Genomic DNA, 141217 nt, shown 5'->3' with positions numbered 1-141217 from the left:
AATAAAAACAACTTATTTTATACGATTTTTATGGAGATTAGCATCAAACAAGGGGGTTCACCTTATTTTTACAAAGCGTGGTTATTTTTTTGTATTTTACAATTATTGAAACTTTAATTGAAACTTTAAACTTCAAATATGGGCGAAGATATTAACGCAAATATTGCAGCTTATTTACGACAAGCTGATGCGACATTTCGTAATGGATTCGAGGACAATGAAATGCGAGCAATATTTTTAAACAACGTATTCGAGGAAATAATTGGACACGAAGTTAAATTAAGTCACAAAAAATCGACAAGTTTCATTTTGGAACTTTTCATCAAAGTGGCATCTTCGGAAAACGTATTTCAATTATTGAAAGTAAGACACTATTAACAATTTTTTATAATGATATGTTAAGTTGTAGTTATGTCTGTATGTTGTGCTTGCATGTGATAATGTGCTTTTACTTTTTTTTCTTTGTATATATCTTTATCCTTGATGTGGGAAAGTTGCATGCACGACTCAAACATAGAGTAACATCAGTTCCTCCGACCCAGTCTCGAGTTGCCTGTGGCAGTTTGGAATATTATAGATTATAATTGCCCGATAATTATGTGCTGATTAAGTGCTGGCTCAGCAGGAGTTTGTACCGTTTATAATGCCTTACTCAAGAGTGCTGCAGCATGAGAGCAGTGGGGATTGAACTCACGATCTCATGTGTGGTGTAGCAAGTATTCTTACCACTACACCACGCTACCGGTTCAACTAAACTTTAAATTAATTCAAATTTAACATACCGAATGTAAAAGATCAAAAAGAAAATATTGTATTTTATTTGCCCGTTTACTATGTTGAGAACACACATGATAACATAAATAAGGTTTTAATTAAAATTGTTTAAAATTTAAATAAAAATCTACACTCGAAAAAAGTGTTATATTTAATTAATTTACTAAACATTGTGTTTTTCTTACCAAGGCATTCAGTGAAGATTTTAAAGAAATATCAGAAAGTCAACAAGCATGTCACGTTTTACAAACTACACTGGGAAGAATTGTTAATATGATTTCAGAAGGTGAAAACAATTTATTTTTAATGATTCAAAAAAATAACTCAATTTTTTTTTATCAAATTTAAATATTTAGGAATTTTCGCTAAAAGTTTAATAATGTGTTTCTATACAGTAATAAAGTTTAATTTTTTACAGATCAAAATGACTTGGAATCAATTTTTAAACTTGTTCTAAAGTTTTGCAAAGAAATAAATGCTGACGATGATTTCTCGATCTGGATGACTCATACTTACAGTTCTCATATTTTGAGAATTTTGTTTCAAGTTTTAGCTGGAGTTAAACTATCAACAAAACAAATCACGAAATATAACGAATCAGGTTTGTTCTTTTGCTTTTTTAAACTGGATTTTTTTGAACTGAATTAATTTTTTGAACTGGATTAATGAGTTATTCTAGTTCATAAAAAATTTATTATCAGGTTATGTTACCAGGTTATTTATATATACGATTTGCCAAAAACAACTAGCCAGTTAATTATCTAGCAACTTGACCAATAATATCCAAAACAGCTAAAGGCAACTTAAGACTGGGTTGGGGCAAAGTGGGTTGTAAAAATGAGTCTTTTTTTGTCTGGTTCAAACTACTAAAATATTTGTTTTTGATATTTTAAAGGTTTTTTATTAAATTTTATGTTTTTCTCAACGGAATGTTATTTTGAATTTTAGATCAGGAGGAATTAATTCTTTCTAAAGAAAAACTTCCAAAACATTTCCTAAAATATTTGAAACAATTCGTATCAAATTTTGAAAATCTTGATAGAAGAAAAGTAATTGGTAAATAAAATTTATATAATAATAAAATTTATGCCATTAAATTTTAAATTGTGTTAGAATTAAAAGACTCTTCACTTTATTTGAAAGGGTGTGTTGTTGTAATGTGTTTAGGCTATCTAAAACACTGAATAGTGTGGCATCGGTGGGGCTCAAACCGCAAACCTTTCAGTTCATATATGTTACCATGACTGTTGTAATACATTAATCAAATGACAACATTTTGTTTTTATTTTTAGAAATCCTTACACATCAAAGTGGGACACCAAGTGTTTGTATGTTAATCAAAACACTTTCGTTACGATCACAGAAGAAAACTTTAAAAATTTTGTGTGATAAAATAATATCAGGTTGTGGGTTGGAGACAGAGCCTGCAAATAAGTAAGTAAAAGATTTAACATATAGAAAAAATATTTAAAGGAGTATTTAAATAGTAGTTTAAATTTTTTTTTTCTTACTTTAATGATAGTTAAATTTAATCAGTTAAATTTTTTTTTTCCAACTTTAGGACCTTGCTTATTTTGACAAAAGACAAAACAGGAAGTCGTGTAATAGAAAACATTGTTGAATTTGGGGACAAAAAGTCTTGTTTAAGAATATACGAAATAATGTGTACAGATTATGATGTTTTTATTGGACTTGCCTGTCACCAAACTGCAAATTTTGTTATTCAAAAACTTTTAATGAGTAAAAACTTACAAAATAAGGTATTGCTTGTTTTTAACTTTATATTAAATTGACCTTATAACTTAACTATAGAGTTGCTTTGATTGTGTAAGCTAGAGTTGTCTTTGTCTATTTGTAATAATGTTGTGGCATTGGGGGTTATTCCTTTAGGGGTGTAAGTAGCTTAAGGTAATGTCTTTTTAAATAACTTTATTTTGAAGTTTGAAGAAATGGCAACTCTTATATTTAATGGAATGGAAGATATTCTGGCGGAACAGAAGTTCGGAATTATTCAGAAACTGGCAGAACAATGCATAGAACATGAACAACTTCAGAAGAAAATGATTGACAGTTTAATGGAGGTATCAACTTTTTTTATTTAAGTTTTTTACGCAACATGGGCAATACCAAAAAAGGAAAAAAATATTATAAACCAATGGAATGACGAAATAATAGTCATGGTTTAGGGGTTGGGGTAAAAGGGGTTTAATAGAAAATATATATGACCACTTTGTAAAATGTTTTTTTTTTAACATGGAAGCAACACCTATAATCTATCTTCAAAAATCTAAATTGTTTATAGGCTTTCCATTGTCAAAGTCATGAACATAAGAAACTGATCGTCTCATTAATTTCATCTTTCACAACTTGTGAAATTTTCATGAAAGGACAAAAAGAAAAGGTAAAATGTTAATTCAAAATGACAAAAATTTACTGTAAAATTTTTTACTGTAAATTTATTAAGGAAACATTCAAAGATAGGATTTTATTCATTTTTTTGGGTATAGTTTTTTAGGGTATATATAGTTAAAGTTAAGCTAAATTAATTTTTTGGGTGATATTTTAAGTAGGGGGTATATTTATTTTAATATTATTTGGTAAATCAGAAAATCCGTAACATTTAATTCCAATTTCTCAAAAATAATTAAAATAGTTTTCCAGATCCCAGACTTAACTAATGTGATGTACCATGGCTCTCTCCTCCTGCAGACTTTACTTCGTTTCAAGAATCCTCTTCTTATTTTAAGGAGCATGACAGATGCTCCTCCACAACATCTCTTTGTCCTTACTAGTGATGTGACAGGGAGCCATCTGGTGGATGCTTTTTTTAAGTCTCCGGCTGTTAAGTTAAAAAGAAAAATTAATTGGCTCCAAAATGTAAAAGTAAGTTTTTTTTTTTTTATTTTTATTTAAATTACCAAAAACTTTTTATTTAGTAATTTTCGTTAAGTCATTATAAAGAGTGTACAACAATATACATCAACTTACTTATATAATTGATTTTTTGCAGGAATTTTTACCTCAAATATGTTGTAATAAGTATGGTAGCAGAGTTATGGATAATATTTGGAAAGATTCTCCTTTGAAAATTCGCTCAGTGATTGCTGAAATATTGGGTAACCAACTTTTATATTATTTTTTGTTTGATATATTATTGTATTTCCAATTTGACTGACGGCTGATGTTTTGACAAGTTAACTATCCGTCAATCTGCTTAATAATATCTCAAACTGCTGAAGGATATTCGAGACTAGGTCAGGGTTAGTAGTAATGTTTTTCTATGTGTAGGCCGCGAAGTCAGCCTTTCTACATCACGGACAAATACATACAAAAAAATTCAAGAAAATCTTTCTTATTTTACCAATGCTTATTATGCAGTTTTTAAAATTACTAACTTTTATGAGTATTAATTTAATCAAGTTTATATTTTTTTTTAGTAAACAGTGAGAACGATTTAGTAAGTGACCAATACGGAAAACATATCTTTAGAAAATTTGGAATAAAACAATTTTCCCAACGAAGGCAAGATTGGGAAAACTTTCAAAACCAACAAAATCGAAAAAGAAAAATGTTTGATGAATTTTATCCAGCAAAAGGTAAATATTGTGTATAGAAGTATGTTTTATATTTTGGTATATCCTTTAGAGTGTAACATTTTTATTTTTAGGTCAATCCAAAAAAGAAAAGTTGTTTTAAACATTATATTTCCTTATTGGGTGTAATTTGTTAAATAAAACAAAAAACATTTTTTATTATTTTGTTTTCCTTGAAGTAAATTTAAGAAAAAAATTTTAATTTTAAAACCTTTATGAATCTTTGTAATGTTTAAATACATCAATATTAGTGTATAATCTGTTAAGCATTAACAACGTTTTTTCTTGTATTTGCTCAACTTGGAAGGCTGGGCAATAATCATCGACAGATGACCTAATAAATAAATAATCCGTTAAGATAACATTAATGTTTTCCTCAGTACTTTTTTTTTTTTTGTATCGAAATTCTTCAATTTAATTACTTAACAATAAATGCCTGATGTTAAAGGATATTAAGTTAACATTTCCAGAATATGGAAAAATAAATGTATAGTAGAAAAATAATTGACCTTTTTAAAATATTTTTTTTACCTTGCTATTGTAACTAGTTTAGGTTTTTTAATAGTTTTCATTAGCATTTCCACACAATTAATAAAATGATTTATTTGTTGGTCTGAACTAACATTATGGGGAAGCCCTGGAAGGTCAGATGAACAACCAGCACCATGTAGCTAAAAAAATGTATTTTTCATTGAAATTAAAAAAAAAATTAATATTAAGACAATTAGGGTTAAAATAGTTTTTTAATTACAATATACCACTTCCAAATCAAGTTCTTCTAATTTTCGATTCAAATATTTTTCATAATTCCTTACAATTTTTTCTAACGATTTAAATCTGTAAAGTAAAATAAATAAATTAATTACATATATAATACTTAAAAAATAATTCAGACTAAAAACAAGATGTAAAATAACATTTTTTATTAAAACTAAACCATAGAATGGATACAAAAATGATCTAGTATGTTTAATTAAAACTTTACTTTTTAATAAGGAATTGACGATTTTGTATTAAAAAAACATACTTACTGATCTTTGTATTTTTCTTCTATTTCTGTATTACCATTAAATATTTGAAAAATCCATTTTTGTAACCGATCCAATTGGTCTATTCTATTTTCCTAAAAATCAAACTAATTTTTTTTAAGTTTAAAACGAATAGATTAAAATTAATCACAATAATATTAAAAAATAATGAAACCAAAATTTAAATTTTTTGAAGATTTTTAGGCGTTGGATAAGTCCAGTTAACTAACACCAATAAAGGTATAATAATCTGTAATTTCTTATTTTTTAATAATTTATAGTTAAAGGGTATGATTACCTTATTATCACCTTGTCTGTACCAATACAATCGAGTTAATTTTTCAAGATCTTCTTCTGAAAATATTTCTTTAAAAGGGTTTCTTGTTGAGAAAAAATCAAGGTCAATATCAAGAATAAATATTTTGTCTTTGTCAAAAGGTATAACTTGTTTTACTTCATCACTGTATAACAAAAAAATATTTAAAAACTAAATTTTAGAATTTGTTAAGTAAAATAAATAAAACAGTTATATTAAAATATTCTATTTAATAAAATATTAATTAATCATTTTGTTAATTTTACAGTTGTAATTTTTTTGTTTGTGTGTACCTTTCTACTGTTATAACATGTAAAGTTAATTTCTTTTTTTCTTGTAACAAATTTTCTTCTAAGTACATGCAATCACTTAAAAAATAAGAATCCTTTAAAGAAACTCTAAAAATGGTAAATAATTTAACATATTAAATTATATTAAGTTTTTTATTGTTGGTAAATTTAAGTAAAATGAAATTAAAAACACAATTTTTTCTGCTATACAAATGTCTTTATTATAAAAATCAAAACATTGTATTTCATTTTAAAGTTATGGAATCCACAAAAAAATTTACTTAATTGTTTCTGTGTGATCTCTTCCAACATAAAATTCATAAATTCCATCTTTAAATTGATCAGACCATGGTGGTTTACACCAAATTATTTTGTTAATATGTCCGCCAAATGCTGCTGGAATCAACCAGTTTTCTATTGACAAAGATCTTAAAAAGTAAAAAACGTTTTTAAAAATATTGCATTTAATAGTAAAGCATAAATATCTGTATTAAAATTTTTTTTAATAATATTAAAATCTTACTAGTATATATTTAAAAAATAATAACAATTTTTAAACAATATTTACAAAAACTTGAAATTACTATCAAATAAAAAATCTTCGTAACTTACTTAAATAGTTTTTCTTTATTAAAGACATCACTGGCTTTTAAACCTTCTGGAATTCCTAAATCAGGATGAGAATCAAAATGTAAAACAGTAAGATCTTTAAATGGTAGATGTTTAGATCCTATAGCCCTGTATATATGCTCCAAGACCTTAAAACATAATTTGTTAAGTTTTCCATGGTGGGTATTGAACCCAAGACCTCACGTAGTAAAGTCAAATGTTCTTATTGTATTATAATTTATAAATCGCTTTAAATAAATTTAAGATAAAAAAATATTTTTTACCTCGTGATGATATTCTTCGATGTGAATTGGCAGATTTTTGTATTGTCTTAACTTCGTGAAAGACATTTTTAATTTGTACGAACAAAAACTAAGGATTGGGTTTAATTTAAATGGATTTAAATTAAAAAAACTAGCGTTTGTGGTGCCCACTGTTTTTGGCAAAAGACGGTTAAAAATCACGAAATTTATTTCCAGTAATAAAATAATTTTAATTATAAATTTAGTAAATTTAATAAACAATAATAAAATAATTTTAATTATAAATTTAGTTAGCTATACTTTTTACTTTAATAAAAATAAGTTTTTGTTAGTATTTAATGGTAATGGAACTTTTATTTTGCCACAAATTTATATGGCACGATTATAGTTTGCATTTTATATTTACAAGCTCTGTTTTGTTTAAAGACCATGTGTTCGAAACCGTTATTAATTGCTTTAATAAGTTTGTATTTTAAACCTTTTATATTTCTTATAACGACCAGACGATAAGAAATATAATCAGTTAAAAGTGATTTTTTTTTTAAGTTTAAAATTTTTGAAAGTTATTTTTAAGCATAATTAATAAGAATCTTTCGCAAACTTTTTTTTATTGTTATTTATTACCGTATGTTTAAGTTAACAAGTTAATCTTGGTAACTTTATTTAGAATAATTTATAGTTCGTGTTTGTGACATTGATATTTCACACAAATTTAAAAATGGCAGATATGGAGGAACAGTGGGATGCTATGTTACTTCATATGGCTTCACAACATAGTGGAGGAGTGCATGAGGTAATATACTGATAGTTTACAAGTGTTTACTTTTGATTTATGTTTAGTATAAAAAGAGTTCCTTTTTGACATTATTAAAGAATATTATGTAATTTTTATTGCCATTAAACCTTTAAGATAAATGAGATTTTGTGCTTGAATTTTTTTTGATTTTTTTTTGTACCTATCTTTATCCTCGATGTGGGAAAGTCAAATGCGCGACTTAAACATGGAGTAACATCAGTTACTTCCACCCAGTCTCGAGTTGCCTGTGGCAGTTTGAGATATTATATCAATTCTAATTGCTCAGTATTTATGCTGCTAATTAAGTGCTGGCTCAGCAGGAGTGTGTACCGTTTATAGCGCCTTACTCAAGGGCGCTACAGCATGAGATCAGTGAGGATTGAACCCACGACCTCATGTGTGGTGTAGCAAGTGTTCTTACCACTAACTACACCATGCTGCCTTATTATTTATTTAAAGAGATTTACTTTATGGCATTAATAAATAATGATATGTAACTTTTGTTGCCACTTTTTTTAATAAAGCTGGACTTTATGCTAAAAATTTTCTATATATATATATTATAGTTACTAACCTATCTTGTGGTTGGGATTTTAATTGTCATGATATGATCGCAAAACTCATTAATATTAACCTGGGATAATTTACCTACGCACCACAAATGATAGTTTTGTTAAACTTGTAGGACTATAAATTGTATATATGTTTATCGTCCACCAAGCTTTATTATAAATAGATTTATTATTTTAATTTTTATTAGCGTAACAAATTGTTAAATTTACTTTTTATTTGTTGAAAGTAAACTACGTACTTTTTATATAGTTATTGGACACTTACTTTGGATTTTTAAGAAGAAAAACTGATTTTTTTACTGGAGGTGAACCAGGAGAAGCAGAAAAGGTTTAAATGAGTTACTATAAAATTTAAAAGTGATTAATAATAATTTGTTTAAATATTTATTGTTTGTATAAGATAGCTTTAAAAAATATTGATAGATTTTTAGATTGTTCTTACATGGTTTGTGTTCTAATTAATATAATATTGCATAGCAAATATTATATTTTATTTACTTATGTATTTACTTCGTGTTTATTTTTTTATTATTATGTTTATGTCTAGGTTGTGATTGATAAAATGAAGAAACAACAAAAATTGGCATTGGATGCTAAAGCCAAAAAAGACGCAGAAAAAGATCACCAAAATGAAATAAAGGTAAAAGAGTGACAATTTACATCTTAAAAAAGAACTTTTTAGATTTTCTGTTAGCATATTTGTTTTTGTTTTTTTGATAACACTTTTATGATAATATTATTCGAAGAATAAAGAGAAAAAATTGAGAGAAGAAAAAGTGAGAATGGCAAGGGAGAGTGAGATTGAATCGAATAAAATCGTTGAAGTTACTGAAGAAGAAGCAAATAAAATAAAAGAACAACAAAAACAGGTTTTTATTATTAAAAATATTTTTTGTTTCAAAAAAAATTAAACTGTTGGATCATATATATATATAAGTTTTTAAAATTTGTTATCAATACTTGTCAATAGCCACCCATTGGTCATAGTTTTTATTGTTGTAATATGGTTGCAACTTTTAACAAATATTTGCCAGTGATATTTTTCCTCTTACCACAAACAACAGTTAAATTTACTTTGCAGGCTTATTACTTTTATATCGTTTACTAATCTTAATTATATATAAATGTTTATTTTTGTTAAATAAAAGTAGAATTTAAAATCTTTAGGCCATAATTTTTTTAATTTTAGAAAAATACAAACGGCAACTCTGCTTCTCCAACTAAACCCGCGAAAGCTGAAGTCTTAAGCAAAGTTGACTCCGATGATGAAGATGAAGATTCAAAAGGAAAATTAAAACCGAATGCCGGAAACGGAGCAGATCTTCCAAATTATTCCTGGACCCAAACGTTAGAAGAAGTGGAGGTAAAATTTAAAAAAAATGTTTTTTTAATTATTGATCAAATTTTTGAACCATATTTAACCGAAATTATCACAGCTTAGACTTCCCTTTAAAGTTGATTTTCCAGTGCGTGGTAAAGATGTAATTTGCGATGTACAAAAACGTCATTTGAAGGTTGGTTTGAAAGGTCACCCATTAATAATAGATGGGGAAACTTATAAAGATATCAAAACAGAGGAAACTTATTGGACAATTGATGACAAAAAAAGTATTATTCTCACAGTTGAAAAGGTAATTTTTTTTACAGTATTATTTTGTTGCTTTGATATAGTTACAAATTAATTGTTTTAAATCAAAAATTTTAGGTGAACAAAATGGAATGGTGGACACAACTTGTGACCTCTGACCCTGAAATAAACACAAAAAAGGTAAGTCCAGAAAACTCAAAGTTATCAGATTTGGACGGGGAGACGAGAGGAATGGTTGAAAAGATGATGTTCGATCAACAACAAAAAAATTTAGGTCTTCCCACCTCGGATGAGCAGAAAAAACACGACATGATGGCTAAGTAAGTTGTTAATAGGTTTTAGAACATTGGGCTTCACTTTATGGGGTCTTGGGTTAAGTCCCACTAGTTTTATGGTGTAGCACCTTTAAGTATGGCTTTATAAAGGTATGAACTTTTGCTAAACCAAAAATCAATTGGCAGATTAGTTATAGGGCAATTATAATCTATAAAATCTAAAACTTTTAAAGTCAACTCAAGACTAGTTTGTGGTAACAAATATAACTCCATGTTAAGGCTGTATAATTGGCCTTTTAATACCAAGTTTTAAAAAAAACAAAATAGAAGATTAAAAAAAAAATCATTTTATTTTTGAGGTTTATGAAGCAACATCCCGAAATGGATTTTTCCAAAGCTAAATTTTCCTAAAACTAAATTTTTAAACCACAAACAAAAATCTGTAAAATCAATTTTCAAAACAAACCTAAAAGAAATAAGTCTAATTCAATGTTAGTTTGTAAATACCATCGTTTTAGTTTAATTTTTTTTTAATAAAAGTTGATTTGTAAGAATAGTATACTTGATTAGATAAAAAAAACGCATTCTTGATTTTGATCAGAAATGACACAAGAAAATCTAAATATATAAAATAACTATATATATTTTAAAAATTCATTTTTAAATTTAAAAGGTTGTCAACCAAAAATTGATAAAATAAAACATAAAAATTGTTTTTGAGATCATTTTGACCAAATCTACATCATTAATTCATCTACTTTTTCTTTATTATCGGATACTGAATTTTTATTTTTTCTTCTAAATAATTTGCTCCTTGAAAAGACTGAATATCTACATTGAAAAAAAGTATTTTTAGTTTCGTTTTCACAACATTATTCATCCAATTTCAGTTACACAATTTACAAAAATTTTGTGATTTTTTTTTAATTTAAACATTTTTTTTTTAATACCTGTTTAGTTGAATGGCCTCTTTAACAGTGGAAGGTAATGAGGTATTATGTGTTTCTGGTAACATAACTGATAAAATAACCAATAGTATTGTTGTACCAGCAAATAGGCCGTACATGATCTTACCACCGTTCTGTTCAGCTAAAAAATGGATTTTAGGCTTAGTATTTGTAATAAAAAAACGGTTTGCAGTTTTATGGTAGCCTTACGGAGTTTAAGGGAGCTCTATAAGCCTTGTCCGCCAGTTTAATTGGGTTATACTAAAATGAATGCGGAATGTACAGGGGAAGACTAGTGTAAGGTTATAAAAATGCCCCCCTTTTTGCATATTATAAACTTGGCGGACGACGCTAATATAGCTCCAGTTGAAGTAACTAGTTCAATTTTATGTTTTGGGTGTTTTTAAATGGCTGGCTTAGATACAATTTCTGTTAAGCCCTATTTAATGTACTAAACAGCAAGTCAGTCAGCTTAATTTTTGACAATTTGCGGTGACTAGATTTCTGCCTAACCAATACTCGGTAGGTTAGGTTTAAACTATTACTAAAGTAACGATAAACCTCAAGTTTACCAGCATAAACGATATAGGGTGCTATGATTGATCCTAATCGCCCGAAAGTAGCAGTGATGGCCAGTCCTTGTTGCCGTAAAAGTACTGGATAAACTTCGGGAGAGTAGAGGTATAAAACATCAAATAAACCGGTCATTAGAAACTTGCCGATCATTGAAAGAACAGTTGTTGTCATTGGGAAGCCTAAAATACAAACATGTTTAGATAAAATGTAAAAAAAAATTATTGAGGTTTAAGGGTGGAAATTGCTTTGCTAGCACTATCTTGTAAGTTTTACGCGCCAACATCTAGCCTATAGAAAGTTAAAAATATTTTAAGACACAAATAATAACCAAATATAGCTTAAAGATAATGCATATATATTAACCCATATAAAATGGCAAAAACAAGTAAAATTGATAAAAAATAAGTTAAAAAACAGCTTACAAATCAGTAGCCTATAGGTTAGTAAAATTGGGCGATTTTGTTGTAGAATAAACATCATTGTTACGAAATATAGCCTACCTGTTACCAAAAAGAACATGATAACAAAAATTACGATATTGGTAGCGCCAAACGCCAAGATAAATTTAACTCTTCCAAATCTTTGGCAAATCATCATTAATAGACCAGCAGGTATCTCAACAAAACCAGATAATAAACAAGTAACGTAAACATTACCAGATAAGTTGGCGGAATTGTAAGCTAGCCCAAAGTATCCGAATACTGAAAACAACCTAAAATACAAAGCTTGTGATAATAACGACTATAATAGGGCTAAATAAAGGAAATTACAGGAAGTTTATAACTTTTTAAACTAAGCCATATGGTATATGTAATTTTAAAGCATTTTTTTTTTTGTTAAATTTAGTATTAAAAGGTTATTTTTTATTTTTTTAATTGTCAGGTTTAACATTTTTCTAATAATTTTTTAAGCCATTTACCATGCAAAACAAAGTATAGTAGTCGTCTTTCTAATATAGGGATACTTCATCAAATGCCAGTAAGAAAGTTGTTTAACTTTTTCACCGCTTTCCTAAATTTATAAATAACTATTATGTATTTATTAAATGCAAGCAAAAATACGAAAACTGATGCAATACATAAAAGTATAACAGGTTATCTATATATAATACATACGTATGCATATGAATGTCTAATTTATAGGCCTACAAAATACATAAAACTTGGTAGAAAGTTGCAATCATTTTACGATCATTAAAATCTCGACCTGGGTAGCTAGCGACTAGTTTTAATAGCATTAACATTTATTTAATACTGAAGTATTTTTAAACGAGTATTTAATTTACTTTAATACTCATAGCTCTGTTGAAAATTTCATTCGCAGATTCGGGTAGTTTATTCCAGTTAATAATTGTTTGAGTGAGATTTTTCGCTTCTTCGTATTTTCGGTTTAAAATTAACCATTGAAGGGATTCGGGAATAAACCTTAAACAAGTTTGTGGAAATATTTTATACAGTTCAAATATTTTCCGAGGTAAAATTTTACTTTTTCGTAGTTTTTAACAGTTTTGCACTTCGTTCTCGACTTTATTCGGCTTTTACTTAATGATTTTCGATAATATCCGCCCATAATACCACAAACAATTTAAGCAAAGTTTAAAGTTTCAGTAGCGACGTTTTACCAAAATTCTGTCAAAAGATATTTAAACTTTAAAGTAGGTTTTCTAGAACTGGGTCAGGGTAATAAGGAGGTAATAAAAAAATGTCTTATGTTGGTAAAAAACTCTTTTTTGAGCATATGGATTCCAACTGATAGCACTTTTTTGGCAAGTTAAAAGCAATACATCAATATACACTTAAAATAGTTACAAAACAAAAACAGTGGGAACCAAACCTTACCCTTAATTTTTGTCACACTAAAAATGTTTAATATTTTTACCAATAATATGGAATAAAAAACACGATTTGAAATCCAAGACTTGCCAACAACCACCTCCAAGACCCAATCAAATAAGAGGAAAGTGGGACAAGCATATAACCAATAGCATATGTCATCATCTGTATAATACCAGCCGTATATCTTCTTTCATTGCCCACCACCTCGTACACTAAATTATAGACAACAAAGTTCGTTAAACTAGGCGATAAGCCTACGGTTGTCATTTTAATTGTCGTAACATTGTCGCAACAATCAACAAATATTTGTGGGCGATAATTCACCTGCGTACCACAAACGGCAATTGTATGCATATAAATAGTTTAAATTAGGTAAAACAGCAAAAAATAAAGTAATTTTTGATAGATTTTGACCTTAAGATTATTTTAAAATAAGAGGGGTAGAATTTATAATTACTTTAAAATCAAGGGTTGGTATAAATTCTACTAAAGCATCTTATTGTAATTTTTTAAATTTTTAATAAATGTTTAAATATAATTTCTTTTAATACGTACTTAACACAACTGCGGCCATGAAGTTAGTCAAAGAACATGCTCCAGCTAGCATATAAACGATCGCATACATTGTAACATTGACCGAAAAACAACACAAAAATGTGATCAAAAACTGAAGATAAGTAGTCAGTAGAAAAATTCTTCTTCTTCCAAATCTAAAAAAAAATAAAAGTTTTAGAAAAAAATACTAGCAAAACTTCAATAAAAAAGGTCTCTTTACCAAATTTGAAGAAAATAACGATACATTTTTAATATTTATTGTAGCAAATATAATAAGAAATGGGTTTTATTTTAAGTTAAGTTTTTTTACAATTGTTTATTCTCGGTGTGGAAAGGTCTACTTCACGACCTACCGACCCAGTTTCGAGTTGCCTGTGGCAGTTTAAGATATTATTGATTATTATTGCCCGATAATTAAGCTGCTGAATAAGTTTTGGCTTAGCAGGAGATTATACCGTTTATATCTGCCTTACTCAAGATGAAAGCAGTGAGTATCGAACCTCGGACCTCACGTAGTGTTCTGGTGATCTGAACACTACACATGCTGCCAAAGGTTAGATCAGTTAACAAAAGTTATTACAGGTTTAGCCTTTAAAAATTCTACATATACATTTAAATACGTTAAAGTAAATTAATATATAAAAATTAAATTTTGAGGTCACCTGTCTGAAAAAACACCAGTGCACAAAGAAGCAACTGTTACCCCGACATTATACATAGAAGTTGTCATCGGTTTTAACCATGCCTTATCACAAACTAAATCCCACTAAAATGTAAAAATACAGCTTTACAACACGGTAATTATACTATCAATGACGTCACAATTCTTACGTCAGTAATTGTTGACGATCGTCCTTCTTCTATGTCATAATGCCAGCCATACTGACAGCCAATCAAGTTGGTTGATGTATAATTTAATTCGTCATTTTGTTGCCACAAACCTAAAAATTAAAATTATATCTGATTTAAAGTACTTGTTACTTTTTTTGTATTTAATTTTGCTGATCTTTTTTATAAATTTTAAGAAAATCGTAATATATACAGACAAATATTATGTATAAAAAATATTATGTAGAAAAAAACTATTAAATTTATTAAAATTTGTATAATTTCTCATAGTTACCAGGAATTATCATTTTGCATTGACTCCGTTGTAATTTACCGTCTTTGGTTTCCCAAGGAATAGTCATATTTAATATTTCATCGGCACTTTTATTACTAAAATAACAAGAAATATTCCAACTTTGCAAAAATAGGTTTAATTTAAAGCTGAACTGATAACTTTTCAATAAAAATTAACGTAAAATGGTCTGTAATAAATGAGGGTCTGATAGGTATAAAATTAATTTAACTTTTATAACACATTATATGCTAATAGTATTACAACCTAAAATATTTACCCAAAATCGTAATAAGTTAAGTTAGAATTGGGTGCTGTTACATTATTCAAACCTGGAATTTTACACCTGTATTACAATTAAAACCTTGTTAAAAAAACTTCGACTTTAAATAAGTATACATGGCATTATATCAATAAAAAAATGAGAGAATTCGATTTATTAAAAAAAAATTTTTTTAAATTTTTTTGTTATCAATTTAAATAAATTATATTTGACCTGTGGTTTGGTGTATAGTTGGTAAAAATGACCACATTAACCAGCGCACCATTAGGGATGGTGCTCAAGACCAGTAAAGCTGCAATAAAAAGTTGGTATTTTCCTATTTTGCCATTGTCTTCCAGTAAATCTTCGTATTTCATGGTTTTTATATTTTTAGTTTAAAAATTGTTAATATATAAATCTTCTTAATTTAATAAACATGTTTATTGTGTTAGGTTAACAGTTTTCAAATTTACCTGTGACTTTAACATTTTATATCAAATTTCTCATTTTTTATACCAAACTAAATTACTTTTACGGTTAAAAAATTACTTATTACATTTACGGTTCTAAACGAAGTTTTTGTTAGTTTTAAAGTTTTTAGTTTGCTCATTTCTTTCACGGTGTTTAAATTGGTTTAATTTTTGCTTTATTAACTAACTATACTTGGCAACTAACATTAAAAAAAATAAATTCAATCATAACTTATGTACGGTATCTTAATAAGTAAAATAAAGAAACAAAAAGTTAAAAACCTTTATATTAAAGTTTTGTCCAACTTAACTTTGCCTACATATTGTTTAAAATTTACAAAAGTTTTGCAACAATTTCAATTTTCTGCCGACTAATAATAACGAACTTTGGTTGAAAATATATAGTCAAATTTTTGATAAAATGTGAATTTATATATTATTGAAATTTTAGTTTATAAATGCACTATAACATCACATTTTATTCATTCATTTTTATGCTTTCAAATCAATACATTTTTAAATAAAATAATTTTTTTGCCGGTTAAAATTTCTACCTTAAATTTTTAACAAATAATAGTTTTATAACTAATACGATAATTTGACAAATTTTTTACTTGGTAAAAAAATAGCAACGCCCTGTAATTTTTTACAACTTGCTTAATCTATTTTCAACTTAATTGCTGCTGATTTATAGCTTAGCTTCATTTAGTTAAACATTTTACAAAACAGCTCATGGTAACTAAATTATTTCAAGCCTTATTAGGGCAATCGTGTGATGTTGTTAAATCCGGAATTCTTGTAAAAGGAAGTTTTAATATCTTTCGCACATCCTTCATATGTTAATGCAATAAACATAAAAACTTTGCTTTTTAATTCTTAACGTTTTTATAATCTATTGCCGGCTTTACGAATTTAAAAACCTAATTTATCACTTTTGCAAAAAAAAGTTTAGTATGATCTATTTTTGCAATACCAAAATTTGTTTTTAATAATACACTTCAGGCTAAATAGCAAAACACTCTTGCAAAACAAAGAATCTTAGTTAGCTTTAAATGTCTGCAAGTTATTCCATTAGGACTATAAAAGTTTAAAGGCACTGATACTCACCAAATTATAAGGTTTAATTTATTATTTTTTTACTTTTAAACTTTAAAAAACACATTTTACAAAGTCAAACTACGTTTATTTTGCTGTATAACACTGTACAACTTGCTTTTACATTTTTATAATATTTTAACACATTTTATGATGTTTAATATAGGTATCTACACTTTTAAATAACCACAAACTTAACCTTACAAAAAGCGGATAATATTAGACATTTATATTTATGAAAATATTTAGTAATTTGCTACACCAAAGGTTATAAAACTTATTTTCTGTTGGCATATTTTTAAGCAAAATATTTTTTGAATTTTTTTCCTAAATATTTTTAGAAAATGTATATAAGCAAATCTTGTAAATTAAAAATAAAAATATATTAGTTTTTATTAACTCGCGTTATTTATAAGTTTTTAAATGTAGTTATAGTTGTATAAAAGATTTTATAAGTAATATTAGTAATTAGTAATTAGTATTTTTTTAAATGTGATTTTTATTTTTAAAGTAATTTTTAAAAAAGTTTTTAAAAGTGAGACAGTTTTAGTCTATAAATAGCTATATGACGTCATAGTAACTGGCAGAAACATGTTGTTGAAAGTGAAATATTGAATAACCGCTTGGGGCTAAAAAGTCAAGTTCTGCTTACAAAATTATGACGAAAATATTTTTAAACACAAGATCGTAAAAACTTTGTGATTTTTTCTAGTTTTTTTCTATATAAGGACATAAAAATTTGATATAACATCAGTAGGCTATATGCCAATACCACAAAATCATTTTCGGGTAGTTTTAAAAATTTAAGGAATAATTTTAGAAAAGTTGGGCAAAATTAAGTGAAATCATTTTTTTTATTATTAGAAAGTTTAAATAAACATTATTATGAGTTATTTAACAAGCTTAGTCTTAGTTATTTTGTGTTTTGGGTTCAATAATGTATGTAGTATGGAACTTAATAACAAACGTAAGTTGATCAAATAGGGTTAAAATTAAAATTATTTAAAAAAAGTAAAATGAAAAATTGAAGTAAATTACAATAAATATTTTACTAAATTACTAAACTCTAAGTAATGTTTTTTTACTAAACAAAAGTACAACAAAAGTAGAAAAAAATTACATTTGTTAATTAGAAAATTGGATTTTTATTTTTTTCAATTTTTCAAATTTTTTTAGCATGTCGGTCTGTTCGAATTTCTAACGGTGTTGTAAGATGTCCTAATATGTTACATCATCAAAGTATTTGTACATTTTATTGTGACGTATGTAATGATATTATTATGACGTAAATTGTTATAATTTTAAAGTAAAAAAAAAAACTTTTAAGTTTTTTTATCTTTAGGGGTTACTTTAGTTAAGTTTCAGCACTATTATTAACAACACATTTTTTAATTCACCCATTCTTTTATCATAAAAAATTGCATTTTATTTTATTTTTACTTTAACATTTTAGGAAAATTATTCTTTATCTACTTCAACTGGATCGTTAGAAATATATTGTAACGATGGAGTTTGGCAAATTTTATCAACTAACACCAGATTTGATTTTCTGATAAATTATTGTTTACCAGTTGGTTAGTGATACAATTAAAAAAAATATTTTAATTTTAAAAAAAAGCTCTTAATTTAAAATTAAGTTTTTGCCATTATTATTGGATCTTAAGTTAGTAAATCTATTTTATAACCTAAAAAATTGTAAAAAATTGGTGTTTTAAAATAGTTTACAAATCTACTTAAACAAAAATCATTTTTGGTTTTAAATATTTTGATAATTTTAAGATTCCCGTGACCAATCGACTTCAAAAAACTCAGATCAGTGTTCTGATGACGTATGTGGGTATGGGGGAATACCCAAAGGTGCCTGCTTAGATATGGGATGTTGCTGGGACACAGAAGCAGATGAGGCAAGATGTAGAGATCAAAAAATAAGTAAAAAATCGTGAACTTATTTATAAAACTAGACAAGTCTGAAAAAAGCAGGTTTTGAAATGATTCATATTACGATATTATCAAATAAACCTGATCATTTTATTCGATTTTTATGTCACATATTTATTAGATGATTCTCCATGTCCTACTTTCTATAATGGTGCGCCAAGAAGCGTCTGTGACTCACAATCAAGTTGTTATTACGACACAATCAAAAGGAAATGCTTTTTAAGTAAGATGATGAAATTTTATTTTGCAACATTTTTTTACATTTCATTAAAAAAAAATTCACTTTCAGGGCTATACGTTTGTCATTAAGCTGTAAACTTTTAGTTTTAAATCTGAATATTTCTTACCTATTTTATTATTTCGCCTTTAAACCATCTAAAATATTGGAGCTTGTTGTAAATATATTGCATTTGTTAAAAAAGCTAGGGTTTAAAAAAATGCCTTGGGGTTGGCGGGTAAATTATCACAGATAGATATAAGTTGCAAGTTATGACCATATTTTAACAATTAAAATGCAGCCAATAGGTTAAGCAATTGATTAGTACAACTAAATACAAAAGGCTTACTTTTTAATTTTTTTTACAGGAAATCCAAGTCCAACACCAAGTCTTAGCATCAATTCAAGAGAGTTATCTATTGATATTGAGCCAACAGGTAATACTTATATTAAAATATTTAAAGTCTAATTATAGATTGTCCTATTATTAATCTGTATATTGTTATGTAACTTGTTGGGAGTAAGTAACCTGTTAGCATATTGCTTAATGTTGCTGCGACATAGAAGCAATAGGATGCGAACTATGAGTCTTAGAACTTACATAAAAAAGGACGTTGCAACATAGCACTTTTCTATAATTTAAAAAAAATAACCTAAAACTTTAATATTTGCATTTTATTTTTACCTGAAAATATTTTAATAACCATTATTTTCACTTTTCGATTTTTAGAAACCGTTCCTGAAGATTGCTCAAATTTTTTGGAATCTTTTCCCGACGCACAATGGCAACTTCTTCGCTTTACTTGTTCGAAACAATTTAAACCAGGAACCACATGTGTGTTTAACTGTGACGTCACACACGTGATTGTTGGTCAGAATAGGTTGAAATGTAACAAAGAGGGTAGCTGGGATGGGAAACCACCGATGTGTATTGGTAAATTTTTTTAAATATCTTTATCTTCGATGTGGGAAAGTCAACGATCTTAACATAGAGTAACATCCGTTACCCCAACCCAGTCTCGAGTTGCCTGTGGCAGTTTAAGATATTATAGATTATAATTGCCCAATAATTTGGCTGCTGATTAAGTGCTGGCTCAGCAGGAGTTTATATTGTTTATAGCGCCTCTACTTAAGGAGGCTACAGCGCAAGAACAATTTGTATATAAAAAAAGGTGTATCGGAAGGTTTTTCTGTTTTCATTTATCTTAGGTTATTCAAGTTGGTTTAGGTTATCTAACTTTAAGGTTATTCTGTTTTAATTTGTCTTAGATATACTATATAACCTTTTGATTATTTTTTTTTAACCTTTTTTAAAACGTTTTAGAAAAACAGGTATGTCCAACTTTTTACAATGGTGCGCCTCGTAGTGTTTGCGAGACTCAGAATAATTGTTATTATGATATTAACGACAAAAAGTGTTATCTTAGTAAGTATATTTAACCAAGTTATAACTTCTGTATTTAAAAAGTAATAAAAGGTTTTGGATTGAAAATAAAAATTGCTATAACACTATGTTGTAATCCTTTATTTTCTTTTTAATAATTCTCTTTTAAATAAGAAATTCTAACTTTTTTTGGCAAAACTTTGATTACAATTTTATAATTTTTTATAGACATAGACCTGATGATAAACCAAATAACTTCACGTGAGTTTGTAATTGGATCAAAAACAGAAACTGTTTTACAAGGTGAATTGATATGGGAAATTTTATTTTGTAATCTGAGTTGAAAATCTCCCAACATCAAAGTGAATCATAGATAAATATTTATTGATTTTAGATTGATAATATTTTATTTATTTATGTTTGGGCAATTTGAATAATCTATGTAACAGTAATTGGCGTTTAATAGCTGATGTTAGTTTGATTTAAAGGATATAGTAATTTCAAGCCGTTGCTGTTTTGTCAAAGTATAGATTTAAGTCTTGTATCTTTTAATAAAGATTTTAAATCTTAAAGGTTTTTAAAAATGACTGAATCTAAAATATAAGTTATTATATTTTTAAATGTATATTTAAGGGTTTAAAAATTACATAATTACATATGGTTTATTTTTTAATTTTGAAACACAATTAAATTATTAAATATATATATATAGATTTTAAAAATTAAATTTAGCATTGATTGTTTATTACTTGCTATTTTTTTTACATTTAACAACACTATTTAACTTTAGAAAATATACCCGAAGAGTGCCCAGACTTACGCGAAGAGTTTCCTTCAACAGATTGGAGTATCTTACAATTTAGTTGCTCAAACGAGTTTAGCATTGGTTCAACTTGTGTACTTACTTGTGACGATAAATATTTAATTGCTGGGCAGAATAGAATCAAATGTGGAACGGATGGAAATTGGAAAAATAAGCCCCCAACTTGTATTCGTAAGTACTTTAAAAATAATTAAGATAAATTACAAAAGTGGTAACAATGCTCTTTTTGCCTGCTTTTTGTTTTACTAATATTTAAGTTTTTCCAAAAAGAGTTTTTAAATTTGCTTTAACATATAAAAACACAAGATAAAAAATATAAAAAGTTGACAAATAGGAAAACAATGCAAAATTTTTATCAAATATAATTAAGCTGTTGATTAGGTTCTGGCTAAGCAGCAGTTTATACCTTTTATAGGGCTTTACTGCAGGGCCCTACAGCATAAGATCATTGAACTCAGGACCTTATGTAGTGTAGAAGTGTTCTGGCCACTACATCAACATTTATGACAAGTTTCTTCAAATTATGTACATTCAATGATTCTACTTTTAGACAAAACTAAAGAATTGAAAAGATGTGATTTAGAGATCGACTTATCTTCGAAAAAATTATCAGCAATGTTTTTCACAAATGAAACCAAAGAGTTTGTTAACTTGAACTATTTAAAACCAGCAAATAGATATGGATCTATAAACAGGCAGTTAATCCTGGAAATCAACTATTCTAAAATGCAGGTAAAGTAACATACAATTTTTTTTATTTAAACTTTGTTTGTACAAATAAAAATATTGTAATAAAATTTAAATAATCACAAGCAAGATTTTTTAACTTTTCTTTGGCCACTATATTTAAAATAAAAGTAGTATTTTTTTTTAAATAAAGAAAGTAAGTATCTAAACAATGGTTTTTATTCACATTTTATTTTTTATTTTTTAGTCACTTTCTTTGCAAATGAACTACACTTCGCCGTCCTCCCAACATTTTGAAATAGGGGATATGACGTCATCCTTAAAAGGAAACAGGCTACATTTGATGAGGTTAGTTTTACATATCGTTTTTGCGAAGAAATAAAGAAAAGGCTATTGTAATCTTGGCGTCTATTTAAATATTATTGGCATGGCGTTATTGCATGATTATTAGTTCACCAAATTTGTGGTTTCAAACGAAGTTTTACATTGTGTAGTGGAGAGAACATTTGGCTTTTCTACATGAAGTACTGGGTTTAATCTTTTGCTCTCATGCTGTAGCGCCCTTGAGCAAGTCTCTATAAACGGTAAAAACTCCTGCTGAGCCAACACTTGATCAGAATTTTGATTATTGGGAAATAATAATTTATAATATTTTAAGCTGCCAAAGGCAACTCAAGACTGGGTCGGGGTAATTGGTGTTATGTTTAGGCTGTGAAGTCTACCTTTTCACTTCGAGGATAAATATGTATAAAAAAGTGTAACCACATCTGTAATAATGTAAACTTTAAAATTACATACCAAAAACTTTAAAAATGAAACCTTAATAAATATTGTTATCATTTCTTAAAATCTATGTTACATAGAGGAAGGACCAGACAAGTATCAAACATGTTTTCAAACGCACGAAAAGTCATTTTCCATTTCCGGCCGGGAAATCCGACAGTTTTCTACATAGTTATAAGCAGTAGAACTAGAAGAGTGTTAAAAAAGGGATCGTTTCTGTTTAAAGCGATGTCGGATATGGAAAAAGTTTATCTTTCTGCCAACCGATTGATTGATTTGTTAATTTCCTCAAGAGCCAGAGGGATGCAAAGATTGTGTATATCTTATACAACCTAATTTTGTACCTCCTTTGGCCCATAAAATGTAAATTTGACACAGCCAAACTCGGCTATGGTTTTTACCTAAAAAACAATTGACTACCTCCAAAAAAGGATATACTGACAAATTTAAAGAAACAGTTATATAGCTACGCTCTTAATTTATTCACAAAGTCTATTAACCTATACTGTACAGCTATCACCGAAGATTGTGAGTCATTGTATAAATTAATTCTTAAAGTTAAATTATTGTAAGCGTTTTGCTTTGGTATTTTGTTGTTAACCTGGCATATTTAAATCTAGGTTAAAAAAGTTTAAAAAAATTGATTTAGGATATTTTGTCGTTGTTCCAATGAAGTCAACATTATTTTTCCTGTAGGCCTCTTTAAATTTTTATGTCTTTTAAATTTTTTATGCTATCATTGTATAGAAATGATCCTTGAAATAATTGGCCAAATTATTTTGTTATGTTTTGGTAAATTTGAAATTAAAAAATGTAACATTAAAACAAAGTTAATAAATCATCAGTAAAAAATAACGTTTTAAAATAATGCGATTTATTGAATGTTATTTTGGTTATAGTAGTTAATCATGCTGTTAAGATTTTAATGGTTTAAAACTAAACGTAAAACACAAAATACTGTAACAGACTAGCACTTGTTTAGGCTAAGTAAGGCCTTTGTTATCAAAAATGCCAAAAGCTAAAAACCAAAACACAGTTAAAAACCTTAATTCTACACAAAGCAACATTCACATAGAATTCTCATCGTTTTATTTCCGTTTAAGCTTTTAAAATTCAGGATATACTTCATTTCCTGATAGTAAGATTGGCACCCAATAATTTGTTTACAACTTTAGAAACCAAAATTAAAGTTAGCAAGTGGGATTTGTATTGTATATGGCAGACTTAAGCGTTAAATTACAGTTTATAACTGTAGTTGTATATGTAAATAGCAATACCGCATCATAATGTGCCAGTTTTGACAGATAGCAAATTGCAATATATCAACAAAATTACAAGTTTGAGTACCACTATACCACACACGTTTAGTTTGAAGTTAGCGTTTATTGTTCTTTTATTGTTACGTCATAAGCATAACGAGCACGTAGAGCACTTGACGTATAGTGGTTGGTGTTGTAGCGACACAAGAGAAATAACCGATTAATAATAATTGAGAAATGCAAGTAGACATGTTAATATTAACCTTCGTGAAACTTAAATTTAGGCCGAATTAAAAGGTATTAGTTACTAGTCAATTTTTCTAAACACGTGGTCGCCGGAATTCACCATTAAAACGTACCATTAGTCAGTTTTCAGGTTAGTGATCATGAAGTGTGTAGTTAATATTCCCCATACTATCGATCACATTACCGTTTTTGTTTACGATATCAATATAATGCTTCCGCTTTCTTACTACAATATATAATTCATGTATGATGTAAATAAAGATAAGCGATCATTTTTACTGTGTTAAGCCTAGCTTGTAGCTTTGAGGTTGAACTAGTATTTTCTAAAATATCCTAAAATACTTCAGACAGTTTAAGAGTAGTAATTTTTATAAAATTATATGTGTTTATTTTTCTAAAAAGTAGTCGTTTTTCTCTATTTAAAATGGGTATTTATACTGGATAATCATATATAAAGAGTTTAAAACGTTCGTAAGTACAAGAGTAATCGAGATGTTGATTAAATATAGTAAAAGTTAAATTATCTAAGAGTTAAAAAAATGTGTTTTACTGTAGTGTTATTGTAATGGCTTAAAAAATACTGTTTAAGAAATAAAAAATGACTATGAATTGGTGATATTATTTCGTAGTTTTAAACGTTCGCGAAATTTAAGCCATCAAAAATAAACAAAAACATATGTTTCTTCGAATTCCTGTTTCCGAAAAATGTTATGTTAGTCTGCCGTTAAAACACAAATACTGTTTTTTTAGGTCAATTACGTCTTTAATATTTTATAGAAATCTAGTGTAAATGACTTAAGTCAATTTTAAAGCAGCTTTTAAATAAACGATAATACCTAATTTAAAATATTAAAGGTTTTTTTTATATAATTTACTTAAAATAAAGCATAAAGCTAAGGTAGAATTACACCTAATTTTTCACTACGCGCATTTTCGTATTTTTATTAAGTTTTTGTAAGCAAAAATTTAAATTTAAAATAGACTAAATAACTATATAACAATATTATACAACGCGAAAATATCTAAATCGTATTTTAACTACTTTCTAGGTTAAACCTTTAGTGTTTAAAACGGAAATGTCACTTGTTAAGCAGTTAGTTTTAAAAAAAACGATCTCGAAAAATGACGACCAAGCGGGCGGTGGAAATCTTAAACGATGTCTGACGACATTTGACCTCGTAGCTCTGGGTGTAGGAAGCACTTTGGGTAAAGTTTTTGTGTTTTTAAATTTAATTTAATTAATTTTTTTTTTGATTTATGAAAGATAATTTTACAGCCTCAACATCTAAAGTAAGATTTGTTACAACGCCTTAGTCTTAAGTTGCGTTTTTGGTCTAATTTATTTATTTTAATAAATTTATTTATGCTGGATGTGGGAAGTTTAACTTCACGACTTAAACGTAGAGTGACATCAGTCACCCTAACCTAGGTTTAAGTTGCTTTTGGCATTTTGGGATATTATTGATTATATATGCCCGATAATTATGCTGCTAATAAAGTGTTGGCTTGGCAGAAGTTTATACCGTTTATAGCGCCTTACTTAAGGGGGTCTATACCATAAAAGCAGTGGGATTCAAACCAAGGACCTTATATAGTAAAGCCAAGTGTTCTAACCACTACACAACGCTGTCTGTAAAATTACTGACTTGTAGTAGATTATAAATTTGTTAAAACTATATACATTTTGTACCAGTAAATTATAATTCACAATTATCTTCATGATGTCATAACAATTAATGTTTGTTACGGCAACAGGTGCTGGTGTGTACGTATTAACAGGTTCGGTGTCACGTGATAAGGCAGGTCCGTCGATTGTTCTTTCATTTCTCTTTGCAGCTATTGCCAGCGTAATGGCAGGTAAGTATTTGATTTAGTACAAGCTTAATCGTTCTAAGGGATTATTATTGTATGATATGCATTTTGAACTAATGTTATAAGGGCTTTATGATGCAATTGCCAGTAATACATTTACATATGTGGTTTAAATCGAAGTTCAATAATACAAGTGCGTTACATTGATGACTTTCCGTTCGGTCATTGTTAAATTAGTTAAATAATTATTTAAAATGCTTTTTTTGATTAACATTAACTCGTGAATTGTTCTAGGGTTTAACGTTTTCGATATCACTACGTAATAGGACCTTAAAATTGAATTTACAAAAGATTCAAAATGTATTTCTAATCTTATTTAAATAATGGACCAATGCATTTTCTTTGCTAATTGTTTTTGTCTCGTTCGTATTTTAAATTAAGCTAGAACACACTTACATGAATAAATAATTAGCTACTTGGCTTGTTTTACTGAACAACCTGATTTTAAATAAACAAAAAACAACTTGATTTAAAATATTAAAAAAAACATATTTGTTTTTGATTTATCAATATTTTTATTTGAAAAGTTTTACAAATATTATGTTAATTTAAAATTAAAGCATTTAAACACACGTTGTTATATTAATATTATGACAAGTTACCAAAGCCCTTGAATGTAGTTTAAAGTTATTAAAGTGGTCCTCGAAATATGCAGGATAATACAATGTCTATAACAACAAATAGTAAAACAAACCGCACACCCCCTTTAAAGTTGAAAACTAAATTTAAAATTTAGATTTTTTTTTAAGTTGTGTTTTAAAATTAATTTTTTTGGCAATTAAGTTAGTTATTTGTAAAACAAAACTAAAAAGCATTATAGACTTATTATAGATTCTATTACTACAGTCTTAAGTTGCGAAAACTTAAAACTTAAAATAATTATTTTCTTTGTGATATTTCTAACTTATTAATTTAATAAACTATTTTTAATTTTTTTTAGGACTTTCTTATGCTGAATTCGGAGCTAGGGTACCAAAAGCAGGCTCCGCCTACGTCTATAGTTACGTAACAGTCGGTGAATTATGGGCGTTTGTGATTGGATGGAATCTTATCCTGGAATACGTCATAGGTTAACAATATTTAAATTTTATTAATATCAAATTTTACATAAAAAAAATTAAAGTTTTATTTAAAATTTGTTCTTTAAAGGTACTTCTAGTGTGGCAAGGGCATGGAGTGAAAATATAGACGCTCTGGTTGGTGGAAAATATTCTGAATTCTGTATGACACATTTAAAAATGAGTATACCCGGTTTCGCAAAATATCCAGACTTTTTTGCGTTTGCTGTTATCCTTATTTTAACAGGTTGGCAAAATTTTATGTAGTTTTGTAAGCTGTCGAAGTTTATCTTAATAAGTGCCAGATGACTGTTTAATTTTTTTTATTAGAAAAACTTACAAAAACGGTATATTTTTTGTATTTAGCCAAAAGTAGTTTAAAAAATATCAATTTTGTTTATAAGCTAAGATCTAGTAATTTAACAACGCAACTTTAATATTTAAACACGTTTTTAAAACATTTTGTTGTAGCATTTAGCAGCTATAAGTTCTGCTCTGCATGGTTAAATTGATTATAGTAATTTAACCACGTGTTTTTTTTGAAATGAATAAATTGACATATGAGTTTTAAATAATTTTATATGCAAAATGGTAATTTTTAACAGTTTTAATTTAAATTTTAGCTGTTCTATGTTTTGGTGTTAAGGAATCTGCTTTAATCAGTAAAATATTTACTGGAGTTAATATCGTTGTCATATTGTTTGTTATTATTGCTGGCAGTATAAACGCTAATGTAGACAACTGGGCTATTACTCCAAAACAAATCAATGAATAGTAAGTTAAGATTTGAATATTTAATGTAATTGTTACAATTTTTAATTACTGGTATTATAAATTAAATATGTCCATGCTAACTGAGCAATTTAAAATTGTGTGTGGAGTTTTATTTACTGCCAGCGTAATATAGTGGTCAGAACACTGGGCTTCTCTACATGAGGTTCTGGGTTTGATTCCCAATGCTATCATGCTGTAGCGCTCTTAAGTAAGGTGCCATAAACAATTTAAACTTCTGCTGACTCAGCACTTAATTAGCACCCCAGTATCGGGCAATTATAATCAATAATATCCCAAACTACCAAAGGCAACTCGAGATTGGGTCAGGTAACTGTAACTGATGTTACTCTATGTTTAGGCCGTGAAGTCGACCTTTTTACATTGCCATAAAAAAATCTCGAAAACCTAACTAAATTAACATTTCTACATATATACACACTCTTTTTTTTAATATCTACTGTTTAAGCTACTTACAGATTTAAATTTCTGTTTGTATGTTTAGTATACTAGATGAGTGTCTTGCTAATGATTCAAGTAGAATGCCATCGGTGATAATGGAAAGCAACACAAATAAATTAGGTTGGTTAAACAAGTAAAGAAAATATTGGTTCTGCTATTTAACATAAGCTTTTGTGTGAGCTTTTTCATATTAAAAAGGTTGTTTCAGTAGTGTTATAAGACCCACATTTTTAACCCCATATTAAGTTTTTTTTGTCAATTTAAAAAAACTTATTTTTGTCATCTTAAAAAGCATTGTCGTTTTATTATTTTGTTATTTTTGTTAATTTTTTTTTTTAAATTCCTAACTGAATAATCCAACCAACTTATTTAGATATAAACTGCACAACAGCTGCAGAAGGTGAGAGTGAGAGATTTGGACACGGAGGTTTCTTTCCTTATGCTTTCTCAGGAATGATGAGTGGGGCTGCTACCTGCTTCTTTGGATTTGTTGGGTTCGATATTATTGCAACTACAGGTTAGAACCTTATTTGTTTTTATTATTAATAGTGTTGGAATGGTAACTTTAAACTCTACAATTTACTCTATGATACTTTGTTCTTAATGCTAGTTTGGAATGTTGTTTTATAACTTTATCTTGTATATATAACTTAAGATGATAACACTACCGGTAAAACTGGGTAAAATAAGCTGAAGGTTCTTTAAAAAACATAAAAGTTACAACAACAATATTTATTAAATATTGTGATGTGTAAATACAGGGTTTATATATATTTAAATATCCATTTAAAAAAAAACATATTAGATTGTAAAGGTAATAAGTTAATTTGAGGAATGTAAAGCACACATAACCTTAATGTTACTTTTTTGTTTTCACTAAGGATGGGCTGAAATCCAAATTACTAGGATTCGACATGCCGGAGTATTTTGTCGCGATGCTCGGCCAAGTCCGAATACTCGGTTATGATGTCATTTAAACGTATATAACTTTTCATGAGAATCTTTTCCGCATAATTTTAAAACTGCAAAATTTGTCAAAAAAAACGTATATATTTATGAACTATAAAGTGTTTAACGTTGGTAGCAATAAAATTTTAAGTCCAATTGAAAATGTAAAAGTCTCAAATTTATTATGCGTGAAATTTTACTAAGTAAAAAGTGTATTTGTTGCGCAATTGTTGCTTAAATAACGTGATATAATTGAGAGTAGATTATATTTTATTAGAAAAAGGCAAACCTCGTGTTTTTTTATGTTTAGTAAATCGTATACGATCTTAAATGACAAATTATTACTCGGCGTCCGAGTACTAAAAAAATACTCGACAGCACGAGTATTAAAATATTCCCAATACTCGGGCCGAGTACTCGGACTCGGATTCGATTGGCCCATCCCTAGTTTTCACTAATTATAAAAATCTTATTTAAATTCACAGGGGAAGAAGTAAAAAATCCGCAAAAATCAATTCCTTTATCGATTGTAATTTCACTTGCTATTGTGTTTTTTGCCTATGTTGGGATATCCACTGTTCTTACTCTTATGGTTCCTTACTTCATGATGGATGTTGGTGCCCCTCTACCTCGTGCTTTTGAATCTATTGGATGGAATTGGGCTTTGTACCCGCTAGCTATTGGAGCTGTATGTGCCCTATCATCAAGGTATCACCACCTTTTTATTTAGATTTAATTTGTGTACATTTTATGCTAAAAATATAGTATTAATAAATAGCTAAAGAGGTGTAGTATAATCTTCAACCAAAACCAATACCCATTGGCAGATAATTAAATGGGCAATTTAACTAATTATGCTGCTAAAGTCAACTTGAGACTGGGTTGGGATAACAAATATTACTTTGGGGGCAGCTGTCCTTTTAAGTTCAGGCTATCAAGTTGTCCTTTCTACATTAAGGATAATTAAATTAAAAAATATTTTTATTAAAAGTTAGCCTGTGTCACTTACAGCACCTTTCTTTATTTTTACTTATTTAGTTTGATGGGCGGTTTGTTTCCGATGCCTCGAGTTGTATATGCCATGGCACAAGACGGTCTCATATTCAAGAGTCTTGCTCGGGTACACAAACGTTTTCAAACTCCTGTTCTTGCCACTATGATCTCAGGTCTCCTAGCAGGTGAGATAATAATTTAAAATTATATTTAAAAAAACGTGTATTTATTTTAAATTAAGTTAGTAGCACCCTATACCCTTTTTTATTCGATTTTGATTAAATTATTACTATTAAAATGCAATATACTATTTAGGGATGGGCCAATTTACATTTTCCTTTGGACTTAAAATGATATTGCTATCAGCGATAAATAGTTTTGCCAATGTTAAACACTTTATAATCCATAAATACGTGTTTTTTGGCAAATTTTGTAGTTTGCAGTTATTTTAAAATTATGCGGGAAAGATTCTCGTGTAAAAGTATATACGTTTAAATGACGTTATACCTGAGTACTCGGACTCGGCCGAGTATCGCGACAAAATACTTGGACTCGTCGAATCCGAGTAGTTTGGATTTTAGCCCATCCCTAATACTATTATTTAAAAAAAAACCATAGCAATTTTTTATTTTTTAATGTTTTCCTTAGCTGTTATGGTTCTTTTATTTGATTTGGAGGACTTAGTTGATATGATGTCTATTGGAACATTGTTGGCTTACACTTTAGTTGCAACTTGTGTTCTTATTTTAAGGTTTGTTGCATATTTTTACTAAAATACTTTTGAAAAAATATGATCTAAACTTTTGTATGTGATATGATCCAAACTATTGCTCAAATTTACTCCCACTGCATTAAGTTATTAACTTAAGTTTTGATTTTATTAGTACTAAAATAATGCTTACTGTAAAAAAATCTAAGGTAAAAAATGGTTTTCTGTTCTTTTTTTTTAAATGTAAGCTTTTTGGTTTAATTTTTGCTAGTCTTTTGCTTTTGAATAAGGTTTATATTACTACTAAGTTTCCAAAATGAAAAACAGTAATAAACTTTCATTAGGTTAGGACTGTAAATTTTTTACTTTAAAAATATTTTAATATAAATTACCTTATCATCAGATAAAATAATCTAAAATTTTTATCTTTAGATATCAGCCTGATGTAACTGATATATTGTTGGCTACTCAATCTGAAGTAGTTCAAAATCTAGATTGTTCTGAATCAAATAAATCACTTTTAAATCGAGCTTTGAACCCTGAAAAAAGTTATCCTTCCAAACGTTCTGGTCAACTTGTCTATAGCTGCGTTATGATAATTGGTATTCTAACTTATATTTTAAATGTAGTTAGATTCTCCAACCTACAAACTGCATTTTAACTGTTGTAGTGGGGTTGCACTGCAACTGGTAATTTACAGAGCACCACAACCAGAAGTTTTTATTTTACTTTAAAATTACAACTTCGTTTGGTAGTGGTATACCAGTTATGGCATTGGATTAGGAGCTGAAAGGTTTCAGGTTTGAGCCCCACCAATGCCACACTACTTCGTCTTAAAGTCATTTAAGTTTATGTATAGCCATGTCACAAAAGAAAACACCCTTTCTTCCCCAATAAAAATATATAACCTCACACCTTAAAGTGATATTTAAAAAAATATGGTGTATATATAATGTTTTATAAAATATAGCATAAAAGATGGATCTAAATATAACTAAATTAATTTTAAAATATATAGGTCTATTTGTTATATTATTGTGTTCATTGCTGGTAAACTATTCCAAACTGAATTCAACATTTGCTGTTGTTGCATACGTTATACTTCTTATTCTTATATTTATTGCTGGCGGTGTAATTTGGAGGCAGCCACAATCCAAGAAAAAACTTTCATTTACAGTAAGTTTTTTTTTTTGTATATATCTTTATCCTCGATGTGGAAAAGTCGAATGCGCGACTTAAACATAGAGTAACATCAGTTACTTCGACCCAGTCTCGAGTTGCCTGTGGCAGTTTGGAACATTATAGATTATAATTGCCCAGTAATTATGCTGCTGATTAAGTGTTGGCTCAGCAGGAGTTTATACCGTTTATAGCGCCTTACTCAAGGGCGCTACAGCATGAGATCAGTGGGCATTGAACCCACAACCTCATGTGTGGCATAGCAAGTGTTCCTACCACTACACCACGCTGCCGGTTGAAGTTTAATTTCATTTATTTTTTCCTTGTGTTTAACTCTTAATGTCAATTTTTACTTTTAAAGTACATTATTTAAAATAGTTTTTTCACATTTGGGTGCTGTTATAAACTACAAAATCTTTGTGTAAACATTATTACTTATGGCATGTTTTAAATTATAAAATTGATTTTGTTATTTTTTTGTCGCATTAATGCAATATTTGTAAATTATTCTATTAATTTTAATGATGCACGAAAAACTTTAACAAACGAAAAAAGTATATATTTGTTTTTATGTTCGTTTTGCAATTGATTTGCAGAGCTTTAAATATATTAATTTCTAAAAGTTGTTACTATTTCAAGGTCCCACTTGTCCCATTTCTTCCTATAGTTTCAATGATTTGTAACATTTACCTAATGTGTGAATTAAGTACTGGAACATGGATAAGATTTGCTGTTTGGATGGCAATAGGTAAAACAAACAAATTTTCTAGTATTAACTTTTTTCGATATGGAAAGGTCGACCTTACAGTCTAAACATGGGGCAAAATTTTCTACCACTTGGCCAGAAATATTATTGGTCATACGAGCCCAATATTTGTTCTGTTTAATACAAGCCCAATATTTATTCTGTGTTGGCTTAGCAGTAGTTCATAATATTTAGACCTTTCTTACCAAAGGTAATACAGCATGAAAGCAAGGGGGGATAAAACCATCAATTTTTTTTATTTGTTTAGTTATGCATTCTTATTACGCATATTTATGATGCTTACAATAACTTATAACTTATTTGAACTTTTTAGGATTTGCAATCTACGGATTTTACGGATATCGAAATAGTGTGGAGCGATCAAGATCCAGACGTAAATCAAAAGATATGACAACAGACGCTGATAAATATTTACTTCGGGAGTGAATTTTTTCTTCATTTTTATTGTAAATCGCTTTTGTATACAACTGGCGGTGTAGGTTAAGTACTTCTAACTTATTGGGTTATTTATTTGCTTTTGCGTGTTTCAAATCAAATACAAAATTAAAATGATTGAGCTAAAACTAAAATGCATTCAAGGAGAAGCATTTCATCAAACATTGTTGCGCAGTTGTAGGGATATTTAACTTTACTTTGTAAGTTTCTGCGTTTCTCTACTGCTTTCGTTCTTTTAGCTAGGTTGCCTCCCCCGTTTACTTATCTAGCTAGTTGTTTAATTAAGAACACTAAAGACCATTCAAAACACAAGTCAATTGTGTCTTATGTCCTATTATAATTGGGTGGTATACATTATCATATAATTTAGATTTTTGTTAGGCATTCTTTCATTGCTATATAGATATAACAGAAATAATCAATTTCAAAAACTACTTTTAAAATAGTGTAATGAACTAACGAAAGATATCGAATTATAAGTCGTTGATTAAAGATACAAAAATGAATAATTACATAATTTCTAAACAACAAATACGAAAACAAATTACATCAAGAAATTAAAAAGGTATTGAGTAACATTGTATTTCTCTAATACAGTTATGGAATTAAACAGACCTAAGATGTCCCAAAGAGGCTAAGTTAAAACAGCATGTTTAAATAGAATTAACTAAAAAGCAATACAATTCCTTCTTAGTACGATAAACACAAAATTATTTTGCTTATGTTAAAGAGGTTAAAATTGCTATTTGCAACCGAATTAGACGTCAGTTTAGTTTTAACAAGCATGTAACTTACATTTGTTATGTAAATGACATTGGTATTTTACTTTTAAATTAATTTTTTTACTTTTGACAAAATTCAAGTCAATTCACTCATATGTATTAAAAGTATTCTCATTTAGTTATTTGCACATACAGGCAATCTCGCTTTAGAAATTTTTACTAAAAAATCTCTATCAGGCCGCCGCGTATTCATCGTTTTGTAGACCCAAGGTACGAATGCAGCAACCCGAGTGTAAACTCCTGGTTTGTCCCGCCTAGCACACCCGATACCCCATGACGTAATACCCCATAATGTCGACTTGGTGGCGCTGTTGACACATATTAACGGACCTCCACTGTCCCCTTGGCAGGTGTCAATGAATTCGTCCTAAAAAAATTAATAAAAGTTTGGAAAAAAGTTTTTTTTTTATATGTTTTCATCATCAATTGGGGAAAGGCTAACTTTATTGTCTAAACACAAAGTAACAACAGTTGCCTTGACCCAGTCTCAAGTAGCCTTTGCCAGTTTGTAATATTATTGATTAAAATTGTTCGATAACTAAGCTGCTGATTAAGTTTTGGCTTAGCAGGAGTTTATAGCGCTTTGCACAAGGGCGCTACAGCATGAGAGCAGTGATGTCATTAAAAGTTTAGAATAAGTTTGTCTATCAACATTTAAAGTAAATTTATGTTTGCAGGAGTTTATAGCGCTTAACACAAGGGCGCTACAGCATGAGAGCAGTGATGTCATTAAAAGTTTAGAGTAAGTTTGTCTATCTACATTTAAAGTAAATTTATGTTTGTAGATCTTAACATCAGAAGGCCCAAATAAAATTCAATGTTGCATTGGTTTAAAATCACTTTTTTATTTTTTTAAAAATTTTATTTGTATTTAAATTTATCTTCGATGTGGGATGGTCGAATACGCGACCTAAACATAGAGTAACATCAGTTCCTCCGACCCAGTCTCGAGTTGCTTTTTAACAGTTTGGAATATTATATAAATTATAATCGCTCCTTAATTATTATACCGCTGATTATGAGCTGGCTCAGCAGGAGTTCATACAGGTAATACGCCTTACTTAAGGGCGCTACAGTATGAGAGTAGTGGGGATTGAACCCACGTGGTGTAGCAAGTGTTTTTACCATTACACCTTGCTGCCGGTTCTTTAAACCCAAATTAAAAATTAAAACAATTAAATTTAATAATTTAACGTAAATTTCCTACCCCTGCACATAGCATTTTGTCCGGCAAATATGTGTCGTCATACGCTTTTTTACAAGTTGTTAAAGTCTTAATTGCAATGGAGGCTGTCTGTAAGCAGGGAGGGTATTCATTCACCTCTGCGAACAAGTTTGGATTTTAAAAATTTTAAAAATGGTATTTTAATTTCTGAAATTTGTGTTTTATTTTATATTTATTTTTTTAGCTTTGTTTTCATACCGTATGGCCCTTTGTACTACATATATTTTTAACTTAACATTTTTTTAACTTAAAATTTTGCTACACATTTGAAAGTTGAAGTTATACCTTCGGTCTCATTGGAAGCCCCCCAGCCAGAAATTCCGCAAATTTTTCCCGCAGAAAATTGATCAATCGCCGATGGAAGGCAAATAGGTTTCACAAAAGTTCTAAAAAGAAAAATGTTAGTTTAATATTGTATTTTTAAACGGGAAAACTGTTCTTAACAACAGAAAGTAAGATGCATTACCTATAATTAACCTAAAATTTACTTGTTTAAAAACAAAAATTTCATGTCATACTAATATAATTATGTTTTACAAAAAGTTATATTGTACTAAAATCCCCCCAAAGGCAAAATACTAGTGGCTGTTTAAACCCAATATCTTTAACAGAACTTGTGTTTACTTTACCTATTACAGTACATTTACTATTTATCAGCTTACAACAATAATTAAAATATTACCCGTATTGAACACATTGCTTCAGCCGAACTAATGCAATATCATTCCTTAACGGATCTCTTACAAACTTCTCGTGTATATAAACCTTCCGAATATCAAAGTCCTGAGAATCTTCGATATCTCGAATGTTGCCACAAAACGAATCGTCTTTATTGTTGTAGTCTCCAACTCTAACATATACCCGTCTCAGGGCTCTAAAATGGTTAAAACATATTGGTAACTTACTTATGTAGGTAAACAATATTAATAGCAAGAATTTCCCATTAAATTTACTTAATAAGGGCAAGTATTTTTGTACAAAAAATGCATCTCAATAGAATATAAAAATTTACTGGCCGAAATATACCGTTTGGACATTTTATAAGTATTTCAAGGTACAAGTATTCTATAGGACAATTACTATTTAAGTCTGGGATATGAGAACCTTCAAAAAAATATCTAAACAAGAAAAATTGCCAGAACAACATAACTAAATAGACCAATTTTTTGAAAAAAATCTTTTACAGGCTTAAGAGTTGTGTTAAAAAAACTTAAGAGTTGAATTTTTCTTTGACATGTTTTAATTTGGTGATAATATTGGGACAGGGAAATAAGATAGGTATAATTATGTAATAATTAGGGGACAATAATGTAACAATAAAGGTTTAATAAAGGGACAAGATATGGTTCTTTTTATAAAGAAACATATTTTTAATTTGAGGTATACTTTTTGGGCAGATTTTTTAAAAAGTTTTTTTGATTTAGCAATCATAAAAAATAGTCATGAAATTTACGTTGATGTAGTTGCTGGAAAGCAGTGGGCAGCAGTTAACACCCAACATCGTCCAATCAGAGTTCCTCCACATCTGTGAGGGTACCCTCTTACGTTCTCATATGGTGAGCGGGCACGAATCGAAACCTTAACCAAAATATAATACAACAATTAAAATCAAGATAATGTTGTCTGTTTAAATTAAAGGTTGTTACTACTATATAGCTATAAATACAAAATCAGGGTATGAAGTCTTGGATTTGATTCCCACTGCTTTTATGATGTAAAGCTTTTAAGTAAGGCACTACAAACGGTATAAACTGCTGCTGAGCCAAAACTTAATCAGAAGTAATTAAAATCTAGAATATTCCGAACTGCCAAAGACAACTCGAGACTGAGTCGGGGTAACGGATGTTACTCAATGTAAGTTTGTAATGTCGGCCTTTCCACATCCAAGATAAATAAATATATAAAAAATACATAATTAAGTTAGGTATTATAGATACATCATCTTGTTTGTAATATTTTATATTCTCGGTAGTTATAGTAAAAGGTAAAACATTCGACCGGTCTTTGTACACCGAGGATAAACGAAAATATTATACCTGCCACGGAAGTTTACCGGGGATGGCATCCTTCCCACCAACTATTTTCCAAGCGGCTGGATCATCAGGTTTACATCTGCATGTTTCGGGAACTCTAATGTTCTCAGATATCGCAGTACCACAAGACCGCTCATTTATTTTTTCAGCTACGAAAATTAGGTTACAGGCATTACTTTGTAATGATGCTTGTTTGTTTATGATATGGAAATAAACGATATTAAGTTTTAGCTTGGTTAAGAAAAGTTACTGGTTGACATTTTTTATATATTGCTTTTTAAAAAAACTCATTTTTAAAAATGTTATCATATAAGCCACAGGATTAAAATAGTTTCATATTGATTAACTTTTGATTTTTTAAATATGAAATCTTACCTGCAATGGGTATAGTTATAAAACTTAAAGTATGGGTTGTTACTCTTCCATATACTCGTATAGAACGTAAGGGTGTGATATTTTCATCAAATCTTTAAAAATTAAAAAGTTAATTAAAAATTTACAAAAAATAAAACTGTAATAACTAATTTAACTATCAAAAAATTTTAAATTAAAAAAAATAAATTAAAAACCAAATTTTGTTTAAAATATTAATGTTTAGAAATTCGTAAAATTTCTTACGGGTAATTTAATTTTATCTCTCCGTCCATATAAACATCGAGTTCTTCTTCCTTAAAAAAGATGAAAATTGAAAAATTGCTACGTATACCTAGGACTTCTGCTTCCACGGAACACTTTTTAAGTCGTCTGTCCGTTGAAGACTGAATTGTAATCTGTGATAACAATAATTGTTAAACAGAGGACTATAAGCTTACAATAAAAATGTAAAAAATATCACATTAAAGTGCGATACGAAATTTTTTTTATATGTGTATTTGTACAATTCTAAACTTTTTAAATTAATTGGCAGTGGGTAATTAGTTCAAAGCCATTACTTTAATTATAATGCGTAAGCTTATGAGTTTGATTCCTTTAAAGTTTATGAGTTTTATTCCTTTAGCTTGCACGTTGTAACGTTTTTAAGTAAGGCTAATTTAATCAACTCATTGGGTTATAATATATGTGAATGGCAATAGCAATTTAAAAACGGGATTGAATAATTAACTAAAATTAGATTAATCATAAAATTTTTACCGTCTGTTTTTTCGGCCAAAGTTGAAATTTGATTTGCCAAACGTTTTCAGCATCGTACATTTCCATTGATATTATGCCTGGTTTTGGTACATATCCGACCCATTCTAGCAGTTGCCCATTCACACCTTCTAATGGAACTTAAAACAAAAAATAACAGGCGTTTAACAATAAAATGGCACAAAAAACGGGCAGCTGTGGTTTTTTTTAAATATTATATTTAATTGTTAAGCACAAGTATAAATATTAGGTAATAATAATAATAATAATAATAATAAAGCATATATTTAAAGGGCAAGGAAAAGGGTTACTTTAATTACAAACCATACACTTAACCCCTTTCTATTAAAAATTTAAAATGTGTTTTTATTACCAAAATTTTGGTTAGATTAATGAAATGTTATGTTTTTTTTACCCCACTGTTATAGCCGAAGATTTCTGCTTAAAATTATAAGACAAAGCATGTTACTTACCAGTTGCTTTATTTTTTTTAGACACTGCAAAATTAATAAAAAAACATAAAATTATGGTAGCAATTTTTTGCATTTTATTAAGTTGTTAAAAAATGTAGTAACTTCTAAAAATATATTAATATTATTTTTATTTCAATGTTATTTCGAATGATTCTATCTTATAAAATAACCTTTAAAGATGAAGATGTTTTTAACTTATGCCGTAAATCCAACCATTTTTTTCGGTAATTCTTTTTTATATTTTACAAATTCAAGTTTTTAAGACTGGTATTGCTAATCTAGCTCAAATTATCATGCAGCTATATATATATGTTAAGACAATATGATTTTAATTCATCTGTCAATTTAAATCTAAAACCAGGGCTTTAAATTGTGCTGTTTTACAAGAAAATGCACGCTCTATTAACGTAATCTTAACTTCTATGAAAAATACTCTACCCAGCCATTCTAAACTTTTAAACAGAAATTCGAACCTCGGCCTTATTTAATTGTTTCCGATTACCGTGGTTGTGGCGTCATAAGAACCTAGTTTCTACGAAATAAAAAAGGGGATTCTCTCAATTTCTATACATTTTAAAGTTTTTGTTTTTGTGTAAAGTTTGGCCAAACAAATTCTTTCGATTTTAATAACTTCCGCTTGGGCGCGCGTAAGTCATTGGATTACAAAAGTTATTAACTTTGTATATTTACTTGGAAATAGGGTTCAATTTGATTGGAGAAGGGTGCTATAGTGACGTGTGTTAGTTGGATTATGACGTCTGCACAAAATTGACCTCTTTTAATTAACTCTTCCTTAATTTGAATTTTTTTTAAATTATTTTGATATAAAAACTTTGTTATTTTGTATTTGCCTAAATTTAATGTCATTTCAGCGGTAATCTTTTTTTCGAGTTTTTTTTTAGTTTCATATTTAAAGTTTTTCTTTTTTAGTTATTAATAATAGATTAAGTTTTAGTGCATATCGTGTGCAAATTCTAATGGGTATATCTAACCTGCATTGTCCCTTAACTCTCCTTATCAAACATTAAATTGCATATAACATAACTCTTATTATTTATATTTAATACATTATACCTCTTTTTGTTAAATATAATATTACTTTTCTGTATGTACTAATACGGATATAACATAATAGTTTTTATAAATTTTCAATGACTAAGCACCGGGATTTTTCTTTATCAAGCTCATACAATTACGGTGTCATGGGCATTGTCAAAAAAGTGGAAATTTATATTTTCTTAAAACAATTACTATTACATCAACAAAGTTATGTCATGTGTTGTTTTACTCTTTGCTATTGTATTAGTCAATTTTTATCTAAATTAGGCTTTAAAAAAACTGTTTTTCTATAGGTATTATTAATAGGCTATACAGAAAAATATTGTTAAAGGAAGACAACCAATAAAATAATATTTAGGTCCCAATAAATTTATATTTACTGAGTACACATTTTTCATTAAAGTAAAGCGTTCCAAACGGCACATTATTATTTATTTAATCAACATAACTAAGGGCATCTAGGTCATTTGACCTCGTATTTTAAAACGACAACTTTGCAGATTAAACTATAAAAATCGTAAAACTATTTCGTGCCCCGTACTACAGTTACTTTTTGATACACATTGTTTATTAAGCCACATTAACCTACGTAGGCCCCATTGTAATGGTATAAAATGCATGTATTTTGACGAGCGATTAAAATTGCAATATTTACAGAAAGCCAACGGTATTTTATTGCTTGTTTGTTTAATGCAAATGGCAGTTTGTTACTGGTATAATATTATTCCTAAAAATTGAAATGTGGAATTGTAGTAAAATAATAATTTAACTGTGTTTAAAAAAAATAATTTTAAAATATTTTGTTGCTTTAGTTTGGTTTCGCAATTGTTTTTATTTAAATCACTGATCAGATCAAAATTAGTAAAAAATAAAAAAAAGGTTTTTAGGAAGACTGTATTAGAAGCTTTACTTTAATTAAAAGTGAAAATAATAATGAAATTTAAAATAATTAAGGGTATATATGTTTTAATTTTAGAATTTATTAGGCTATAAATCATGGCGAACCTAATCATTGGTTTGCGCTTGCTTTTGTTAATTTCAATTTTTGTAAGTGGCAGTTTAGCAGGTAACTCGGTTTTGGGAAAGGTTAAAAACAAAGACCAAAGTTATTCTGATGCTATAGATACACATGGAAAAGCTACGGTGTACTCAATCGAGGCACAGTAAGTAAATCGTAGCCCTTAGATTTTAAGTTTTTTAGGCTGCAAATTTAGAGGTTAAAATTTGATAACGGTCAACGTATAAGTGATTTTGAACCGTCTGTTAATGCTACAGGTAGAATTTAAATAACTACACATTCAAAATGTAACATTGAAACAGCTAATTATATTTTAAGTTTTTAAAAACAACTTTATTTTAACTTTTTTTTGGTTTAAGTTTGAATCGAGGATAAATTGTAATTTATTTAAAAAAAATTTAAACTTGAAAAAATGGTCACGTGACCATGTAAAGTTTAGGCGCTAAAAAGAACTTGTCTTCAGAAAATAAAAATCCGACTCAAATTTTGTGTTTTGCTTCTCTAAACCATTTTAAATTGTTTATACAGACATTTTGTGTGTAACACTTTTTGTGTGTACTGCCAAATTATTTACACAGTTTTGTCAATAACATAAAACGCCTCCTTTATAATAATTTAATTAAGCTTAAATACGGGTAATTTTTACTTATGTTATACTTTTTTAGGCCGCGGATGTATACAAGCGGTGGCCACCTAATATTTCAAACTGGTGACACCTACAACATAAGTTTTAAAACATCAGGGCAGGGAAATTTAAATTTGAATGATGTTGATTTGGATGGAATGACAAAACAGGTAAAAATTTAACTTTAACATTTAATGCATTATGACTGTTTTTAGGTTTTAGTAAGGTTTGTCATAGCCTAAGTAATGCTTAGGAATACTGCCGAACTTAACTTTTCACCGGAATAAAAGTTTTAAAAAAAATTTATGCCAAAATATATCATGATTGGTCAAAACTTTTTAATTTTAGTAAAATTACACCATTTTACTTTAACTTTTTAAGTTATTTATGCTGGATAAATTTGTTAATACTGAAATGCTTAAATGGGAAAAAAGCATACAACAGCGTGCATTAATCCATATCATGTACATACTTCATCGCATATATAACTCTGTTATGACTTGCACTTTTTTATGCCTTGTAAACCATGATGTTTGCTGTTATATAAATTTGTAAATATTGACATCAATTATACTTGACCAATTTCTGTAAAGATTTGTTTGTTTAATAGTTTATATTGCAATTGGTTAATAAGAATGCAAATATATAAATTAAAGTTTTATTTTAAATGAAACCTTTATTTATTCTACATGTGGGTAGGCTAAATACCCAGCTATATAATCATTTATATGCAGGTTGTATAGGTCTATTCTTACTTTGTGATATTATAGTGTAAAATCTTACCCATGATCCTTTCTTTGTACAGTATGTTCATTTTATCAACCCAGCCCATTTTGTCATACCTATTACGTAATTTAACAATATTTTCACTATATACAGGTTGCCCAAAATCAACAAGATATAAATGATATTAAAGTGAATGGAGGGATATCTTCTGATATGCAGGCCCAGGTTGATAATAATACTGAAATTATTATTTCTCTACAATCTCAAATCAACGACCACAACTCAAAAATTCAAAAACTACAAACTGATGTAAGACTTCAGTTAAAATTTTTTTTTCATTTAACATGATTTTTTTATTTTTTAAATTAAATCAACATATGAGCCTTAATAATGTATGATTTTTAACATTTTTCCAAGCTAAAATATTTTTTTATGGGTAACTAAGTATAACTTTTTTTTTTTATTTAATATGTTACATAATTTAAATAATTTATTAAACTTTTGTTAAAGTATTTTTGTGGTATTTAGGTGACAACTTTGCAAACAAGTGTCAATGGAATTTCAACTGTAAGTTTAACTTTTACGAAATTAATTTAATATGGAAGTTTTATATTTTGATAATAGGAAAATTATTTTGATTTGATTTATATTTTTAAAAATAATTTTTAGGATTTATTTAAAAGTAGTTTTTTTTTTTAATTTTGACAATAATTATGGTTTGTTTAGGATTTGGGCAACAATGAATGTGGATCAAGTCCATGTTTAAATGGAGGAACTTGTATTGATTTATATAAATCTTATTTGTGCCAATGTGTGGATCAATATCAGGTATTAAAACACAAATTTTATGAGTGTTGTAGTGTGGTTGGTCTACTAGTTCAAGCCTCACCAATGCCGGCAACGTGGTGTAGTGGTAAGAACACTTGTTACACCACGCATGAGGTTGTGGGTTTAATACCCACTGATCTTATGCTGTAGCGCCCTTGAGTAAGGCGCTATAAACGGTATGAACTCCTGCTGAGCTAGCACTTAATCAGCAGTATAATTATCTGGTAATTATAATCTATAATATTCCAAACTGCCACAGGCAACTCGAGACTGGGTTGGAGTAACTGCTGTTACTCTATGTTTAAGACGCGCATTCGATTCAAACAATGAAATAAATCGGTTTATTAAATATTTTCATATATATATGTAGTGTAGAATAAAATACCAAATAAAAAATGGCTTAAAAATTAAATTTTTCAAGCTATAAAAATTGATTGCTGCAAGTTATTAGTTTTTTTTTTACATAATTTTAATTTTTTGGATGTAAATAATTTCTTAGTAAATCATTGTTTTATGTTTGTTATTTTAATTTGTTAAATCTCTTTTATGTGTCTTATTTCAATGATTAACTGTTATCGGAACACCGTATACCCACTGGTTCAACAATATTTTATAGCTTTATATTTAAAACAATAAAATTTAATCACTTAATTTACAGTATTAACGCTTTTATGATATCTAAATAAATACATTAAAACCAATAAAATTAAGAGTGCTTTGCTAATACAAGTAACAATTTTCTGGGGATTTTTTTATTGCTAAGCAAGTATTCTTTTAATGTATATATATATATAAATTAATTTAAAGTTTTTTGGGAGGATATTTATAATATGAGGTAACCATGAGGTGCTGTTTGTAATCTGAAACTGATTTTTAGTTGCCCTTTTAATTTTTTGATATTAATAACTTGGTGTTTTGTCCCATTTAAATTTGTTTATGGTTTAAGCAGGAACAAATGGCAACACTGGGAATCAAACCTTGGATATTATGACTTAACCAATTTTTTTTATAGTTTATAATGTTGTATAACATTCAAAAAATACTTTAACTTTTTTACAGGGGCCAACTTGTGCAGTTGATGTCAATGAATGTAACACTTTGTCAGCTATAGGGGCAGGTTGTCAGAATGGGGGAACCTGTGAAAACTTAGTTGGATCTTTCAGGTAAATTATTAGTGCTTATTATTTTACCATATATATATTCAAATGTCAAATTCTAATCATTTATTCTGATTACCTCAACTCAGTTTTAACGTGCTTTTAAAAGGCACTAAGAACTTGTAAATTTTTATATATTTTTTTTGCCCTTGAGCTTTAAGTAATTACCATATTACAAATATTGAATTGTTTTATTATTCTATTAAAAATTTCGCAGTTTTTATTTATTTTAAAAAATTTATTATATAACGCTTTTCGGTCAAAAGGTTGACAATCAAATTTTATGACTTTTTACTGCGCAATAAACCTTTTGTGATGTCACGCAGATGCCATTGTCCTCCAGAGTATTCTGGAACATTCTGTACCTCCAAAGAAGATGACTGTTCCGATGGAAATGCGAAATGTGATCACGGAGTTTGTGTCGATGCCCATCGTGATCAACCGGGTCAACCGAAATATTCATGCGTCTGCGATGTAAGATGGTTTGGATAAAAAAAATTATTTTTGAAAATCTTTTTAATTTTTAAACAATTTTTTAATGTTTTTTATGTATTAATCTAATGTTTTTATTTTATTCTGAAATTGATCTATATGTAATGGAGCTGTATATATATATATATGTATGTCCATAATATAGGCTTCCAAAATAAATAAAATTGCCATTCGTGGTGCATGGTTAGATTATTACGAGCACATATTAGTTAAGAGTTGCGGCAATATACCGACAATTAAAATGTCGATCAAGGGGTGGACAATTATTTTTTAAGATTTATTTAATTTTTGAATATCACTGTATCATAATAGCAATTGTCAGTCTATCTCTATTTAAGTTAAAGATCATTTATACTGGCATTGTTACACTTTCTATACAATCAAGGCACACATATATAACAAATGAATATATTAAATATGTTCTATCTTAGTGTTAATATGTAAAAGCAAAAATTGACAATTTAGGCTGGTTGGCAAATGACTGATGGATCATCAGACCCAGCTTGTAACAGTGACATTGATGAATGTTTAGCTAAACCTTGCTCTAAAAATCCTGAAGTTACTTGTTATAATAACCCTGGTTCTTATAGTTGTGGGCCTTGTCCTAACGGTAATGTTAAATTTTAAAAATCTAAATATTGAATCTAAAAATCTTAAAATCAAAATTTTTTCTAAACCTGAAATTTTTTTATTGTACTTAAAATTTAAAAAACTTAAAAACCTAAAAAGCTTATAAAAAACTTTTTTAAACATCCAATAATATAACTGTCAATAAAAATTACACTAAATTAATTAATTCCATGATTTTAAAACATTTAAAGATATAAAACAATTTTTTTAGTATGATTTTATGCTACCTAACGACTTGGTTATTATTACCACGAATATACTTTAAAACATTTCTATTTTAAACCTGTTTTTTGATCAGGTTATATTGGTAATGGATGGGCTTGCACAGATATAAACGAATGTGCAACTCAAAATGGAGGTTGCTCTATGGCGCCACTAGTGACATGTATTAACACTGCTGGATCATTTATGTGTGGCGCTTGTCCAGGAGGTTGGTTTTAAACAAGTTGTTTGATTTATGTAAACTCTTACTATATCTACCACTAAAAAGGTAGCATAGTTTATATTTGAACATAAGTATTAAATTCATGCAATGCCCTTTGTGCTATTTTCTTTGTGTATATATATATCTTTATCCTCGATGTGGGAAAGTTAAATGCCCGACTTGAACATAGAGTAACATCATTTACACCTACCCAGTCTCAAGTTGCCTTTAGCAGTTTGCGATATTATAGATTATAATTGCCCGATAATTATCTTGCTGATTAAGTGCTGGCTCAGCAGGAGTTCATACTGTTTTTATTGCCTTCTTCAAGGGCGCTACAGCATGAGATCAGTGGAGATTGAACTCACGACATCATGTGTGGTGTAGCAAGTGTTCTTACCACTACACCACGCTGCCCGTTTTATGTATGTTAGTTAAATTGAGTATTTAGTTATTGAAGGTAGTTAATCTATTTTCATGATTTTTATTTTCTTAAAAAATTGTTTTTGTGCTTTTCTGCTATAGTGACAATATAATGTTTTTAAATAGGTTACACTGGTGATGGGGTTGTGTGTACACCACAGGATCCTTGTACAGTTGATAATGGAGGTTGTCATCCCATTGCTACTTGTGTTTATAACCCAGGTAACTTTACCATGAAAAAATTAATATTCATAATAAACTAATTAATAAAGAGTAAATTTTTTTGAGTAATGTATATTCTTTTTTAGCAGTTGGTAAAAATATTTATTTATTTACTTAAAATCTCTAACCTAAATTATATATTTTAGCTGGAACATCAGTTGTTGTGTAAAAATTCATAATTTTTTTATATTTTTAGCTATTAGTGCAGTTTTTGTATCTTGTCAATGTCCTGCTGGTTATACTGGGAATGGGTTTGGACCGAATGGTTGCACTTTATCGTCTGATGATTGTCTTAACTCTTGTCAGAATGGACAGTGTGCTGTAAGTTAATATTAAGTAAAGTCAATCCATTTAGTGTTTAAATACTTTTCAAGATCCAAGTACTTAGTTAATAAGAGGATCCACCCATATTATCAAAACTGTTTAACTGAAAGGACACTCCCAAAAAAATTTCAAAAACGACATTTTACTAAACATTTTAGTGAAAATCAAGTCAACTTTTTATTTTACAAATTAAAGGGAATATTTCAAAGTAGGGGTTAGGGTAAGCTGGCAGATTTGTGTAATGATCAAAACACTTGGCTTCACTAAATAAGGTCTTGGGTTTGATTTTCACTGTTTCCATGGTGTGGTGACTTTAAGTAAGGTGCTATAAACGGTATTAACTTCTGCTGAACGAACACTCAACAAGTAGCTTCATTATTAGGCAATTATCATCTATAATATCCTAAACTGCCAAAAGCAACTCAAAAGTTGGTCAGGGTAACTGATGTTACTCTATGTTTAAATCGTGAAGTCAATCTTTCCAATATAAGGATAAACAAAAATAAAAAAAAAAAATTAACTTAGTAAAAAAAAATTTATATTAAAAATTTTTATATTTAAATTTTAGTCTGATGGAGGTGGGTCACAAATCTGTCAATGTGACCCTGGTTGGAGTGGGGGTTCATGTTCGGCGAACATCGATGAATGTGGCAGTAACCCCTGTTTAAATCAGGGTACTTGCTATGATGGGGTGAATGGGTATTCTTGTCAGTGTACCACCAACTTTGCGGGGGTTAATTGTGAAATTGACCAATCAGGTAGAATCTAATTATTTGCCTTCTCTATCAGCTGCATTTTATTTGCTGTAATATGGTTAAATAGTATGTGCATGCGAAAATTTACCTCTTGTACCATAAATGACAGTTCTTTTTATTTTAAAAGACTTTAACTTAAATATACATATATATATATATTTAAATTTTACATATATATTTAAATTTTTTGTCTTAGCTAAAAAACTGTTAATTTTTTTTGCTTGAGGACTTTAACTCTTACTTTAAGACAGGGGTTCTTTACTTTTTTTGTCTCTATTACCCCTTGTCGAATGAAAAGGTAAAATTTACCCTCATCCTCGTGGTGGCCCCTTGTGAAAAAATGTAAAACATTCTTTTTTGTGTTGTTTACCACAGCAAATATCAAAAAAAGTTTTTTTAATTGCCAAAGACACGATTGTTTTTGACGAGGTCATGTGAAAAATAACGTCTACTTAAATGTCCTAAATAACTATGATATTTTTCAGTAATTATACCTCCTCAGTAGATATACTTTACCCCCAGTGGGTAAATTTACCCCCGGTTAAGAACCCCTGCTTTAAGACATAAAAGGCTTGGGTTTAATTTCCTTTTTTACCATGCCAGAGTGCTTTATATATAAAAACATGAAAATAATTATTTAACTCTTTTAGGTTGTGGTGCTTATTACCAACAAAGTTCTGGTTCATTTAGTTTCCCTGGCAACACTGGACAAAATTATCCAAATGGGAAAAGTTGTGCATGGGTCATCGAAGTTTCTGCTGGAAAGGTAAAAAAGAAACATAATATTAAATTTTGGTCGTACTTTTAATGTTTTGTTTGTATTTAATAGACAGATTTTTTAATTTTTTTTTTTAATAATTGTATTTTTAATTTTTATTTTAATAGATATATTTTGTAAATTTGTTACTTTTGCTTTAGAAATAACAGTTTTTTATTTATTTTTTAACATTTATAGATAATAGAGGTAACTTTTCCAATATTTAACCTTGAACAGTCTAATAGTTGCGCAAACGATTTTCTTCAAATTCATGATGGACCAAGTGCTTCTGCTCACCAAATTGGTAACTTTAATAAATTAAACTGTATTAATTATCTAGTCATGTCTTACAGGCTGCATTTTAAATGTCAGATATAGTGGCAACTTGTGACTAGAAAAATATGCCCGGGAACAACAAACTGCAGTTTTTTTTAATTTTAAAAGTCTTTGTATATGTCATATGTTCCCTTCTAAGGTTATTTATTTATTTATTTTTTTTTGTATATATCTTTCTCCTCAATGTGGGAAAGTTGAATGCGCGACCTAAACATGGAGTAACATAAGTTACTCCAACCCAGTCTCGAGTTGCCTGTGGCAGTTTGGGATATTATATAGATCATAATTGCCTGATAATTATGCTGCTGATTAAGAGCTGGCTCAGCAGAAGTTCATACCGTTTATAGCGCCTTACTCAAGGGCGGTACAGCAAGTTTTTATCATAAACCACTTTTGATACTTTGGCTTAATCTTATTGGTTTTCAGAGTTTTTTAACAGTTAATTTATATTTGGTAAGTGAAGTTACAGCACATGAAAATTTTTTAAAATATAATTTTTTAAAATTTTTTTAGGACATTATTGTGGAACTACGCCCCCAGGTGACCCACTCATTTCAACCCATAATACAATGTATTTTTGGTTTTATTCCAACTCTCAAAATAATGGACTCGGTTTTCAAGTTGTTTGGACTTCCGCAGATCCAGGTTTGTTTAAAAATTCATAAAATTGTTTCCACTTGTTAAAGTTATTTATTAATTTGTAAGAAAGATATTCCGTTGGTTCACAATTTTCAAAAATTTAAGGACTGTAAAAGTAACGAAATTTTAAAACTGTAAAAAATAAGAAAAATATGTTTCAATTATCTAGTTTATAAAATATTTATATTTATCTATAGCTATACATATAGTGACTATTAAGGTATATATGGGGGTTTTTAGGGTAAATTTGAGTATTGTTAGTTGGGGTAAGGTAAATATGTAAATATATATGGTATATTTAGGTGGGTTGGGGTAACATAGGTTTATTTAGGGTAAATTTAGTTGGGTTAGGGTAATTTAGGGATATTTAGGGTAAATTTGTGGTTTTGTTAGTTGGGTTGAAGTATAAATTGGAATATTCATGGTAAATTTAGGGTATATTTTGTGGGGTTAGGGTAATATTAAAATATTTAGGGTTTATAGAGTAAATCTAAAAATGATTAATTTACATGATCTCAAAAGTGTTTAAAAAAATAGCAAGAATTATTTTTAATAATAAAAAACAAAAAAACAATCTTTAAAAAAAATTAAAATATTTTTGAACTTTTATAGTGTGTGGGGGTGATACTAGAGGTCAAGAATTTGGTGACATCACAACCCCTGGTTACCCAGGTAATTACCCCCTTGATGCTGATTGTTATTGGACGGTTGTGGTCCAACCGGGATATGTGATTCAACTTTTATTTGCTTCGTTAAACTTGGAAACTCACGAAGATTGTTTGTCCGATTATGTTGAGGTAAAAATTGTTTGTGTTTTATTTAAAAAAAAATTGATCCAAATTTTTCTTTTATGTTTTGATTTTGGGTAATCCTCTCTTATAATTTAGTTCTCCCTATATTTGTCTTATTTTTTGCTAATTCCATTCTTGTACTTATTGGTTCTCGCTAATTCTTTATTCTACCTTACTGTCCTTGCTAATTCTGTCTCATATTTAACGGTCCTCGTTATGTTGTTTTTTAAATTTTAAAATTTAGGACCTTTCAAACAAAACTGCATATTTTTAAGTCCTTTTTTTAAAAAAGTTTTTACAGCATCAACATTTTGTTAATTGTATTTTTTTTAGAGGTGTCTCGAAATTTAACAAAAACACCATCTTCTATGTAATATTTATTGAATTTTCTTTTTTTTAGATTCGAAATGGTTTAACGGAAAGTGATCCAGTGTTAGCGAGATACTGCAGCACCATCTCTCCACCCCCTCTTCTAACAACTTCCCCAGCTGTCTGGATTCATTTCCATTCTGATAATCAGTTCAATGATAATGGATTCCATATTGTATGGGGCAGTCAACCCGGTAAGAAAAAAAGATTTTTAAACACAGAAAAATTAAAGTCTATTTGGACACATATTTATTAACAATTTTTTTTAAATCTGTAGGCTTATTTTTAGTCAGTTGTGTATTTATAAATTTATTTATCTGGGCTTTGGCTTTGCTCTATAATTCTATAAAAAAAAATTTTATATAAATTTAATTATCGTTTGTTTAAATTTTCAAACATAATTTGTGTTGTTTTAAAAGCACTTTTATAAATGTGTATTTAATAAAAAACATAAAACTATTTATTAAAATTAAATATTACCATTTTATATTTGAAATTATAGATTTTAATTTGCGTGGTGTAGTGAGTGGTAAGAACACTTGCTACCCCACACATGAGATCGTGGGTTTAATCCCCACTGATCTCATGCTGTAAACGGTACGAACTCCTGCTGAGCCAGCAATTAATCAGCAGTATAATTATCGGGCAACTATTATCTATAATATCCAAACTGCCACAGGCAACTCGAGACTGGGTCGGAGTAACTGATGTTACTCTATGTTTAAGTCGCGCATTCAATTTTCCCACATCGAGGATAAAGATATATACAAAAAAATGTTGCCATTTTTTCACACTTTTACTTTGTTATCATACCACCATTGTATAAAATTAAAAATACATATTTTGTTAAGTTTCAATATCTGGATGTGGAGGATATTTTGATGAAGATGACGGAATAATTATTTCACCAAACTGGCCCAATCCTTACATGAATCTACAGGTGATTCAAACATTTTATTATGTTTAAAAAGTATTATTCAAAAGCAGTTGTAAAATATTTAATTTTAAACACTTTTTTGTTAATTTTTTAATTATTTTTTTTAGGCGAATTTAGATTAATTTAATTTCACTTTTATATTACTGGTTTAACTCTTTTTTATAAATTTATGTAAGTTAAAAAGCAACTATTTTTTATACAGGAATGTTTCTGGCAAATCCACATTAAAGATAGTGGAGTTATTTGGTTGGAGTTTACAGATATGGACATAGAGGATCATGAATCTTGTATTTACGATTATATTGAGGTATGCTAACTTATATTTAAAATAATTGTTGTTGGTTTGACAACCTGACCAATAATGTAAGTTTAATAGACTTGAGGTTTCGAAGTAGTTTTGACAATTTATTTAAGAGTGATGCAATGTGAAAGCAGTAAGAATTGAGCTTAAAATCTTTTTAAATAAAGTGGTACGTTTTAACACTTATACTATATAAGGTCCTAGGTTTAGTTCCCATGACTTTTTTTTGTAGAACCTTTAAGTAATTTTAAATTTTATAAGTCCCCTTAAAAATAAATCAGGGTAACAAACATTAATCTAATGTTTTAAAGATATTTTTCTCACATTAAGAATAAATCCTTTTTTGAAAAAACAAAACATTTTTCAGAAATAATAATTTTTAAGAAAATTTGTGAAAAAGATTTTAAAAATTTTCCTTAGGTTCGGGATGGTCCAGATGAGTCAGCTCCTCTAGTGGCAAGACATTGTGGAAGCACAATCCCACCTCCTTATACCTCCTCCACAAATGATCTTTGGATGAAGTTTAAATCTGATGAACTCCAAGGTGGGAGTGGATTTAGAGCAACTTACACCGTCCAATGTGGAGGAACTTATACAGGTTAAAAAAAAAAATTTTTTTGCATTTTTAAAAAGAAAATATCCCTTAAACTTAAAGTAACATTTGTTACCCCAATCCTATTTCAAAGTGACTTTGGTAGTTTGGGATAATATACTGGCAGTGTGGTGTAGTGGTGAGAACACTTGCTACACCACATAAGGTCATTGGTTTAATCCCCACTGCTTTTATGCTGTAGCACCTTTGAGTGAGGTGTTATAAATGGTGTAAACTTCTGCTCAGCTAAAATCTAATCAGCAACTTATAACTATCAGGTAATTATAAACTATAATATCCCGAACTGCCAAAGGTCCAACACTGGGTTGGAGTAACTGATGTTACTCTATGTTTAGGTTGCCTATTAGACCTTCCTACGAGGATAAAGATAAAGAAATTTTAATATTCCATAAAAATAGATTTTAATTTTCCATTAATTGAGCTGCAGATTAGGTATTGGCTCAACAGAAGTTTGTCTTTTTTATATCAGACTATTATATGGTGGCAGTGAGGATCAAACCCATGACTTCATGTTGTCAACCAAAGTGTTTTGGCTACTTTATTATGCCACTTCAAAAAATAATTAACAAGTTAATTAATTAACAGTAAACACCAAAAAAATCAAATATTATTCAATAAAAATAAAAATTTTAGATGAAACTGGGACCTTATTGTCTCCGTATTATCCTGATGTTTATCCAAGTAACAAAGATTGTTATTACATCATAAGACAAGAACCTGGTCACGTGATTGTCTTAACTTTCAATGATTTTGAGTTAGAACATGAACCTAATTGTGATTACGACTATATTGAGGTAACATTTCTTTAAAAAAAAATTATAAAGTAAGGTCAAAAATTATAGTTTTAACCTGTAACTACAAATTAAAAATGGGTTAATATAGTTATAATTTACAAAATGCAGTGGGTATGGGCCTTTTTTTGCAGTAAATCAAAAATAATATTGCAATTTTTTTTATAAAATGTACATTTTTGTATTTATTTATCTTTACTAAGAAAAAGTTAAACTATAATGTACCATTTGCTAACTTGGCCCAGTTTTAAGTTGACTTGTGCAGTTTAAAATATTATTGAATATAAATGTTAAAAATTAATCTGCTAATTTATTATTGGCTCAACAGGAGTTAATTTTTTTAAAAGCACTACAAAAGTATATTTAGTGGGGATCGAACTCAGGGCTTAATGTTATAAAGCCCGGTGTTGTAACCACTACACAATGTCACCCGCAAAGTGAAATTTAGATTAAGAATTAATCAATAAAAACATATTCCAGATTAGGGATGGGTCAAGTGAGGGATCTCCCTTACTCTCCAGACTTTGTGGAAATGTGAGTGCTCCAATACAGAGTTCAGCTAATTATTTGTGGATTCATTTCCACACTGATCCTTATGTTGGAGGGAGTGGTTTTATGGCAACCTATACATCCCCATATACAGGTAATATTCTATTTTTTTTTTAAAGTGGTTGTAATTAACTTAAATTCCTTTATTACTATGGGTTTGATTGTTAAGGCTTTTATTTTGTAGCAATCTTTAATAAGCTGTGATCATTATTTATTTTTGACAGTATTAAATGTATAAAACTTTTATCTTCTATATTACTAAATCAGCAACGGTTTGTTAAACAGCCAAGGGTAGCTTAAGACCAAGCCACCATTAAGAGATGATTATGACCATCTTTGACAGTTTTGGATATAATTGCACAATTATTAACCTGTCAATCTAGAATTGGCTCAGCAGGAATTCGCATCATTTTAAGTCACCTAACTTGAGGGCGTTACAGCATGACAGCAGTGGAAATCGACCCAAAGACCTCATGTATTGAAGTCAAGTCTTCTAACCCCTTACCTGTTCCAAAAATAACAAAGTTTTATATTTTAGGCTGTGGAGGGGTATACACAGAACCCACTGGGGTGCTTCAAAGCCCTTCTCACCCTACCCCTTATCCTCATGGGGCGACCTGTATTTACTATATCAACGTGGACCCCGTTTTTATCATTAATTTTCAGTTTATCTCGTTCTCACTTGAATCACAGGATGTTAATGGTAATTGTAGGGATTATGTGGAGATTTTTGATGGACCAACTAACAACTCATTATCATTGGGAAGGTAGATTTAAGTGAATTTTTTTGATTTTAATGCAAGAATTAAAGTTAAAGTTGATTTTTTTTGCATTTAAAAAATATATTTTGATTTAATTTATAAACTTTTAAAAAAAATTAATTTACAAGTTTTGTAATACTCGTATAAATAACAATTTTTATTTAGATATTGTGGTGATGTACCTCCCCCCACAGTAGTAAGCAGTGGATATACTTTAACTCTTTATTTCTTTGCTGATAATTCGATTAATTCTGACGGATTTGCAGCCGCTTACTCGACAATTAATTCCAGCACTGGTAAGTTTTATTTTGTTTAATTTTATTATTTTTTTTACATTTATTGATTCTTAATTTGGGAAGGCAGACTTTACGACTTAAACAAATAGTTACATCAGCTGCTCCGACTTAGTCTCAAGTTGGCAGTTTGGGGATATTATAGTTTATAATTGCTCGCTAACTACAAGCTGCTGATTAAATTCTAGCTTAGCAGAAGTTTTTACTGTTCCTATCGCTTTACTCAAGGGCACTTCAATATGAGAGCAGCGGGGATTGAACTCAGGTCCTTATGTAGAAAAGCCAAGTGTTTAGACTTGTACCCCACACTGCCAGTTATTTGTTTATTTTATTATTTTAAATCACAGCTTGTGGTAAGAGAATAGATGGAAATGAAGGATTAGTATCTTCACCAAACTACCCCAATAATTATATTGATGCTAGATCTTGTGTTTGGACTTTAGTGGTTGATTCTAATATGCAAATACAAGTAAGATTATTGTAATTGTATTACTCATTATAACCTCACTTTAAAATTGGTATGAAATTCTAAGTGTAAGAAAAATCTTAGTCATGTAAATAGTACTAGTTGTATGGTGTGAAGGTTAGAACCCTTAGCTACATGAGGTCATGTTTTCAAGTCCACACTTTTTTAACACTTGAAATAAACACTTTTTTTTAGGCCAATTTTACCGACTTCTTGTTGGAAGGAGGAACTACTGATGGCATTTGTAGTTATGATTATTTGGAAATAAGGTGAATTTGTAAAAAAATATTTTACAATAAAATCAAAAACTCAAAAACATCAAAAAAGCTTTTACCGGCAGCATGGCTTAGTGGTCAGAACACTTTGTTTCACGGTCCCGGGTTTGATCCCCACTGCTTTTATGCTGTAGAGCCCTTATGTAAGGTGCTGTAAACATGTAAACTCCTGCTGAGTAAGAAACCAATCAGCAGTTAAATTATTGAGCGACCAATATCATTCATATTTTAAACTGCCTTAGTCAACTTAAGACTAGGTCAGGGTAAGGGTAACTAATGTTGCTCTAGTTTTGGTTGTAAATCGAACAACAAAATGGCACAAACATTGACAAAACTTTACCTATTGCCAAATTTATTAACTTATAACTAAATCAGATTTTTAATTTCTAACATTTTCTACAGAAATGGAGGTTATGAAAATTCAGCTTTGATTGGCACCTATTGTGGACAAAACAGTCCCGGTTCATTTGTGACGCACAGCAATCAACTATACATGAAACTTTCTACTGATGCTTATATAAATAACAGAGGTTTTTTGATGACTTATGTCGGTGCTCTAACAGGTACAAATTTTTTCATACCAGATGTAATATTAATTTATAAAATGGCAAAAATGTTAGATTTTAAAAACATTTAAATGCTTGAAAATCGCTAAAAGTTGGAATCAAATCTCAGTAATAAGACTTTACTGTACTATTATATATGCTTTTATACTTTTTTGTGATTGTTTAACAGTTATAAGTGTGTTATAGTAGTTCGTAGTAAGATTACTTAGAGTCTCATGAGGTTATTTTTCTGGTGTATTGGTCAGAACACTTAGCTTCACTACATGAGATCCTGGGTTCGATTCCTAGTGATATCATGCTGTAGCGCCCTTGAGTAAAGCGGTATAAATTCCTGCTGATCCAATACTTAATCAGCAGCATAATTACCGGGTAATTATATTCAATAATATCCCAAACTTCCAAGGTCACTTTAAGATAGGGTTGGGGTAACAAATTTTACCCTTTGTTTTGGACATAAACCTGACCTTTGCATATTGACTATAAAGCTATATAAAAATAAAAACAAATAATTTTATTAAAGTTTTATTAAATAAATTTAAGCAAAATTGATGTTCTTTAGGTTGTGGAGGAACATTAACTTCATCAGATGGTTACTTCCAATCTCCCAACTTTCCTTACCCTTATGACCACAACACTGAATGTTACTGGCTTATTAAAGTATCTGAGGGTTCAATTGTTAGACTTGTTTTTACAACATTTGGACTAGAGTCGGGGAATTATTGTGAATATGATTATGTTGAGGTAAAAAATTCTATTTTAATATTTATAGGATTTTTTCTATATAAGCTTTGGATTTATTACTAATTAGTTACTGTATGTTTACTAATCATATCAAAAACAATAGATATTTGTTTATATTAGGTTTCTAGTTATGTTTTATTAAAGTGTGTTATAGATCACTGTTTAATTCTGTAATTGTTTTTGTTATGGTTAAGCTTCACTTTATGGTATTCTGGGTTGTTTGTCAAAAATTCCTTGAGTACGGCACTATAAGCTATGTAAACTCTTGCGTAACCAAAACACAAATGGCATCTTGCAATATGATTAATATTATATTATCGAGTTGTCTCAGGCAGTTTTGGATATTATAGATTTTAATTTCATAAAAATTAAGCCACTGATTAAGTTTTGGCTCAGCAGGAGTTTATACTGTTTTTAAGACCTTACTTAAGTGTGCTACAAAATGAAGCAGTGGGGATCAAACTCAGACATCATGTACTAAAGCTTGGTGTTTAAACCATTACACCCTGCTGCCAGTGCAAATTATAAAATGTATGAAACAATATTTTTCAGATATTTGATGGACCTACAACAGGTTACCCATCACTGGGTAGAGAATGTGGGGGCCACATCCCTCCACCTTATGTTTCAACCGATCACTTTTTGTATGTGAAGTTAAGGACAGATTCTAGTATTGTAGGAACTGGGTTCCAAGCTCAATATCTCACTGGTAAGCTGTGTTTTTTGTTACAGTTGTTTCTTGTTTTATTTTTTGGTATTTGTTAACTTTAGTGAAACCGACAGCGTGGTGTAGTGGTAAGAACACTTGCTACACCACACATGAGGTCTAGGGTTCGATCCCCACTGATCTCATGCTGTAGCGCTCTTGAGTAAGGCGCTATAAACGGTATGAACTCCTGCTGAGCCGGCACTTAATCAGCAGCATAATTACTGGGCAATTATAATCTATAATATCCCAAACTGCCACAGGCAACTCGAGACTGGGTCGGAGTAACTGATGTTACTCTATGTTTAAGTCGCGTATTCGACTTTCACACATCGAGGATAAAGATATATACAAAAAAAAATGTAAGAACGACCTAAACATTTGGTAATATTTGTTACCCTGACTCAGTCTTGCGTTAATTTACATCTTGCTTAAAGGCGCTTTGATATGAAGCAGTTAGGATTGAAAATTAAATTAATCTGCAGTATTGCACATTTAAATATTTAAATCATGTTAAGTTTACGTTTCTTAAATCTACTTATTACTTTTACATTGTTACTCACTTTTTTGTATATGTAATAGAGCTTAGTGAATGATGTATCTGTACATATATGTATGTTAATATATAGGCCTACAAAACAGATAAAACTGCTGTTTGTGGTGCACGGGGAAGTATTAATTAGAAATTGTGACCATATTACAACAATTAAAATCCTAATTAAAAGGCAGGCTATCAACAAGTGTATTAAATGATTAATATTATTTTGCATTTTAGATAACTAATAGATATTATTCTTTTTACCATTCTTGCTCAAAATTTTTTGAAGAATCAAATTAAATCAACAGGATTTAAAATTTTTAAAATCTGTTGTTGAATAAATATTTTATTTTCAATTAAATTTTTTCCTAGAATGTGGGAGAACAATAAGTGGAAAAGCCTCGGGTAGAATTCAATCTTTAGATTTTCCACAAAATTATCCCCCCAACAGAGATTGTACATGGACGGTTGAGGGAACATACGGAAATAAAATAAATGTTTCTTTCTCCTATTTTGCTATGGAGAGTTGTGATAATTGTGAATGTGATTACGTGGCTGTAAGTCAACAGTTCCACATTTAGATTTTAGTTTTATATATATTTATGAATGCCTAATTTACTCTTAAATTGAGTAAAATTTGTTACCTTAACCTGGTCTTGAGTTGAGTAATATTTGTTACCTTAACCTGGTCTTAAGTTGAGTAATATTTGTTACCTTAACCTGGTCTTAAGTTGAGTAATATTTGTTACCTTAACCTAGTCTTGAGTTGAGTAATATTTGTTACCTTAACCTGGTCTTAAGTTGAGTAATATTTGTTACCTTAACCTGGTCTTAAGTTGAGTAATATTTGTTACCTTAACCTAGTCTTGAGTTGAGTAATATTTGTTACCTTAACCTGGTCTTAAGTTGAGTAATATTTGTTACCTTAACCTGGTCTTAAGTTGAGTAATATTTGTTACCTTAACCTGGTCTTAAGTTGAGTAATATTTGTTACCTTAACCTGGTCTTAAGTTGAGTAATATTTGTTACCTTAACCTAGTCTTGAGTTGAATATTATTTGTTACCTTAACCTGGTCTTAAGTTGAGTAATATTTGTTACCTTAACCTAGTCTTGAGTTGAGTAATATTTGTTACCTTAACCTGGTCTTAAGTTAAGTAATATTTGTTACCTTAACCTGGTCTTAAGTTGAGTAATATTTGTTACCTTAACCTAGTCTTGAGTTGAGTAATATTTGTTACCTTAACCTAGTCTTGAGTTGAATATTATTTGTTACCTTAACCTAGTCTTGAGTTGAATATTATTTGTTACCTTAACCTGGTCTTAAGTTGAGTAATATTTGTTACCTTAACCTAGTCTTGAGTTGAGTAATATTTGTTACCTTAACCTGGTCTTAAGTTAAGTAATATTTGTTACCTTAACCTGGTCTTAAGTTGAGTAGTATTTGTTACCTTAACCTAGTCTTGAGTTGAGTAATATTTGTTACCTTAACCTGGTCTTAAGTTGAGTAATATTTGTTACCTTAACCTAGTCTTGAGTTGAGTAATATTTGTTACCTTAACCTAGTCTTAAGTTGAATATTATTTTTTACCTTAACCTGGTTTTAAGTTAAGTAATATTTGTTACCTTAACCTGGTCTTAAGTTGAGTAATATTTGTTACCTTAACCTGGTCTTAAGTTGAGTAATATTTGTTACCTTAACCTAGTCTTGAGTTGAATATTATTTGTTACCTTAACCTGGTCTTAAGTTGAGTAATATTTGTTACCTTAACCTAGTCTTGAGTTGAGTAATATTTGTTACCTTAACCTGGTCTTAAGTTAAGTAATATTTGTTACCTTAACCTGGTCTTAAGTTGAGTAATATTTGTTACCTTAACCTAGTCTTGAGTTGAGTAATATTTGTTACCTTAACCTAGTCTTGAGTTGAATATTATTTGTTACCTTAACCTAGTCTTGAGTTGAATATTATTTGTTACCTTAACCTGGTCTTAAGTTGAGTAATATTTGTTACCTTAACCTAGTCTTGAGTTGAGTAATATTTGTTACCTTAACCTGGTCTTAAGTTAAGTAATATTTGTTATCTTAACCTGGTCTTAAGTTGAGTAGTATTTGTTACCTTAACTTAGTCTTGAGTTGAGTAATATTTGTTACCTTAACCTGGTCTTAAGTTGAGTAATATTTGTTACCTTAACCTAGTCTTGAGTTGAGTAATATTTGTTACCTTAACCTAGTCTTAAGTTGAATATTATTTGTTACCTTAACCTGGTTTTAAGTTAAGTAATATTTGTTACCTTAACCTGGTCTTAAGTTGAGTAATATTTGTTACCTTAACCTGGTCTTAAGTTGAGTAATATTTGTTACCTTAACCTGGTCTTAAGTTGAGTAATATTTGTTACCTTAACCTGGTCTTAAGTTGAGTAATATTTGTTACCTTAACCTGGTCTTAAGTTAAGTAATATTTGTTACCTTAACCTAGTCTTGAGTTGAATATTATTTGTTACCTTAACCTGGTCTTAAGTTGAGTAATATTTGTTACCTTAACCTAGTCTTAAGTTGAGTAATATTTGTTACCTTAACCTAGTCTTAAGTTGAATATTATTTGTTACCTTAACCTGGTCTTAAGTTGAGTAATATTTATTACCTTAACCTGGTCTTAAGTTGAGTAATATTTGTTACCTTAACCTGGTCTTAAGTTGAGTAATATTTGTTACCTTAACCTAGTTTTAAGTTAAGTAATATTTGTTACCTTAACCTGGTCTTAAGTTGAGTAATATTTGTTACCTTAACCTAGTCTTAAGTTGAGTAATATTTGTTACCTTAACCTGGTCTTAAGTTAAGTAATATTTGTTACCTTAACCTGGTCTTAAGTTGAGTAATATTTGTTACCTTAACCTAGTCTTGAGTTGAGTAATATTTGTTACCTTAACCTAGTCTTGAGTTGAATATTATTTGTTACCTTAACCTAGTCTTGAGTTGAATATTATTTGTTACCTTAATCTGGTCTTAAGTTGAGTAATATTTGTTACCTTAACCTGGTCTTAAGTTGAGTAATATTTGTTACCTTAACCTGGTCTTAAGTTGAGTAATATTTGTTACCTTAACCTGGTCTTAAGTTGAGTAATATTTGTTACCTTAACCTGGTTTTAAGTTGAGTAATATTTGTTACCTTAACCTGGTCTTAAGTTGAGTAATATTTGTTACCTTAACCTGGTCTTAAGTTGAGTAATATTTGTTACCTTAACCTGGTCTTAAGTTAAGTAATATTTGTTACCTTAACCTAGTCTTGAGTTGAATATTATTTGTTACCTTAACCTGGTCTTAAGTTGAGTAATATTTGTTACCTTAACCTAGTCTTGAGTTGAGTAATATTTGTTACCTTAACCTAGTCTTAAGTTGAATATTATTTGTTACCTTAACCTGGTCTTAAGTTGAGTAATATTTGTTACCTTAACCTGGTCTTAAGTTGAGTAATATTTGTTACCTTAACCTAGTCTTGAGTTGAGTAATATTTGTTACCTTAACCTGGTCTTAAGTTGAGTAATATTTGTTACCTTAACCTGGTCTTAAGTTAAGTAATATTTGTTACCTTAACCTGGTCTTAAGTTGAGTAATATTTGTTACCTTAACCTAGTCTTGAGTTGAATATTGTTTGTTACCTTAACCTAGTCTTGAGTTGAATATTATTTGTTACCTTAACCTGGTCTTAAGTTAAGTAATATTTGTTACCTTAACCTAGTTTTAAGTTAAGTAATATTTGTTACCTTAACCTGGTCTTAAGTTGAGTAATATTTGTTACCTTAACCTAGTCTTGAGTTGAGTAATGTTTGTTACCTTAACCTGGTCTTAAGTTGAGTAATATTTGTTACCTTAACCTAGTCTTGAGTTGAATATTATTTGTTACCTTAACCTGGTCTTAAGTTGAGTAATATTTGTTACCTTAACCTAGTCTTGAGTTGAGTAATATTTGTTACCTTAACCTGGTCTTAAGTTAAGTAATATTTGTTATCTTAACCTGGTCTTAAGTTGAGTAATATTTGTTACCTTAACCTAGTCTTGAGTTGAGTAATATTTGTTACCTTAACCTAGTCTTGAGTTGAATATTATTTGTTACCTTAACCTAGTCTTGAGTTGAATATTATTTGTTACCTTAACCTGGTCTTAAGTTGAGTAATATTTGTTACCTTAACCTGGTCTTAAGTTGAGTAATATTTGTTACCTTAACCTAGTCTTGAGTTGAGTAATATTTGTTACCTTAACCTAGTCTTGAGTTGAATATTATTTGTTACCTTAACCTAGTCTTGAGTTGAATATTATTTGTTACCTTAACCTGGTCTTAAGTTGAGTAATATTTGTTACCTTAACCTAGTCTTGAGTTGAGTAATATTTGTTACCTTAACCTGGTCTTAAGTTAAGTAATATTTGTTACCTTAACCTGGTCTTAAGTTGAGTAGTATTTGTTACCTTAACCTAGTCTTGAGTTGAGTAATATTTGTTACCTTAACCTGGTCTTAAGTTGAGTAATATTTGTTACCTTAACCTAGTCTTGAGTTGAGTAATATTTGTTACCTTAACCTAGTCTTAAGTTGAATATTATTTGTTACCTTAACCTGGTTTTAAGTTAAGTAATATTTGTTACCTTAACCTGGTCTTAAGTTGAGTAATATTTGTTACCTTAACCTGGTCTTAAGTTGAGTAATATTTGTTACCTTAACCTGGTCTTAAGTTGAGTAATATTTGTTACCTTAACCTGGTCTTAAGTTGAGTAATATTTGTTACCTTAACCTGGTCTTAAGTTAAGTAATATTTGTTACCTTAACCTAGTCTTGAGTTGAATATTATTTGTTACCTTAACCTGGTCTTAAGTTGAGTAATATTTGTTACTTTAACCTAGTCTTAAGTTGAGTAATATTTGTTACCTTAACCTAGTTTTAAGTTGAGTAATATTTGTTACCTTAACCTGGTCTTAAGTTGAATAATATTTGTTACCTTAACCTGGTCTTAAGTTAAGTAATATTTGTTACCTTAACCTAGTCTTGAGTTGAATATTATTTGTTACCTTAACCTGGTCTTAAGTTAAGTAATATTTGTTACCTTAACCTAGTCTTGAGTTGAATATTATTTGTTACCTTAACCTGGTCTTAAGTTGAGTAATATTTGTTACCTTAACCTGGTCTTAAGTTGAGTAATATTTGTTACCTTAACATGGTCTTAAGTTGAGTAATATTTGTTACCTTAACCTGGTCTTAAGTTGAGTAATATTTGTTACCTTAACCTGGTCTTAAGTTGAGTAATATTTGTTACCTTAACCTGGTCTTAAGTTGAGTAATATTTGTTACCTTAACCTGGTCTTAAGTTAAGTAATATTTGTTACCTTAACCTGGTCTTAAGTTGAGTAATATTTGTTACCTTAACCTGGTCTTAAGTTGAGTAATATTTGTTACCTTAACCTAGTCTTGAGTTGAATATTATTTGTTACCTTAACCTAGTCTTGAGTTGAATATTATTTGTTACCTTAACCTGGTCTTAAGTTGAGTAATATTTGTTACCTTAACCTAGTCTTGAGTTGAGTAATATTTGTTACCTTAACCTGGTCTTAAGTTAAGTAATATTTGTTACCTTAACCTGGTCTTAAGTTGAGTAGTATTTGTTACCTTAACCTAGTCTTGAGTTGAGTAATATTTGTTACCTTAACCTGGTCTTAAGTTGAGTAATATTTGTTACCTTAACCTAGTCTTGAGTTGAGTAATATTTGTTACCTTAACTTAGTCTTAAGTTGAATATTATTTGTTACCTTAACCTGGTTTTAAGTTAAGTAATATTTGTTACCTTAACCTGGTCTTAAGTTGAGTAATATTTGTTACCTTAACCTGGTCTTAAGTTGAGTAATATTTGTTACCTTAACCTGGTCTTAAGTTGAGTAATATTTGTTACCTTAACCTGGTCTTAAGTTGAGTAATATTTGTTACCTTAACCTGGTCTTAAGTTAAGTAATATTTGTTACCTTAACCTAGTCTTGAGTTGAATATTATTTGTTACCTTAACCTGGTCTTAAGTTGAGTAATATTTGTTATCTTAACCTAGTCTTAAGTTGAGTAATATTTGTTACCTTAACCTAGTCTTAAGTTGAGTAATATTTGTTACCTTAACCTGGTCTTAAGTTGAATAATATTTGTTACCTTAACCTGGTCTTAAGTTAAGTAATATTTGTTACCTTAACCTAATCTTGAGTTGAATATTATTTGTTACCTTAACCTGGTCTTAAGTTAAGTAATATTTGTTACCTTAACCTAGTCTTGAGTTGAATATTATTTGTTACCTTAACCTGGTCTTAAGTTGAGTAATATTTGTTACCTTAACCTGGTCTTAAGTTGAGTAATATTTGTTACCTTAACCTGGTCTTAAGTTGAGTAATATTTGTTACCTTAACCTGGTCTTAAGTTGAGTAATATTTGTTACCTTAACCTGGTCTTAAGTTGAGTAATATTTGTTACCTTAACCTGGTCTTAAGTTGAGTAATATTTGTTACCTTAACCTGGTCTTAAGTTGAGTAATATTTGTTACCTTAACCTGGTCTTAAGTTAAGTAATATTTGTTACCTTAACCTAGTCTTGAGTTGAATATTATTTGTTACCTTAACCTGGTCTTAAGTTGAGTAATATTTGTTACCTTAACCTAGTCTCGAGTTGAGTAATATTTGTTACCTTAACCTAGTCTTAAGTTGAATATTATTTGTTACCTTAACCTGGTCTTAAGTTGAGTAATATTTGTTACCTTAACCTGGTCTTAAGTTGAGTAATATTTGTTACCTTAACCTAGTCTTGAGTTGAGTAATATTTGTTACCTTAACCTGGTCTTAAGTTGAGTAATATTTGTTACCTTAACCTAGTTTTAAGTTAAGTAATATTTGTTACCTTAACCTGGTCTTAAGTTGAGTAATATTTGTTACCTTAACCTAGTTTTAAGTTAAGTAATATTTGTTACCTTAACCTAGTTTTAAGTTAAGTAATAGTTTGGATTATTTTTAATTATAATTGGCCAATAGTTGATACTTATTAGTTTTTAGCTTGTCTAGAGTTTTTATCGTTTATAACGCCTTGCTTAAGGATGCTACCACATGGAAGCAGTGGAAATTAAACCCAGGACTTTAAGTAACAAAGCCAAATGCTCTAGCTGTCATGTTTATTTAAACAAAATTTTAAAAAATAATAAACTTTTTATATAGTTGTATGATGGTGATCTTGTCTCCAGTCCTCTGCTTGGTAAACATTGTGCTACAGCTCCTTCTCCTTTACAAACTACTTCAAATTATTTGACAGTTCAATTTCACTCAGATGCAAGGACTCAAGCTCCTGGCTTTGAAATATTATGGGCGGTAGACGGGTGTGTATAATGAAATTAGAAACCATTTTTTTAAGTTTTAAGGATTATTTCACAAATTAACCATAGGGTAATATTTGTGACCCTGACCCAGTCTTGAGTTGCTTTTGACAGTTTTGAATATTTTCAAACATTTTGCCAAATAATTTTCTAATTTTTAAGATCAGCAGGAGTTTTATCTTGTAAAAAGAGTTATTTGGGGAAGCAATAACATAAAAGTAGTGGGAATCGAACCACTGAACTTGTCCTATAAACCCAACTCCTTTTATTTTTTTTCTAATTTCATTTTTTAGAATTATTTTTCGTTTTTTTTTTTTTTTTTTTTTTTTTTCAATATTTTTTAATTGATATCTTTTTTTAGATGTGGCAAACACTACACAACCCCAACTGGGGTAATAACGAGCCCCAACTACCCCAACTCTTATGACGATAACAGGGAATGTATTTGGCAAATAACAACAAGTCCAGGGACAAGTGTTGAACTTACCATAACTGTGTTTGATGTTGAACATCATGCTCAATGTGAGTAGACACTTTTTATAAACTAGATACTTTTTTTGTATATGTTTTAATGAAAGTAAATACTTTTTGTAAATTTCGAAAAAGTAGTGACTACTTTACATTTTTTAAAAAGGGTAGATACTTTTTTCACTTCCTAAAAAGAAAGTAGACACTTTTTTTGTAAATTTAAAAAGGTAGTTACTATTTTGTTACGTAATTCAATGAGAGTAAGCACTTTTTTGTGAACTTCCAAAGTAGTTACTATTTTTTACTATGTTTTTATTTTAATATGAGTAATTACCTTACTATAAAATTTGTTTATTTTTGTCTCATTATTTTGTTCACATTTTTTAACTTTATTTTTATCATAGGTGACTATGACGTGTTACATATTTACAATGGACTAGCTGTGGATCCATCATACTTGTTAGTTGAGTTATGTAATAGTGATAGTTCTACTACACCTAACTTACCCATGGTAGTAACTTCAACCTCATCGTTTATGACACTTCAATTTATAACCGGTAAACACTTAGTGTACCCAATGTTTAGGTCGTAAAGTTGACCTTCTAACGAAAAATAATTTAAAAATAAATTTTGTTACTTCTCTTTAATATTTTTTGCTAGATCAAAATACAAATGGAAAAGGATTTAGTGCTAATTATCAAGAAGTAGTCGGCCAATGTGGTGGCCTAATTTCAACCACTAGTGGTGCTATTGTGTCCCCTAATTACCCCAATGCTTACCCAGCTATGCAGGATTGTGAATGGTTCATTGACGTGGGAGAGGGTAAAAAAAAAATTTAAAAAAAAATAATAAAAATATTAAAAAAATTTTTCATATCAATATAAACTAAAATTACACTTAAAATGTTTAAAAAAAAATAAAGTTGTAAAAACACTTTAATTAAAAAATAAAGAAAAGTCAAATATTTTAATTTCTTTAACAGGTAGCACAATTGTTTTAACTTTTGAAGCCTTTGATATTGAAGCATCATCATCTTGTATTTACGATTATGTTGCAGTCTATGATGGGAATTATAACAATGATACTTTATTGTTAAAAGCATGTGGTTTTACTATACCTTATCCTGTGCAAACTACTGGTCATACTTTAACTTTAATATTTCATTCTGATCCTATTGCTACTCATAATGTAAGTATTAAAATGGATAATATATTGTTTAGAGATACAGTCTTTAGCTTAAATAGTTGTTTATTTTTTGAACTTTATTTTAATTGTCGAATTATGGTTACAACCTTTATATTTCTGGATTATTTTAACAATCATGCACCACAATGGGTATTTTCTATCGAAAAAATGAAACACTTTTTCTTTTTTCTTTTTTATTTTGGTTTTTCGCACATTGATATAAATAAATAATAAATACGATTACAACAAAGCGATGGAAAAAATGACAAAGTCAATTTAATGATTTAAAACATGCCAAAAGTATTAATGTTTACATAAAGATTTTAAGTATGTTATGGCATGGTCACCAAACCCTTGGTTTGAAACATAAGGTCCTGGGTTCGAGGCTGGACCAAGATAACAATAGTTACCTTTAAAAACAATAGTTATTCTATTTTTGGGTTTACACTATTGCGCACTCTTAACATCTATTTGCTTAAATTATTTAAAACTTTATAAAATTGTTTTTATTTTTAATTATTAAACTAACTTTGTCAGGGTTTTCGTGCTACTTTTACATCTGGTTGTGGTGGGAGAATTGTTGCTGCTCAGGTATTCTAATTCAGTTAAAAAATAATAAAAAAATGTGTTTTAGCTAGACATATTGGTAACTCTTTTTTGCACTTGTTTTTAAATGCAAAAAACTCTAAAAATAAATATATTTTTAATAAAATAATTTTTAAATACTTTATCCTCATTATATTTTGCCACAGGATGGCAGTTTTCAGTCCCCCAACTACCCGGATACCTACCCAGCAAATACAACTTGCACATGGCAGATTGAGGCACCTGAAGTAGATGGACATATTAAACTCTCTTTCACTCACATGGACTTCTGGAATGACCCGTATCAGTTTAACGGAACATGTGAAGTGTAAGTTAACACACTTGGTTTTTAACTTGAGGTTTCTGGTTTAATTCTCACTGTTTCCAATTCTTAACGAACTTGAGTAAGATTTTAAAGTGAAACATAGAGTAACAACAGTTGCTTAAACCCAGTCTCGAGTTGTCTTTAGTAGTTAGGAATATTATAGATTATAATTGCTCGACAATTAAGCTGCTTATGAGGTGCTGACTCAGCAGGAGTTTATACTGTTTATAGCGCCTTACTTAAGGGTGCTACATCATAAGAGCACTGAGAATCAAACCTAGGACCTCATGTGGTGTAGAAAGTGTTCCGACCACTACACCACTCTGCCAGTCTTGGTTGTAAGTATTGGTTGCAAGTTGCCACTATATTACTATAATAAAATTTCATTTGTAGGTTAGGCTGTTATAAAAGAGTCTATCTAAATATTTAATGTTTGAACAGATATGATTATGTTGAAGTAAGAGATGGATTAGGACTTGGTGCTCCAATATTATCAACTTATTGTGCATCATCCATTCCACCTCCCGTTGTTTCTGCTAGCAATGCTTACACTGTCACCATGTTCTCCAAGGTAAAATTCTATTTTTTTAAATAAATTATTTTTTGTGAATAGTCTTTTAAAACTTGAATCCCGGGTTTGATTCTTAGTACTGCTATGTTGTTGTCTTACCTAAAATATTTATAGAAAAAAAAAATTTAAACCATTTTCAGATAAATTTCTTTTTATTGAAACTAAAGAATATTTAAGACTCCATAAGTCCTGGGTTTGATTCCCAGTGCAGGTATGTTAAAGACTTAACTAAATACTAACAAATTACAATTTTTTTTAACAGAGTCCTCATCAGAGATCAGGATTCCGAGCATTGTATAGTGCGTCAACATCTCGTTGTGGGGGAGAATTAAATGCAGCACATGGGTATTTTAATTCACCCAATTACCCCGCAGCTTACCCCGTTGATACTACTTGTGTTTGGATTATTAAGTAATTAATTATCTTCAAATTATTTAAATTTTTTTTTATTCTGGTTGTAAAAAAAGGTAACTTTTCATAAACTAATTAATTTGTTTTGATTCTTGATGTGGAAAGGCTGACTTTACTGCCTAAGTATAAAAAAAACATTAGTCTTGAGTTGACTTTTTAGGATATTATTGACAACCAGGTTGAGATATTATTGATTATAATTGCTTGATAATTAATTTTCCAATTGGCTTTGGCTTAATAGAAGTCTTAAAATATTTTTAAATATTATTATCTTACTGCCATCCAATGAATACACACATGAGATATTTATTAGGAGTTATCTAAGATAATTATTTTAAGCTTGACCTTGCAGCATGGTTTAATAAGATCACTTGCTACACTACATGAGGTTGTTGGTTTAATCCCCACTGCTTTCATGTTGCAGCACCCTTATTAAGGCGCTATAAATGGTATGAACTCCTGCTAAGCCAGCACTTAATCAGCAGCATAATTATCGGGCAATTATAATTTATATAATATCCTAAACTGCTAAAGGCAATTTGAGACTGGGTCAGGGTAACTGATGTTACTCTATGTTTAAATCGGGCCGTGAACCTTTCCACATCAAGGATAAAAATATATTTATATAAAAAATAAAGTTTCATACACAAATTATTAATTTTTTAAATATTTGAAATTTTTAAGTTCATCTCCTGGTAATGGAATAGCTTTAAGGTTTTTATCGATGGATCTTGAAGAACATTCAAGTTGTTTATGGGATTATGTTCAAGTCCGAGAAGGTATTTATTTAATTGGTTTTAATAATAATAACAGGTTTTAAAAAATAAAAAAACTGATTGATTTAATCTAAAAGTTAAACTTGGTTATTGAAAAACTAAATGCCTTAGACCACAACAAACTTTGTTAATATAATTACGTAATGTTTTGGGCAGTTTGTTTTAGTTTAACAAACTATTACCATTTTTATACTGTCTCTTTTTTATTAAGTTGTGTTAGGTTAAAATTATTTTAAATTCAAGATTTTAACACATTTAAAAAAAATATAATATGAAAACATTATTGTATACCAGCAGCAAGAATTAAAACTTAAAATTTTTGCAAATTACTAATAAATTTTATTCCATGATAAAATTAGAATATCATTTGAAAATATATTTGTGTTAGAAGGAAAAATTAAACTTTTAACGTTAAGTTAAATGGGACAATAGGTACAACTTTAATCCATGTGAAGACTTGGCTTCACTACATAAGGTCCATGGTTTGATTCCCACTGTTCTTATGCTTATAGTGTCCTTACCCAAGGCACTACAAATGAACTTCTGCTGGGTCAATATTTAATCAGCAGCTTAATTATCGGGCAATTATATTTAACAATATCTCAAACTGCCAAAGGCAACTTAATACTAGATCGGAGTAGTTAATTTTACTTTACGCATAGGTTGTGAAGTCGACATACCCACATCAAGAATAAACGATGTAAAAAAAAATTTAAATCTTCAAAATAATAATTTTTAGGTTCCTCTACTGGACCAGTGTTAGCACAATATTGTGGATCTACTATTCCCAGTAATCTTACCACAATAAACGGGCATGTTCTGTATATTGTATTCAAAAGTGATATAAGTGGCACAGGACAGGGTTTTCAAGCTGAATATTCACACACTTATGGTAGTACCTCAATCGCGTAAGTTTTTTTTGGGGTTGTTGTTTTATTTTTTTGTAAAAATTTTATTATTTATTAAATATATTTATTTTAATGTTGAATTTTTATATATTAAAAATAAATATTTGGATCAAATAAAAGGGTTTAGTTAAAAGGGAAATAAATAGAGTTTATTTATAAAGGGTTTAAATAAAGGGGGTGCATTTGTAAGGGATTTAAATAAAGGGGTTTAGATGAAATGGGTTTAAATAAAAGGATTAAATTAAGTGTTTCATTTGAGAGGGTTTTAAATAAAGGAGTTTAAAAATGTGATTTATTTACACAGAGTTTAAATGTAAGGTGTTCAAATTTAATTATGTCACTGGGAATCAAACCCAAGATATATGCTTTAGAAAAAAATCCCTATTATTAAAACTTCATTTTTTTCTTAGTTTTCCAAGTGGTTCTATAGCTTCTCCTATGTACCCTTACAACTACCCAAACTTAGTTGATGCTTATTATTACGTTTATGCTCCATTTGGCGACTTTATTTCTTATTCCTTTACTTTATTTGATTTAGAATTCTTTGAACTGTAAGTGTTTATATCTTAAAATTTATATTAGGTTGTTTTTTTGCCACATTTTTTCTTATTTCTTTATTCTTGATTTAAAAAGGTCAATTTTACAACCTTAACCTAAGGTAGTAGTAGTTACTCCAACCCAGTCTCGAGTTGATTTTGTTAGTTTGGGATATTATAGATTATAATTGTCTTATAATAAAGCTGCTGATTAAGTACTGGCTTAGCAGGAGTTCATACCGTTTATAGCGCCTTACTAAAGGGTGCTACAGCATATAAGCAGTGGGGACTAAACCCAGGACTTTATGTAGTGAAGACAAGTGTTTTAACCAGTACACCAATGCTTTTTTATCTTGAAAATAACACTTAGAACCTCAAAGAAATATTTGTAATATCTTTTATTCTCTGAATATTTTGTCAAAATTAATTTTTTTTATTATTTTAGTTGTGGTTATGATTATCTTGCAATATTTGATGGTGACACAATTAACGCTCCTCCACTTTTGTTTGCATGTGGAAATGATATTTTACCTCCTGCTACTACAACTACACAAGTAAAACATAAAAAAATACTAATATTGCTCTATTCTATACTATTACACTACAATGTGTTATGGCTTGTATTTAGAACAGTTTTATAACATTTTTTTTCTGTAAATATATAAATTTATATTATTTAAATATATAAAGGCAGTATAACACACTTAAATATAGGGTAATTTATTGCAATTAACAGTTTGCAATATTATTGATTGATTTGCCTTAAAGTAAACCTGCCAATTGTTTTTCACAAAAACTAGTACTGTTTATAGCATTTTACTTAAGGCTTCCACAGTGGGGATTGAACCTATGACCTCAAGAAATTGAGCCAAGTATTTTAACACTTTTTTAACTAATTTCAGGGTTCGATGTTGGTTTGGTTTCACTCAGATTGGGGAGTTAGTGCTCGGGGTTTCTTCATGGACTGGACAGCAGTTCCTGGAGATGGAATCGATCCCAATCCAACTAATGTTCCAACTATTCCTACAGGTTATCCCTAATCTCTTGTTGTTTTTATAAATATATCATTTAAACCTTAGATTTAAGGTGGGAAATATATTTGTTTAACCTACATTAGTTTTAGTAATTTTGCTATAAGATAATATTATAAAATACATAAATACCGTATTGTGAGTTATTTAAACATGATGTTTTTTATGTTTTTATGAGAAAAAACTGTAAATTTATTGAGTTATTTAATTTAGGATTTGATAATTAAGTTATTTATTTTGTCACAATTTAGTGTTGAGTTCTGTGCAATAACAGTTGAAATAATTTTAAATTCTAAAAAAAGAGATTTTTTTTCCCATGTCACCTAAGGGTGATGGGTTTTTGAAATTTTATTGGGAAAGGGTGTGCTGCTGTGAATTGTTTAAGCTATCTATAAGCGCTGTGCTAATAATGTACCATTGGCAAGGCTTGAACTCGAAACCTTTTTCCTCATAATCTGATGCCAAGAAAGCTATAGCTCAGTACCAGACAGAAATTCTAAAACTTTATTTTTTTAGGTCAATGTGGAGCACCCCAGCTAGTGGCTGCAATTTATCCAATTTATTTATCCTCTCCTGGTTACCCAATTTTCTACCCCGGAAATCTGAATTGTATTTGGGTGATTGAAGCCGCCCCCGGTTACACGTGAGTTCGACAAAATGGTTAAAATATAACATGCTTAGTTAAATTGGTGATATAATTAAAATTTAAAAGAAAATGGTTGAAAAAAAACGACTAAATTGGAAATATACCATGCTATGGTTAAAATGGTTATATAAATCTGGTTAAAATTTGAAAAGAAATGGTTAAAATATACCATGCTATGTTTAAAATGGTTATAAAATCTGGTAAAAATTAAAAAAAAGGTTAAATATACCATGCTATAGTTAAATTGGTTATATAAATTTGGTTAAAATTTTAAAGAAAATGGTTTAAATATACCATGCTATGTTTAAAATGGTTATATGAAATTGGTTAAAATTTTAAAGAAAATGGTTAAAATATACAAGCTATACTAACTTTAAAAGCTAGTTAATAATAAAATGGTAAAAATTTGTAATAAATCAGAATTATAATTTTTGTTTAAATTCGTAAAAAAAATGGTGAAAATTTTTAAAGTTTGGGTAAAATTGATAAAATTTGGACCAGTTTGGTAAAATCTAAATAGTGTGGGTAAATTTATTTCATGTTTGAACTTTCGGACAAATATGGTTTGTTTGATACCAAAAACACCATATTAACAAGATTCAGTGATTTGTTATAATGGTGTATTGTAGTTTAAAAAATATATTTTTGTTTCAGGGTCACTCTAACATTCCTCGATGTAGAATTAGAAGGATCTGAAACTTGTTTTTATGATTCTATTAAACTTTATAATGGTTAGTCTCATTCTAAATTTGTCTAAATATATTTTTAGAAAACAATTTTTGATTTTGTTTATTTATAAATAATAGTTTTATTTTTAGATATAAAAATTTTTAAACTTCTACTGACTTTAATTTGTTTTAAAGGACCCACAACTAACTCAGTTTTACTATCAACAATATGTGGAAAAGTGACTCCAACCGATCCTATTACTTCAACTCAAAACTTTTTAACTGTTCAGTTAGTTACTGATGCAAGTATTAGCTATCCTGGATTTAATGCAACTTATCAACAAGGTTATATATAAAAGTATTTTAAAGTTGTGTTGTCTATTATATAAAACGATTAAAATGTCAATAATTTTGTATCAAATTTTTTTTTCGTATTTGTTTTTTTTTTATGTTGAATGGTTGACTGCCCGACTTAAACATTGAGTAAAATTCGTTACCCCGACCCAGATTCTAATTAATTATAGTGCAGATAATTAAACTGCTAACTTTTTTGGTTCGGCAGGGGTTCTTATCGTTTATAGCACCTTACGTGGGGTTTCACATTTTAGAAAGCACTGGGGATTAAACCCAGGACCTCATGCAGTAAAGCAGCTTTTTTAATCACAACACAACGCTGCAGATTATTCTGCAAGCATTTTAATCATTTTAATTTTAAAAGGTTGTGGGGGAGTAATAATTGCAGATTACGGGGTTGTAAAGTCCCCTAACTACCCCGGGCAGTACCCACCAGATACAACATGCTACTGGTATGTTATAAGCACTCTTGGAAGCAACATAACTCTCTTGTTTGACGATCAGTTCCAAATTGTCAACTCAGATCCACAATGTTTAGAAAGTGGAGGCGATTATCTTATGGTAATTAGGGATTTTTTTTATGTTTGAAGTAATTTATTTATTACATGGGGTTTTGAGTTTAATTCCTGCTGCTCCCTTATTGTAGGTTCTACTGCGCCTAAAAAAGAAACTAGAAGTTTTAATGTGTAAGCATTGAACTTAATGTGATACTGTTTAAAACATTGAGAATGCTGGCATTACGAAATACTTTATATTAGGGACAAAATTAGGGATTTTTTTAGTTCCAAAATTTTTATTTTTTATTTTTTAATTTTGTAGAGTGTTTTTTAATATTTTTTGTTGGTATATTAAAAAAAAATTTGTCATTTTTTTTAGTTAATAATCTAAGAATTTAGTTTAATTATGATACACGTATAAGCAATTGAAAAAAGCTAAAGTCACTAATGACTTTAATTCAAAAAAGACTAATTTTTTTGAAGAGAATTTTTAAATCTTTTTTATTTTAAAATGTTTGCTCTATTTTTTTTGTAGTAAAATTTTTACAAACTTTTTTTTTTAATTTTTTGTTTCTAGTTATTAAATGGCCGGGATCTTGATTCACCTCCCTTAGCAATCGGAAACGGAAATGGATATTATTGCGGAAACACTGCTCCCCAAGGTTTGGCAACTCTGTCAAACGGAATGATTGTGAAATTTAAAAGCGACTTGGTTACTAACGGCAATGGATTTAGGTAAATTCAAACAAAATATTCGAATTTTTTTTTTTTAATTTTGATTTTAAAAATAAAATGTGTTTATGCTTGGCGTATTTATTTTTTTTTTTGTATATATCTTTATCCTCGATGTGGGAAAGTCGAATGCACGACTTAAACATAGAGTAACATAAGTTACTCTGACCCAGTCTCGAGTTGCCTGTGGCAGTTTGGGATATTATAGAGACTATAATTGCCCGGTAATTATGCTGCTGATTAATTGCTGGCTCAGCAGGAGTTCATACCGTTTATAGCACCTTACTCAAGGGCGCTACAGCATGAGATCAGTGGGGATTGAACCCACGACCTCCTGTGTGGTGTAGCAAGTGTTCTTACCACTACACCACACTGCCGGTCCAATTTCAAGACCACCAAATATTATTAATATTATTAATACTAGTATTATTAATACTAGTTATTAGCCTTCTTGACAGTTTGTATTTTAAATGTTGTAATATGCTTGCAACTTTTAACTAACATTTGTCTGCGATAATTTACTCACGCACCACAAATGGCAGCTTTTTTTTATTTGGTGGTCTTGAAATTAGACAAACATAAATATATATCGTCCACTAATCTCCATTATATATAGTTTAAAACTATGATAGCCTTATCAGTCCAGTAGTGTGGTGAACCGGTCAAGGCATCGAACTACAAGCTGAAAGGTTTCGGGTTCGAGCTGCACCAACGCCACACTATTTACCCTTAAGCCCAGCATTTACGGATAGCTTTAACATACCCGACAAACCGCACACCCTTACCCTTTAAAAAATTTCGAAAACTTATTGCTCTAAGATGATATGAAAAAAAATATATATATCATAGCCTTAGTAATATTATTATGTTAAATAATTTTTTATTTGTTTTTAGAATAACTTACACCTCCCAAGCAGGTTCATGTGGAGGGGATCTAACTTTAACTCATGAGATTTATCAACTTAATTTTGAATCTCCTAACTACCCAAGTGTAAGAAGTTTCACTTTGTTTAACAAACTTATTCATAATATAATTATTTTTTTGTATATCTTTATTTTCAATATGAAGAAGTCAACTTAATGGCTTAAACTTAGGGTCACGTTTGTTACCCCGACCCAGTTTTATTAGAATCTGAGGAATTTTTAAATCTTTTATTTAAGATTAAATTAAATATTCATAAAATAAATTTATAATTAAATATACTTTTTGCAAAACAATAAATTACAATTATGTAAATTGGTTTTAAATACTTTAATACATCTTATATTATTTATATTTTGATTTTTTATTATACAATTATATTATATTTTTTTGAAAAAATAATTTAAATGTATATTTTTATTTTTATCAGGCTTACCCTCATGGAGTAGATTGTTATTGGATATTGGAGGCACCAACAACTGAATCTGTTAGACTAGATTTTATAACTTTTAATATCGAAAACCATCCAAAGTAAGTTTAATTTTGTAAAACATTCCTTTTAAATGAAATAAAAGTTTAAAAATTAATTTTTGCAATTGGAGATGTATTTTTAAACAGACCTAATTAAGTTTTTTTAAATTATTTCTAATGTTGCTTTTTTAATTTATTATATATTTTTATTTTTTAATTTTATTATAAATTTTTGGCCATGCTTATTTATATATATTATATATATTAATACATTTGACTGATTTAAAATCAAAAATTATTAAACGCTTTTACGCCAGATTGTGTTTTTAAAAAAATCTAAGTTATGTTATTTTTTCTAGTTTAAATTTATGCTAGAATAACTTTTATTTAAAAAAAAATATCAATTTTTTTAATTTTAATATTTATTTTACAAGTTCTGTATTGACACACATTTTAAGTTATAACAACTTTTTTTTTTTTACAATTTCAATTTTTTAATTTTTATATTTTATTTTTACAGTTGTGACTATGATTATGTGCTGGCTATAGATGGTAGAACAGGAAGTGGACAAATTCTCGGCAAATTTTGTGGGACTCAAATTCCAGAAACAGTTCGTTCAATAAGTAATGAAATGATCGTTCAATTTCGAAGTGATGTGGCAACTGCTGGATATGGATTCCAAGCAAAAGCTAGTATTTGTAAGTATATATATATATTTATGTTTAAATTTAAAGGTCTAAAAAATAACTGTTGTTTGAGGTGCGTGGGAAAAACTGGAAGCGAACCGGTAGCGTGGTGTAGCGATAAAAACACTTGCTACATCATCATAAGGTCGTGGGTTCGATCCCCACTGTTCTCATGCTGTAACGCCCTTGAGTAAGGCGCTATAAACGGTATAAACTTCTGCTGAGCCAGTACTTAATCAGCAGCATAATTAATGGGCAATTATAATCTATATTATCTCAAACTGCTAAAAGGCAACTCTAAATTGTGTCGGAGTAACTGATGTTACTCTTTGTTTAGGTTACACTAGTGTATACAATTGCAAACATGCTAATTATATGAATTTTAGGCCTGAATTATAAAAAAATTGTATTTTTAAATTTTTTTTTAATTTATAAAACAAAAAAAATTTTAAATTAAAAAAAAAATTTAAAATTAAATTTTTTTGGTACTTTTAGCCACTTGTGGGGGCACTCTTACTGGAGTGGGTGGGGTAATCACCTCCCCTGAGTACCCCTTAGCTTACCCTGTTTCAACATCATGCCAATGGGTAGTACGGGGTCCTGCATACCATTTTATGATTTTCACGTTCGATGCTTTGAACTTAAGTTTATCAGATTCTTGTGGTAATGGAGTGGGGGATTATATTGAATTTAGACATTTCAATTTCACAGGTTTGTTATTTTTCCATTGTTGTTATCTATAAATATATATTGGATCTTATGAGACAATGTATATACATATGTATGTCCCATTTATAGGTTTACAAAATAAAAAAAAAACTGCCATTTGTGGTTCACTGGTTAATTATCTCAGGCAAATATTAATTTTGAGAATTGCAGCCATATTAGGGCAGTTAAAATCTTGACTATAGGGGACAGGCATTCAACTAGTATACATAAAATTGTATAGTAAGTATAGAGCATTTATCCCAATTTACCAAGACGTAAATTTATTTTTATTTTTTTTATTCGTTAATATAAGATATTTTAAAGGGCTTTGTTATCTGCCTGGTATGTTAAAAAAAAGTTTATAATTTCTACCAAAATATGATACATATTTTTTAGAAATAAACTTTCATCTCTAGTTTGTTTAATATTTCAGTTATTTAAATATTTATTTTTTTAAGAAGTATTAAAGAATTCAAGTACCTTTAACACCTTATAACCTACTAATACAGGTCCAATTATTCAAACTGTTTGTGGAAGTCTCCCCCCAGCAGAAGTAGACACGTTAACTAATGAAGTTTACATCACTTTTGTGAGTGATAACCAGAATGTTGCGAGTGGATTTCAGATGACGTACAGGGCTAGTGAAGATGGTAACTTTCACAGTTTTATTAAATTTGTTAAGAAATTTATTTTTGGCATCGTTATGCTTTGATCAAAAATATTGACCTTACCAAGAAAATTTTTTGGTTAAATTCCTGTTGTCTCCTTTTTTTTAACTTTTTAATTGTTCGTGTTGCTTAGATTAGTGGTTAAAATATTTGGTTTTACCACAATAGGTCCTGGGTTTGATTTCCAGTGCATTCTGGCCTTAAGTATTGCGTGATAAACAATATAAACCTCTACTAAGCCAAAAATAAATCAGCTAATAAATTATTAACAAATTATAATCAAAAATATCCCAAACTGGCATAGTTTACTTGAGACTAAGTTAGTGTAACAAATGTAACCCAAATGTAATCTTTTTACATGAAAGTTAATAAAATATACACTGTATCATAACAGAATAATGCTTTTAGCTTGTGGGGCTGATCTTACAGCGTCTGGGGGTATTTTATCGACCCCCAATTACCCCAATTCCTATGACCACAGTAGAATATGTACATGGAATATTAAAGTAGCTGATGATCGAAGAGTTACTCTAACGTTTAATGATTTTGGGATAGAGGATCCACATACTGATGGTTATTGTTATTGGGATTATGTTGAGGTAAAAAAGATTAAGTTTTAGAATTTTTTTGCTGTTTAATCCTTTTAACTAGATTTAATTAAGTAAAGTTTATTGTTGCATTAAATTTGCAAAAATGGTTCAACTTAAAATTGGTAATTTAATTTTGTTGGTAGCCTACCTTTGTTATATTTAATACTTATTGATTTCGCCTACCTTTGTTATATTTAATACTTATTACCCTACAATATTTAATTAAAAAATTTAAATAATACAATTTAATTTTTTTGTTTTATTAAAACTTTTTAATATTTGTTTAGTATTTATGTTTTTTTATTTATTTAAAAAGTTTTTTTTAAACCAAAACCATTTTTTATTCACAGGTATTTGATGGAACCAACCCTAATTCACCATCTCTTACAGACAGAATATGTGGTATTAATTTACCTGGACCAATTAAATCAAGTGGTCCGACCATGAGATTGATGTTTTCAACCGATGGTTCAGTTTCAAATGGTGGGTTTCTGGCAACTTATGATTCCAACGAGGACAGATGTAAGTTTAATATTTTGCAATTAAAATTTATCTTTTTGTGTAAATAAGAATCTGAAGAAATAATTGTTAAGGCCAGTTCTTCGGAATTAGATTCTTACTGTTGCCATACCGCAAAGACTTTTAATAAAATGCTAATTGATATTTTTTTTGTTAAGCCAGCAAAAGTAGATTTGTTACGTTTTTAAGGCTAATGATTTAGGGCTAGATCATACTGCTGCTTCATGGTAACACATTTTAAAATGCTTATTGATACCAACATTTCTATGCCCAAAAAACAAATGACTAGTTATTATCAGGTCAATACTATCTAAAACTGCTGAAGGTGACTCAAGCCCTGGTCAAGGTAACTTAAGTTCCTTTGTATTTATTCTTAATGTGAAGTGGGCCATCTATATCGAGGATAAATAAAATTAACAAATATATATAAAATGTATCTCTAGACAGTTTAAAAATAATTGTGTTCTAAAAGATGAATTTAAAAATTCTGGAAAATTTAAAATATTAAAATTCATTATTTTTCAAATTAGTTTGTGGGGGAACTCTTAGTTCACCCACTGGGGGTACTTTTTCATCCCCAAATTACCCGGCAAACTATCCCTCTAGAACAGAATGTACTTGGGTAATAGACAACAGGAATAGTTATAATTCCACGACATTGATCAGTTTTGTGGATTTTGCGCTTGAAAATCACGTAGTGTGCGATTTCGATTTGCTAAAAGTTAAATCAGGTAAAAATATTGGATGTTTGTGTATAATTTATATATAATAAAGCTCAGTGGACGATATTTAAAAATATATATGTATTTATGTCTAATTTAGGGGCATTATATATAAATTAAACTGCTATTTGTGGTGCGCAAATAAATTAACGCTAGTTAAAAGTTGTTACCATATTAAAACTATCAGGGGTGGGCTATCAACTGATGTAGTTCAATGGATAATTCATATATTTAATTCATAGGCCTTTAAAATTAAAATATAACAAGGTTTGTGGTGTGCTGGCAAAGTTAATTTATAGTATACTAAAAATTCAGTGAGTAGTTAAGGCTATACCTAGTTTTTATATTCTTAAACTAATACTAAGTTTGGTATTTTCTCTAGCTATCTAAAGTTCTGGGTTTAATTTAACTTAAATCATATTATATCAACTTTAAGACATCAATGATCTATAATTCTACTTAGTCCAAAACATTAGTGGAAAAACAAGCTGTTAATACCACTAAACCAACAGTATACTAACAAATGTTATGTTAATATTGGTTTGGTTTTGTAATAAAAGTTGTGACATTTTTGGGATTGCATTCACTCCTATTATATCTAAGATAAACTAACAAAATATTAATAAAAACTAAGTTTGAAATATGCTCGTCTCAATACCTGAACTGTAAAAGTCTCTTAGACTAAATAAAATTATTATTACAGGAGTTAACTACGATGGTTTCCAAATTGGGGAATTTTGTGGACGAACCATTCCAGCCCCATTCGGGGTTGCTTACCCCCAAACTTTTGTTCAGTTTGTCTCTGATCAATATGTAACTGATCGAGGGTTTAATGCAACATACAGATTTACAAGTAAGTTTTAAGTCACCGGCAGCGTGGTGTAGTGGTAAGAGCACTTGCTACACCACACATGAGGTCGTGGGTTCAATCCCCACTAATCTTATGCTGTAGCGCCCTTGAGTAAGGCGCAATAAACGGTATAAACTTCTGCTGAGCCAGCACTTAATCAGCAGCATAATTATTGGGCAATTATAATCTATAGTATCCCATACTGCCACAGGCAACTCGAGACAGGGTTGGAGTAAGTGATGTTACTCTATGTTTAGGTCATGCATTAAACCTTCCCACATCGAGGATAAAGATATATACAAAAAAAGTGTAATTGTTTATGTAAATACTGTTAATGGCATACAATGTTTTTTTTTGCACAACTAGCTAAATTTGCCCAACATGCTAAACATGTTCTATATTTTGCAACATTTTACTCCCCCCCCCATTGCCTTATTTTTTTAAATTTGCCCTATATTTTCTCTATTTTTACTCCATTTACTGTAATAATTTTTTTGACACATTTTCTCTATTACAAGATAATTTATTGACACTGCCTGGGTTTGATTACCACTGCTAATTTGTTAAAAATTCTATAAAAAAATAACCTTTTTATTAATATACCAAAAATTGTAAAAACATGTTTTAATTTAAAACTATTTTATGTCAAGATTCATTTTGTATGTTTAAAGTTATTTGTTTTTAGATTGTGGGGGTTATGTTGTGGGGACAAGTGGGGTAATAACCACCCCAAATTACCCAGAAGTTTATGATCATAATGATTATTGTTTGTGGACAATCGCTGTTCCTAACAATCACAAAGTTCATGTAAGAACAAATATTTATTTTTTTTATTTTGTTTCTGGTCTTCAATTTAGTATTTATTTTTTTTTTTTATAGTTTATTTTAGGGTTTATTAGTTTGATTTTTTAACTGCATTTTTTTAAATATTTTTGAGGAAAAAATATAAAAAAAAACAAAGTTTTATCGATTTTATGTTCGTATTTCACCTAAAACTTACAAGTTATTATTTTTTAGCTTCAATTCACAAACTTTACGATTGAACTCCACAGTAACTGTGTTTACGATTATCTCAAAATATTTAACGGACCAACTGTAGGCTCCCCTCTAGTGGATACTTATTGCGGAGAAAATAAACCGACGACATTCCAATCCGGAAGTAACTTTGTGACACTTTTGTTCCAAAGTGACTATTCTGTTTCTAGAGGAGGATTTAGAGTGGAGTGGTCAGCAGATAGCACAGGTAACTTTTTTTTATTGTATATATCTTTATCCTCGATGTGGGAAGGTCGAATGTGCAACTTAAACATAGAGTAACAACTGTTATCCTAAACCAACCTCAAGTTGCCTGTGGCAGTTTGGGATAAAATTGATTGCCCGATAATTATGCTGCTGATTAAGTGCTGGCTCAGCAGGAGTTCATACCGTTTATAGCACCTTACTTAAGGACGCTACAGCATGAAAGCAGTGGACATTTAACCCACAACTTTATGTAGTGTGCACACTGCTGGTTAATTTAATATTTTTGGTTCATTATTTATTATTTTTCATTTAACTTGGTAAAAAAAGGGGTAATATATTCCTATTCGGTTTTGCAAATAAAATGTTTATATATTTTAGTTTTTTTTAATTTTTAGTTTGTTTGTAAAATTTAACAAAAAAACTTCAAGACAGTTTAGTTAAATTTACATGTTTTAACTTAATAAATATTTTTATTATTACTTAATTTTTTGTCTTTCAAACTTTAAAGAATTTTTGTTTCCAGGTTGTGGAAATGTTATATACCATGATATGACCGGCACTCTATCCTCACCTAACTATCCTTTACTTTACCCAACTAATGCTGACTGTATATGGCAAATATTAGTGGACAAGGCTTATCATCTTGAACTTACATTTAACGATAACTTCAATATAGAGTATCATATCAATTGCCAATATGATTACGTTGCTGTAAGTAATTTAAAATATTATTTTTTATATATCTTTATTCTGAATGTTTTTTACTTCTCTCATGCTGTAGCGCCCTTAAGTTAGGTGCTTTAAACGATATGAACTTCTGCTGAGCCAGAACTTAATCAACAAGATAATTATCGGGCAATTATAATCACTATTATTCCAAACTGCCACAGGCAACTCGAGAATGGGTCGAGGTACTGATGTTGGTATATGTTTTGGTCATTTTTTTGTTTTTTTTAAAGATAAGTTTAACATTTTTTGGTTTAATTTTAGATTTTTGACGGGGTGTCAGAATTTGCCCCTGAAATCACCCGATTTTGTGGAAATCCGACTTCAGTTACTGCACCCACTGATGATCCTGTCATTAGTTCAGTGCAGGAAGTTACATTAAGGTTTAGGTCTGATTTTTCCTCACAAAGAATAGGTAATTTAAGTAGTAATTTTTGTGTTTTTGACTTATTATAATATATATTTCAGACCGCTTTAAAATAAGTGCTTATAAAAAAAAGTATAGAGTAGCAAATATATAAGACTGGCTACTCTTGGGTTTGATTCCCGCTGCTGATTTTTTTTTAATAACTTTTTTAATATTATACCAAACTTAAAAAGTTAAAACTAAGGTAAAAATATTATTTTCGATCCTTTTTATGTTAGTAATAAGTTTAAAATCAATATATGGTAATAATTACACTAAAGGTAAAAAATGTTACTCTATGTTTAGGTTGTGAAGTTGTCCTTCCCACATTAGTAATAAATACCTATTTTATAAATAGAAAAAAAAAAAAATTAAAAATCTTTCCGTTAATTTTTAAATTAAATATATTTTAGGTTTCCGAGCTTACTGGGATGCACAATGTGGTCAAACATTAACAACCCCAACTGGAACAATTCAATCCCCCAACTATCCATCTGCTTATAATAATAACCAGCTTTGTCGATATCTAATAACTTATCCTGATGATCAGAAGTTTATTAAATTCACGTAAGTGTTGAATTGTGGTATAAACATGTAAAAAATGTTTTAATTTTTTGTGTAATACTATTTTAGGCCCTACATTGTACAAGTTTAAGATATTATTGACCTCATGATATTACCCTAACCCAGTCTCAAGTTGTACAAGTTTAATACAGTATTGACTTTATGATATTACTCCAACCCAGTCTCAAATTAGACAAGTTTAAGATATTATTGACCTTATAATATTACTCCAACCCATTCTCAAGTTATTTAAATTTTGGGCATTATTATTCCCATAATATTACTCCAACTCAGTTCTTAAGTTGCTTTAGTTCTATATGCATAGTTTTACTTAAATACCTATGTTATTTTCACACAGGTTCACTTCGTTCAACATAGAATCAGGTTCACAAATAACATTGTGTGATTATGATTATGTGAAGTTATTTGGACATCTTAATACTGATGGAACAAGGCCTTTGATTGGTTCATTCTGTGGAAATATTCCACCAACAACACCATTAACCTCACAGGTTTGTTTGTTTCTTATATATTAATTTATTTTTAACATTTGGATGGCTTACATTATAGCCTAGACATAGGGTAGCCTGTGTTAATATGTTTAAGTCTTAAGTTGTTTTTGTCGGTTAGGATATAATTAATTTAACACTTTATTAATCTCCTGATAAATTTATGAGTTTGGCAGAATTGAATATTATGAGTGTTTTATACAAATACACTACAGAAATGGAAGCAGTGGCAATTAAACTTTGGACTTCAAGTCCTTAATAGACACACTTTTTAGATTTAGTGTTTAAAAGCCTAATAAACAATATTTTTAAAATGATCATCTAAAATGTGAAAAATATCAACCTTTTTTATTTGTCAAAAAATTACCACCTAACAAGAACAGTACAACTACTTATATATATCTATATCTATTTTATAAACAAATAAATAAATGTTTATTATATGTCAGGGCAACATGCTTGTTGAGTTTAGCACAGATCCAGCCACAATAGATTATGGATTCCAAGCAACATTTGAGAGCTCAGATTGTGGGGGAATGCTCACAGCAAGTAGTGGTAAGTTAATACCAGGGTTTAAATATATATATACTTAATAAATATTTTATTGTATAATACTGAGTATTTCTGTAAGTGACCTAATATTGGTGGCATAATTATAACTAACAGTAAAAAAATATTTTTTTAATATGTAATTTTTTTTCTTAAATTTTTTGGGGCTTAAACCAAATCAACTTTAATTTCATTGATAATGATTTAAGTACATTTAATAGGAATTTAACCTAAAACTTAGCTTAATTAAGTTTTTAATTCATTGACTATCTATATATAATAGAATTTGGTGGTCTATATATGTATTTATGTTTTTTTTTTTGTATATATTTTTATCCTCGATGTGGGAAAGTCGAATGCCCGACTTAAACATAGACTACCAACTGTTACTCCAACCCAGTCTCGAGTTGCCTTTAGTAGTTTGGGATATTATAGATTATAATTGCACGAGAATTATGCTGCTGATTAAGTGCTGGCTCAGCAGGAGTTTATACCGTTTATAGCGCCTTACTCAAGGACGCTACAGCATGAGCTCAGTGGGGATTGAACCCACGACCTCATGTGTGGTGTAACAAGTGTTCTTACCACTACACCAAGCTGCCGGTATAATTTATTTACTGACTTTTATTTACGTACTAAATAAAAAAAACTGCCGTCTGGGGTGTGGGTAAATTATTGCAGGAAAACATTAGGGTATTCATTTTGTTTTTTATTGTTTTTTATTTAATACTGTCTTTAACCAATTTTCTATCTTATCTACCTTTCACATACCATTTTCACCTACCTTAGTATCTCAAACCCTACAATGAAAACATGTGATAATAATTTTGTATTTTGTTAACCAGGTCAAATCAATGCTTTTACACATTCTGATATTCACAACAACCGAAATTGTACGTGGCAGATAAATGTAACTCCAACAGAAAGAATCGTTGAAGTCAAATTTTCAAGTTTTGATTTGGAAGGACATTCAAGCTGTATTTATGATTATGTTAAGGTAGTTATGTTTGGTTTGTTATTTATACCTAAGTTTAACCTCTTGGCATCCAACACCTTAGGTGGTAGGTTAGATTCCCACTGCTTTTATGTTAAGTTTTTTTTATACCACATTTATGAAATTGTTAATTTTTGTAAGGTTTATGGTTCGTTCTTACTGTTTTGATATCATAGTGCCATTAAATAAGGCTCTGTAAACATGCAAACTTCTGCTGAGCCAAAAATTAATAAACAATCTGCCAAAGACAACTTGAGACTGGGCGATGTATAAAATTTTCTATGATAAGGCAGACTTCTTAAATTTTTTATAAATTCAACCTTTTTCCCTAGATATATGATGGAATTGACACAAATGCTCCCTTATTAGGAACATTCTGTGGAAACAGGGTTCCAACTTTTCAAATTTCAACTTCAAACACAATGACCATTGAATATATTACTGATGACTTACTTACGGGTATTTTATAAACATCAACATTTTTTTTAATTAATTTTTGGATTTTGTTTACTTATGGTTCTTTAAAAAATTTCATAAGCTTTAAAAAATACAGTAAAAGGAACAATAATATACTAATTATTTTGATTTTAAATAAACTTTGGTTTATGTTTACTTAACCTTTCTCAAAAAAATTTAAAAACTTAAAAAATTGTAAGAACTGTAAAAGTAAAAGAAATTATAATATACTAATTGTAATCATTTTAAAATAATAATATTTTTTTACTAGATATGTAGTAAATATAAAGTTAGGGATAGGGTATATATTTAAAACATATATAGGGTTAGATTATTTATAAGTAATTGTTTTAAAGAGTTAAAAAAATATTAACAAATTTAGTAATATGTTGACACAGAATTTGTAGTTAAAAGTTGTTTTAAACAAATTTAGAACAAAAAAAAAAAACTTTTAACTCAATTATTTTTAAAAAGGTAACGGGTTTACGGCAGGATATCGAGCAATAGTTGGGCCACAAGAGGGATGTGGAGGGTCACTCACTGCAGATAGTGGAACGATAACATCAATCGATCTCGATAATTCTGGTAATTATTAAAATTTTACTGTTGGCTTATGGCTTCAAACATTCGACATGAATTACATTGTCTAAAAGTTGTGGTTTTATGAGGTCTTGAGTTTGATTCTCAGTACTTCTATGTCAAAGTTTTATTGAATAAATTGTTTACACTATTTTTGGTTGGCCTAAAAATATTAGTAAGTGGATTAATAAATTAGCATGTTGTTTATTGCTCAGTGCCTTTAACCACTATACTACACTAATAAAAAGTGACAACTTTTTTTAATTTTTAGGAAATTATGATGCCAATCTTAACTGTTTGTGGTATATTGAAACTCCAATTAACACTGTCATCAATCTCCAATTTGATTCATTTAAATTAGAAAATGCTTCAAGTCCTGGAATTTGTGGTTATGACAGTTTGACGGTTAGTTGTATTTTTTAAATAATGAATTTAAGTTACTTTAAAACTTTAGTTGAGCCTAGGCAGACAGCTGGCAGCATGGTATAGTGGTCAAAATATTTGATTTGACTAAATGAGGTTCTGAGATCGATTCCTTTTGTTTTTATGCTTTAGCTTTTGAGTAAGGAGCTATAAGCAGTATGGGCCCCCTGCTAAACCATCAATTAATTAGAAGATTATTGGGTATTTAAAATTAATAATATTCTAAATTCCCAAAGCCAACTCGAGACTGGGTCGAAGTAACTGTATTTCTCTATGGTTGGGTCATAAAGTCGACCTTTATACATCAAGGATAAATAAATATAAAAAAAGACAGTTGTTCTAAGAAAAATCTGTTTTTGTAATTTTAGGTAATAGATGGAATAAGTTTTGCAGACCCAGTTGCTTCAATATCTTGTGGTTTAGTTGTCCCAGCTCCTTTCACTTCATCTTTAAATCAGTTGTTTGTGATATTTATATCAGATCCATATATTGAAAATACAGGTAAGTGGTAGTGTAAAGTTATTTCATTTTAATTATTTGGTTGTAGGTATTTGTTTAATTTAACTCTGTTTTACTGACTTTGTTTAATATGATTATAAGTTTAAAATTTTGTTACATTAATATGCCACAAGGACCATAACAGTAATACTTCATTTTACGTGCAGCATTGAACTATAATTTATTGTCTAGACTTATACAATTGACTTTACAATAGTAATCTAGTGTTGCAATATTTAACTTACCGGCAGTTTGGTGTAGTGGTAAGAACACTTGCTACACCACACAAGAGGTCGTGGGTTCAATCCCCACTGATCTTATGCTGTAGCGCCCTTGAGTAAGGCGCCATAAATGGTATGAACTCCTGCTGAGCCAGCACTTAATCAGCAGCATAATTATCAGGCAATTATAATCCATAATATCCCAAACTGCCACAGGCAACTTGGGACTGGGTCGGAGTAACTGATGTTACTCTATGTTTAAGTCACGCATTTGACTTTCCCACATCGAGGATAAAGATATATACAAAAAAAAAAAAAAAAAACTTAGTTGCATATTTTACTTTTGTAGAGTAAAAGCCATGTATAAATTATTTACAGATGGCTTTTTTTAAACCATCCTTTTTTAGCTTTTTTTTTAAACCATCCTTTTTTAGCTTTTTTTTTAAACCATCCTTTTTTAGCTTTTTTTTTAAACCATCCTTTTTTAGCTTTTTTTTTAAACCATCCTTTTTTAGCTTTTTTTTTAACCATCCTTTTTTAGTTTTTTTTAAATTATGTTTTTGTTGCTATATGCTAAAAGTTTTCCAGTATATGTGATATATTTATCAAAAAAGTGTATGTAGTACACATAAAAATGTCCTACTTTACATTTACTAAAAATTTTGACTTTGTTTAAAAAATTGAAATATTTTTAGGTTTTTCTGCCACTTACACCACTCTTCCCCAAACCTGTGGAGGAATTTACACAACGACGAACAACTTCCAATCTCTAATGTCCCCACCACTAGATGGCCAAACACAGGCTCAAAATTGTCGATGGACGATCGATGCTGGTTTGGACACGAGTAAATATATTCAAGTTGTTTTTGATTCACTGGATATTCGGTCACCTTCCAACCCAAGCAATTTGTGTACTTCATCTTATGTGGAATTAAGAGATTACCCACTAGGTGAGCTATTTTTTTCTTAATTTAAAAATTTAAATGATGATTTTTAGTTGGTTAGTAAGATCAAAAACTACAAGCCAAAAGGTTTCAGTTTAAAGCTGTACCAATACCACACTATTTTCCCATGCATCTGACACAGACCAACAGCACATCCTTCCTTAATACAAATTAAAACCCATCTTTTTAAATATTAAGCTTTTGGCTTTGGTGAAGCATTATTACTCTTAAGTTACACTTTGACTTATTTACAGTTTTATTTAAAATTTTGGTTTAGATGGTATTGTGTATTTATAAATCGATGGGTTTATTTTTTATTTATGTATTTTCAACATCCTTAGGTAAGATTATAATGACAAATATGGTAAACCTAAATAAAAATATTAGAAATCAAAAACTAGGCTTACAATGTGGTGGTATTGTGAAGGTCGATAATTTAAAATAAAAATTTTAGTTTGATTTTTAGATATTTAATATTTTTGTTTTTTGTTGTAGGTGATTATGGTCAAACAATTAAATACTGCGGATCTGAAGCTCCCTTAGATTTCCACAGTTTCGGACAAATTATTCAGGTTTTTAATTAATTTTTGTTTAATAAAACAAGATATTGAATTAAATATTATATTTTAAAAATGTTTTTAAATTATTTATTTTTCTATTCAACCAATTAACTTCGAATGTATAAAATATTAAATTAAAATTTTGTTACATAATTTGTGTGTAAAAATTAAATTTTAAGTAAAAAATTCTTTTAAAATTCTTTTTAGATAAATTACCGAAGTGATTTAGCTGCAAGCGGAGCAGGTTTTACTCTCAAATATAAAACTACAACTTGTTCAAGACAAATTACTCAACCATATGGACAACTTTTCAGGTAAAAATATAAGCTTTTACATCGTTATAACCAGCAGGTGCCTAATTTTAGGATAAACTTTAAATTTAAATTGATCTCATGCTGTAGCGCCCTTGAGTAAGGCGCTATAAACGGTATGAGCTCCTGCTGAGCCAGCACTTAATCAGCAGCTTAATTACCGGGCAATTATAATCTATAATATCCCAAACTGTTGAGGGAAACTTAAGACCGGGTCGGAGTAACTGATATTACTCTATGTTTAAGTCGCGCATTCGACTTTCCCCATTAAGGATAAAGAAATATACAAAAAAAAAAAAATAATTTAGAAAGAACTTTCGATTTTTTTTTTGTTTTTTTTTATCCTTGATTTAAAAAGGCCGACTTAACGACCTAAACACTAAGTAACATTTGTTACTCCGACCCAGTCTTAAGTTGCTTTTTGCAATTTGGGAAATTATTAAATATATTTCCATATCAATTATTCTGCTGAATGGTTCTTGATTTGGCAGAAGTATGTTTGTTTTATATTACCTTCCTCAAGACTGGTGAAGCGTTTAACAATAAGGTTTAAACTCAGGACCTTATGTAGTAAAGCCTCATATTCATATAATTTTATGCTGATCAAATTTAAAACATAAAAAAGCAGCAAACTTTAGGTCTTGTTATCATTATTTATGATTTTTTTGCAAAGTAAAATTTAATATTTTATTTTTTAGTCCTGGTTGGCCCGATCCTTACGGCCACAACTTAAATTGTGAGACAATGATCACAGTTGATCCCGGGAATGAGATTCAACTTTTCTTTAATTATTTTGATGTTGAATTTGAAGGGGATTGTACTTATGATTATCTGGAAATCAGGTAAAAAAGTTTTTTTAACTTGTTTTTTATTGGTATTAATGGCCTATATATATACCATTAGTAGTTACAGTGTTTAAGCAGTATATGATATATTTAGAGTTTTACGCATAATTAGCCAATGAATATTTTATAGTAACAAAATTGTAAATTGGTGTTAAATAAAAAACCAATTGGCCTAAATTAAACAAAATACTCACACAGTTTTATGAAGTCTATGGTTCAATCCCCAATGCTTCCAAGGTAAAACGCTATAAACGGTATAAACATTCTGCTGGGCCAACATTTAATTAACAGCTTAATTATTGGGCAATAATAATCTATAAAATTCCAAACCAAAGACTCGAGGCTGGGTCGGGGTTACAATTGTTACTCTATGTCTACATTATAAAGTCGACATTCCAAAATCAAAGATAAATAAATAAAAAATATTTAATTTAGAAATGGATCAGATGCTAATGCTCCAATATTACAACATATTTGTGGGTCAGCTTTACCAAGTCCCGTGTTTGTTTTATCAAATACTGCTTATATTAAACTTGTTACTGATCCCTATATTGAGGGAAATGGGTAAATTTTTCAACTTACTTTATAATAACAAACTGTAATATAATAATTTTTAATTAAAAAAATATAAAAACTTTTTTAAAAAAATTTAAAAAAATTTTTTTGTGAAGTTTTAAAACTATTTTACATTTGGAATAAATAGCTAAAATTATTAAAATATATCTTGTTCCTTTTAGTTATGACATCACATATACGTCATCACCAAACAGCTGTGGGGGAAATATAACAGGGGATCATGGAAGTGTTTACAGCACTTTATATCCACAGGTTTAAAACTTTAAACTTTTCTTTTATTATATTAGAAGGTGTAAGTGTATTGATTGTACACTTGGCATCATTGCTTAATGTTGTGGGATTGATTCCCACTTTCACCTACATTAAGATGCTTGCCAAGCCAAAAAGCAAGCGACAGATTAAATATCGAAAATTATGTTTAATGTTTAAGTTTAAGTCATGAAGCTGGTGTAGCCTCTCCAACCTAAGATTAAATAAATGTTTCTTTTTATTTACTTGATATATTAAATCTTTTACTGAAAAATATTTCGTTTTTAAATTACTTTCAGTTTTTTGATTTATTTTTTTGTTTTAGCCGTACCAACCCAACACTGATTGTCATTTTTCAATCCGAACTCCCCCTGGACGACCTGTTACAATTCATATTACTTTTATTGACGTATATTATGAGGTATGACTTTGTTGAAATAATTATATTATAAAAGACAAGTTAAAATGAGTTTTTTTGACATAAGTTGTATATTTAACTCTAAAAAACTATGTTTGATTGCAATTGCTATAAATGTTAAAATGTTAACTTCATTTATGTTCGAAGATCAATCGACAGGTCTAAAAAACAAAGACATAGTGCGCTGGTTAAGGCACTGGCATTTTATCACATATAGTCCTCGGTCTGATTATCACTGGTTCCATATAGTAAAGACTATAATTAAACGTTAACAGTACTAATTTTTGCTTAAAAAAACAATGCTCAGGCTAAATTACCATCTATAAAAAAATTGCTCTGGTTTAGGCTGTATAACACTGGGTAAAAATACTTTAATTTTATAGTTTTCATTTGAAAAATAATGTATTTATAGTGTGGTGATAATGGTTGCTATTGTGTGGACGATTTGTTGTATGTATACGGAGGTCCAACTCTCAGCTCCCCAATTATTTCAGCTTATTGTGGATACGGAACTTTAACTGATTTACAAAGTCAAACGAATGGAGCTCTTATAAGGTAAATATGAATAAATTTTATAACACTTTCTAATAAGTAAAATTTTAGGTTAGGTTTTGACCAAAACACCCAAAAAATATAAATTTTTTCCGCTTTTTAAGATTTTTTATTAAAATTTAGATTTTTTAGAAAAAATTTAGAGTAAAAGGGGGGTTAATTTTGTCCTTTAAAATGGCGTTTCGGGGAATATTGACAGTCATTCTAATAGTAAATACATTTAATTGTTTTATGTTTTTTAGATTGAGAACAAACGACTTTCCAGTAGGGTCAAGAACTAACGCAGGGTTTAGAGTGGATTATGAAAGTTAAAAATAACACAAATCACACATTTCATCATTTGTACAACATCCATTTTTATCGAATCTTTCCATTTCTTAATTTTTTCACTGTTTATTATGATGTGCAATATTATACATGTGCAATAAAATATTTTCATCTAAGTATTTATTTTATATAAGAATCCACGATCAGTTAATGAATGGTATTATATATAAATATATTTAAAGCTTTGCTTTTAACATTTTGGTATTATACAAATCTTTTACAAAAATAAAAATTACGCCCAACGTGGGGCTCGAACCCACGACCGTTGGATTAAGAGTCCAACGCTCTACCGACTGAGCTAGCCGGGCGTAAGTGACAGAAGCGGGATTCGAACCCGCGCCTACGAAGTAGACTACGACCTGAACGTAGCGCCTTAGACCACTCGGCCATTCTGCCATGCATTAGCGACAATAATTAAAATATTGTGGAGATTTTTTGGTAATTTAGAAATATTGAATTTTTTTTTGGCACTGATTTATAATGACGTTATAATAAAATTAAAATGTGGGCAAAAGTAGGAAAAAAGTTTTATTTAATTTTTTGTTTGTGTTTCGTTTAAACTTAAAAAAAAAACTTTTATAGTGAATGTGAACTAAAATGTACAAACTCTAAAATAAAATTTTAAATATAAAAAATATAGCGCCACAGGTGTTCAAATGCGACGTGCTCAGCATTTGCTATTTCTTCAAATTTCTCTTTTTTACCATTCTGAGTTTACGGTACGATATCATATTAATCTTATTAAATCTGTATTTTAATTGTGTTCTGAGTATAAACAACAACAAAATATATAAGTAAAAGCAATAGTCTTATAAAATATTGGATATTTATTGTGTATGATTAGTTAAAAACAGTTTAAAAGTAGTTCAAAAGTTAGAATTTTTGATAAAACGTTTTTCATGATTTTAGAGGATGGGGGCTTACAAGTATATGAGCGAGGTCTGGCGTAAGAAGCAGTCAGACTTGCTTCGTTATTTACTTCGTATCAGATGCTGGCATTTTCGTCAGTTGTCGGCTGTTCACAGAGCGCCGAGACCGACCAGACCAGACAAAGCACGTAAACTCGGTTACAAAGCTAAACAAGGTAATCTTTATATTTTAGTTTTTTGTGTAAGTATAAAAATTGATTTTTTAAATTAAACCTAAATAAAGTTTGTTGTTGCATGTTTTTTTTTATGAAGTTATTGGTATCTCACTATTTGCCATTTAGTGCATCTTTTTAATATTTTATTTTCATTATAATAAATGGTTTTTATTAGTTTGTTTAATTATGGTTTATAAACTCTGTTTTTGTTTATCTTTAACTGTTTAATTGACTTTAAAACTGTACATTTTTCATTAGTTGTGCACTGGTGTTTATTTTTGTTTAAATTTAAAAAATAGGGCATTATACTTAATGCATGAATTCCATATAAATTAGTTCGTTTCTTTTAAACTATTGAATATTATGGAATTTTATGGGAAAACATTGGTTAATGCACTTATTTTTTATGCTGGGTATATCCGGTATAAGACAGCATAAGTTTTATGAAATGGGGAAGTTATGACTGATTATGTTGTTTAATTTGGCATATATTATTTTATGAACATTTACTGGCAAACTTTATTATGTGAGAAAAATTTTCACTTTGTTTTACTATCTCACTTATCCTGTATTGTTTATGTTTAAAATTATTCAATTTTTGTGACCAGGTTATGTAATTTATCGAGTCCGAGTAAGACGTGGGGGTCGTAAACGACCAGTACCCAAAGGTGCAACTTATGGTAAACCAGTTCACCAGGGAGTCAACCAACTTAAGTTCGCTCGATCTTTACAAAGTGTAGCTGAGGTAAATATTGAGCTTTTGCTGTAAATTGACTTAAATTTAGTAATTAAATTTAGTAAAAATTAACGTAAAGGACTTTTCCTTCAATCTATTGTTTAACATTAATTTTAAACTTTATTTTTTTAAAAGTATTTGTTTGTATGCGGTATACAAATTTGTACCAAAATAATAAAATTTTAAACTTTTTTACCTTTTCTATTCATTAGGAACGTGTTGGCCGACATTGTGGAGCTTTGCGAGTACTTAACAGTTACTGGGTGGCCCATGATTCCACTTACAAATATTTTGAAGTTATTCTCATCGACCCAATGCACAAGGTGGGTGTATTGGAAATGGATTACTATTATATTACTTCGCACTATTTTATTAACAATAAAATATTTTTTTTTATTAACCTTTTGCTTTAACCCTCCATAGGAAAATGCACTTTATTTTAAGAATTTTTTTAAACTAAATATTGATAAAATGTTTTGTTTTTAAAATCTTGTAGTAATTTGTGTCTTTACTGTATTTTGCTGCTATAACATGTGTACATTTTACTTTTAAAGTGCTGTTAGTTATGTCTATGTTGTAGTAATATAGTTACTGATTGTTAAACTTATTATTAAATGCAAATTTTTGAGTAACCTTTGACTTTAAATTTTAATATTTATGTCAGGCTGTCCGAAGGTCACCAGCAATCAACTGGATATGTAAATCTGTGATGAAACATCGTGAAAACCGTGGTCTTACTGCAGCTGGTAGAAGTAGTCGGGGTCTGGGTAAGGGTCACAGATTTAGCAAAACTATCGGAGGTTCTGTGCACGCATCATGGAAGAGAAGAAATACCACACAGGTTTGTTGATTTTTACATGGTAGTTTAAAGAAAATTGTTATTTTAATTACATAACAACTTTTGTCTAAACAAATTTTTATATTTTGTAGTTATAAATTATTAATAATTCTAGTAAAGTTTAAATTCAAGTTTCCTATACTTTATTTGTCATTTTTTAACTTTATATATGAAAAAAATGTTAATTTTTGATTTTTTTTGTTTTTAGATGCGACGAAAGCGATAAACAATTTTCATTGTTGGCCAATAAAATCTTTAAACAAAATAATAAACTTGTGTGTTTGTGTGTAGAAAACCTCTAGTTGACACAGAATTAGTTAGCTAAATATATATATGAAAAAGTCGCTTTCATCAATGTTGTCATCAATATCCTCGATGTTGAAAAGTCGAATACGCGACTTAAACATAGGGTAAAATCAGTTACTGTGACCCAATCTCGAGTTGCCTGTGGCAGTTTGGGATATTATAGATTATGATTGCCCGATAATTATGCTGCTGATTAAGTGTTGGCTCAGCAGGATTTCATACGGTTTATGGTGCCTTAGTCAAGGGTGCTACAGCATAAGGGCAGTGGGTATTGAACCCACGACCTTATGTGTGGTGTAGCAAGTGTTCTTACCACTACACCACGTTGCCGGTCAATTTGTTATCCTAATTCGGTTTTAAGTTGATTCTGGCAGTTTTTGTTATCACTTAATACAGCAGTGCAATAATTACTCTACAGATTGTTTTTTCAGCTTAGCAGGAGTAAAGACTTTACTTTATAATGTTTTTAAATGAAGGTAGTAGGAAGTGAACTCTGGTCCTAACTCAGTAAAGTTGAATGACCTTTTTACTGTGGGCTTGGTTTTTATAGTTATAAATAAGGATATAAATAAGTTACTGATCATGTGTTTTTAGTAAATATACTGCAATAATATATTGCAGATGATTATAATAAGTGAGGCAGCTCATATGTCAATTTTGCAAAAAAACAAAGATTTTAAGAAATAAGCTGTAGAATAATGAATAAATACAAATTAATTAAGTAATCAATTACATGAAATATTTATATACAACGCAAACTAAGGATTTTTGTAATAAATAAATTTTTGCCGGCATTGAGGATAAAAATATTGTTTTTTGACGTCATCTTTTTCATGCGTGAGTGATTCTTGACTAATGACTTTGTTTATTAATTTTTTAGCTGCAATTTGTATAATTTTTAAAGTTTAAAACTCAATATTAAACATGGCCACCACCCTCAATTTGAAGTTAATACGAAGCACTAAAGTTCTACAACAATTCTCAAGAAACAAGGTTTGTATAACTGACTTTATTGTCGAATAAAATAGAACCTTTTAAAAACAAAAAAACGTAAATAACCTAAATATTATAACAACTTGTGAATGCATTTTTTGTTATCTATGTTTTATTAAAAAATTAATACAGTTTGTGCTGTAGAGTTTTTGATTTTTTGTGACGATTTTGCCGTCTTTCTGCAATTGCTATGGTTTTGCAATTCACATAAATTTTTTTTTTATATTTTTTGCTGTTTATATATATCCTGATATAGATTTAAAAACAAAATTTAATATACAATATTTTAAAAGGATTAATTATTAATTTTTTTTAAATTTGTTAAAATTTATTCTTGAAAAGAACAAAAAAGAATAAAAAAATGTTAATTTTTTTTACAGTGTACTGGTACAATTGGGTTTGTAGGTTTGGGCAACATGGGAGGACCAATGGCGTTAAACCTTCTTAAAACCAATCATGAAGTTGTTGCTTTTGATGTTGTGGATTCTAGCTGTAAACCAGTTCAAGGGGCTGGAGCTAAGGTTTAAAAAATTGTAGTTATTCATTTTATTGATTTTTTGTTAGTAAATTTTATTTTTTTTGTAAAAACTTAAATAACTAAATTAAGCTTTCAGCGTGAATCAAACCATAGACTTTTGGTTTATTATTTCTTTTAAGTATGCTTTCACTACAACAAAAGGTTATTTTTTATCAATTTTCAGGTAAAATAGAAACTTTTTTTGTTTAGATTGTTAATAGTCCATCAGAAGTGGCTAAAAATGCAGAAAAGATTGTTACAATGTTGCCAAACAGTTCTCATGTAAAAGATGTCTATTTGGGCTCAGAAGGAATATTAAAGTAAACTTTAAATTAAAAAAAATATCTTATAAAAGTCCTACATAATTAATATAGGTTTATTTTATTTACAAAAAATTAGCATGCTTTAAAAATAATGATATACCAACGATTTTTATTTCAAGCCTAAATTTAACTAAATATAAATTAAACTTGGTTTGTTTACAGAACAGCCACTTCAGGAAGTTTGTTAATTGATTGTTCCACCATTGACCCGGCAGTCTCACAACAAGTTGCAAAAGAGGCTGAATTCCATGATTCAACTTATATGGATGCACCAGTATCTGGGGGTAAATAAATAAGATTTATTTTGTTAAATAACATGATATGAATAAAAATATGTTTGTGATATTTTTACATTACATACATTTTCTTGTTATTATTTTGGAAGATAAATTGGTTTATTTTTTGTTATCTAAAAGTTTAAAAGTATTTAATCCGTTATTCAATTGGTAACTGTTTTTTAATTTTTTCTCGGAAGTAAAAGTTAACAATCAATTTATTTTTTGCTAATTTTAAAAATATTACCTTTTAAATTTTAGTTTTTTTTTTACTTGTAGGTGTTGGGGCTGCACAAGCAGGAACATTAACTTTCATGGTTGGAGGATCAAAGGAAAATTATGAAATTGCTAAAAAGTTGTTGAGTCACTGCGGCAAGGTAAAACTTTTTCAAACAATTTTTTTTATTTACTTTTTCCTAGAATTTAAAAACTTAGTTTGTGAATATAAACTAATCTAAGTACATTAGTAGGTTTACAATAAATACAGTGTTCAATAAAAAACATACCATTTCATAATTTAAAAAGAAAAATATACCAATACTCAAAAACCTCGCAGTGAAAAATTTAAAACTTGCCCTTTTATAATATTTATAGAATGTTGTACATTGTGGTGATGTAGGGACTGGGCAGGCAGCCAAGATCTGCAATAATATGTTACTTGCTATCTCGATGATTGGTGTGTCTGAATCCATGAATTTAGGAATTAAGTAAGTTTTTGAGTAAACTTTAATGTCTGTGGCCATTTTTATGTGAAATTTTTTTACAATTTCAAATTTTCTTATTTTTTCAGGTTGGGATTGGACCCAAAAATATTAGCAGGTATCTTTAACACCTCTAGTGGTAGATGTTGGTCATCGGACACATACAACCCAGTTCCTGGGGTGATAGATGGAGTTCCAAGCAGTAATAATTATCAAGGAGGTTTCGGGACTGCTCTCATGTATAAAGTAGGTTAAAAAATCTGTTTTTAAAATTTTTTTTTTTTTTTACATTTAAATTTTATTTTGTTTTTGTGTCAAGTTTTCAATTTTTTAATCTGGTATGTAGGTTGTTGTTTAAGTTTTTAGACATTTTCGGCCTGAAGTATATTGAAAGGGTTTATTAATTTAAAAAAAGTTTGCAAAGACACTAATGTATGTATAAAAGTTAAAAGAATGTGCTTATTTATTTACTAAAGTTTATATTCAACTAACTATACTTGCTATACACTTTATATCCTAACAAATAAAGTTGAAAATTTCTTGATTTTAGGATCTTGGTTTAGCTCAACAAGCAGCCAGTGATACAGGATCCATCACACCACTAGGTGGGAATGCCCTACAAATATACAGATTGTTATGTGAAAAAGGTTTTGCCCACAAAGATTTTTCATCCATCTATCAATACATAAGCACAAAAGAAGATAAGTAAATTGTTTCTTAGACAAATTTTGGCCGAAAATTCTGTTGCATATGCATTATTTTTAATATAATATATTTAAAGCATGAACATAGGTTTAAAATATTCTCATTTTATTTGTACCAATAGGTACTTCAATTTTAAGGTTTTTATCTTTTGGTACGAAATCATATTTAAAAACAGACTGAACATATTCCATTTATGTAGCTTATTTGAGAAGCGTTAATGCTTTTATACTAACATTTTTATTTTTTTTTTTGCCAGTTTTATTATTACACAAATAAAGTTTAAACCTTAATTTAGCCCCTGGCGACATATGCTTTTTAACTATCGCTATTTATAAATGACTTAATATTAACAATACTATTTATGTATTGTGTATGTTAATATATAAAGGGTAAAAATAGCACTTCTGTTCCTATTGGATTTTATAATCAAATTAAATTTCGTTTTTACCTATTTTTTTTACTTCTAAATTATTGTGATCAGAGCACAATAATGTGTTTGTTATTTTGTGTCAAATTATAAAATTAGTTATTTTATGATATTTTTTATGAGGTGAAATATATGAAACAAAGCTAATCTAACACTCTTGATATGAGAAAGTAACAAAAACACTTAGATTTATTTTTAAAAAGATAGGCTATGCAAAATTACGATAGATATACTGGTTTTTATTTAAGCAAGTCAGTAGAGAAATTAAATGCAAAACTTAATGATGCAAAAAATGGCAAAAAAACTATTTTAATTACAAATATGTTATGTTTAGTATAGCATCCTTTTTCTGGATAATAATAGAACAAAAAAGGCCTAATTTAAGTGCGATTTGTCTTAATTTTAGAACAATAACAAATATATTATGTGTAAGAAATATGTTAATAACAATTAGTTGAGTACTATTTTCTAGTTTTAATTTCAGATTGGCAAATTTATAATTCTTCCTTTTCAGCTTTCGGGCAATACTCTAAAAAAAAACATCAATTTGTTTTTATTAAAAAATAACTATATGAGTAGTTTAAAAGTTATTTATCTAACGAAGCCATTTGGCCACATTTCCAAAAAAAAATAATTTTAACACAACATTTTACCATGACATAGGTTGAATTTTTTTTTTAAATTAAAAGCATTTTATTTTCCATGAAATGTTTTTAGTCATGTGACAGTAATTTGTTTTAAATATTTTTACCTGCGATATCAGCACAAACAGATAAAACATCAGTGTGAGAATTTTTAAAGAAGTGTAAAATTTCGTCTTCATAATCTTCTACTATTGATTCACACTATATCGAAATAAATCAAAACTTGTTTTAATTAATTAAAAAAATATTAAACAAAGTATTTCATTTCAGAAGGGGTTCCACAAACATCAGTTTTATTTATTTTGTAGGTTGTATATTGAACACTTATATACCTTTCACTAAGCTCAATTGTATATAGATTTTAGCCTTTTTTAAAGGGATTTTCTTAAATTTAAACAGAAACGAGTTTGTTATCTTACTGCAAATCTGAGTGATTTTGATTTCTCATCAGGAGGGGTGTCTCCAGTTTTAGAGTCTTCCATCAATTGGGAGAAATCAACATCACCTGACATCTTACCATCATGAGTCACCATTCTTTTTACTCTAAATAACATAAAAATAAATTCTTTATTTGTATCATGAATTGGCATTATTTATCAAAAACATCTTATAAAATTTGTTTTTAAAGTCTGGTTGGACAGATGGAAGGACTTTAGTTAGGCAAAAGTTTAAAATTCTTATTCATTTAGACAAATTATTTAAAGAATAAACATTGGTTTAGTAAGTTTAAATGCTTGGTTAATCATATAAGTAAATCATAATAAATATTAAAAAAGTGGCCTATAATACGAAGTAATAGCATAAAAAAGTGTTTAAATATTGTGTAAATATTGAAATTGGTTTTAATTGGTTAAAATCATATTTTTAACTGCAGAAAATTTACACCCACGTTTGTTTTCCAGTTTCTGGATCTTTAGTTTTGACGTAACTATCGGTAACTTCGTTACAAACGTTCTCCAAAACATCAGTTAAATGTGCCTCTGATCTAGCAAAAGATTTCTAAAAAAACAGAATAATTTTACTAAAGTTAATTCAAAAAGAAATAAAATAAACAAGCCTAGCCCAGACATTTAGTACATTATAAAATAGGCTACACAAGTAAATTTGAAAAAATTTCAATATTTTTTTATACTTGGACAGTTCTTGTTTTTCCATTTGGGTCAACCCTGTAACTACCAACATCTATTTTCTTTTTTGGATCAACTTTGCCAACTTCGTGTTCTACCTCACTCATTATTGCTTTGCAAACTATAAAAAGTAGATTGATAGTTTGAATCAGATCACTGGGTTATTAAATAACAAATAATATATATCATTTCAGAATAAAATTTTTGTTAAATTTTAGAATCCTGTTTTTTTTTATTTGTTTTTTTTTGCGCTTTAATAAAAGTGATAGAAATTTAAACAATACATAATGCATTAATGCAACAGGAAAAAATAATTAAATTAATTTAATGATTTAAACACGCCATAAATACTAATGATTACACTAAGATTTTATAGTATATTATGGCATGGTCAAGGACCAAGGTCACCAAACTCAGTTTTGTACTGTTTTAGGTAAAATATTTAATTCAAACAATTTTATTCTTACTTCCACAATAAATATCTTGGTCACGGGCACCCATTGAAAGATTCATTGATAAACTCAGTAAAAATATTCCAACTAACAGTAGGCGAAACTTCATGTTTAACGTTTAAATATATTATATTTTAAACTAAAGTTTAACTGTAAGAAAGTAAAATATTATACTTTACAGCTTAACTATATGTTACACAATACTTTAAGAACAACAATTAATCATAAAATATTACATTCGTTTTCCTTCAAAGATGTACATTTATCAGTTTTAGAAAAAGTAAGTTGCTATTTTTAGGTTTCGAAAACTTTTGATTTTACTATCAACGGTATTTACACGTGTCCTACAAAATCAGCTGAATTCACGAAACCGTGACATCACAACAAATGTTGTCATTAAAATTAAATGACATATATGTTTTATTTATATTTTTTTAACATTTGGCAAATTGTTTTTAGGTCTAATTTTATTTTATAAATATTTTTTATAAACGTAAGTACTTAGCATAAAAATCATATATTAACATTGTTATGCATTGTTGCGTCTTGTTTTGTTTTGGAATGATTCTGCAAATAATTTTTTGCAGAGTAATCAAAATATCATGCGACTTTTACGATTATTGAGCAATATTAAACAAAGAAGATTAAATCGTTAGTTACTTGTTTAACAAATGTTAAGGTTAAAAAAAAGTTACATTAATTTATCTTCTGTATTTTAGTATATAAATTGTAAATATTACGTACTGTATTTCTTTAATTTATCTTAAGCAGTTAAGTGTTTCAGTATATAAATTGTAAACAATAGCTATTTAAATTCGTAGTTTTTCACATTATTTTTTTATGCATTGTTGGTGATCTACGGAACTAAAAGTAGAACAGGAAATAATATCAATTACAGGCTTGAATTTAAACTATATAGAAGTAATTTTAGACATTTTTATTGCATTTAATTTTCTAGTTTTTAAAATGGTTGTATATAATTAGTGTAAACATATTTATTAGAAAGCGAGGCCTTATCATAAATTATACTAACATAAACTGTACTAATAGTTATGAGATAAACAGTAGAAAAGACAAAAATAAAACAAAATTGTTAAAAGGAAATTAAAGATGATGAAACTATACCGTTATGCTCTATTGTTTTTTAATAAATGCTTTATTGTTTTTTAATAGAAATTTGAATCTTTCAAATATTAAAGATTTTTATATTGAAAAATGGAAAACGGTGAACCCGCTGATGTGAAACCAAATACAGGGTCAGACCCACCCCCAGAATGGGTGATCAGCTTATTAACTTGGGTGGGTAATGACCCATGGGACTTTGTATCGACTTTGTTTTTATGCTTGTCTCCATTTTTTCTTATCAGCGCTTTTCTGGCTTGGAAGTTATCAAAAATGATTGACGCAAAAGAGAAGGAGAAGAAAAAGGCAAACAAAAGAGAAAAACATTTAAAAAATATCAGAAGAGCAAAAATGGACTAAAATTTAATTTTGTTGGGATATTTTTGTTTATTAAAAAATAGGCTATCTATTTATATACCATCTGAAGATATTTCAAGAAAATAATTGCACAAGCATTCAAATTGTATTTATTAAGGTTAATTAATTTATTTTAATCCAGTAAACCATGTTATGGAATTGTACAAGTTTTATTATAGTTAGTAAGCAATGCTTTATGTCAAAATTTCTGGTTCAACTTTACCTTGATGATAATCATGTAAAATATTTATTTTGTTTTCATATCATTAACATTCATGTTTTGTTTAAAATAAGAAATTTTTGAAACTGTTATCGAATAGTTGTTTTAGATTTATGTCAAGGATATATATGTAGTTGTGTTTTAACTTGTGACATGTTTTTATTTACAGATATTTAGAAAATGAAATTAAGTGCTGTAATTTAGGGATGTGAAATAAAAAATGTCCAAAATTAATTACCAATCAATTCAAGAAACTGAAAATATCGAAGTAACCTCGAAAAAATCAACAATCAAAATAGCAGTAGAAGAAATATGTAACTTAACTGTTGAGCCCCTTGGAGCTGTGGCACTTATTATATTAGACATGTACATGCTGTTGTCAAAGCAATATATATATCGTTATACAGCACAAAAAAATGGACTTAACATTACTACAGAGATTGCATCATGTGCGAATACAACAGCACTGGAAAACAAAGTCTCCGCTGAGTCAAGTCAGTGGGTTTTGTATTTAAATTTAGCAGGTTATGGCCCTTCCTTGGTGACTACTGTTCTTATTAGTTCTTGGAGTGATACCGTTGGTCGTAAATTACCTTTGCTTGTAACATTTTTGGGTTACTTTTTAATGATGATTTGTTATTTAGTTGTTGTTATTTTCAACTTGCCAGTCGGTTATTTATTAATTGGAAAATTACTATGTGGCTTTTGTGGAGACTTTCCAGCGCTTGTCAGTATTATTATTGCTTATTTATCGGATGTATCAACCATAGAAAACAGAACTGTTAAAATTGGGATTGGAAATGGTTTTATGGGTATTGGAGGTGTTATTGGGAGTTTATTAAGTGGATTTTGGTTTGAAAAACAAGGTTTTATTCCTCCATTTATATTCCTGGTTGTGATATCATTAGGTTGTATTTTACACATTTATTTTATACTTCCAGAATCAAAGGTTATTTCCGAAAATCTAAATATTGGAGGTCAAATCAAAGCCTTATTTTCGATGAAGCCATTTATTGTAATCAAAGATACTTTGTTTGGCGAGTTTTGGCATACTTTGAAAATCTTCAGCATGGTTGTGTGCTTCTTTTTTCAACTAACAGTGCTAAATGGATATTTTGATGTTGCTACTTTATTTGAAATTAGTCCACCTCTCTGCTGGTCTTCTACATTAGTTGGTTATGCATCGGCGTTAAAGGCCTTCGCCTTGATAATAAGCATGATAGCAATTCAAATACTATACAAATGTATGTCTGATTACTGGCTTGCCACAATTGGAATATCCTCTAACATGATATGCTTGTTGTTTTATGCATTTTCATCTGACACAGTCATGATATTTATAGGATTGGGTCTTGGTGTATTCAAGAGTATGGATTCAATTGTGTTTCGGAGTATTGCTTCTAAATTAGTTGGCCCTGCAGGTTATGGCGCCGTGTTTTCAATTTTCGGTTTTTCAGAATCAGTTTCTGACCTGATTGGGTCTTCCATTTTCAACCCGATTTATTCTGCAACTGTTTCGTGGTTTCCAGGTTTTGTGTTTGTCGTTATCACTGTTTTCGAAGCAATTTTATTTGTTCTTTTTACTATTTTTTACTTGGCTGTAAGGAAGGATATATTAAAAGATAATACAGCAGAAAATAACACGGCAGTAATAGAGGAGAGTCAAGATCAATTAATCACCTAATTTCCAAATTTTTTTAAAGTTTTTTGTAACATAACTGAAAATTTTATCCTTATGTGATTTTTTGCAAGTTAAGCATAGCTCAATATTTATTGCACTGTAATATTTACATACCTTGCCATTTTTGTTTTATGAGCTTAATTTTTAAAATGTTTTACAAAGGTTTATTAATATTATTAACTTTATGTAATTTTAAGCAACATTTTTATCGCTTTTTTTGTATTTTAATTTTAGCAGTGTTATCAAATAATAGTTACTTTACTTATTGCCACATATTGCCATTATTAACATACTTAAAACATCATACTGTGTAACTCATGTAACAAAGTGTAACCTATATTTGTTCCCATACCTCATTACATTTTATTATCATATTATTGTACTTATTTAAATCATATTTTTATAACCTCATATATAATTTTTTTTTTCATTACCTTGTGTATTTGATATAACTTTTAATAAACTGCATTAAATAAATAACATACCTATATAACCCTTATGTAAACATCATTATCATAAAATTGATTTAGTGGTTTTGTAACACAAGTATTGCATTGCTAATTAAATAACCTAAAATTTAACATAATATCCAATAACACTATTTGTGATGTCTCAGTTATATTTTTTCAAATTCATAATCAATATTACTTGTCTATGGTCATTATTTTGTATTTATAAATTATTGTACTCAAATTAAACTTTCATTTTTCTTTTCAAGGTTTATTTAACACAAAAAATTGTGAATAATTATGAATAAACATGTAAACTATGAAACTATAAGCAATGATGGAACGGAAATCTTACCAAGCAAGTCCATATGGAAATCAATTAAAAATGGAGTACTCTCAATCACTGTCGAACCAATTGGAGCATCTATAATGATAGTAGTGTTTATGTACAGTCTAATATCACAGCAGTATATTTACCAATATGTTGCCCAGAGTTACGGGCTAAACTCAACTTCACAGAACAAGGCATGTGCTAATTCAAGTAGTGTTGAAGCTAAGGTGTCAGCTGAATCGAGCCAATGGGTGCTTTATGTTAATATAGCAGCTTTTTTACCATCTCTTATTACAACTATTATTATTGGGTCTTGGGGTGACACTGTGGGCCGGAAATTGCCCCTTTTGATTGGGTTGTTTGGATATCTGGTTATGATTACATGCTATTTAGTGGTGCTTGCTTTTGAGCTTCCAATTCAATACCTTTTAATAGGTAGATTGCTTTGTGGTTTAACTGGAGAATTGCCTGTGATATTAACTTGTGTTTTTGCTTATTTGGCGGATATATCAACACAGGAAAATAGGACGGTAAAACTGGCTATTGGTGATGGAACGTTAGGAATTGGAGGAATAGTTGGTGCTTTGTTAAGTGGTGTTTGGGTGGAAAAACAGGGTTTTGTTCCGCCTTTTATATTTCTTGTTGCTCTCATGATTGCAACTATTTTGTATGTGCTTTTCTTTGTTAAAGAATCCCTTCCAGTTGGTGCAATATCAACATCTGTTAAAATAAAAGCTTTATTTTCCTTAAAGCCATTTCGAAGCATCAAAAATACTCTTTTTGTGAACCTAGCGAATTGTATGAAAATTTTGGGTATGGTTATGTGTTATTTTTTGGCATCGACCATTTTGACTGGTAGTGGCGATGTGTCAACTTTGTATGTATTAAGCCCACCATTTTGCTGGTCCTCTATGCTTATCGGATACACTTCTGCCGTTACATCAACTGCATTTCTATTCAGCTGGGCCACAATTAAACTTCTTAAAGGTCGTGCATCGGAATATGTTATCGGGGTAATAGGAATCCTTTCCAAAACTTCATTTCTTCTTTTTTATGCATTTGGCAAAACAACGTTGATGCTATTTATCGGGATACTTACACAAAGTTTGTGCATACTTACTTTTACTATAACACGAAGTATAGCTTCAAAACTAGTGGGTGCTGATGGACAAGGAGCAGTGTTTTCTGTTATTGGATTAGCACAATCAACCTCACAACTTATTGCGTCATTTATTTTTAACCCAATCTACTCCAAAACTGTTGCCTGGAATCCTGGATTTGTTTTCATAGTTATGATTGGTTTTGAAGGTTTACTGTTTTTCCTGTTCAGTTTGGTTTATTATTTTGTTAGAAAAGATATTGCAACTCAGTCTTACGAAGCAATACCTCAGACTTCAGATGAGCATTGTTATGACAATGCTTAGATTTGTATTAATAATATTAGTACATTTTGCACTATGCTTTTTTTTGCACTATGCTTGTTGGCAGTTTTTGGTTATTTTTTTCGAATAACATTCAATATACAAATTTTAAAGCTATTTGTTTTATTTGTATCTTTTCCAGCTGTTTTTTCATTCATGACACTAGCTTATTCTTGGATACCTCCTAGTATTTAAATTGAACCTATACCGTACTAGTAAAGTATTGGATATGTATAATTTTACTTATAAATTTGAAAACCTAAGTATTTAGTCCCTATTGTTTATTATATGAATTATAATAAACTATTTAAGCTCAACTTAATATTTTTTTGTTAAGTTTTCCATTTTTTTGTTCATTTAAATGACATTGTAAGGTTTTTAATTTTTATCCTTATTCTTTTAAAATGTAGGCGTGACAGTCTTATTAACATCTTGTTTTTTTTTCTTGTGTGAAAACCTAATAGTTCAAATCTGTAAAGTTATTTTTGTGCTTAGCCTTTTTTATTTCATTTAATAGTGTTTTATTGATGCTACTTTTTTATTTTCATTGTATTATTTTAATAGAAGTTAAGATTTCAATTCGTTATTGTTAATTGCACTTTTGTCTTCCTTTTTTATTTTAACCCTTCAAATATCAGTTTATTCTGTGTCTTCGATCACTTTTAATAATCATTTTAGTACCAGTGTTTTATTTTAATGCTCTTACTTAGTACTTACTTTGTATAATTCAATTTTTAATTTGTGCTATTTAGTTTAATAATTTTGCACTAATATTTTAATCCAATTAATTTTATATGCAATTAATACTGTTGTTTTTGTATATTAGACATCAACAATAGGTATTTAAACTGTTAAATGGGGTTGAATGAAGATGAATCTTTGGAGGAAAAAGAGAATACCTATTTGTTGGATAATACAAAGTTAGTGAGACAAAATACACTGTGTACTTGTTGGAGAAATCTGGTTTCAGCAATATGTGGTATTACTTACGAGCCTTTGGCAGTTATATTTTTGTTCGTAAATGAAATGTATTTAATACTATCAAAGCAATTTATATATCGGTACTTTGCAATTGAATACGGTCTAAACAGAACTACAGAAGCTAATTCAACATCTTGTAATACTGAAAGTTACATTGAAGCTAAGGTTTCAGCTGCATCAAGTGAATGGATTCTGTATTTAAATATCGCTGGATTTATCCCCTCTTTATTCACGGTTGTGATGATTGGGGCTTGGGGCGATGTAGTAGGCCGTCGTTTACCATTTTTATTTGGATTTTTTGGCTATTTCTTTATGGTGGTTGTTTATTTATTAGCCATAGGTTTTAACCTTTCAATTTCCTATATCATCATTGGAAGAATTATTTGTGGCTTATGTGGAGATATATCAGTTCTTTATTCTACTTTATTTGCCTATACATCTGATATATCAACCAGCGCAAATAGGACATTGAAGTTTGCAATTACTGAAGGTTTAGGTGGCATCGGTGGCTTGCTAGGCAGTTTGATAAGTGGAATTTGGGTAGAAAAACATGGATTTTTTTCTCCTTTTTTGTTTAGTGCTATACTGTTGTTTGCATCAATGGTTTATATTTATTTTATTTTACCAGAGTCAAGAAATGTAAAAGTTTTGTCTATTCGTGATCAAACAAAAATCCTGTTTTCTTTTGATGCTTTTGTTGAAATAAAGAAAAACTTGTTTCCAGAATTAAGGCATAGTCTAAAGATTTTAGGAATGGTTATCTGCTTCTTGATGCGTCTTATTGTTCTTATTGGATTCGTGAACCTATCTACAATTTACGAACTTAGTCCCCCTTTTTGTTTTTCATCTTTAATGATTGGATATGCTAATTCTATGAAATTATGTTCGTTAATTTTCAGTTTTGTTCTTATTAAATTATTATCTAGACGCATATCTGATTACTTTATATGCGTGATAGGAATATTTTCAAGCTTAGCTATGCTGCTGTTTTATGCATTTTCCACTAAGCAATGGATGTTGTTTTTTGGAATAGGAATTGGTTGGTTTAGAGGCGTGCAGGGCACGGTTATTGTAAGTTTTACTTCTAAATTAGCTAATGAAAACAGTCAAGGATCTGTCTTAGCTTTGAATTCACTGTCAGGGTCAATTGGCGAAATTTTAGCAGTCTTAATTTTTAATCCCATATATTCTGCAACTGTTCATTGGTTTCCAGGTTTTGTGTTTTTAGTTTTATCTGGTTTTCAAGTTCTTGTGTTAATTTTTTTCACATTTCTTTATCTTAAAATTAGGAATGACGTAGTTGATGGGGAAGACTAAAAAGGAGTTTTATTTTATGCTCATTTTTAGTTTACATAATTATGTATTGTTCTTCTAAGAGAGAAATTGGGAATACATTTTTCATATTTATACGGTATAATAAGCATCCTTTTTTATCATACATTATTTTATACTAGTGGGTGCTCACTCTACATTTGGGACTTTAATTGTCATACTCTAATATTTATCCGCAATAATTTACACGATTACCACAAGCAGCAATTTTTATAGGCCTATAAATTGGACATAGATATGATATTAAAAGCTCCATTCTATATTGCTATCAGGCTATTTAGTCTTATATATATTTATATATTACTTTTCACATCATATATTTTTACAGTACTGTTACCATGTAAATATTTGTTTCCTTAAAGTGCTTTACTTGCCAATTGTATTTTATTACAAATCAAAAAACTGCCAAAATGTTTTTTTATTTTTATTCTTATCTTGCCAAGTAATAATTGTTGCAATAAGTTTTGTTGCTTAGTGTTTTTGTTCAACTAGAGTTAATGGAAAGTTTTTGTCATATATCGTATATTTTCATACTGTTATTTTGAAGTTCATATCACCATATTGCCAAGTGAATGTTATGCAAATTTTGTTACTGCCTAAATTGTTTATTTAAATTTTAGTCTTGCCAAATGAGATTTTATGCAAATCGTATTATTGCCTGTTTTAAAAAATGGTACTTTCAATGGTGTAAAATTTTTATGGTGTTAATTTTGCCTTTTTGTTTAATGATTTATTTTGTTGACTAATTTAAATATATTTTTTGGTTTAGTAGTATTTAGAAATATAATATGCAAAAACATTAACTATGAGTGCCTTTGTAGTAAATCTACATACTAAGATTTTAATTTTAAGTTCAGTGTAATATTAGCTATACAACATATTTTTAACCTAATTTCTTCATCTTTATTTATTCAGATTTTTTGTTTTAAATATTATTATGACAAGCAAAAATGCAATTAATAAAAACAATGATGATGCTCCATTAATAGAAATCACTAAAACAGGACAACCTCTATGGAAATGTATTGTTGATATCATAAAAGGCATAACAGTAGAACCATTGGGCATTGTAAGTCTTGCTGTGTATTTTATGTACACATTAATTTCTAAGCAATACATTTATGATTATGTTGCGAAAAGTTATGGCCTTAACACATCATCACAGAACTCGGCTTGTGCAAATTCTAGCAGTATTGAAGATAAGGTAGCAGCTGAAGCAAGTGATTGGGTTTTGTATTTAAATATTGCAGGATTTGTACCTTCATTATTTACAACGGTGATTATTGGGTCCTGGGGAGACACTGTAGGCCGTCGTCTGCCATTTTTGATTGGATTTTTTGGCTACCTTGTCATGGTTACTAATTTTCTGATAGTTCTTTGTTTTGAGCTACCAGTTTATTATCTTTTTATTGGTAGAATAGTTAGTAGCACATGTGGTGATATTGCGATTATACTGGGTTGTATGTTTGCCTACCTAGCAGATACCTCAACTAAGGAAAACAGAACAGTTAAAGTAGCAGTGGGCGAATCTTGTATTGGAATTGGTGGAATTGTTGGAAGTTTACTAAGTGCATTTTGGGTTGATAGGCAAGGTTATATCCCACCTTTTATATTCCTTGTCGTAATAATAATAGCATCTATGCTCTATATTAAATTTGTACTCAAAGAGTCAATTGAAATCAACCCGATGCCTATGTCAAGAAAAATAAAGTTGCTGTTTTCTAAGAAGCCATTTATTGGAATAAAAAAGATTTTTATTGATTTTGATCATATTCTAAAAATATTCGGTGCTGTGTTTTGTTTTTTTATGCAAATCATTGTGGTAAATGGATTCAACGATGTTATGGTTATATATGAACTGAGCCCTCCATTTTGTTGGAATTCTGTCCTTGTTGGATATGCATCTGCTGTGAAGTTACTTTCATTGGTTGTAAGTTTGATATGCATCAAAGTATTTAACCAATATGTTTCTGATTATGTATTTGTTGTGGCTGGAACTTTATCAAATATTTCATGCTTGCTGTTCTATTCTTTTTCCACTACTACCTGGATGTTATTTTTGGGCTTAGTTACTGGTTGGTTGTCAAGCATGTTATCAACAGTTGCACGAAGCGTTGCATCTAAATTAGTTACTCCTGAAGGCCAGGGTTCAATTTTTGCATTACTGGCCCAAGCTGAATCAGTTTCTGGCCTCGTGGCTTCTTTTATTTTCAATCCAATTTATTCTGCTACTGTTGCATGGTTCTCAGGTTTTGTGTTTGTTGTCATGGTAATTTTTGTGGTGACAATGTTAATTTTATTTACTTTTGTTTATCTTAAAGTGAAAGATGATATTAAAAAAGATTAAAGTCTGTTTTTTTAAATTACCTCAAATTGAATTGTTTTGTTTTAAAGCAAAGCCATTGTAGTGTTATATTATGTTGATCTAATTGTTAAAGCAATTTTTTTATAAAAAATATTCTTATATTTTTATCTTAACTATAATACAATAGGAGCAAAATTTCATATTATTTTACTGTTTTTTTTAATTTATTTTAAATGGTACTTATTTTTTAATTTTTTACCTAATTTTTAATTTTTATTAATTTACTGCACTTATTGTACATAAATTCATATTTGATTGTTAAATATTATAATAAATATATGCAAAATTAAAGTAATATATATAATTTTATTGTGAAATTTATTATGTTTTAGTTATTTGTTAAATTAATCAACCATCTATGTATTAGATTTTTGTTTATTATTTTTAATGATGTGCAATATTTTTATTTTCTTTAATATGCAATGATTTTTTATACATTTGAAGTCAATTTTGTTTTCCAAATAGTATAATATTTGTTTTATTAGACTATTGTTAACTAACTAAATTTACATTTAAATGTTATTTGAATGTTAGTGCAATTTTAAATCTGTAAATATTAGTTATATCAAAATATTATTGCCAAAAGTGTTTTAATTGATACATCACTGTTCCATAATTTTTAGACTAAAATTTAACTGTTTTGTTTATTTGTTGTACAGGTTTTTAAAATAGGTGCTTTTTATAAAAATAGGGTATGTCAGACTATGATATTTTACCTGAAGAAGGAAATGAAAAAGATGATGTAATTAAAAGGAATCCTGAAACACCCAGTCATGTTGGTTTACGTGTAATACAACATATAACTGTTGAACCGCTTGGTATTGTGACTTTGACTGTATTGTCAATGTATTCTTTGATTTCCAAGCAATATATAGATGATTATGTCGCTAAAAGTTATGGTTTGAATGCTTCTACACAACACTCTGCATGTGATAATACAAGTACAAGTGGTCTAGAAGATAAGGTTTCAGCTGAATCTAGCGAATGGGTTTTGTATTTAAATATTGCTGGTTTTATTCCATCTTTAATTACAACTGTAGCAATTGGATCTTGGGGTGACATTGTAGGGAGAAGGCTTCCACTTTTGGTTGGGTTTTTTGGTTATTTTTTAATGGTGCTATGCTGCTTGATTGTTTTTAGCTTTGAACTGCCAATCTATTATTTGTTTATTGGAAGGGGACTTTGTGGAATTACTGGTAATTATGCAGTTATTCTGGGCAGTATTTTTGCCTACTTAGCTGATACCTCAACTAAAGAAAACAGGACAGTTAAAGTAGCGGTGGGCTCAGCTTCCGTTGGAATTGGTGGAATTTTCGGAGGTTTGTTAAGTGGATTTTGGGTCGAAAAACATGGTTTTGTGCCACCTTTCATATTTCTTGTTGCCTTAGTGTTTGTCTCTATACTTTACATTCAGTTTATACTTAAAGAATCGAAGGTTATTAATCCAATGTCTTTACTACTAAAAGTAAAATTGCTGTTCTCAAAAAGGCCATTTACAGAGTTGGGAAGCTTGTTTACCAGTCTAAATCAGAGTTTAAAAATTATTGGAGTTGCTTTATGTTTTTGGGTGGAAATTATGGTTATTGATGGATTTTCTGATGTTTCAGTTATTTATGAGCTTAGTCCCCCTTTTTGCTGGAACTCTTTGTTAGTTGGATATGCTGCTGCACTAAGAATGTCATCTATGGCTCTCAGTTTAGTGACAATTAAATTACTTACTAAATATGCTTCAGATTATGTATTTGTTGTTTTTGGAGTGTTCTCAAATGTTTCATGTTTTCTTTTTTATGCGTTCTCCAAAATTTCATGGATGTTATTCCTGGGTTTAGTAACTGGCCTTTTAGGTGCCATGAACATAGTTGTGTATAGGAGTATTCCTTCCAAACTGGTAAGTGTTAATAGCCAAGGTTCCATATTTGCACTTTTAGCCTTAACTGAGTCTGTGTCAGAAATTTCGGCTTCTTTTATTATGAATCCAGTTTATTCTACAACTGTTTCTTGGTTTCCTGGTTTTGTGTTTATATTGTTGGCATCTTTTGATCTTTTGTTGCTTTGTTTTTTCAGTTTTGTTTATTACAAAGTTAAGAATGACATTAAAAGCACTGAATAACAGTTTTTTTTCATATACTTTATGTAAAAAGTAATTAACACTTACATATAGTATGTTATTTTATATTTTTTTTGGTGATGCATTTCTTTAAGTTTTTTTTTTAATAGTTTTCGAAAATTTTATATATTAAGTGAACTGTGATTTTAGTGCTTAATACTCTTACTTTTTGATTAAAGTTTTATCGTTTTATGATTGTTTTTCTTCAAACATTTTTTTAAATTTTTCAGTTATATTTATTATTAATTCTTTTTGGTGCTAATGTTACACTGTGCGTTTTTGCTTATAACTTTTTTAATTGTTAAATTTATTCTAAATAGGCGACCTTTTGTTTGTGATTTTATTTTTTTGATTATACATATATATAAATATGCCATGTCTTTGTATATTGCATTTATTATATTTTTTGTGTTAAGTAATGTTAAAGGTGTAATTTCATCAACATTATTTAATTTAGTTTGCTGTTCACCAACCTAATTTTACCTCATTACTATTTTAAAATTTATAGATTTTACATGTTTATTAATACAATTTGCATTTAAATTTACTTTAATATTTTTCATTCTTTTGTTTAGACTTTATTTCTTTATTCTAGGGTAAGAAGTAAATTTAATTTAACTTTTTATGATATGGAGGAAAATTTAAATTACAATATTCTCAGAGAAGATGAGGAGAATAGAAATGATTTATCTGCCGAAAATTCATCTCCTACCAAAAGGTGCTCAAATGTAAAATTAACTGTTGAACCGCTTGGAGTGATTATAATGTTTGTAATATACATGTATTCTCTTATTTCAAATCAGTATATTCATCAATACATTGCTAAGGAAAATGGGCTTAACACAACTGAGCATTCAACAACATGTGGTAGCACTAATGATAGTAGTCTGGAGGCAAAGGTAACAGCTGAATCTAGTCAATGGATTTTGTATCTGAATATAGCAGGATTTGTGCCAACTCTATTTACAACTGTGATTATTGGTACTTGGGGTGACACTGTAGGCCGTCGTTTACCTTTACTAATTGGTTATTATGGGTTTTTGTTTATGATTGTCACTTATCTTATTGTGATTATTTTTGAACTTCATGTGGGATATCTACTGATAGCTAGAATCGTGTGCGGATTAGCTGGCGATTTGGCTGTGGTGTATTGCTGTATATTTGCTTATTTAGCAGATATTTCAAATAAGGAAAACAGGACTTTTAAAATTGCTGTTGGAGAAGCTGCACTAGGCATTGGAGGTGCTTTAGGAAGTTTGCTAAATGGAATATGGGTCGAAAAACAAGGTTTTATTCCCCCTATTATATTTCTGGTCGTAATATTGGTTGCCGGCATTGTATACATCACATTTTTCCTTTCAGAATCAAAACCTGTTAAACAAATTAGCCTTACACAAAAATTTAAATCTATTTTTACATTAAAGCCTTATATTGGATTAAAAAATACTATGTTTGGAGGAATTTCTAATAGTTTAAAAGTTTGGGGTGGTGTGATATGTTTTTTTATTCAATCTTGTGTTTTATATGGATACAGTGACATTTCAGTTCTATTTGAACTTAGCCCTCCCCTTTGTTTTTCTTCTTTATTTCTAGGCTATGCTTCTGCCATCTATTCCATTGCAGCTTTTGTTGGCATGATATTTATTAAAATCCTGCCTTTTAATGATTACTTTCTTGTCATATTGGGTATTTTATCCAATGTAGCAATGTTCTTATTTAATGCATACTCAACTAAGCAATGGATGATTTTCATTGGCATTGCATTAGGTATGCTTAACACTCTACCTTTAACTGTACTTAGAAGCATAAATTCTAAATTAGTTAGTGTTAATAACCAGGGTTCTGTGTTTGCAGTAGTAGCTACAACTCAAGCTATGTCGGGCCTAATTGGATCTTTTATTTTTAATCCAATTTACTCTGCAACTGTGGCCTGGTTTTCAGGATTTGTATTTTTTGTTTTGATCATTTTTGAGATGGTTTTATTTTTGCTGTTTAGTTTTGTTTATTTTTATGTCAAAAATGATCTTGTTAATAATGTTATTTATATAACCAGCGATAGTACTAGTAGCGCCTTGTCTGTGTAACTGTGTTTTATTTAAATGTTGTTTTTAATATCTTTTAAACACAATTTTAAGTCATAGCTTACCTATCTGTAGTCACGTAATTTTTACCTTATTTTTTAACATCATTTTCTTAATATTTTAAAATTATCCACTGAAAATACATATTTTTGTAAGAAATGGTTTTTATTCCTTTTACTGTCAATAACTTTGTTTATTTTATGATTTATTTTAAGGTACTGCATTTACTGGTTTTACAAACATCATTTTACCTTATTAATATAGGCTATTAAACATTACAAATTTTTTGTCTTTTTTGATAACTATTTTTATATAGTTTCACTCTAAAAATTTTTGTTTCCTTTATTTAGGGCAAACTTTTTTTTCAGGGTAAGAAGTAACTTTAATTTACCCTTGTTGGTAATCTTTATATGCTATGGAGGAAAGTTTAAATTATGATATTCTCAGAGAAGATGAGGAAAAAAGGAATGATATACAGGACTCTAATACACGTCTTACCAAAAAGTGCTCAAATGCAATATTTGGCATAACTGTTGAACCTCTAGGAGTAATTATTAGGTTTGTAATAAGCATGTATTACCTTATTTCAAACCAGTATATTTATGAATACATTGCAAAGGCAAATGGGCTTAATATAACTGAGCATTCAACATCATGTGGGGATACAGACACTAGCAGTCTGGAGGCAAAGGTATCAGCTGAATCTAGTCAATGGATTTTGTATCTGAATATAGCAGGATTTGTGCCAACTCTATTTACAACTGTGATTATTGGTACTTGGGGTGACACTGTAGGCCGTCGTTTACCTTTACTAATTGGTTATTATGGGTTTTTATTTATGATTATCACTTATCTTATTGTGATTATTTTTGAACTTCATGTGGGATATCTACTGATAGCTAGAATCGTTTGCGGATTAGCTGGCGATTTGGCTGTGGTGTATTGCTGTATATTTGCTTATTTAGCAGATATTTCAAATAAGGAAAACAGGACTTTTAAAATTGCTGTTGGAGAAGCTGCACTAGGCATTGGAGGTGCTTTAGGAAGTTTGCTAAATGGAATATGGGTCGATAAACAAGGTTTTATTCCCCCTATTATATTTATGGTTGCAATACTGGTTGCAGGCATTGTGTACATCACATTTTTCCTTTCAGAATCAAAACCTGTTAAACAAATTAGCCTTGCACAAAAATTTAAATCAATGTTTACATTGAAGCCTTATATTGGATTAAAAAATACTATGTTTGGAGGAATTTCTAATAGTTTAAAAGTTTGGGGTGGTGTGATATGTTTTTTTATTCAATCTTGTGTTTTATACGGGTTTGGTGACATTTCAGCCTTATTTCAACTTAGCCCTCCTCTTTGTTTTTCTTCTTTATTCTTAGGCTATGCATCTGCCATTTATTCCATTGCAGCTTTTGTTGGCATGATTTTTATTAAAATCCTGCCTTTTAATGATTACTTTCTTGTCATATTGGGTATGTTATCCAATGTAACAATATTTTTATTTCATGCTTACTCTACAAAGCAATGGATGATCTTTCTTGGCCTTGCATTTGGTATGCTTAATACTCTAACTTTAACTGTACTTAGAAGCATAATTTCCAAATTAGTTAGTGTTAATACCCAAGGTTCTGTGTTTGCAGTAGTAGCTACAACTCAAGCTATGTCGGGCCTAATTGGATCTTTTATTTTTAATTCAATTTATTCTGCAACTGTGGCCTGGTTTTCAGGATTTGTATTTTTTGCTCTGATTATTTTTGAGATGGTTTTATATTTGCTGTTTAGTTTTGTTTATTTGAATGTTAAAAATGATCTAGTTGATAATAATTTACATGTTACTAGCAATACTATGACTACCTTATCAATTTAACAGTGTTTAATTTAGTTGTTGTTTAAAAATTTTTGCGAACACAATTTTCTTTTATACCTATATGTAGTTATGTAATTGTTCCCTAATTTATATAACATTCATTTTTAAAATATTTTTAAATTTGCAATTGAAATTACGTAAGTTTTGTTTATTTTATAACTTATTTTAAGATGCTTATTTTATTTTGCATAAATAAATCGTCTTAAATTAAATATTTTATAAGGGATTATATACAAAAAATAGAAAAAGTGTTCTTTGAATTACAAACAAACAATTTACTAAACTTATTGCTAATAAAGTAGTTTTAAACTAAACACTAGCCACCTTTAGGAAAAATTCAGCCTATATTGGTAAGTTTATTGATTTGAGAACATAGTCTAATAAATACCAATGCAAGAAGTTTAGATAAATTTTTGTCACTTTTTCCCGCCCATTAAAAAAGTTAATTCTTGAGTTTTTATTTTTTTTTGCATTTCTTACAAACAAAATGTACTTTAAAAAAAACTTGATAATATATTTTACTTTAGAAGTATTTTTATAAAGAATAATATATTTATTATAATCAAGAATTTTGTGGCATAAGTCACCAAATAGTTAAAACTTCCTTGCCGACAATGTCAATAAAAAATTGTAGCGTGCATATCGAGTAGAAAAATGGAAGAAGAATTAATGAAATACTGCGTTATAAACCAGTTTAAGGAGTGTATTGACCCACTGTGTTCTACAAAATGCAAGCACAGACACTGTCTGAACTGTCCTAAAGTATTGCTTAAGCCTTACGACTGTAAGAGGCATTTTTGGTGTTCGCATTTAAAAAGAGCGGTAAAATATAAACGACAAATCTTTCTGCCTTGTAAAATTAATCATCGTAAACATGGTAAAATCGAAGTTAAGCGTGTCATTTCTCATTTTCATTGTCCTACCTGTCAAAAGACTGTATTAAAGGCACACCGCTTTAAAATACATTTGTTAAACCATGAAAAATACCCAAGACAACATCTTAAAAGTTTGAAACGATCTGGTAGCAGTAAAATTGCAATTTCTCGACCAAAATTCGACATTAAAATTTTAGATTTTAACGATGTTCACAAAAAGAATCATGAAATAAATGAAGCAGATTTAAAAACTTTGGATTTTACGTTGTTAAGAGACTGTCCAATTTGTGATAAGTCCATGCATAAAAATAGTGTTCCAAGGCATTGTAGAGAAATTCATCACAAGGAGATTAGTGCTACAAGCACGTGTATTGATGAAGAAAGGGGATTGTATTTAGTTCGCAAAAGTTCTCGAAAATCAGGCGTCGGTTATCAAATTCATGTTCGAAAGGTTTTAGATAATACCAGTGAATATTTTGGAGTTGAATGTGAAAATAAAAAATGCACGACTTTCATGAATGATTGCTGGAAAAATGGTTTTAAAAGCACCGAGTGTCACCATCTGCAAGAAGCTGGCAAATTTCCTGAATTCCCTGAGCGTGTAGATTTAGATGTAAGCTTGTTGCAAGAATTTACTACTACTGATAATAACACTCAAATTAATGAGCAGGATGTGATAAAATGTAAGGAATTACATGCATGTGCATACCACAGCAATGCTCATTTTATTGTAGCTATAGTAAATGGAAACCGACATATTCACTTTTCAATATACGACGAGACTTCAAAAACAAAGTTTAAACGAGTTTTGCTTACTGCTGATTTCAGTACAGGGACTTTAGATTGTCGTTGCTGCCAGAGAAAGAAAAAGTGTGTCCACAAAACAGTTTGTTTTTGGTATTTAAAGCAAAACAACTTATTAAATGACTTTGTTAACGTTACTCCGACTGAAGACAATTCTGTTACACTAGATCAGGTAAATGTATACACCAAGTTTACCATTGAATTAGTGTTTTTATCTTAATAATAAAAATGTGAGGTCTTGAGTTTAATTCTAACTATTTAACAGTGCCATTAAAACTTAGGATTTGGTATGTTTGTAGTTTAAAAGAAAACGAGAGTTTTAATATTATTAATGTGTTAAATTATTGTTATTTTTTAAGGTTGAATGTGAAATGGAAATTGAAAATACACCTGCTGACTATAACGAATTTGAAGATATTTACTAATCCACATTATCCACCTAATATTATAAAAACCAGGCTACCATATTATTTTATAATATAATAATTAAATTTATTTACACTGTTAAAAAAGACTTTTTTTAAAAAAATCATTTTTGTTAAAAGAAATGTAAATTTGCCATATACATTTATAACTGAATTGTTTTTTAACAGCTAAATCACTCTTGAACAATAAATTATTGTCCATAGTTTCAACTTTATACCCTTTTACATTTATTTTAGTTCTGCTTCTAATATTTAAAAATAATTTTTTTAACCATTAAGTCAAATATTACAGTGTGTTTAGTAAATTTAATTAATTTGTATCAAAGCAAATAACATGCTTGTTTTCCTTGTTTAGTTGTTTTTTTTTAAACATATATTTTTTTTATTCTGCAGGACCACGTTTATAATTGTTTAGGAAAGTTTAAAATTGTTTTTTTTGGATATATAACAATGCCGATAAGTCAACCGACAGATGAACTTATTAAAGACTGCCTTGAAAAAGACTTTGCAAGATGTGAAGAATTAAACATTTTGTGTGATGTAAAAGCTAAACATCAACACTGCATTCACTGCCCTAAAATATTTTCAACACCCTCTTCTTGCAAACGACATTTTAAACTTGGCCATTTAAAAAGAGCTGTTTCTTATAAGGGAAATTTGTGCCTGCCATGCAAAAACCATCATCATGGATATACATCAGTTCAAACTCAAGGGCATTACCATTGTCCTATTTGTAAGTCCACTGTTTTAAAGCAGTCTAGATTTATAAAGCATTTGCAAAATCACGAAAACAACTTACTATTTCTGAAGAATGCAAAGATTTATAAAAAACATGACACAGTTTTATCTCCCTCTCCTATAACTGGTCATAATTCTTTTCAACAGCAAATTAATATGGCAGTGGGTAGTGAAAATTTAATAAACACAAGTATTAGTGAAAATGACAATAGTTCTAAAGTAACATTAACAAAATTGGATGTAAGTCTTATTTCTAAACCTTCAACCACAAGAAATTGTCCAATCTGTAACAAAATTGTTCACAAAAAAAGTCTTGCAAGGCATTGTAGAGTTGCCCACAGTAAGGAAATTCAATCTACAGTTTGTGTCGACAAAGAACAGGGATTATTTTTTGTGCTACGCAACGATAACAAATCAACAAGTTCAAATTTGCGAATTCATGTTAAAAAAATACTAGATCCCACTTGTAAATTTTATGGTGTTGATTGTGAAAACAATGCGTGCTCTGAATATATGTCTAAATGTTGGAAGGGAGGCTTTAAAGCTGCTGAATGTAATCATTTACAAGAGGCCACGCAGGCACCACATTATCCTGAACCAGTTGTTTTAAGTCTTGATGTTTTAAACAGAACTTTTTCTATCGGTGATTATGATATGTTTGATAAACAACGAATCTTCCAATGCCAGGAGTTACATAAACAAGCATGTGATCAAAACATCGAAACAGTAGTGGCTGTGGAAGATGGACAAGGGTTTATACATTTTTCCGTATATGCATATCAAACTCCGACAAAATTTGGGAGAATAGGGGTTGTAGCTGATTTTAGGCAAAGTGTTTTGGATTGTGATTGTTGTGAAATAAAGAAGGATTGTATACACAAGGATATTTGTTTGTGGTATTTAAGGCAGAATGATTTGTTGCATGGTTTTGTTTCAAAAGAACCAGTTCAAAGTGAAGAGGTAATTCATAGTAATAACTATTTTTTGAAAAAAAAATATATATATGTTTTTTTTATTTTTTTATATTTATAGTATATATATATAACAAATATTTTAAAATCTTTAAAACAACATTTTTCCCCTTTTTTGATTTTTTAAACATTTTTTTAAAGCAGTCATAGAACTATTATTTTTATTTTTTTAGATCGTCATTAAACAAGAAATACCTGAAGAACAATTTACAGTGATAGTTAACGAAGAAATGCCTTGTTTAATAAACGACATTTTGAGTTAACTTTTATGTTTTTATAAGCAATGTGTGTACCTACAAATATTACTTTATAAGTGATTACATGTAGTTATTATTGAGAATTTGATTTACTATATTTTGCAGTGTTTTCTTTATTGGGATCGAAAACTTTCTTTATTGACATAGAAATATTTATTTGCTTTATTTTAAATATTTTTTTTTCTAAAACAATTTACTTTCAGTTTAGAAAATTGGAATGTTAATGTTTAATTATTAATGTACTTAATAATTGTTAAAAGATTGTGAAATGAAAACTAACTTAACTGATGTTTTCTCTCTGCATCACAAACACTAATAATTTAAACTTATGAAAAAACTTCAATTTGTTATGGATAACTGGACCAATTCTATTGTCATTACAATTTTTAACATCATATATTTTTTAATATTTACTAATTGCATTGTTAAAGTTACAATCTATAATTTATTTTTTAAATTACAACTTTTTAAACTGGCTGTTACTAAACATGTGTCCTTGCTTTTAACATGCATGCTCACTAAAACAATATGCTAATTTCAGCTTTATTTGCTGTTAGATAACACAACTTACCCACACCACAGTTGCATGATCCACTGGCATATTGTGAAATGTCCTTGGAATTTGCTGACCCTATATTGCAAATGTTTGCATAAGTAATCTGCCGGTATGTTGTGCAAACTATCTTTTAGTGTATTCTAAAAGCCATACAATACAGTTTTGAAACTTAGAATAAAAGGTTTTGCTTATACAATTAACTTCCTATTTAGCATTTTGTATGGTTTTTTACTTACACAATAATTTTGTATACAGAAATGTGTATCGTTATTTATGCATGTGAGGTAACTCTTTATCAATTTTGAGAAGATTAAGTTTTGAATGGTTTTTATTTTACAGCGAAGTAGCTGCAAGTATAGATATTAGGCATAATATAAAAATGGATCAACCAAAGATAATAGTAACCCCTGAGTTTGTTATGGCAGACCAGAAATGCCTTATTCAAGCAAAAGGTCAGAATTAATCGCATATTTAGCTTTTTAAAGTCTAAGTTATTAATTTTTTATAAGATACTACTCAATATGTCTGCCTTTACAGGCAACATTTTATTTGTCATAGTATAAGTTTTGTGTTCAATCATAACTTTTATGTCAAAAGATTTTTTTATTATTAAATAGAAATTTTTGGATTTTTCCATGTTACATAATCTGACATTTAGTAAATTATTTTTAAGGTTTACCAAAGAATACCAATGTTACATTTCACTCTTCAACCATAACTGATAATGGAAGTTCTTTTGAATGTTATGCTCACTACATCACCTATAAAAATGGCAAGTCTAAAAAATAAATTCTATAAATTATTTTGAATTTATAATTTGTAGTTTAAATAGTTTTTTATAGTCTACTTTATCTAATTTTTTTTATTTGATTAATTTTCCACATTTTTTTCACTTCAAGATGATATGTTGAGTTGAATTTGATTATTTGATTAAATATATTTTAGGAACTTTAAACTTAGCGAAAGATGCCTCGTGTGGTGGTAGTTTTTCAGGAATCGAGCCAATGGGTTTATTTTGGGCGATGAAACCGTCACAAAATAATCAGGTATAAAGTTTTGTATTTTAGTTGTTTAAAAAGATTTTGTTTGTTCCTTAAAAAGTTTTTTGTCAAGTTACTAATAAAACATTTTATCATTTTATATGCTGTATTTATTTAAAGTTAAATGAGTGTATGGAATTACACTTTAATTGATAAATAACTTACTTAATGTAAAGAAATAGACTTTATATATATACTACAAAGCATTTTTTGTTAAGTTAACTTACAATTTTTTTTACTTCTATTTCATTTAAAATTAGTGTAGTGTAAAGGGCTACCCTTTAATTGCTAAAAATTAAACTTAACATAAAAAATCAAGTTTTATAACTTTATAATAAAATAAGTTTTGTATTTTTAAAAAAAAATTAATTTGTTATTTAGAAACCTTATCCTCGTTTTGCAAAAACTAACATGAACACACCATTAATAGTTTCACTAAAGCTATATAAAGGACACATTGTACCTACTGATAGCAATGATACCTTTGACTTATTGACATCAGTAGATGCAAAGAGATGGTATATGGAACCAGGAACCAGGCGGTTCCCATTAACAGTTGCAGAAAATGGGATTCACGGTGCTTTGTTTTTACCTGAAGGTCAAGGTCCTTTTCCAGGTATGTAAAGTGTTCTAAAAAAATTTTCCGGGTATGTTGAAAATTTTTTTGAAGTGTTTTAAAATTAAAATACAAAATTGTTTAATTATTGAATATTGGAAATAGGTGTACATTACCGTAAAATATTTTATTATCAATAATTTGTATATTTAAAGTTGGTTTCTTTTTGTAAATCTTTTTGTAAATACTGTTTAATAATTTTTGTTAACTTAAAAATAGAAAATTAGGATTTGAAAATTATTTTTTTATATTAAACCTGTTATGTATTTGTATAGGTGTTATAACTTTGTTTGGAGGTTTGCCCGGCACAATGGAATTTAAGGCATCAATGTTAGCTTCCTATGGATTTGCTGCTCTTGCTATTGCTTTCTATGGGGTCCCAGGTCTTAAAAGCTATGATGATACGGAAATGTGGGCAGATACTGATACTTTCTATGATCTAACTTACTTTGACAAAGTAATAGAGTATATGAAATCACATAAGGATATTAACACGAATGTGGGAATTGGGGTAATTTGCTTGTCTTGGGGCACTTGTATTGGTTTATCTCTTCCCTTGTATTTTCCTGAAATAAGAGCTGTTGTATGGGTAAATGGAGCCACGCATGCTTTTGCTGGGTCCATTGATTACAAAGGGTCAGTTCACACTATTCAAAATAGCATCGCATGGAATATCATGATAGATGAAAACAACATTGGTACCGTACGTACCTCTTTCCCCAACGAACCTGACCCTTTTCACTCTTCTAAGCTTAAATCAACCTTTGAATTCTATAACCGACATGACGTTGCATATATGTTTATTGCAAGTCTTTATGATCAGAGTTGTCCTTCCGAGTTTTTTGCTAACCAAGCTGAAATGTTATTAAAGTCAGCTAAACATCCTGATTATCAAATCCTTAGGTATCCTGGTGCTGGACATTTACTTGAGCTTCCCTTTTCACCACACTGTCGTGTTACTTTCCAGAAAGGTATGCCGTTTTATGTGGATTGGGGTGGAACTTCATATGCCCACTGTAAGGCTCAGGAAGAATGTTGGCCTAAACAAATCGAGTTCTTCAAAATAAAGTTGAGCGGGAAACCCAAACTGTAACTTCAATACCTAAACTTTTAAATATGTTTTTTTTTATTTGTTCAAATTAAAATGTGCTTTTTAGTGATTATTTGTAAAATTTTCAACATTATAGTGCTGTATGCAAAAGTCATTTTTTCTACTATAATTTTTTATTAATGTTTTTTTTAGGAAATGTTTCTTTTTGACGATTGTATGTAAAAATTTTCAACATTATAGTTCTATATGCAAAAGTCATTTTTTGGACTATAATTTTTTAATCAATAATTTTTCAATATATTAGAAGGCTTATCACTTTATATTTTTATTTGTAATCTTTTAAAAATCGGGTGCTTAAACTATATTGTTGCTTTAGATATAGTTTTCTGTAATTTTACTATTGATTTGTTTCAAATTTTAACTTTCTGTAATTTTACCACATTGGTTATAATAAATATTTTTCAACCTCAATAGTTTAAACATTTTTTTGCATATTTGGATTTATTTTTTGTATTGAACTAGTAAAAAAAATCCTATTTTTTAAGTAGCCTTAATGTATAAAAATGACCAAATTTATTCAGATTTTGTTTATTGTGCTTTATCTTTAAAAACAGATTCGTTGTTAATAAATTTTTTTATGATTTTCATTTTTTTAATACAAAATATTCAATTGTTAATATTTTAAAGGTTTGAAATAAAAAAAAACTAATAACTAGTGCGCTTGTGGGGTTCAAACCTGCGTTTTTAAATTTACATTTTCTCTTAACGCTTGTAATTAGAAAACCTTTAAATTGCCTTTACTCCTTACGGCATAAACAAAGTCACGTGTTTGGATTTTTATCGATAGGTTTTTTTGTAACAGAGTGTTTAAAGTGAGAGCACATGTTTTAACTTTAAAAGTTAAAAATTGAGTTAGATTGATTTAAAAAGTCGCAGTTGTTTGATTAATTTCAATATTTTATATAAAAACAACTATGTTTGAAATATTCGTAGGTTATACTTGATTGCTAGTTATTAGTAAGTCAGTCTAATGTTGACGTATTATTTGGTAATATTTAAAAATGCGTTTACTTAGTAAGAATTTAAATTAACTAGAATAAGTTTCATTATAAGGTTGTAAGTGAAATTTAACAGGACCATTTTATAACTACAAGGTGTTTTTGACTTACATAAAGGACCAGAATGTTTTAAAAAGTTTATCGTATTTTATAACTTTATTATTTAAATTTTTTTTTTTTAATTTAAAAAAAAGGAAATTTTAAGCGAATAAAAAAAGTTATAATGTTTTGAACAGCACATAATAATATATTTTATTTAAGGCTGTTTTAAACGTGACTACGTAAACCCATATGCCATATTTTTGTATAAAGTTTTATACAAAAAGTTTTAAATCAAAAAGTAGCTTTTATTATTAAAATTACCGTACACTAAATTTTTAGAATATTTCGGAAATGATTAGAATCTTATGATACTTTTATTAAAATAAATCTTTTTTTTAATGCAAAAAATTTTAATTATATTAAAAACGCATTGCCTTTAGTGAAATTAGGTAATAGAAATTTACTAAAACAAATCGAAAAGCAAAAGTTGTGACGGCTTATTATATTACGCTGTAAGCGCTTATTCACGTGACTCCGTATAGTCAATGGTAACTTAGTTTTGTATAGAAATAATATCAAAAAGGTTTAAAATTGAAAATTATTTACCAATATAAGGGTAGAAGCCTAATGAACATACTTTTAAAATATTTTGTCAAATTTTAATATTTAAAATAGTTATGACACTTTTACTAATTAAGTGTCATCTTTATAGCACGATTTTATATATTTTTTAGAAGCATATTTACCTAATTAACATTGTAAATAAAAAAATTCAGTAAAAATACTTAATAAAATAAAAGTTATGTTGATTTTATATTTGGTCTATTGACTTGGCAACATTTCGTTATCAGCTTACCCACGTGACTTTGTGACGTCACTGACCATGCTAGTTAGTATAAAAACTTTTTTTTTTAAACCAATTTTTAAAATCGAAAAAAAACTTTACCAATATAAGCGCAGTAGCTTAATAATCTTATTCTTAGGATATTTTGTTAAATTGTAAATATTTAAATAAGTTATGACATTTTTACTAATAAAGTGTCATCTTTCAAAACACAGTTTTATATATTTTATTAGAATCCGTGAAAATACTTTATAAAACAAGTTACATTGTTCATTTTTTTCAACATTTATTTTTATTTTTGAATTAAATACGCAAAAATGCTACGATTAGTGTACTACTGTAGTGGCGGACAGGTAAGGCGCTTGCTTTCCATTCCTATCATTCCAGTTCGAATACCTCTGTTGGTATTCGATTCCAAATAAATATTTTTCTCTTTATTAAAGTGTCACTTTACAACCAATGTACTCTTGAAAAATTAAGTCAATAGGCCAAATAAAAAAAACAACGTAACTTTTATTTTATAAAATATTTTCACAAATTTCTTTTTCTACAATGTTAGTTAGGTAAATGTGTTTCTAATAAACAAAATAAAACTGTGTTTTAAAAGATGACACTTTTATTAAAAATTGATGAAATTTCAGAACCTAAAATTTTATATTTTATTAGACGTCCAACAAAATAAAACTGTGTTTTAAAAGATGACACTTTTATTAAAAATTGATGAAATCTCAGAACCTAAAATTTTATATTTTATTAAACTAACATTCAAGATAAAACATTTCGCGATAATTTTGAGTAAAACAAAAGTTTGAGCTAATTTTTATTCTGGGTTTAATTAGGTCACGTGATATTTTTGGCCAATGATATTGCATATACATTTTTTTTTAAAAATTAAAAATTTTAAATTAAAAAATAATTGTTCTGTTAAAACCGCACAGGTCCAATTAACGTGTTTACAAAATATTTTTTAAAAACTTTAATATTCATAAAAGTTATAACATTTTTATTAAAAATTAACGAAATCTCAAAACCTAAAATTTTATATTTTATCAGACGCGCATTGGTATAATTAACATTCAAGATAAAACATTTCGCAAAAATTTTAAGTAAAACAAAAGTTTGAGCTAATTTTTATTCTGGGTTTAATTAGGTCACGTGATATTTTTGGCCAATGATATTGCATATAAATTTTTTTTAAAAAATAAAAAATTTTTAATTAAAAAATAATTGTTCTGTTAGAACTGCGCAGGTCCAATTAACGTGTTTACAAAAAATTTTTTGAAAATATTAATATTCATAAAAGCTATGACATTTTTATTAAAAATTGATGAAATCTCAAAACCTAAAATTTTATATTTTATTAGACGCGCAGTGGCGTAACTAACATTCAAGATAAAACATTTCGCAAAAATTTTCAGTAGGAGAAAAGTTATGGCTAATTTTTATTCTGGGTTTAATAAGGTGACGTGATATTTTTGGCTAATAATATTGCATATAAATTTAAAAAAAAAAATAAAAAAATTTTAAATTAAAAAATAATTGTTCTACTAGAACTGCGCAGGTCCAATTAACGTGTTCACAAAATATTTTTTTGAAAATATTAATATTCATAAAAGTTATGACACTTTTATTAAAAATTTATGAAATCTCAAAACCTAAAATTTTATATTTTAGTAGACGTGCATTGGCGTAACTAACATTCAAGATAAAACATTTCATATATAAGGTCACGTGATATTTTTGGCTAATAATATTGCATATAAATTTTTTAAAAAAAATAAAAAAATTTTAAATCGAAAAATAATTGTTCTACTAGAACTGCGCAGGTCCAATTAATGTGTTCACAAAATATTTTTCGAAAATATTAATATTCATAAAAGTTATGACACTTTTATTAAAAATTTATGAAATCTCAAAACCTAAAATTTTATATTTAAGTAGACGCGCATTGGCGTAACTAACATTCAAGATAAAACATTTAGCAAAAATTTTCATTTGAACAAAAGTTAGAGATAATTTTTATTTTGAGTTTAATTAGGTCACGTGATATTTTTGTCCTTTGATATTGCATATGAATTTTTTGAAAAAAATAAAAAATTGTAAATCAAAAAATAATTGCTCTGTTAGAACTGCACAGGTCCAATTAACGTGTTCACAAAATATATTTTGAAAATATTAATATTCATAAAAGTTATGACACTTTTATTGAAATATTATGAAATCTCAAAACCTAAAATTTTATATTTTATTAGACGTGCATTGGCGTAACTAACATTCAAGATAAAACATTTTGCAAAAATATTTATTAGAACAAAATTTAGAGCTAATTTTTATTTTGGGTTTAATTAGGTCACGTGATATTTTTGGCAAATGATATTGCATACAAATTTTTTTTAAAAAATAAAAAAATTTAAATCAAAAAATAATTGCTCTTTTAGAACTGCACAGGTCCAATTAACGTGTTGAAAAAATATTTTTTGAAAATATTAATATTCATAAAAGTTATGACACTTTTAATAAAATTTTATGAAATCTCAAAACCTAAAATTTTATATTTTATTAGACGTACATTGGCCTAACTAACACTCAAAATAAAACATTTCGCAAAAATTTTCGGTAGAACAAAAGTTAGAGCTAACTTTTATTTTTGGTTTAATTAGGTCACGTGATATTTTTGGCCAATGATATTGCATATAAATTTTTTAAAAAAAATAAAAAATTTTAAATTAAAAAATAATTGCTTCGTGAGAACTGCACAGGTCTAATTAACGTGTTCACAAAATATATATTTCGAAAATATTAATATTCATAAAAGTTATGACACATTTATTAAAAATTTATGAAATCTTAAAACCTAGAATTTTATATTTAAGTAGACTTGTATTGGCGTAACTAGCATTCAAGATAAAACATTTTGCAAAAATTTTCATTAGAACAAAAGTTAGAGCTATTTTGTTTTTTGGATTTAATTAGGTCACGTGATATTTTTGGCCTATGATATTGCATATAAATTTTTTAAAAAAAATCAAAAATTTTAAATTAAAAAATAATTGCTCTGTTAGAATTGCACAGGTCCAATTAACGTGTTCACAAAATATTTTTAGAAAATATTAATATTCATAAAAGTTATGACACTTTTGTTGAAATTTTATGAAATCTCAAAACTTAAAATTTAATATTTTATTAGACGCGCATTGGTGTAACTAACATTCAAAATAAAACATTTTGCGAAAATATTTATTAGAACAAAAGTTAGAGCTAATTTTTATTTTGGGTTTAATTAGGTCACGTAATATTTTTGGCAAATTATATTGCATATAAGTTTTAAAAAAAAAATAAAAAATTTTAAATCAAAAAATAATTGCTTCGTGAGAACTGCACAGGTCCAATTAACGTGTTGACAAAATATTTTTTGAAAATATTAATATTCACAAAAGTTATGACACTTTTATTTAAATTTTATGAAATCTCAAAACCTAAAATTTAATATTTTATTAGACGCGCATTGGTGTAACTAACATTCAAAATAAAACATTTAGCAAAAATATTTATTAGAACAAAAGTTAGAGCTAATTTATATTTTGGGTTTAATTAGGTCACGTGACATTTTTGGCAAATGATATTGCATATAAATTTTTAAAAAAAATAAAAAATTTTAAATTAAAAAATAATTGCTCTGTTAGAATTGCACAGGTCCAATTAACGTGTTTACAAAATATTTTTTTTAAATATTAATATTCATAAAAGTTATGACACTTTTATTAAAAATTTATGAAATCTCAAAACCTAAAATTTTATATTTTATTAGACGCGCATTGCTGTAACTAACATTCAAGATAAAACATTTCGCAAAAATATTTATTAGAACAAAAGTTAGAGCTAATTTTTATTTTGGGTTTAATTAGGTCACGTGATAATTTTGGCCAATGATATTGCATATAAATTTTTTGAAAAAAATAAAAAATTTTAAATTAAAAAATAATTGCTTCGTGAGAACTGCACAGGTCTAATTAACGTGTTCACAAAATATATATTTCGAAAATATTAATATTCATAAAAGTTATGACACATTTATTAAAAATTTATGAAATCTTAAAACCTAGAATTTTATATTTAAGTAGACTTGTATTGGCGTAACTAGCATTCAAGATAAAACATTTTGCAAAAATTTTCATTAGAACAAAAGTTAGAGCTATTTTGTTTTTTGGATTTAATTAGGTCACGTGATATTTTTGGCCTATGATATTGCATATAAATTTTTTAAAAAAAATCAAAAATTTTAAATTAAAAAATAATTGCTCTGTTAGAATTGCACAGGTCCAATTAACGTGTTCACAAAATATTTTTTGAAAATATTAATATTCATAAAAGTTATGACACTTTTGTTGAAATTTTATGAAATCTCAAAACTTAAAATTTAATATTTTATTAGACGCGCATTGGTGTAACTAACATTCAAAATAAAACATTTTGCGAAAATATTTATTAGAACAAAAGTTAGAGCTAATTTTTATTTTGGGTTTAATTAGGTCACGTAATATTTTTGGCAAATTATATTGCATATAAGTTTTAAAAAAAAAATAAAAAATTTTAAATCAAAAAATAATTGCTTCGTGAGAACTGCACAGGTCCAATTAACGTGTTGACAAAATATTTTTTGAAAATATTAATATTCACAAAAGTTATGACACTTTTATTTAAATTTTATGAAATCTCAAAACCTAAAATTTAATATTTTATTAAACGCGCATTGGTGTAACTAACATTCAAAATAAAACATTTAGCAAAAATATTTATTAGAACAAAAGTTAGAGCTAATTTATATTTTGGGTTTAATTAGGTCACGTGACATTTTTGGCAAATGATATTGCATATAAATTTTTAAAAAAAATAAAAAATTTTAAATTAAAAAATAATTGCTTTGTTAGAATTGCACAGGTCCAATTAACGTGTTTACAAAATATTTTTTTTAAATATTAATATTCATAAAAGTTATGACACTTTTATTAAAAATTTATGAAATCTCAAAACCTAAAATTTTATATTTTATTAGACGCGCATTGCTGTAACTAACATTCAAGATAAAACATTTCGCAAAAATATTTATTAGAACAAAAGTTAGAGCTAATTTTTATTTTGGGTTTAATTAGGTCACGTGATAATTTTGGCCAATGATATTGCATATAAATTTTTTGAAAAAAATAAAAAATTTTAAATGAAAAAATAATTGCTTCGTGAGAACTGCACAGGTCCAATTAACGTGTTCACAAAATATTTTTCGAAAATATTAATATTCATAAAAGTTATGACACTTTTATTAAAATTTTATGAAATCTCAAAACCTAAAATTTTATATTTTATTAGACGTACATTGGCCTAACTAACATTCAAGATAAAACATTTCGCAAAAATTTTCGGTAGAACAAAAGTTAGGGCTAATTTTTATTTTGGGTTTAATTAGGTCACGTGATATTTTTGGCCAATGATATTGCATATAAATTTAAAAAATAAAAAATAAAAAATTTTAAATTAAAAAATAATTACTTCGTGAGAACTGCATAGGTCCAATTAACGTGTTCACAAAATATTTTTCAAAAATATTAATATTCATAAAAGTTATGACACTTTTATTAAAAATTTATGAAATCTCAAAACCTAAAATTTTATATTTAAGTAGACGCGCATTGGCGTAACTAACATTCAAGATAAAACATTTAGCAAAAATTTTCATTTGAACAAAAGTTAGAGATAATTTTTATTTTGAGTTTAATTAGGTCACGTGATATTTTTGTCCTTTGATATTGCATATGAATTTTTTGAAAAAAATAAAAAATTGTAAATCAAAAAATAATTGCTCTGTTAGAACTGCACAGGTCCAATTAACGTGTTCACAAAATATATTTTGAAAATATTAATATTCATAAAAGTTATGACACTTTTATTGAAATATTATGAAATCTCAAAACCTAAAATTTTATATTTTATTAGACGCGCATTGGCGTAACTAACATTCAAGATAAAACATTTCGCAAAAATATTTATTAGAACAAAATTTAGAGCTAATTTTTATTTTGGGTTTAATTAGGTCACGTGATATTTTTGGCAAATGATATTGCATACAAATTTTTTTTAAAAAATAAAAAAATTTAAATCAAAAAATAATTGCTCTTTTAGAACTGCACAGGTCCAATTAACGTGTTGAAAAAATATTTTTTGAAAATATTAATATTCATAAAAGTTATGACACTTTTAATAAAATTTTATGAAATCTCAAAACCTAAAATTTTATATTTTATTAGACGTACATTGGCCTAACTAACACTCAAAATAAAACATTTCGCAAAAATTTTCGGTAGAACAAAAGTTAGAGCTAACTTTTATTTTTGGTTTAATTAGGTCACGTGATATTTTTGGCCAATGATATTGCATATAAATTTTTTAAAAAAAATAAAAAATTTTAAATTAAAAAATAATTGCTTCGTGAGAACTGCACAGGTCTAATTAACGTGTTCACAAAATATATATTTCGAAAATATTAATATTCATAAAAGTTATGACACATTTATTAAAAATTTATGAAATCTTAAAACCTAGAATTTTATATTTAAGTAGACTTGTATTGGCGTAACTAGCATTCAAGATAAAACATTTTGCAAAAATTTTCATTAGAACAAAAGTTAGAGCTATTTTGTTTTTTGGATTTAATTAGGTCACGTGATATTTTTGGCCTATGATATTGCATATAAATTTTTTAAAAAAAATCAAAAATTTTAAATTAAAAAATAATTGCTCTGTTAGAATTGCACAGGTCCAATTAACGTGTTCACAAAATATTTTTTGAAAATATTAATATTCATAAAAGTTATGACACTTTTGTTGAAATTTTATGAAATCTCAAAACTTAAAATTTAATATTTTATTAGACGCGCATTGGTGTAACTAACATTCAAAATAAAACATTTTGCGAAAATATTTATTAGAACAAAAGTTAGAGCTAATTTTTATTTTGGGTTTAATTAGGTCACGTAATATTTTTGGCAAATTATATTGCATATAAGTTTTAAAAAAAAAATAAAAAATTTTAAATCAAAAAATAATTGCTTCGTGAGAACTGCACAGGTCCAATTAACGTGTTGACAAAATATTTTTTGAAAATATTAATATTCACAAAAGTTATGACACTTTTATTTAAATTTTATGAAATCTCAAAACCTAAAATTTAATATTTTATTAGACGCGCATTGGTGTAACTAACATTCAAAATAAAACATTTAGCAAAAATATTTATTAGAACAAAAGTTAGAGCTAATTTATATTTTGGGTTTAATTAGGTCACGTGACATTTTTGGCAAATGATATTGCATATAAATTTTTAAAAAAAATAAAAAATTTTAAATTAAAAAATAATTGCTCTGTTAGAATTGCACAGGTCCAATTAACGTGTTTACAAAATATTTTTTTTAAATATTAATATTCATAAAAGTTATGACACTTTTATTAAAAATTTATGAAATCTCAAAACCTAAAATTTTATATTTTATTAGACGCGCATTGCTGTAACTAACATTCAAGATAAAACATTTCGCAAAAATATTTATTAGAACAAAAGTTAGAGCTAATTTTTATTTTGGGTTTAATTAGGTCACGTGATAATTTTGGCCAATGATATTGCATATAAATTTTTTGAAAAAAATAAAAAATTTTAAATGAAAAAATAATTGCTTCGTGAGAACTGCACAGGTCCAATTAACGTGTTCACAAAATATTTTTCGAAAATATTAATATTCATAAAAGTTATGACACTTTTATTAAAATTTTATGAAATCTCAAAACCTAAAATTTTATATTTTATTAGACGTACATTGGCCTAACTAACATTCAAGATAAAACATTTCGCAAAAATTTTCGGTAGAACAAAAGTTAGAGCTAATTTTTATTTTGGGTTTAATTAGGTCACGTGATATTTTTGGCCAATGATATTGCATATAAATTTAAAAAATAAAAAATTTTAAATTAAAAAATAATTACTTCGTGAGAACTGCATAGGTCCAATTAACGTGTTCACAAAATATTTTTCAAAAATATTAATATTCATAAAAGTTATGACACTTTTATTAAAAATTTATGAAATCTTAAAACCTAAAATTTTATATTTTATCAGACGCGCATTGGCGTAACTAACATTCAAGATAAAACATCTCGCGAAAATATATATTAGAACAAAAGTTAGAGCTAATTTTTATTTGGGTTTAATTAGGTCACGTGATATTTTTGGCCAATGATATTGCATAAAATTTTTTTGAAAAAAATAAAAAATTTTAAATCAAAAAACAATTGATCTTTTAGAACTGCACAGGTCCAATTAACGTGTTGACAAAATATTTTTTGAAAATATTAATATTCATAAAAGTTATGACACTTTTATTAAAAATTTATGAAATCTTAAAACTTAAAATTTTGTATTTAAGTAGACGTGCATTGGCGTAACTAACATTCAAGATAAAACATTTTGCAAAAATTTTCATTAGAACAAAATTTGGAGCTAATTTTTATTTTGGTTTAATTAGGTCACGTGATATTTTTGGCCAATTATATTGCATATAAATTTTTAAAAAATAAAAAATTTTAAATGAAAAAATAATTGCTTCGTGAGAACTGCACAGGTCCAATTAACGTGTTCACAAAATATTTTTCGAAAATATTAATATTCATAAAAGTTATGACACTTTTATTAAAAATTTATGAAATCTCAAAACCTAAAATTTTATATTTTATTAGACGCGCATTGCTGTAACTAACATTCAAGATAAAACATTTCGCAAAAATATTTATTAGAACAAAAGTTAGAGCTAATTTTTATTTTGGGTTTAATTAGGTCACGTGATAATTTTGGCCAATGATATTGCATATAAATTTTTTGAAAAAAATAAAAAATTTTAAATGAAAAAATAATTGCTTCGTGAGAACTGCACAGGTCCAATTAACGTGTTCACAAAATATTTTTCGAAAATATTAATATTCATAAAAGTTATGACACTTTTATTAAAATTTTATGAAATCTCAAAACCTAAAATTTTATATTTTATTAGACGTACATTGGCCTAACTAACATTCAAGATAAAACATTTCGCAAAAATTTTCGGTAGAACAAAAGTTAGGGCTAATTTTTATTTTGGGTTTAATTAGGTCACGTGATATTTTTGGCCAATGATATTGCATATAAATTTAAAAAATAAAAAATAAAAAATTTTAAATTAAAAAATAATTACTTCGTGAGAACTGCATAGGTCCAATTAACGTGTTCACAAAATATTTTTCAAAAATATTAATATTCATAAAAGTTATGACACTTTTATTAAAAATTTATGAAATCTCAAAACCTAAAATTTTATATTTAAGTAGACGCGCATTGGCGTAACTAACATTCAAGATAAAACATTTAGCAAAAATTTTCATTTGAACAAAAGTTAGAGATAATTTTTATTTTGAGTTTAATTAGGTCACGTGATATTTTTGTCCTTTGATATTGCATATGAATTTTTTGAAAAAAATAAAAAATTGTAAATCAAAAAATAATTGCTCTGTTAGAACTGCACAGGTCCAATTAACGTGTTCACAAAATATATTTTGAAAATATTAATATTCATAAAAGTTATGACACTTTTATTGAAATATTATGAAATCTCAAAACCTAAAATTTTATATTTTATTAGACGCGCATTGGCGTAACTAACATTCAAGATAAAACATTTCGCAAAAATATTTATTAGAACAAAATTTAGAGCTAATTTTTATTTTGGGTTTAATTAGGTCACGTGATATTTTTGGCAAATGATATTGCATACAAATTTTTTTTAAAAAATAAAAAAATTTAAATCAAAAAATAATTGCTCTTTTAGAACTGCACAGGTCCAATTAACGTGTTGAAAAAATATTTTTTGAAAATATTAATATTCATAAAAGTTATGACACTTTTAATAAAATTTTATGAAATCTCAAAACCTAAAATTTTATATTTTATTAGACGTACATTGGCCTAACTAACACTCAAAATAAAACATTTCGCAAAAATTTTCGGTAGAACAAAAGTTAGAGCTAACTTTTATTTTTGGTTTAATTAGGTCACGTGATATTTTTGGCCAATGATATTGCATATAAATTTTTTAAAAAAAATAAAAAATTTTAAATTAAAAAATAATTGCTTCGTGAGAACTGCACAGGTCTAATTAACGTGTTCACAAAATATATATTTCGAAAATATTAATATTCATAAAAGTTATGACACATTTATTAAAAATTTATGAAATCTTAAAACCTAGAATTTTATATTTAAGTAGACTTGTATTGGCGTAACTAGCATTCAAGATAAAACATTTTGCAAAAATTTTCATTAGAACAAAAGTTAGAGCTATTTTGTTTTTTGGATTTAATTAGGTCACGTGATATTTTTGGCCTATGATATTGCATATAAATTTTTTAAAAAAAATCAAAAATTTTAAATTAAAAAATAATTGCTCTGTTAGAATTGCACAGGTCCAATTAACGTGTTCACAAAATATTTTTTGAAAATATTAATATTCATAAAAGTTATGACACTTTTGTTGAAATTTTATGAAATCTCAAAACTTAAAATTTAATATTTTATTAGACGCGCATTGGTGTAACTAACATTCAAAATAAAACATTTTGCGAAAATATTTATTAGAACAAAAGTTAGAGCTAATTTTTATTTTGGGTTTAATTAGGTCACGTAATATTTTTGGCAAATTATATTGCATATAAGTTTTAAAAAAAAAATAAAAAATTTTAAATCAAAAAATAATTGCTTCGTGAGAACTGCACAGGTCCAATTAACGTGTTGACAAAATATTTTTTGAAAATATTAATATTCACAAAAGTTATGACACTTTTATTTAAATTTTATGAAATCTCAAAACCTAAAATTTAATATTTTATTAGACGCGCATTGGTGTAACTAACATTCAAAATAAAACATTTAGCAAAAATATTTATTAGAACAAAAGTTAGAGCTAATTTATATTTTGGGTTTAATTAGGTCACGTGACATTTTTGGCAAATGATATTGCATATAAATTTTTAAAAAAAATAAAAAATTTTAAATTAAAAAATAATTGCTCTGTTAGAATTGCACAGGTCCAATTAACGTGTTTACAAAATATTTTTTTTAAATATTAATATTCATAAAAGTTATGACACTTTTATTAAAAATTTATGAAATCTCAAAACCTAAAATTTTATATTTTATTAGACGCGCATTGCTGTAACTAACATTCAAGATAAAACATTTCGCAAAAATATTTATTAGAACAAAAGTTAGAGCTAATTTTTATTTTGGGTTTAATTAGGTCACGTGATAATTTTGGCCAATGATATTGCATATAAATTTTTTGAAAAAAATAAAAAATTTTAAATGAAAAAATAATTGCTTCGTGAGAACTGCACAGGTCCAATTAACGTGTTCACAAAATATTTTTCGAAAATATTAATATTCATAAAAGTTATGACACTTTTATTAAAATTTTATGAAATCTCAAAACCTAAAATTTTATATTTTATTAGACGTACATTGGCCTAACTAACATTCAAGATAAAACATTTCGCAAAAATTTTCGGTAGAACAAAAGTTAGAGCTAATTTTTATTTTGGGTTTAATTAGGTCACGTGATATTTTTGGCCAATGATATTGCATATAAATTTAAAAAATAAAAAATTTTAAATTAAAAAATAATTACTTCGTGAGAACTGCATAGGTCCAATTAACGTGTTCACAAAATATTTTTCAAAAATATTAATATTCATAAAAGTTATGACACTTTTATTAAAAATTTATGAAATCTTAAAACCTAAAATTTTATATTTTATCAGACGCGCATTGGCGTAACTAACATTCAAGATAAAACATCTCGCGAAAATATATATTAGAACAAAAGTTAGAGCTAATTTTTATTTGGGTTTAATTAGGTCACGTGATATTTTTGGCCAATGATATTGCATAAAATTTTTTTGAAAAAAATAAAAAATTTTAAATCAAAAAACAATTGATCTTTTAGAACTGCACAGGTCCAATTAACGTGTTGACAAAATATTTTTTGAAAATATTAATATTCATAAAAGTTATGACACTTTTATTAAAAATTTATGAAATCTTAAAACTTAAAATTTTGTATTTAAGTAGACGTGCATTGGCGTAACTAACATTCAAGATAAAACATTTTGCAAAAATTTTCATTAGAACAAAATTTGGAGCTAATTTTTATTTTGGTTTAATTAGGTCACGTGATATTTTTGGCCAATTATATTGCATATAAATTTTTAAAAAATAAAAAATTTTAAATGAAAAAATAATTGCTTCGTGAGAACTGCACAGGTCCAATTAACGTGTTCACAAAATATTTTTCGAAAATATTAATATTCATAAAAGTTATGACACTTTTATTAAAATTTTATGAAATCTCAAAACCTAAAATTTTATATTTTATTAGACGTACATTGGCCTAACTAACATTCAAGATAAAACATTTCGCAAAAATTTTCGGTAGAACAAAAGTTAGGGCTAATTTTTATTTTGGGTTTAATTAGGTCACGTGATATTTTTGGCCAATGATATTGCATATAAATTTAAAAAATAAAAAATAAAAAATTTTAAATTAAAAAATAATTACTTCGTGAGAACTGCATAGGTCCAATTAACGTGTTCACAAAATATTTTTCAAAAATATTAATATTCATAAAAGTTATGACACTTTTATTAAAAATTTATGAAATCTCAAAACCTAAAATTTTATATTTAAGTAGACGCGCATTGGCGTAACTAACATTCAAGATAAAACATTTAGCAAAAATTTTCATTTGAACAAAAGTTAGAGATAATTTTTATTTTGAGTTTAATTAGGTCACGTGATATTTTTGTCCTTTGATATTGCATATGAATTTTTTGAAAAAAATAAAAAATTGTAAATCAAAAAATAATTGCTCTGTTAGAACTGCACAGGTCCAATTAACGTGTTCACAAAATATATTTTGGAAATATTAATATTCATAAAAGTTATGACACTTTTATTGAAATATTA

At 28.4% G+C, this 141217-nt stretch overlaps 21 protein-coding genes and 2 non-coding genes across 23 annotated transcripts; 17 read left to right on the top strand and 6 right to left on the bottom strand.

The window, feature by feature from the left end:
- The first annotated feature begins 343 nt into the window (after nt 1–343).
- LOC145743969 (nuclear migration protein nudC-like) lies at nt 344–10660 on the top strand. Its single transcript, XM_082562050.1, has 16 exons — nt 344–363; nt 964–1060; nt 1193–1375; nt 1723–1830; nt 2067–2208; nt 2336–2534; nt 2715–2855; nt 3077–3175; nt 7607–7666; nt 8492–8569; nt 8789–8881; nt 8988–9110; nt 9431–9604; nt 9678–9872; nt 9947–10149; nt 10464–10660. The coding sequence occupies exons 2-16, from the start codon at nt 1048–1050 to the stop codon at nt 10513–10515; spliced, it is 1863 nt and encodes a 620-aa protein (XP_082418176.1). The 5' UTR covers nt 344–363; nt 964–1047; the 3' UTR covers nt 10516–10660.
- LOC145743970 (UPF0489 protein C5orf22 homolog) lies at nt 4252–6960 on the bottom strand. Its single transcript, XM_082562051.1, has 9 exons — nt 6895–6960; nt 6614–6759; nt 6283–6429; nt 6005–6109; nt 5694–5856; nt 5399–5490; nt 5126–5204; nt 4899–5038; nt 4252–4701 (listed from the first exon to the last, which is right to left on the bottom strand). The coding sequence occupies exons 1-9, from the start codon at nt 6958–6960 to the stop codon at nt 4581–4583; spliced, it is 1059 nt and encodes a 352-aa protein (XP_082418177.1). The 3' UTR covers nt 4252–4580.
- Nucleotides 10661–10841: 181 nt separating the features above from the next.
- On the bottom strand, nt 10842–15776 carry LOC145741414 (solute carrier family 22 member 4-like). Its single transcript, XM_082559004.1, has 13 exons — nt 15634–15776; nt 15418–15483; nt 15180–15235; nt 14849–14958; nt 14680–14783; nt 14018–14172; nt 13506–13674; nt 12913–13051; nt 12547–12638; nt 12233–12339; nt 11624–11806; nt 11055–11193; nt 10842–10935 (listed from the first exon to the last, which is right to left on the bottom strand). The coding sequence occupies exons 1-13, from the start codon at nt 15774–15776 to the stop codon at nt 10842–10844; spliced, it is 1557 nt and encodes a 518-aa protein (XP_082415130.1).
- Nucleotides 15777–17827: 2051 nt separating this feature from the next.
- Nucleotides 17828–23540, top strand: LOC145743361 (P-selectin-like). The gene is made up of 13 exons (XM_082561302.1): nt 17828–17931; nt 18141–18226; nt 18418–18538; nt 18744–18893; nt 19024–19125; nt 19488–19556; nt 19850–20053; nt 20444–20545; nt 20732–20806; nt 21294–21497; nt 21877–22058; nt 22261–22361; nt 22877–23540. Exons 1-13 carry the CDS (start codon nt 17850–17852, stop codon nt 23130–23132), a joined length of 1734 nt encoding a protein of 577 aa, XP_082417428.1. The 5' UTR covers nt 17828–17849; the 3' UTR covers nt 23133–23540.
- Nucleotides 23541–25362: 1822 nt separating this feature from the next.
- Nucleotides 25363–33607, top strand: LOC145743735 (high affinity cationic amino acid transporter 1-like). The gene is made up of 14 exons (XM_082561770.1): nt 25363–25507; nt 26057–26158; nt 27114–27242; nt 27323–27478; nt 27855–28005; nt 28508–28584; nt 28838–28981; nt 29898–30120; nt 30451–30590; nt 31054–31156; nt 31547–31716; nt 32133–32290; nt 32933–33041; nt 33373–33607. Exons 1-14 carry the CDS (start codon nt 25378–25380, stop codon nt 33483–33485), a joined length of 1905 nt encoding a protein of 634 aa, XP_082417896.1. The 5' UTR covers nt 25363–25377; the 3' UTR covers nt 33486–33607.
- A 319-nt stretch (nt 33608–33926) lies between these two features.
- Nucleotides 33927–39272, bottom strand: LOC145742033 (serine protease 30-like). The gene is made up of 10 exons (XM_082559769.1): nt 39136–39272; nt 38666–38802; nt 38153–38304; nt 37910–38001; nt 37538–37683; nt 36955–37079; nt 36184–36375; nt 35787–35887; nt 35484–35599; nt 33927–34643 (listed from the first exon to the last, which is right to left on the bottom strand). Exons 1-10 carry the CDS (start codon nt 39206–39208, stop codon nt 34392–34394), a joined length of 1386 nt encoding a protein of 461 aa, XP_082415895.1. The 5' UTR covers nt 39209–39272; the 3' UTR covers nt 33927–34391.
- A 6233-nt stretch (nt 39273–45505) lies between these two features.
- LOC145741354 (cubilin-like) lies at nt 45506–93482 on the top strand. Its single transcript, XM_082558934.1, is given in 72 exon segments — nt 45506–45650; nt 45969–46100; nt 46644–46739; nt 46936–47060; nt 47632–47821; nt 48469–48584; nt 48774–48879; nt 49425–49556; nt 50163–50347; nt 50742–50904; nt 51562–51650; nt 51850–51954; nt 52369–52546; nt 53195–53355; nt 53833–53995; nt 54440–54668; nt 54828–54958; nt 55303–55424; nt 55617–55690; nt 56099–56259; nt 56822–57003; nt 57556–57712; nt 58620–58804; nt 65468–65625; nt 65984–66144; nt 66495–66647; nt 66751–66912; nt 67073–67278; nt 67813–67866; nt 68028–68188; nt 68627–68756; nt 69019–69167; nt 69852–69946; nt 70683–70851; nt 71262–71408; nt 71833–71941; nt 72290–72416; nt 72935–73061; nt 73719–73795; nt 73928–74077; nt 74451–74647; nt 75161–75318; nt 76210–76306; nt 76668–76768; nt 77229–77407; nt 77891–78106; nt 78613–78753; nt 79180–79370; nt 79712–79883; nt 80411–80611; nt 81306–81455; nt 82138–82259; nt 82470–82695; nt 83218–83405; nt 83685–83835; nt 84240–84393; nt 84749–84902; nt 85349–85454; nt 86294–86445; nt 86775–86901; nt 87373–87483; nt 87749–87882; nt 88269–88401; nt 89315–89569; nt 90059–90135; nt 90331–90437; nt 91133–91276; nt 91715–91843; nt 92017–92107; nt 92430–92525; nt 92935–93077; nt 93317–93482. Coding segments are annotated over 72 exon segments (10323 nt in total). The 5' UTR covers nt 45506–45517; the 3' UTR covers nt 93387–93482.
- Nucleotides 93483–93636: 154 nt separating this feature from the next.
- Nucleotides 93637–93709, bottom strand: Trnak-cuu (transfer RNA lysine (anticodon CUU)). The gene has a single exon. It is a non-coding gene; the product is annotated as a tRNA-Lys (tRNA).
- Nucleotides 93710–93714: 5 nt separating this feature from the next.
- Nucleotides 93715–93797, bottom strand: Trnal-cag (transfer RNA leucine (anticodon CAG)). The gene has a single exon. It is a non-coding gene; the product is annotated as a tRNA-Leu (tRNA).
- Nucleotides 93798–94093: 296 nt separating this feature from the next.
- Nucleotides 94094–96343, top strand: LOC145742155 (large ribosomal subunit protein eL15-like). The gene is made up of 6 exons (XM_082559923.1): nt 94094–94120; nt 94311–94485; nt 95094–95230; nt 95434–95544; nt 95886–96062; nt 96268–96343. The coding sequence occupies exons 2-6, from the start codon at nt 94314–94316 to the stop codon at nt 96283–96285; spliced, it is 615 nt and encodes a 204-aa protein (XP_082416049.1). The 5' UTR covers nt 94094–94120; nt 94311–94313; the 3' UTR covers nt 96286–96343.
- An 878-nt stretch (nt 96344–97221) lies between these two features.
- LOC145743763 (3-hydroxyisobutyrate dehydrogenase, mitochondrial-like) lies at nt 97222–100443 on the top strand. Its single transcript, XM_082561805.1, has 8 exons — nt 97222–97358; nt 97739–97879; nt 98086–98195; nt 98361–98482; nt 98753–98850; nt 99068–99180; nt 99264–99420; nt 99725–100443. Exons 1-8 carry the CDS (start codon nt 97290–97292, stop codon nt 99881–99883), a joined length of 969 nt encoding a protein of 322 aa, XP_082417931.1. The 5' UTR covers nt 97222–97289; the 3' UTR covers nt 99884–100443.
- A 26-nt stretch (nt 100444–100469) lies between these two features.
- LOC145743764 (protein canopy homolog 2-like) lies at nt 100470–102714 on the bottom strand. The gene is made up of 6 exons (XM_082561806.1): nt 102545–102714; nt 102083–102198; nt 101840–101949; nt 101370–101493; nt 101058–101151; nt 100470–100835 (listed from the first exon to the last, which is right to left on the bottom strand). The coding sequence occupies exons 1-6, from the start codon at nt 102636–102638 to the stop codon at nt 100801–100803; spliced, it is 573 nt and encodes a 190-aa protein (XP_082417932.1). The 5' UTR covers nt 102639–102714; the 3' UTR covers nt 100470–100800.
- Nucleotides 102715–103706: 992 nt separating this feature from the next.
- LOC145743765 (small integral membrane protein 15-like) lies at nt 103707–104396 on the top strand. The gene has a single exon (XM_082561807.1). It carries the CDS (start codon nt 103745–103747, stop codon nt 104009–104011), a length of 267 nt encoding a protein of 88 aa, XP_082417933.1. The 5' UTR covers nt 103707–103744; the 3' UTR covers nt 104012–104396.
- A 5-nt stretch (nt 104397–104401) lies between these two features.
- LOC145743762 (proton-coupled folate transporter-like) lies at nt 104402–106370 on the top strand. The gene has a single exon (XM_082561804.1). It carries the CDS (start codon nt 104449–104451, stop codon nt 105910–105912), a length of 1464 nt encoding a protein of 487 aa, XP_082417930.1. The 5' UTR covers nt 104402–104448; the 3' UTR covers nt 105913–106370.
- Nucleotides 106371–106633: 263 nt separating this feature from the next.
- Nucleotides 106634–108759, top strand: LOC145742948 (proton-coupled folate transporter-like). The gene has a single exon (XM_082560793.1). The coding sequence runs from the start codon at nt 106659–106661 to the stop codon at nt 108111–108113; it is 1455 nt and encodes a 484-aa protein (XP_082416919.1). The 5' UTR covers nt 106634–106658; the 3' UTR covers nt 108114–108759.
- Nucleotides 108760–108965: 206 nt separating this feature from the next.
- LOC145741411 (proton-coupled folate transporter-like) lies at nt 108966–111220 on the top strand. Its single transcript, XM_082559002.1, has one exon. The coding sequence runs from the start codon at nt 108966–108968 to the stop codon at nt 110406–110408; it is 1443 nt and encodes a 480-aa protein (XP_082415128.1). The 3' UTR covers nt 110409–111220.
- Nucleotides 111221–111348: 128 nt separating this feature from the next.
- On the top strand, nt 111349–112815 carry LOC145743087 (proton-coupled folate transporter-like). Its single transcript, XM_082560971.1, has one exon. It carries the CDS (start codon nt 111361–111363, stop codon nt 112768–112770), a length of 1410 nt encoding a protein of 469 aa, XP_082417097.1. The 5' UTR covers nt 111349–111360; the 3' UTR covers nt 112771–112815.
- A 667-nt stretch (nt 112816–113482) lies between these two features.
- Nucleotides 113483–114965, top strand: LOC145741409 (proton-coupled folate transporter-like). Its single transcript, XM_082559000.1, has one exon. It carries the CDS (start codon nt 113483–113485, stop codon nt 114896–114898), a length of 1416 nt encoding a protein of 471 aa, XP_082415126.1. The 3' UTR covers nt 114899–114965.
- Nucleotides 114966–115477: 512 nt separating this feature from the next.
- Nucleotides 115478–117008, top strand: LOC145741687 (proton-coupled folate transporter-like). Its single transcript, XM_082559317.1, has one exon. It carries the CDS (start codon nt 115525–115527, stop codon nt 116977–116979), a length of 1455 nt encoding a protein of 484 aa, XP_082415443.1. The 5' UTR covers nt 115478–115524; the 3' UTR covers nt 116980–117008.
- A 363-nt stretch (nt 117009–117371) lies between these two features.
- Nucleotides 117372–119060, top strand: LOC145741686 (proton-coupled folate transporter-like). Its single transcript, XM_082559316.1, has one exon. It carries the CDS (start codon nt 117392–117394, stop codon nt 118847–118849), a length of 1458 nt encoding a protein of 485 aa, XP_082415442.1. The 5' UTR covers nt 117372–117391; the 3' UTR covers nt 118850–119060.
- Nucleotides 119061–119477: 417 nt separating this feature from the next.
- LOC145743316 (uncharacterized) lies at nt 119478–121163 on the top strand. Its single transcript, XM_082561252.1, has 2 exons — nt 119478–120700; nt 120888–121163. The coding sequence occupies exons 1-2, from the start codon at nt 119504–119506 to the stop codon at nt 120951–120953; spliced, it is 1263 nt and encodes a 420-aa protein (XP_082417378.1). The 5' UTR covers nt 119478–119503; the 3' UTR covers nt 120954–121163.
- A 189-nt stretch (nt 121164–121352) lies between these two features.
- On the top strand, nt 121353–122979 carry LOC145741579 (uncharacterized). The gene is made up of 2 exons (XM_082559182.1): nt 121353–122651; nt 122836–122979. Exons 1-2 carry the CDS (start codon nt 121404–121406, stop codon nt 122923–122925), a joined length of 1338 nt encoding a protein of 445 aa, XP_082415308.1. The 5' UTR covers nt 121353–121403; the 3' UTR covers nt 122926–122979.
- A 466-nt stretch (nt 122980–123445) lies between these two features.
- Nucleotides 123446–126740, top strand: LOC145741580 (bile acid-CoA:amino acid N-acyltransferase-like). The gene is made up of 6 exons (XM_082559183.1): nt 123446–123584; nt 123815–123927; nt 124149–124247; nt 124421–124521; nt 124897–125131; nt 125407–126740. The coding sequence occupies exons 2-6, from the start codon at nt 123855–123857 to the stop codon at nt 126222–126224; spliced, it is 1326 nt and encodes a 441-aa protein (XP_082415309.1). The 5' UTR covers nt 123446–123584; nt 123815–123854; the 3' UTR covers nt 126225–126740.
- Nucleotides 126741–141217: the final 14477 nt, after the last annotated feature.

Source organism: Corella eumyota, chromosome 2 (genome assembly GCF_963082875.1).
Source record: "Corella eumyota chromosome 2, kaCorEumy4.1, whole genome shotgun sequence".
Lineage (NCBI taxonomy): Eukaryota > Metazoa > Chordata > Ascidiacea > Phlebobranchia > Corellidae > Corella > Corella eumyota.
Note: the sequence above shows the minus strand (reverse complement) of the source record. Positions and strands in the feature narration are given on the sequence as shown.

Excerpts from the sequence above, each read along its gene's own strand:
- LOC145741411 (XM_082559002.1), top strand. The coding sequence starts at position 108,966 with ATGGGGTTGAATGAAGATGAATCTTTGGAGGAAAAAGAGAATACCTAT.
- LOC145742948 (XM_082560793.1), top strand. The coding sequence starts at position 106,659 with ATGAATAAACATGTAAACTATGAAACTATAAGCAATGATGGAACGGAA.
- LOC145742155 (XM_082559923.1), top strand. The coding sequence starts at position 94,314 with ATGGGGGCTTACAAGTATATGAGCGAGGTCTGGCGTAAGAAGCAGTCA. Across the intron at positions 95,231-95,433 it reads CTTTACAAAGTGTAGCTGAG|GAACGTGTTGGCCGACATTG; the intron begins GTAAATATTGAG and ends TCTATTCATTAG. Across the intron at positions 95,545-95,885 it reads TCATCGACCCAATGCACAAG|GCTGTCCGAAGGTCACCAGC; the intron begins GTGGGTGTATTG and ends TATTTATGTCAG.
- LOC145743087 (XM_082560971.1), top strand. The coding sequence starts at position 111,361 with ATGACAAGCAAAAATGCAATTAATAAAAACAATGATGATGCTCCATTA.
- LOC145743763 (XM_082561805.1), top strand. The coding sequence starts at position 97,290 with ATGGCCACCACCCTCAATTTGAAGTTAATACGAAGCACTAAAGTTCTA. Across the intron at positions 98,851-99,067 it reads TGTTGAGTCACTGCGGCAAG|AATGTTGTACATTGTGGTGA; the intron begins GTAAAACTTTTT and ends TAATATTTATAG. Across the intron at positions 99,421-99,724 it reads GGACTGCTCTCATGTATAAA|GATCTTGGTTTAGCTCAACA; the intron begins GTAGGTTAAAAA and ends TCTTGATTTTAG.
- LOC145743735 (XM_082561770.1), top strand. The coding sequence starts at position 25,378 with ATGTCACTTGTTAAGCAGTTAGTTTTAAAAAAAACGATCTCGAAAAAT. Across the intron at positions 27,243-27,322 it reads TATCCTGGAATACGTCATAG|GTACTTCTAGTGTGGCAAGG; the intron begins GTTAACAATATT and ends TGTTCTTTAAAG. Across the intron at positions 28,585-28,837 it reads AAGCAACACAAATAAATTAG|ATATAAACTGCACAACAGCT; the intron begins GTTGGTTAAACA and ends CAACTTATTTAG.
- LOC145743969 (XM_082562050.1), top strand. Across the intron at positions 1,831-2,066 it reads TGATAGAAGAAAAGTAATTG|AAATCCTTACACATCAAAGT; the intron begins GTAAATAAAATT and ends TTTTATTTTTAG. Across the intron at positions 8,882-8,987 it reads ATCACCAAAATGAAATAAAG|AATAAAGAGAAAAAATTGAG; the intron begins GTAAAAGAGTGA and ends TATTATTCGAAG.
- LOC145741687 (XM_082559317.1), top strand. The coding sequence starts at position 115,525 with ATGGAGGAAAATTTAAATTACAATATTCTCAGAGAAGATGAGGAGAAT.
- LOC145741579 (XM_082559182.1), top strand. The coding sequence starts at position 121,404 with ATGCCGATAAGTCAACCGACAGATGAACTTATTAAAGACTGCCTTGAA. Across the intron at positions 122,652-122,835 it reads AACCAGTTCAAAGTGAAGAG|ATCGTCATTAAACAAGAAAT; the intron begins GTAATTCATAGT and ends TTATTTTTTTAG.
- LOC145743316 (XM_082561252.1), top strand. The coding sequence starts at position 119,504 with ATGGAAGAAGAATTAATGAAATACTGCGTTATAAACCAGTTTAAGGAG. Across the intron at positions 120,701-120,887 it reads ATTCTGTTACACTAGATCAG|GTTGAATGTGAAATGGAAAT; the intron begins GTAAATGTATAC and ends TTATTTTTTAAG.
- LOC145742033 (XM_082559769.1), bottom strand. The coding sequence starts at position 39,208 with ATGCAAAAAATTGCTACCATAATTTTATGTTTTTTTATTAATTTTGCA. Across the intron at positions 38,803-39,135 it reads TAAAAAAAATAAAGCAACTG|TTCCATTAGAAGGTGTGAAT; the intron begins GTAAGTAACATG and ends TTTTGTTTTAAG. Across the intron at positions 34,644-35,483 it reads ACAAAATGCTATGTGCAGGG|GACGAATTCATTGACACCTG; the intron begins GTAGGAAATTTA and ends TAATTTTTTTAG.
- LOC145743765 (XM_082561807.1), top strand. The coding sequence starts at position 103,745 with ATGGAAAACGGTGAACCCGCTGATGTGAAACCAAATACAGGGTCAGAC.
- LOC145741409 (XM_082559000.1), top strand. The coding sequence starts at position 113,483 with ATGTCAGACTATGATATTTTACCTGAAGAAGGAAATGAAAAAGATGAT.
- LOC145743970 (XM_082562051.1), bottom strand. The coding sequence starts at position 6,960 with ATGTCTTTCACGAAGTTAAGACAATACAAAAATCTGCCAATTCACATC. Across the intron at positions 6,430-6,613 it reads AATAAAGAAAAACTATTTAA|ATCTTTGTCAATAGAAAACT; the intron begins GTAAGTTACGAA and ends TTACTTTTTAAG. Across the intron at positions 5,039-5,125 it reads AAGAACTTGATTTGGAAGTG|CTACATGGTGCTGGTTGTTC; the intron begins GTATATTGTAAT and ends ACATTTTTTTAG.
- LOC145741414 (XM_082559004.1), bottom strand. The coding sequence starts at position 15,776 with ATGAAATACGAAGATTTACTGGAAGACAATGGCAAAATAGGAAAATAC. Across the intron at positions 15,484-15,633 it reads AACTATACACCAAACCACAG|GTGTAAAATTCCAGGTTTGA; the intron begins GTCAAATATAAT and ends ATTGTAATACAG. Across the intron at positions 14,173-14,679 it reads ACTGGTGTTTTTTCAGACAG|ATTTGGAAGAAGAAGAATTT; the intron begins GTGACCTCAAAA and ends ATTTTTTTTTAG.
- LOC145743762 (XM_082561804.1), top strand. The coding sequence starts at position 104,449 with ATGTCCAAAATTAATTACCAATCAATTCAAGAAACTGAAAATATCGAA.
- LOC145743361 (XM_082561302.1), top strand. The coding sequence starts at position 17,850 with ATGAGTTATTTAACAAGCTTAGTCTTAGTTATTTTGTGTTTTGGGTTC. Across the intron at positions 17,932-18,140 it reads TATGGAACTTAATAACAAAC|CATGTCGGTCTGTTCGAATT; the intron begins GTAAGTTGATCA and ends AAATTTTTTTAG. Across the intron at positions 19,557-19,849 it reads TATTGATATTGAGCCAACAG|AAACCGTTCCTGAAGATTGC; the intron begins GTAATACTTATA and ends TTCGATTTTTAG.
- LOC145743764 (XM_082561806.1), bottom strand. The coding sequence starts at position 102,638 with ATGAAGTTTCGCCTACTGTTAGTTGGAATATTTTTACTGAGTTTATCA. Across the intron at positions 101,950-102,082 it reads GAAAAACAAGAACTGTCCAA|AAATCTTTTGCTAGATCAGA; the intron begins GTATAAAAAAAT and ends CTGTTTTTTTAG. Across the intron at positions 101,494-101,839 it reads CCAGAAACTGGAAAACAAAC|AGTAAAAAGAATGGTGACTC; the intron begins GTGGGTGTAAAT and ends TATGTTATTTAG.
- LOC145741580 (XM_082559183.1), top strand. The coding sequence starts at position 123,855 with ATGGATCAACCAAAGATAATAGTAACCCCTGAGTTTGTTATGGCAGAC. Across the intron at positions 123,928-124,148 it reads ATGCCTTATTCAAGCAAAAG|GTTTACCAAAGAATACCAAT; the intron begins GTCAGAATTAAT and ends ATTATTTTTAAG. Across the intron at positions 124,522-124,896 it reads AACCGTCACAAAATAATCAG|AAACCTTATCCTCGTTTTGC; the intron begins GTATAAAGTTTT and ends TTTGTTATTTAG.
- LOC145741686 (XM_082559316.1), top strand. The coding sequence starts at position 117,392 with ATGGAGGAAAGTTTAAATTATGATATTCTCAGAGAAGATGAGGAAAAA.